The sequence below is a fragment of the Eumetopias jubatus genome, unplaced genomic scaffold (genome assembly GCF_037043125.1).
Source record: "Eumetopias jubatus isolate StellerSeaLion01/CBP00866 unplaced genomic scaffold, mEumJub1_p1.0 scaffold_5, whole genome shotgun sequence".
NCBI classification, from domain to species: domain Eukaryota; kingdom Metazoa; phylum Chordata; class Mammalia; order Carnivora; family Otariidae; genus Eumetopias; species Eumetopias jubatus.
Genome location: NW_028274811.1, coordinates 46874035 through 47002376, shown reverse-complemented (window position 1 = coordinate 47002376; position 128342 = coordinate 46874035). Strand labels below are relative to the sequence as shown.

At 38.1% G+C, this 128342-nt stretch overlaps 2 protein-coding genes and 1 long non-coding RNA gene across 6 annotated transcripts; 2 read left to right on the top strand and 1 right to left on the bottom strand.

Moving 5' to 3' along the window:
- Window positions 1-6660: 6660 nt before the first annotated feature.
- Window positions 6661-16600, top strand: DIMT1 (DIM1 rRNA methyltransferase and ribosome maturation factor). 2 transcript variants are annotated; one of them, XM_028123849.2, is made up of 12 exons: window positions 6661-6859; window positions 7186-7259; window positions 8451-8537; window positions 9680-9741; window positions 9830-9923; window positions 10009-10058; window positions 11126-11249; window positions 11384-11476; window positions 12304-12368; window positions 12941-13004; window positions 14401-14507; window positions 16041-16600. In XM_028123849.2, the coding sequence occupies exons 1-12, from the start codon at window positions 6781-6783 to the stop codon at window positions 16081-16083; spliced, it is 942 nt and encodes a 313-aa protein (XP_027979650.1). In that variant the 5' UTR covers window positions 6661-6780; the 3' UTR covers window positions 16084-16600. The 2 variants fall into 2 exon arrangements, with proteins under 2 accessions (XP_027979650.1, XP_027979652.1); XM_028123851.2 differs by having other exon boundaries at window positions 6808-6890.
- KIF2A (kinesin family member 2A) lies at window positions 14354-89076 on the bottom strand. Of its 3 annotated transcripts, XM_028123848.2 has the most exons (21): window positions 88799-89076; window positions 47475-47569; window positions 46850-46969; window positions 44957-45011; window positions 43186-43308; window positions 42514-42614; window positions 40412-40507; window positions 38860-38914; window positions 38311-38473; window positions 35731-35821; window positions 35539-35602; window positions 34316-34407; window positions 33824-33966; window positions 33241-33445; window positions 32226-32336; window positions 31112-31179; window positions 27679-27792; window positions 26633-26783; window positions 24674-24775; window positions 21930-22065; window positions 14354-19773 (listed from the first exon to the last, which is right to left on the bottom strand). In XM_028123848.2, the coding sequence occupies exons 1-21, from the start codon at window positions 88860-88862 to the stop codon at window positions 19688-19690; spliced, it is 2235 nt and encodes a 744-aa protein (XP_027979649.1). In that variant the 5' UTR covers window positions 88863-89076; the 3' UTR covers window positions 14354-19687. The 3 variants fall into 3 exon arrangements, with proteins under 3 accessions (XP_027979649.1, XP_027979647.1, XP_027979648.1); XM_028123846.2 differs by lacking the exon at window positions 27679-27792 and having other exon boundaries at window positions 88799-88924; XM_028123847.2 differs by lacking the exon at window positions 27679-27792 and having other exon boundaries at window positions 43243-43308; window positions 88799-88924.
- Window positions 89077-89258: 182 nt separating this feature from the next.
- LOC114224675 (uncharacterized) lies at window positions 89259-90151 on the top strand. Its single transcript, XR_003612432.2, has 2 exons — window positions 89259-89804; window positions 89912-90151. It is a non-coding gene; the product is annotated as an uncharacterized LOC114224675 (long non-coding RNA).
- The last annotated feature ends 38191 nt before the right edge of the window (window positions 90152-128342 follow it).

The window sequence follows — 128342 nt, the reverse complement described above, 5'->3', positions numbered from 1 at the left end:
CTCAGGACCCTAGGATGGAGCCCTATGCGGGGCTCGATGCGGGGCTTGATCCCAGGACGCTGGGATCATGACCTGAGCCGAAGGCAGACGCTTAACCATCTGAGCCACCCAGGAGCCCCAAATTGATGTTGTTTTTAAACTACTTTGTGATAATTTTTTCCAGCAGCGAGAGAACTAACATGTGTTCCAAAGTCATAGGCTTTCCAATTTGCTACATTTCACTTAATACTGCAACTTGTGTAAAACTGGGTCTTGGCCAACTCTATAATAGAGCTCTCATTAGATGCTGATCCATTAACTCATCAGATGCTTACCAGGTTAGGAAAATAAGTCTTTGAGAAACTAATTGATCTGCCCTTGGTAATATAATCTGTAGCAGATTCAGTTTTATTATTTTTTAAAAACCTGAAACAATAAAAATGTCTTTCAATAAAGATCATAAATTATGGTAAGTTTACATAATAGAATACCATCCACTTATTAAAAATGGTGATGTAGACTTATATTCATTAACATTGAAAGATGTCCTTCATATTTAGTTAGGTAAAAGAAGGAGAAGAGTCTAATATATCCAAAAAAGTCTTAGAAACTATCAGTACATTAATGGAAGTTAATTCTGAGTGGTGGGTTTCATTTTCTAAAACCTTTTTTATTATCTAAACTTTTTTGCAATGTTTAAGTATTACTTTAGTAAATAAGGAAAAATAAATAAAACAACTTCTAGTTTAGAATTGGGATATAAGGATATCCTCTACCTATGGTTTTTTTTTTTTACAGTGAAATTAGCATTTTTTTCAATTTCTACCGGTAAGAATAAAAGTTGATTCAACTGTTTTAGAAAATAATTTGATAATATATACCCAGACTTAAATGTCCATACAGTTTGACTAAATAATTCCATTCTTGGAAATCTATACTAGGGAAATAATCCAAAGATAGAAAATATTTTTCATGTATGCACTAAAATGTGTATGGCTCTGTTTTTTACAACAATGGTATGAGAATGATTTAATAAACTCTTATGCATTCACAAGACAAAATCTGCTGCAGCAGCTTTCAATATTAATAAACAAGACTGTATAACAACTTGGGAAAGTGCTTTTCATGTCATTGTATTTTATGAAAAAATAACAGTAAGTTGCAAGACTTCAATTATGTAAAAATATGTGTTGTTAAAACAATAGAAGAAAACCAAATGTCAAAATGTTCATAAAAGTTATCTCAGCATAGAGTGATTACAGGTAAATTTTCTATCTTCTTCCTAGTTTCTGTATTTTCCAAGATTTCTGCAAGTTAGATTTTTGGCTTTGCTATTTAGTTTACAGTGTATGTTGTTTATAATGAAACATATCAGATTGTTATTAAAAGATAAAATTGATTTAGGGCTCCTGGGTGGCCCAGTCAGTTAAGCATCTGCCTCCAGCTCAAGTCATGCCCCTGGGGTCCTGGGATGGAGCCCCAAGCTGGGCCCTCTCATCAGCAGGGAGTCTGCTTCTCCCTCTCCTTCTGTGCACTCTCTTTCTCTCACACTCTCTGAAATAAATAAAAATCTTTTTAAAAAAGTAAAATTGATTTAAATTCTACTTAGAATGACTCAGCTAGTATACTTTGCTTCACAGCCATCCCACCAGTAATGAGAGCAATTGACTAGAATGCCCACATTCAGCAGAACTAGAGACCAACAGAGTTCACAGATGGCAGCAGGTGTCCTATTGTGGGACTGGCAGAGGCTTCCATTCTCACCTCTGCTGCTTGCTATCTGAAGGACCCTGAGCAAGTACCTTTAATCTTAGTGAGACTCAGTTTCTTCCTATGTAAAACAGGGTAATCATGCTTGCCCTAACAAACTTCCCAGGGGCTCACTGAAAATCAAATTGCGTGAAAAGTACTTCAATGCCCATAAAACATAATATAATAAAATATGATATTTATAAATGTAGAATTAAAATATAAAATAGGCTCTATTATAATTCACAATTAGTATTCTCAGTACAATAATTTATTTTTTGTTGTATTTGTAAAGCTTCAAAAGCTTCATTTTGTAACATGACATTTTATGGTGATGATATGAAAACATTTCTCTGACAGACATTTTTGGGGAAGCAATTATTAGATATTAGCTATTCATTGACAATGCTTAGACTCAGGCTGGTATTAAACAGAGAACTTAATTGTGTTTCTTAATTAGTTTTAATACCTTAAGACAGCATTTATAATGATCTGAAAAAAAATTAGAACATGTGTATAGAAGAATCTTGCCCAAAGTATTCAAGGTATGTAGCTTCTTTCACCCAAGTGTCATTACATTTTTCCGTTAAGATTTAGACATCATAGTAGAAATTAAGACACTAGGTATTCTTTGAAATTGTCCGGTTTTGTAATGTAGAATTTCGTTTTACCATTTAGATTTGAATATTGGCACAATCATAATGCTCCAGTGTTTTAATCAAATTAAACAGTTGATTTAATTGTATTTCAATTTGATTTTGTTTTATCTTGTCCAAGTGAATGATATTCCTTTTTCAAAAGAACACAGTATTTCTGTTAGTGAATCTATGTTAAAAGTGTGAAATTCAAACATTCTTGATGTTTTTATGACATTTCAATACATTAAAAGTCTTTAAGGAACTATATTTTTTACAAGAAAATGCTTACAACATTTTATTGTTATTCTTTATTATATTTCCTGCCACATTTACAATGTTATTACTTCAGGCATGCTGTGAATTTAAGTGGGCCTCTTCTACCAAAGCAAATGTTATTACAATTCTTCTTCAAGTTATATTACATTAAAAAACAAAAAATATAAGAATGGCAATGAATCCACTGTGCACATCCAAACTGAAAAATGATTATTTGTAATTAACAAAGGAGATAAACATGAACCAGAAAAGCATAAGATTATTTATTATAATTCAAAGCCATTCGTGGCTGCAAAGTTAACTCAAATACATTCCAGCATAAATTCCCAATGCTCATGTCTTTAATGCAGCTCATAACCCAGTGTCACATAATTTTCTAGGACTTATGGATCCATGGTGCACCCAATATTATCTCACTTCTGAATGCCGCCTTGATCCTAACAGGAAAAGAAAATTGGTAAATATGGGCAGAATAATAAGGGATCCCAGTTATAAGAACAAGTTTCCCATACTGGTGACAGTAGCCCTCCTCATCTTCTTTTCTGTAGAAATTCCTCAATCTAGTTTATTTTAGTGCAGAAAGTAATGAATCGTTACCTGTGGTGTACACCAGAATTTCCTAGAGGGTTTGTTAAAAATGCATCTGCCAGGGCCCAAACCTACTCTGATCCAAAATGGTCAGGGGAGGGCTTGTAAATGTGAGTTTTCATTATGTGCTGTATTAGTTTGCTTGGGCTGCCATACCAAATACCACAGACTATGATACTGGTGGCTTAAAGAATAGAAATTTATTTTCTCACAGTTTCTAACCTCTAGTTTTCACAGTTCTAGAGGCTAGAAATTGAAGATCTAGGTGTCAGCATGGTTGGTTTCTCCTAAGGCTTCTGTCCTTGGCTTTAGACGCCACCTTCTCCCTGCGTCCCCCTAAGGTCTTCTCTCTGTGCACACACACCCTCGGTGTTTCGTGTATACAAATTTCCTCCTTTTATAAGGATACCAGTCTTTGGATTAGGGCCGAGCCTAGTGATCTCATTCTGTTTAATCATTTCTTTAAAAGTCCTAACTCCAAATAGGGACACACTGTGAGGTACAAGAGGTTAGGGCTTTAACAGATGGATTTTGGGAGGATACAATTCAGCCCTAACATGTGCTGCAGTATTTCTAATGCAGGTGGTCCAAGAGTCACATATGGACAAACACCAATTTAGATTGTAGGTAAGCTAAATGTACACACTCACCTTAGTCATTTAGTTTTCTGTGCCTTAAAACATGTGGCTTCTTCTAGGAGGGTCTTGCCATTTTACTCCTAAAAAAATAACACTGGGGTTTCCATCCTTGCTGTCTACTCTATTCACTCTTCAGCAAAAGCAAAGGGGACTTATATTTTGCAGTACCCAATAGTAAACTATGACACGGATTTACCTAGGAGTTTAATGCTAAACCTTTCCCCCCACCCTGACTAGTAGAACTATCTCCCCACTCCAAAATTTCAAGCTCTCCCTGGCCTGTCCATATGAACTCTCCTAACAAAAACTGCACCCCTTTCCTTCTGTTGTACCATGTACTTCCATTCACAATGTCTCCTACCCTCATGCTTTCCTCACTTACTGTCTTGCCGTTAGTTACAGCAGAAACACCAGGGTGTGAGTCACTTCTAGATTTGTGTCCTCGGGTCTCTGATTAGATTATCTCCGTCATGGGAGATAATCTTGCCAGACCACGCTACATAAAATAGCCTCTCCCACCCATCCTGTTGATCTCTATCACCTCTGCTTTGCTTTTCCCTGCACACTCATCACCACCTACCGTAATGTCTGTTTTTCCCCACCAGAAAGAAAGTTCCTCTTTGCTTTGCTCAGAGGGTCGAACAGTAGTAACCCAGGAAGATGCGCATGTCCTTGAGGTGATCTTGCACTTCTCTTGGGAAGTAAAAGGCAAGGTCTTCTGCTGAGAGGGAACTGGGGAGGTGGAAGGGGAAACAAGTCTGAGAAGAATTCAGCAGGTCTGAAGATCTTTTATGGAGACTGGGAGACATTAGAGAAAATTCAAGAAGAGTACTAGAGCTAAGAGAGCAAGAGCTAAAAGTGAAGCCCATGAATGTCTCCTACCTACACTATTGTGTGATCTCTGGCAATTCGCAGAGCCGGGAGAGGAGGAGAAAATGCAAAATGGTTATTCTGGTTCCTCAGTGACCACCATTGCTCCCTGGCATAACATTTTAGGCCCTTGGTAGTAAGACCCTATTTACCTTTCCCATTCATTCCTCAGCTATACCAAGTTTCTTTTTCTCCCTTAAACTTCTTTGTATCTTGTCTTTGTGACTACGTTTTCCTCTAAATTCCCAAGTTTCCCCTAGCTAATTTTTGTTTGTCCTTTAAAGACTCCACTCAACTATTGTAGTTTGAAAATGTTCCCCAACTTCCTCAAATATTAGCCACTGTGCTAATCATCATCATACCTTTTTTTTAAAAACCCACAACCTTTGGAATACAGATGTAGGTTCAAGATGCAGCTGTCATTTACTGTGTGATCTTGAGCAAAATATTAAACATTTTTGTCCTTCAACCTCATCTGTAAAATGGATATAATGATAAGACTTAGTTCAGACAACTGTTTGAAAAGATTAAATGAAATAATGTATCCAAAGTACCTGGCATGTAACAGCAAATATGTTATCATTATAATAACTTGCATGTCTCCCTCTCTTGACAGCAAGTTCCTTAAAAACAGTGGTCATTCATGTTCATCTTTTTATTCCTAATATTTGACACAGTACCTGGAACACAGGCTCTTCAGAATTGTGTAATAAATTAACGATTAATGGAATGAAATAAGTAGTTGAAGATGTTACTAAGGTTATGAGTTTTTTCCTGAGTTAGAATTACAGCAAAGAAAGATCAAGGCTTGGGGATGCACACATACTAGTTGCTCGAGGAAGAGGCAGCTTTGGTAATCCAAACAGAAGAAACTTTCTTCAAGAAAATAGAGCACACATTGGGGCACCTGGGTGGCTCAGTCGTTAAGCGTCTGCCTTCGGCTCAGGTCATGATCCCAGGGTCCTAGGATCGAGCCCCGCGTCGGGCTCCCTGCTCAGCGGGAAGCCTGCTTCTCCCTCTCCCACTCCCCCTGCTTGTGTTCCCTCTCTCGCCCTGTCTCTCTCTGTCAAATAAAGAGATAAAATCTTAAAAAAAAAAAAAAGAAAATAAAATAGAGCACACACTGAAAAATTAAAAACTGAGAGTCGTTACACTGGCAGGCCAAACAGAGGTGGACCTTGTACACACGGAGCTTACAATCGGATACAGTCCTACCACAAAACCCAATACAAAAACTTATACCCACATTTACAGCGTTTCGGACTTTCTGCCTCTCTCTCAATAAAATAGACTCTGGGAAGAGCAGTTTTTAAATTTAACTTTGAATCTACAGCACCCAGTAGTGTTTAATCGCAGCTGGAGTCCGATAAACGTTTGGGGAATGAATCAATGGCACAAAAGGAAGCAAAGCAACTAGGAGCCCTAGGGGAAGTAAAGATCTGTTACATTCTCGGAGGTCCTCTCCACAACCCAAGCAGCGAAGTCACTCGCGCAAGGGAGCAAACTCCTCATTCCAAGATCCTTGGTTCCCCACCCCAGAGTTTGCTGGAAAACGGGAGCGAGGCACAGGATAGAAAGAAACCTTCTTTGGATTTCGCGGGTCCCAGCACCTGGCTTGACGAAACATCCACACTCCTAACGGCATGATATAATTTAAACCGCCTCCACGTCTTCGAGAGCACCACCCCAAAACCTCCCGGACCAACTCCGCGCCGACCAGGGCGAGAGGCCCCACCCCGACTCTAAACTAGCCAATCCAAACAGCCAGGATCAGCGGCGCGGTGTCTTCTGGGATTTGTAGTCTCTCGAGTTTAGGGCTTCCTCCTCCTCATGACTACAATTCCCGGCGGCCACGGGGCTCCAAGGTCGGTCCCCTCTCTGGGGGCGGAGCCCACGGCGAACGGGGGCTGGGCCCTAGCCTCTCCCCCGCGTGGCGGGGAGTGGTGCTGGCAGTTCCGGGGTGGAAGTTCCCACGTGTGGTGCTGGCTAGCCGACTTTCGTCCCCTCTACTCTCCAAAGCCCGTGCGTCTGAGCCCGCGGTGATGCCGAAGATCAAGTCGGGGACGAGCGCTCGCCGTCGCGAGCGGCTCAAAGAGAGCCGGGAGCTGAAGAGCGCGGGAGGTGGGGACAGCCAGGAGGGGGCTGTGTTCAGGTCTGATCATCCGGCAGGACTTGTTCGGGGACACGGACCCAGATCTGGGCCGGGACAGTAAGGCCGGTGGCGGCGGCGCTCGCGGGTCGCCGGCGGCAGGCCTTGCGCCGCCTCTGCCTTCCTTTCCTGCAGGAGGGGTGGACTTAAGGCAGTGTGTCACCTCGGCTCCAAGCGTGACGTTCGATGGTGGCTCTCGTTGGTGCAGAGATCTAACCCCAGCCACCCTGCTTTCTCTGGAACGGTCTCAGGTCTACTTTTCCTTGGGAAATTAAGGCTCTTTCGTGTTTTCTTCCAGGACTCATGTTCAACACGGGGATTGGGCAGCACATTTTGAAAAATCCTCTCATTGTTAACAGCATTATCGATAAGGTGGGTGTGGAAGAGAAAAGGAGAGAGTTGTTGGGTTATTGATTTTGTTCTTAGGAATACTTCAGCGCACAGAGGATGTCTGTCGCAAAATAGATGCTCTCTATATATCTGTAGAATGAATTGAAGAATTGTCTGGGATTCATAGGCTGACCTTGGCGTGATTTGCTTTATTCTGTGGGTCTGAGTTTCCCCAGGCTCCAAATCTTTCTGTAGATTATTTACTTCGTAGCTGGACCTTGGTACTTGTTCAATTCCAGATTATTTTTCTATTCCTAATCACTTTTTTTCCTAGACACCATCTATCACTGTTAGTTTTTATTTACTCCAGAGCCTAAAAAGATGTCATAATGACAGCTTAGGAAGTTTTTTCCACAGAGAAACTTACATGGTACAATCCAGTGCCTCATATAAACCCTTCCGAGTATTCTTCTGGCATGGGTAATGGATGTTCTCTTACTGTTCTGGATGATTGAGTACCTTAACATGAAATCTATGTGGTACAGATTACATTCTCGGTTACAAAGGAGGCATCCTGGAGCCGTAGAGAGAACATTACATATTTAGAGACTATGTCATCTTGACGTCATGTTGTTTGCCAAACGAGGGCCTAATTTTTTAACCTTTTTGGCTCATGGATTTCCTTTGAGCATCTGATGAAAGCTGTGCACGCAGAACGCGGCAGCTTTGTACCATGCAAACACCCGGGTTTGTGTACAATTTCTAGGTATTCCTATCCCTGAAACCATACATGGGTTGAAAATTGAGAAATCCCAGCACAACATGCTGTGATTCTCAGGCAAGATCATCATATGCAGTCCTTTCTTGTTTGAGCTTACTGATAATAAGAGTTGGTAAAAAGATGCTGTTGGAATCATCTCTGAGGTAGAAGACAGAAAGCCATTCCCAGAAAGAACTGCTATTCCTGCTTTTCTGACTCCTAAAGTTTTTTGACTCCCAACTATTGCCCCAGCTTAGAAGAGATGCCAGATTTCCACTTGCGCCTAATGTTAATGAGAAAGTTTTGTCAAGCACGTAGATCATGAAGGAATCTCACAGAAGTGGAGTCAGAATAAGAATTGCTTTAACCACGTGCTTTTGAGCAAAGGTAAAATAAATGTGTAAATAAGTGTGTAAAATAAATGATGTGCTCAGATGTGCCAGTAAAGCTAAAGTGGTTGTGCTTGCTTGCAGGCTGCCTTAAGACCAACTGATGTGGTGCTGGAAGTTGGACCCGGAACTGGCAATATGACTGTAAAGTTGCTAGAAAAGGCTAAAAAGGTAAAAAGGCAATTTTGTGTTTTGGTATCAGAAATGACTATGTGAGCAAGCTCACCTGGTTTACAAATAGAAATCTATTTTAATTAATTGTTCTTTAACAGCAACCCTTGATACTTTGCTAACAGCTTTATCTTAACAAGTATGGGCAAAATGGATAAAAGTGGTCAAAAATACAAACTTCCAGTTATAAAATGAGTAAGTCCTGGGAATGGAATTTACAGCATGGTCGCTATAGTTAGCAACAGTATCATATGTATATTTTAAAGCTGCTAAGAGAGTAGATCTTAAAAGTTCTCATCACAAGACAAAATTTTAATATTTTATGTATAAATATGTGTGGCAATGGATGCTAACTAGACTTTTTCACAATATATACGTATTTTGTAGTATATACATGTTATGTTGTACACCTGAAACTAATATAACTTATAATGTCAACTGTATCTCCATTTCAAAAAATGCATTACGAGAAAGAGAATATGGGATGTATTAATCAGGAAAACAGAAACCACATTCGATTTTTCAGTACAGGGCATTTAATATAGGGAGTTGTTTACGTTGTTGTTAGATGACTAAAAGAATAAAATGGGAACACTGAAGTAGCCCAAAAATAATAATTACAAAGAGGAGCTACCATCTCTAGGCTCAGGGGGACAAAGCAAGGAGGCTGGAGTATTGGAACCTAGAGGAAGAGATCTAAAGAGCTGCACCATGAGATTGGGATGCCACCTGGCCGCTGCTGGTAGCTTCTGTATGTGTGGCTGACCCAGTTTCCAGTTGAATGGATCCAGAATGTAGGAATGGGATTAGGAGAGCCAGTAGGCATTACTGGAATACCCATGGGCTAGCAACAGCAGGAAACAGTTACCATCCAAAGGCCTCAAGGGGCACAACGAGGGAACTGCCTTACCAGAGCCCAGTAAGAGTGGGAGCCATTTGAACAGGGGCCACTCAGAGCAGAGTCTGTTTTTCCGATGGTGTTCTTTGTTGTTTGAAATGGTAGAGTAGAATTGAAGGAAAATTGGAGGTAGAATTGGTGAAAAAAGTTTGATTCATGTTAACCATGTAAGAGTTAGGATTGAGATAACAAGATTTATGCTCCATAATTAACCCCCAAATACTTTTTTTTTTTTTTAATATAGGTAATTGCCTGTGAACTTGACCCAAGGCTAGTAGCAGAACTTCACAAAAGAGTTCAGGGCACGTGAGTATGAGTATGCGTGAAGAATTAAAGTGCATTTCAGTCTCATGAAACAGTGCTCTTTTTTAATTGCTATTTTTCTTATTATTAGGCCTCTGGCCAGCAAACTTCAAGTACTGGTGGGTGACGTGTTGAAAACAGATCTACCATTCTTTGATGCTTGTGTGGCAAATTTGCCATATCAGGTATGTTTTCGAATTGTTGGGAACATTATACAAAATGTTTCTGTGATGTGTCTTTCCCAGAAATAACTAGTTAATTCTCTTACAGATCTCTTCCCCTTTTGTGTTCAAGCTGTTGCTGCACCGACCTTTTTTCAGGTTTGTGACAAAAGACCAAAATTACCACCAAATTTTAGGCCGTGAACAGACAGCCAAAGATGATAGTTAATTCAATTAAAAAACTATTGGAGAATGTGTTTTGTAGAAAATACCTATTTGTGTGGAGGTCTTTCTCTCTCTTTTTTATTCATTTGACAGAGTTTCGGGGGGAGGTACAGTGTAAGTCCTGCTTCTGAGACCAAATGGCCTTTCCCTGTTTTCTAATACTCTTGCCATTAGTCCAGGTCAGACTCTTTATTACCTTACGTCTCAACAGCCTCAGAACTAGTCACTAGGCACATTATGTAACAGGGGTTTTCAAACTCAATTCAGAAACCCCTTACTGGTTATAAATTTACTGAGTCGTGACCATTTTTTTTAATGACATGGAATAGAGTATATCAGAGGGCATTCATTGTATGTAGCCCAGGTGATTACAGTTTTGTGAAACTTTTGCTTGTTACATAAACACATACATGTACAGATATTTGTGGCGTAGGTTGCAATGTCAAATGTATTTCTTAGTAGGACTCGTTGTCAAAAAAGTTTCAAAGTCAAAGCTCAGCTTTGAAGATGCTCTTTTCCTATTCAAGAGTCTCCAAAAAGCCTCTGCATTGCTTTCCAACGTCCACGTTCCTTAACTTGGGAAATCAGGACACCAGTGTCACAACCTGTCTCTCTTGCCCCAGCTCTTCCATTAGGGTGTTTTCTTCCCCATAAATACCATTGGGCTGCCGAGCTAATTTTGTTTGAGTTTTGTTTTTTTTTCCCCTAGAAGGGATAATGGACTAGTGCTTATCTGAACTGCTTTCTCATCTGAACACAGAGGGCTTACATGTGCAAAGAGTTAGTGGTGTAGCCCTTATAAAATGAAAAGCCAGCTGGCTCATTTTGTGGTAATAAAGCTAAAGCTGAAAGTGTTCTGCCTTCTAATCAGCTGAACGAATTCTCCTTAACCACAGATACTGCTTTGTTCTATTTACCACCCAAGAAAATTAATTGAAGTTGAAATACATTTATAGTTAAAAGTAACCATTTTCCTTATTCCTTTTCTACTCTGTCTTCAGATGTGCTGTACTTATGTTTCAAAGAGAATTTGCTCTCCGACTAGTTGCAAAGCCTGGAGATAAATTATACTGCAGACTCTCAATCAATACACAGCTCTTAGCACGTGTGGACCATCTGATGAAAGTAAGTGACTGTTAGTGAAATAATGTGGCTTACCTCATCCGTGAGCATCTAGTTGTGCCTTCTGTGAGGAAAGCATATTTGATTACTAAATTTAAAACTCTTTTTGAGAGGACTCCTTATTTTCTGATTAACAGGTTGGAAAGAATAACTTCAGGCCACCACCCAAGGTAGAATCCAGTGTCGTAAGAATAGAACCTAAGAATCCACCACCACCTATCAATTTTCAGGTGAGGTTGAAGTACTAAAGTCGTTAAGTAAAGGAGGAAAAAAGACCAAGCTGGAAGATGTATGTCTCTAGCAGCAGAAAAATACTGAGTTAACCTAAATGTCCAGACACGAAAATGCTAATGATGACATCCCTATGCTGGGAGTAGATGGAATATTTGGATGTAAGATCATTGTGAAGAGCACAAAAAAGCATGGAAAATGTTTGCAAAAAGTACAGCTTGGAATGCCTTTGCATTTTGCTATCAAGTATGGCTACAGAAGCATGTATCTATCTGAGTACGACTTAGGAAACAAGATAAAATGTAGTTGTTAGAGCAATATTATGAATAACACTTTTTAATCATAATTCATATTTCTGCAATTTAAAAAGAGAAGTTGCATCACTTGATGTAAATCCATACTGCAGTCTATTTGGATAAAAACATGGTTACTTGTGTGGTCAGTACTCCTGGTAATGGAGTGGTTTGTTAGTTACTCCTATAGGGTGGTTTAGGTATGTTGCATAGGCTATTAATTCATGTCTGTTTTGAATTATGTTTTTTGAAAATGGTACTTTGATTTCAATAAATGTCAGTGTTCTTTGTTCAGGTGTGGAACAATTTTTCTAATTTTTAAAATTGAGGATAAAATTTTCAGTAAGGTGGACTAAAGTGCCAAAAATCAAGTACATATCTTATTTTTTGCATGGGTCAGCCAGATCAAGATACAGAACATTTTCATCACTCCAGAAGGTTCTTTCAGTTTTATATATTAAAAGACAAAATAATACCTAGGAGACATAGGCAAGGTTTGATATTTTTAAGAAATGATCCATCTTCTGTTTCAGGAATGGGATGGCCTAGTAAGGATCACCTTCGTTAGGAAAAACAAGACACTCTCTGCTGCATTTAAGTGAGTATTTTACTCATTTATGATATATGAAGGACCAGTGCTGTAGGAACTTATCCTGAACAAATACCCTAAAGCATAAAGACTACCCATGTCCAGACACACTTTTCCTTTTTCACTAACTTTGTACTTTGGGGGGGCAGAAAAATTTAACAAAGAAAGTTCCTGGAATTTGGAATTACATCAGGTTTTTTGGCAAAACGGGAAAAAACAAAAACCACACATTGTCTCATTTTTCCTTTCAACACTTGTGAAAAATTCATGCAATTTTATTAACTTGGAAATATTTTTAAATAGCAGTTTGAAGCCTAAGGGCAAAAGAGAGGTTCTGAAAGCCGTTATTTCATTTTTTTTTTAAGGTGGTGTTTTGAATTTAGGTGATGTTAAGAATTTGAGATTTTTATTAGAACTTTACTTTTTAAATATAACTAGTTTGTGATTGTTTCTTAATATTCAACGCCTTTTAGTCCCTTAATTTTACTACATGGAGCATACATTTTACTTTATAATAAACTGAAAGGAAATTATAATCTTTGATCTTGGAATAATAGCAATGTCGCTTCTTTATGCTATAGGTCAAGCGCAGTACAACAGCTATTGGAAAAAAACTACAGAATTCACTGTTCGATCCATAATATTGTAAGCAAAAAATATTTCTGTTGTCTCTGTGGTTCTGATTTGTTGTTTTAAAATGTTTCTCCACTTCTTATTCTTTTTCATCTATCATCACTTGATCTTTAAAAGTGATGTGTAACTAGCACAACCTTAACTTGAACTCTAATAGGTCAATACTACTGTGTATTCTTGGAATAGATCCAAGTGGCCTTGATTACTCCACTTGAGCTTCTTTAACTAGACAGTTGTTTTTAGACATAAAGAGATTCAATTGAGTCATAATTTTCCCAAAGCTTTAGGCATGTGTAGCTTGCTCAGCTCAAATTATGTACCATTTGCTATGCTCTGAATTGCCTTGTTTGTTGCTCATGTGGCAATTCAATTTAAAGTTACCATTTTCTCAGTAACTTTTTTTAATACTCAGAAATTGAAATAATTATTGGCTGAATAGCAGATTTTTTGTTGTAAGCCTCATGCCTCTTTATTATCTGTGCATTTTCTTTAACCAATTTTGTATGTGTGTCAGCACACATACACATAGCCATATACATAACTGTGATGTCTGATAACTTTTTAGTTCTTTCAAATTAATTAAACAGAGCAGAAAGATAAGAGCAAATTTCCATTGCATTTTTTTTTTTTAAAGATTTTATTTATTTATTTGAGAGAGAGAATGAGATAGAGAGACAGCATGAGAGGGGAGAGGGTCAGAGGGAGAAGCAGACTCCCTGCCGAGCAGGGAGCCCGATGCGGGACCCGATCCCGGGGCTCCAGGATCATGACCTGAGCCGAAGGCAGTCGCTTAACCAACTGAGCCACCCAGGCGCCCTTCCATTGCATTTTTTGACTCATCTTATATGGTTTAATATATCATTTTGCTACCTTCATTTTCTTTTTTATGGGCAAAGTCATCAAACAACTGCCTAGGTAGGAAAATATTAAACGGGATTAAGAAAAATCTTTGGAGGAAGGATGTGAGGTATGAAATATTTAATATTCCCCAGGATTGGAGGTCATCTCTTTGAGAAAAAGTGGCTGATAAAATTAAATTTGTGCCAAGAAAATTTGAGATATTTTTAAAGGAGTAACAGTTGCTATAAAATTCAGTTTATAGCTTTAATTATTTTTTGACATGAAGTACCTTACTCCTGAAACTGTTAACTATTTCAGAATTTTTAAGAAAAAGGGCAGTATACAAGTTTAACTCATTCAAAGTTTTCTGAGTATTTGGTATGTGCTGAAGATTAACCACTTAACTAATTAGAGGTCCAAGTCTGATCTGCAAAAATAGGCTTTTCAAACTGCTGTGAGCAGATAAAGGTGACTATTTTATCAGTTACTGGACTAAAAAAGCAAAAAAGAGCCAACGTGACTTCATTAAAGATATGTTGTTCATTTATTATGAATCTTATATTGATAGATAATACCAGAATATTTCAGCATAGCAGATAAAATACAGCAAATCCTAACCAGCACAGGTTTTAGTGACAAGCGGGCCCGTTCCATGGACATAGATGACTTCATCAGGTAATTACATTGTTCTTTTTTCCTAAGTGTTTACATTTCTTTACTGTGACACCTTCCGATTAGAGATTTAAAGGCTTTTAAGCGGTATAAGGTGCTACCTGGGGTTATTGCATAGCACTTCCATAGTATGGAATAGTATTTGGTGTAGAAGATGGAGGCTAGTTAGCTGCAGCAGAATGAACATTTTAAGAACAGTAATAAAGAACAGTCCGAGCCTGGAGATAGCCTCTGTGTCAGTGTGTGTTGTAGTATGTGTGCTCCTCCCCTTCAGCCTCCTCCCCCAAATCCCATTCATAGGTAGTCTTAATAGTGTGTGTCTTCAAAGTAGCCTGTAAGGTAGAAGCAGCATAATACATGTCGTTGAATCTCATTCTTTTTCTGTATTGGGAAGAGTTACTGTTAAATAGATCCTACACATGAAATAATGTCAATTACAATCATACCTGGTTTTCAGTTCTAACTGGTTTAATAATATAGTTATTTTGTCGACTGAGGCAAGTTTTACACACCTATAATAAAAGAAGGGTGTCATAATTAATGGGGCAGTGCAGACCAAAATGTGTTTTCCTTGAATTAAGCAAGTTAGTCTTATGAAAGCAGAATAAGCCTTCAATTACCCATACTGTTTTTAAGCACTAACACTTTGATTTCCTAATAAACCATCACTTACTGAACAGTTTTTGCCTATTTAGTCGCTTCATGTTTACAACGTCTCTGTTCTAGGAGTTGAATAAAAAATGAGGGTAGATTGTTATAAAAGTAATTGGTTTGACTTTTCTAAGCTGGCAGCACAGTTCCATATAAGACAGATGGGGTTTATATTTTATATTTTATATTGGCAGGCTAGCAGTACTACTGAGTCTTCATCAGAGGTTAATCCTAGGAGTTGAACATCATTCATAAGTACCTATCTTCCTTTTTCAAACATTCTAATCCATCTTCAGCTGTTCCTGTGGGCCATCCTGAAAATCATCTCATGTCTAAATAGAAATATTTCATCTTACTTTCTTTAATTCTCACCAAATTTCTTCAAGGTTATTAAGCATATGCAGTTTGCTAATTAGCATCCAAAAGGTACAAAGGTATGGAGAGAAAAGCAATGTGTTAAGTACTTAATTGGAACGTGAGTAATAGTGAGCCCAGAGAGGGAAAAATGAACATTAAGATTACCCGCTCATTTTCCTTCTGTCTCTAGTTCCAAACAGCTTCTTGTTCACTTACCATGTTGAAACAGAACAAGCGCCAATGAGCTCTTACGTCTGGATAATAGAGGTCTAAGATAATTTGGTCAAATTCACCATAACTTAAGACACATAGGCTGTGACAAAAGAGGCAAGAAAATGTGATTTTAACCAATATATATCTTGCAAATTTAATTGAAGAATAAAGTTTCTATAATGACTAGTGTTAGGAGTGGTGGGCTTCAGAGGTTTGCTGATGTGTTTGTTTTGGAATTCGTGGTATAGGAACTATGCATTGTTATATGCAATAAATTACCTTTCAATACCATCTCATTTTGGTTTCTTTTTTCAGATTGCTACATGGATTCAATGCAGAAGGTATACATTTTTCTTAGGTATCTGGAAAACAGAATTTTCCAAACTCAAGAACAAGAAACTGGAATTACATATTTTTAATAATTTGAGAAGATGAACTATGCCTTTGCTTCACTGGAACACTATGTGCTTGACTATTTTTGACTTAATACTACTACTGTCACCATTTATTACTCTGAATTTTTATGGTATTAAGTCAGTCAATTCTAAGTACCCAAGTGTTTTTTGGTTGTGGTGTGTTTTTAATATCTAACATAGGGCAGGGTCCAATCTATGCATGATAATCTTGAAGAGCCGCAGGCACGCACAACTTTACACTTAAACTTATCATTTCTAACAGGTTATTGTATATATCATTTCTAACAGGTTATTGTATAAAGATGTTACTGTTCTATTTTCTGTTATATATTATATGAGGACCTCTGTGGGCCTTTGTCCCTCAAATAGTAAAAAAGTTAAAATATGCTTAACTCACTCACATATTTCCCATACGATTTCTTTTTATTCATGTGCACAATAAAACAACTGCTTATTTTGCTTCTCTCGTTTCTTCTCTGTTTATCTTACACAGCTTCTTTCACTCACTGCCTATGCCTTTAAGCTGTCCTGTAGCATCATAGGCTCCATTGGGTTCTGGATAAACGTGAGTCCGCTACCGCCACCATGCGGTGGTGCCAGGCACATGACTTCTGGGCATGGTTCCTTAACTGAAATGAGGATGCTCAACTAGAATGAAATGAACTATAAGATGATAGTATGTTTTTTCTTGGGGAAAGCCACAGGTTTAACAAAATTTCAAAGGGTTTTGTAAATCAAAACTGGCTTTACAGTTCAAATTCTGCCCTTCAACTTATTTAAAACAAATAAACATCTCAACCAGCCATTTTCTCATAACTAGAGGCTCTCAGTATTCATGTGACTTCTGGAAAACTAAAAGTTCCAGTGTCTTTTCATATACTGATGCTTAGTTTTAAGCTATTTTTAAAATGGCCGGTTGACAATGTCAATAGATGCCCTAAACAAGTCTTAACTAGCTACTATGTTTAAATCATTATCAATATAATACTAAGCGTTGTTAATGTCCTTTAATAAAGAATTATAGTACCTGATTATTTTATTTATATAAGGAAATTAATAAAAATATCTTAATTGATAACCGACTTTTAAAAAACCTAACTTAATAGGAAGACTGCTTCCAAATTATTTTAACAAAGGTACACTGAGAAAACCTAGAAAGGAAGTTGTTTACCTAAACAGATTTTTTTTGAAATCTGGCTTCAAAGTGATATAGTAAAACACTCCTATATAAATAAAATAATTACTTATTAATAGGAATATCAGCTTTCAAGAAATCTGAGAATGTTTAACCCAGATCCAAAAAATTCATTATTCTTTAAATAATAGCTGCATCAAGCCACTTTTGTTACATAAATATTAAATATACCTCAAGAGGTTTTTTTAATATCACAAAACTACTTACTTTGCAAAATTCATTTGTACCATCTCTAGACTTATAGGAAAATTTTAAGAATTAATTCAGCTTTCCCTCTATTTCCTCTTCCCCTATGAACTACTGAGTTTTAGTCCCTTTTCTGGCCTTCGGTTTTCCCTATCTGTAAAACTGAAGGTTTGGACTATACCACCAAGATCTTTTCTGGTACTAATTTTCTAAAGACCTTGACTACTGATCAGAATGAAGCCATTATAGTATAAGGCGGCATATTTGAATATAAGACCTTCAGAGATAGTATCCATCTTATTTAATTAATAAATCAAGAGTAATCTGTTGTGCTTTAAAATGAGCAAGTTCTCATCTCTTTATTGCCCTCTGAAGGTTGGTTAGCCTCAAAAACTACATTTTTAAGCAACCTCTGCAAGGTCAATAGTATCTGCTCCATTCTTCTCTTTGAAATACCACAAAAGAACATATCTTACAACTGCAAGAAAACCTGAGTCCCTTCCAAAACAAAGGTGATTGTACTGAAGTAAATTATCTCTAAAACTCATTCCATAGATATCATTTATTAATAAGCACATTGTGAAAATCTACATTTGTTCTAGATTTCAAGTTTACAGAGGATCATTTCACCATGGTGTTAGGATTTCCCACAACTACCCTCTGGGTTCTATGAACAATGAAGTAGGGAATCTGGCTCATGTGACTCTCTATTCATAGCTTCCCTTTGGCCCAAATGAATGAGTAGTAGTTCCTTTGAGTAAATCAAAACAAGACATCCTTGGGAGACTTTTTGTTGTTAATCTACTCCTGGACTCTATCCTAGGAACTAAGGGAAAACTCCTAGAGAGATATATAAATCTTTTAACAAAATATTTACATGAAAAGTGGCCAGTTTTCTTCCTTGGAGTAGCAATCTGTAAAAATAAGTGCCACCATTTAAAAAGCAGCATACCCTAATCCAATTTATTGGTGAGAATTTGGTGATTCTCACCAAATAATGATGAAACATCACACATTAGGTAATGGATGGGGCTTGGGTTCGATCTGCCTTTTAAGGCAAAGTCAACCCTCTTTTAGCTTAATTCTTTCTCAAGGGAGTTATGTACTGTCTACACTTGGCTTAATCTAACAGTTCTATTATGGACTACTTTCAGTGTACATGTAAATATTCATGCATCAGAAGCCAATTTCCTTTATCAGTACATTTAGGAGGTACATTTTGGGGTGCTAATGGACACTTTAACTTAAGTAATGGTATTGGTAAGGATCAAATTGCACTATTAGTCCTGTTAATACCACACTGGAACACACACTGCATATATATGTATTATCCTAAGATAAAACTCTTCTCAGAATTTTGTTACTTTTTATTATACACCAACTAGTTTATATTTTAGTTCTTTACAAAGAAAATGCTAAGAAAATTATAACCACATTATCTGGTTTTAAAATCATAATTCCAGATTTCTTTACATATAAGATGGAATGGTCCAGCAGCTATGTCCACTGTCACAGACTTTAGTTCCATTCAATGATATGGCACATCCTGCAAAATTAGCTAGTCACACACAAAAAATGTCTCAAATACAGTAAAAATGTACACACAATAAAGGTAATTTACAATGACAATTAAGGAATGTAATTTATCTTGGCTGTGCTTCAGAAATTTAGGGTCAAAAGCCTTAGTCAAGGCACAAAGCAGGAAGAGGTGAGCACAGCTGTCTCTAGGAGGGGGCAAGGTATGTACAATCACTGATGAGGTATGCATGCACGCAAAGGATTTAAAACTGCTCAGTCTTGCTACGAAAATTGAACCAAGTTAAAAGGAAATGCTGTGGCTTCCCCCTACTCTTCACCGCTGGATCAAGTCCACAACCTTACTTCATACAGAAAATAAAATTGGCAAGGATCTCCAAAAGTAAATCACTATCTGGGTAAATGAAACAAAATGCTTCACTATTCCCAAATCTTGGTTGTGCCTCCTCGACTAGAAGCATTTTGTAGACAAAGGAGTGTTTCACAAAATTGAAATGTCATTCAGGTGAAGGGACAAGACATTTTCCACAGACACTTAAAATTTCAAACTTTCAAATGGCCCTTACAGCTGAACCATTGTATGTTACAGCAGTGTGGGTTCTGGGGATCCTTTAGCAGCAAATGCTGATTTAAAGGGCACGGGGTCTCTTCGGGTTGATTTGCTTGCTGGCCTGTTCTTCTTCTTGTAGAGCTGCACGAAAAGATTTCACTTTATCTTGGAAAAAAGAAAAGAACAAGAGAATAAGTACTGCATTGCATGCAATACAGTATACAACTTCATGGGTCCTATCTAGTCAGCTGCCTTACTTTATAGCATTCACTCAGGACTTTTCCTTTTGTTCTCTGTTGTCCAGAAACTCAGAACTAAACACAATACTCAATTATAGCAAGTTTCATTATTTAAGGATTCATGAAAATAACTTTCTTCTATATCTTCAACAGGTTTCTGTTCTGTTTGGCACATTTTACAGTGTTGAATTTTAGTTTATTTGAATTCCTTTTAGAGTACAGACAGGCTATCTACGTGTGTTAAATGTGTACAGTCATGTCCAAAAAACACTGTGAGTCTTTTTTTTTAAGGAATCTCTAAGCCCCTCCGAATCTTATTAAACTGTAAAGTAGACATTTCTTCCCTCAATATTAAGAAATTTCTACTCCTGATGCCTATTTTACCTTTTTAAGCTATGAAATTTCAAAGATGTTTGACTTTTTAAAAAGAAATGTCATTTTGTCCTTATCAGGGATTGTAAAAGGGAATGGCGAAGGGGGATTATAGGATAATATATTTCTTGGTCTTACAATTCCTACTATTATGTATTAATTCAGAGTCCCATAAGAATAAGAACTAGGTAAATAAATTGAAAGAGGCAAATAAGTCAGCTGTGAAGATGAGAAATAGCTCATCTCCTTTTATAACAGTGGTTCTTAACCACAGGTTATGTTCCCCCACCACCCCCCCTGACATCTGATAGTATCTAGATATTTTTTGACTGTCACAACTGGGTTAGCGGCCACTGTCATCTAGTCAACAGAGACCAAGGATGCTGATAAGCAATGCACAATGCACAGGACAGCACCCTCAACAATTACACAACTTAAAATGTATTAATGGTGCAAAGGAGAAAAGAAAAGATTATCAGTTTGAATCTCAATTTCTTTCCCCTCTTCCAAAGAACAATGATATTTAAAAAATTAACTTCTGAAAATCAGAAATTTAAGGATCTCTGGATCTCATACCTGTTAATATAAGATAAAAACTCTCAAACTTCTTATGTTAATACCAAAATTATCTCTGGATAGTAAAAAATTTTTTTCCTAAAAAAATACAATAGCTAGACAGTAAGTAATTTCTTCAAAGTTATGGATACACTTGATAACAACTAAGTTGAATGCCACATATTACAAAGAAAAAAATTACAGTTCATTATGATCTGAGTAAAATACATACAGAAAAGCTGCCTGTGAGTTCTGACAGATAAGAACAATGGTCAAAACACTTTAAATCAAGGCTTGAATATGAAGAATATGAAAAACGAAAGTAAGTTCTAGAAACTACACTTGTACCAACAATTCTGAATTGGGCAAACAGTCATTGCTGGCTCTCTATACGATAAGATTTCAAATAACCATTCACAAAGGACTTAGTTTAAAAATTAGCCAGTCTGGTGCTAAGAACTAGCAATTTCAATCTGGTTTCACATTGCATTTCATGTACACATACACAGATGTCCATTCACATATAAATGGAGACAACTAGTTTGCCAATGCCTCAGAAACAAGTACATACAATAAATGTGAATGTGAAGCGACACAGATAAGCTACTTAAAAAGCCAAAAAGACATGGCATGTGGGTAAGTCACATGCTTCCCTCCATTCGCAAAGTAGGAAGAATAATTGTTGAAAGGTCTTGAGTTGTTCAAGGTCTTGAAACCTTCCCCTTGATTTTTTAAAAACAAGTCTTCAAAGGAAAGACATGACACAGGTGCAGATAGGAGGCTACAGAAGGCATGGTCCTGAATAGACCTAATCTAAGCAAAATAATTCTGACAAGCACTGACCTATCAAACTAAAAATCTGAATGAGTGTATAAAACTTACAAATTTGTTAAAATCCATTTTCCCTCTTTAATCATAAGATGTTTTTATCTTTTCAAATGCCTAAAAGAAAAAGACAACTAAAGAGCACTTGAAAGGATACTCCATGTTTCTTTTTTACAAAAAACAAAATGACTAGTCTATCTTTATACTTCTGGAAATGTATTAAATGGTGCCCATAATTTTTATTTCGGATATCCTCTTGCAGTATGAAATCCTGCCACCAATTACATACGAAGATGAAGATTTCAAGCACTAAAATGAAAAAGGAATTACCCCGCAGCTCAGTTAAAATGTCTATTTTTTGCTCAAGAATAGCTTCAAGTTGAGTAGCATATGAATCTACATCATAGTCTACTTCTTCAGTCATCTCTAGGAGAGCCTTTTCATCTTCTAACCATCGAATAGATTCCTAAAAGGACAAAAGTTCAACAATCCAATAAGCCTCTTTGTAAGAAACCAATTTACAAATTTCATGTATGTTAAATATATTCAAGCATACTTAAGATGGTATTCTCTAAAATATTAATAAGTATAAAACATCTTTATTTAGAAAGTAAAATTAAGAAATATTTCCTTAAATTCTAACACAAACACAAATATGATAAGCCAAGCAAGGTAACTTCATTTTTCTACTTTTCCTTTACCCTGGGTAAGGGCTTGGGGAAGGAAATGAATCAAACACGTATTAATCAGTGAGCACAGTAATTCTCAAAACTTAAGTAGCTACCCCTAAAGTTGGGGAAGAATGGTATAATAAAGCTACTGAGCAATCTATTGAGGTTTGTGGTAGCCCAGAACTTGCAAATCATGTAGAATTTACAAATCCATTTGGGGCCTCACAGTAGTTGGGTCAAAGGTTAACCCTAAATTCTAAACACTAGGTCTTCAAAATTATCTTAACTGCAAGAGACCAATGGATAGTCAATTTTAGACGAGTCAAACATATCACTAAATAGTAGCTACTTACTATTCATAAATGTTTTAAAGGAAACCATTCTTAAGTGATTTTAGATAATGTGGAATTTATAAGTTTCATTTCCTAGCAATGTCATGAATCACACAGATCATGAATAAGTTCTGATCATTCTGAATTAAAGAGGTTTTGGTTAGGTTTTTCTAGCTTTCATTACAATTTAATAGCTAATTTTTTTTTTAAGATTTTATTTATTTGAGGTAGAGAGAGAACATGAGTGGGGGGCGGAGGGAAAGGGAGAAGCTGACTCCCTGCTGAGCAGAGAGCCCAACGTGGAGCTCGATCCCAGGACCCGGGGACCATGACCTGAACCGAAGGCAGGCGCTTAACCAACTGAGCCACCAAGGCGCCCAGACTAATTATAACTATACTATGTATTATCAGGCTGAATTAGCAATAGATATTAGCTATAGATGTCTATTATAAAATTACATATATATATATCAATTAAAATACATATACATACCCCAGTATTTTTTTTCTTTAGCTATCCACTTAATCTTTTAAAACAAAACCCTATTTTGAGAAATGGCAGATCACAGTACAGAGGAACAATAAATCAAATTATAAAAAGAATACTGGATTGAAACTGAAAAATAACCAGTTCTGACAAAAAAACAAAGACCTTTTAGATTTCATCATAAAATGACAGAGCGGGAAATGATAGTCTTTATACGACAAACACCTTGCTCCAAAAGGACAGAGACAATTTAAGACAACTTAAATTACAAGTGTCCTGTCTTGATTTAATCTAAACACCCAGGCCTCTAAATATATTCTCATAATAAGGGTTTGACTAAAACTGTAACAGTTTTCCTTTTTTTTTAAAGATTTTATTTATTTATTTATTTGTCAGAGAGATAGAGAGAGAACAAGCACGGGGAGCAGCAGGCAGAGGGAGAAGCAGGCTCCACTGAGCAAGGAGCCCGACGTGGGACTTGATCCCAGAACCCTGAGATCATGACCTGAGCTGAAGGCAGACGCTTAACCAACTGAGCCACCCAGGCATCCCAAAACTGTAACAGTTTTAATGAGGGTATATCCTATTCTCAACTTATAAAATAAATAGTTCTCTTACATTTTTGAGCCTTTTATCCAGGTGTTTAAATGGCCTACAGCTGAGTCATTTTAATATTTGTTTACAAATAAATATTTCTCAAACATCAGAGAAGGCACACAGGTCAACAGAAAGACTGAGCTATTGTTCACCTTTTTCTCAGAACATATTTATAGTCTCCATAATGATGTCTAAATGTTACCTTCACTTCCTCGTAAGTATCACTCTCCAGGATATTTTCTTTTTTTTTTTTTAAAGATTTTATTTATTTATTTGAGAAAGAGAGAATGAGAGACAGAGCATGAGAGGGAAGAGGGTCAGAGGGAGAAGCAGAGCCCGATGTGAGACTTGATTTTGGGACTCCAGGATCATGACCTGAGCCGAAGGCAGTTGCTTAACCAACTGAGCCACCCAGGTGCCCCTCTCCAGGATATTTTCTTGTTAGAAAGGGGGTAGGTGAGGGAAATCATACAGTAAATCATACAGTGCTTTTAATAGGCTGAACGTACAATGGGATGAGTATGTCACGAGTTACTGCAACAGGCAGGGATTTAACACCCCTCACTCATCTGTCACTGTAATAACCTTCCCTTTCCTAAAGTAATCTTCCACCTCTGCAAAGAAAGATCCTTCCTCAACTGTTCTGATAATCCTTTGAAGTTTTTCTTACTGATGTCAAATAAACTGGCCTAACATGGAGAAAGAGGTGGTGGAGGGCAGAAGTCCAAATGGACAACTAACAAAAGCAAATAAAGCAGAACAGTAGTAAATGAACTAGATCTTTTCATCATAGCACAAAAGAAACATTGTTTGTAACCACCCTTCATTTTCTGTTCAAAATATCCCATACACATACCCTACCCTACAAACACACATATACAATACACACAGCGGTAATTTTTTACATTAGAATAATATTCAAAGTATTATGAAAGTTCTTAATTTTCTAACAGAAATATTTTGATGAAAGGTCCTGTCTTACTTTACCTGGAACACTGCCCTGTGATCTTCTACAACTTGTTCTTCCATTTCTACCATTTGTGAGACAGCTTCATGAAAAGTAAACAATTGGGGAGAAACTTCTTCTTCCTTAAGATGAACATAGTTTAAAAAATTAGGACATAAAGTTTACATTTTAAATGTTACACAAAAGTTTTTCCACATCATTTATAAAAATGTCATTTAGAAAATGAGGAAGTTTGCAAGATAAAGACTACTAAAATATAATATAAAAGGCGAAGCCACAACTTCTTTTTATGGGTCAAAAGTATTTGATGTAACACTCATGAAGACAGCCCAAATTTAAGCATATCAGTAAGGAGTAGTTTTTACTTAGTCCAGGCTTTACTGCAGAATTACCCTAAAAAGGCAATCTCTTTTGGAATAATGCAACTTTTCAAAAATACATTTAATACAGGCTGTAAATACGCTAAAATATTTCCTCAGTATTGTTTACTTTTCACTAATAATTTAAGCCATATCATATATACGTCTTAAATATCTTTTATCAGAAAAGAGATTTCAAGATATCTTTTATGACTGTGACTATCAAATTAGTGTTCTGAAGGTGTCAACTCTTACTAAGCCTTAATTTCTGAATTACACCATATAGTATGTTTGCCAGTTTTTACAGAAATCTTAATTGACAATTGACAACTTTACCTCATCAACAAAAAACCCACAGACATAAATATAACATATTCTTAGTCTTACATCAAGTGAAAATTTCTCTAGCCTTGCTTTCTTTTTTGAGCTTCTTTCCCAACCCCAAAGTCTAATGATTTATTTCCTCAAAATGTGGCTTTAGTTAAGATGAGGTTTACTTAAAATTGATTTATAAAATGTAAGTAAAAAAGCAATGTTTTTCAAACAAGATACACAATTCTATATGTATGTACAGATTTTGGTTAAATAGTATAAGTAGACATTTGATTTCAATCAGTATGCTACCATCCCTAAAAGTTTATATATATAATCAAGTTGGCCAAAGAACTTTCTAACTTTTCTTTGGGAAACAAGCATCTGTTTTTCTCAAGACATGGAGGCATACAATATATCATACAATAAACACACTCAACCAACTTTATTCATTTTATCTGCCCACCTCCCTGTCAAGCTCAGAACGTCCTCTTTCCTTTGTTTTAAGATATTATGAAAGTTCCTATCACTTCCGTGTGGTCTACTTAGAATACTTTTTTTGTCTATACAACTACTTCTGGAATGCTAATGTTCTTTATTACCTTCTACTTTGTGTACTTGTGTTGGTTTTATCTGTAGGACATGTCTTAGACACTAACCCATTCTAATTTACCTTGTTAAAACTTTAATATAACAGTAAGAAAAGGTACACATGCACCAGTAAACTTAACTAAAAGCTAAGGATGAACCACCTCAGGATAGTTCCTGGGAGTAGAAAAATTCAGGGAAACCCACATACTCTCAAATATGGAGGAGGCTGCAAGAACTCACGATGTTACACTTTAAGTCTCTGCATCGGTCCTAGCCAACCTCTCCAAATTAAAGTTCTACAAAGACCCAACGCGGCAGATAGAAGAATAAAACGGATAAGATCTGCTATAGAGGAGGCCTATCCTGTTTTCGTTTTCCAAATCCTTAAGAGGCACCATACCTAGGTACAGTGCATGGTTTGTTTCAAGAATTCAAAAAGCAACTATATCATCCTTCAAAACTTTTGGATAGGAGATAGACTAAGACCGGGATCTCATTTTCACTTTTTTATTTTCCATGGTTCAAAGTTTAGAACTCTTCTTTTAAACCAGGAACCTCAAGTTCCCTCACCTTTTAGAAAATCAGTATAAAAACAGATGGTTGGCTCATAGGCTGTAGTCGGCTGACCCCTGGTGTAGATGGTAGTTTTCAATCATTAAGTTCTGCTACTGATGAACTGAACTAAAATCAGGTCATTATAACTATATTGTCACTCACGTTTTGTTCACAAAGAAGTTTCAGATCATCTCTCTGAGGGGAACTCCCCACACCCCACTGTGCCTCTAAGTCATCAATTTGATTTGGTGGGTGGTGCATGATCGGACGGACATCACCAGCAGCAGTTGGATCCACAGTCAATTCTTTCACCCTATAAATACATAAGAGGTACCTAAAATTAACAAACACATGCAGAGGAACAAGAAACTACCATCCTATTCAATAAAAAGGCAATTCAATTAACATATTAAGACTGATGATGTCAGCTTTCCAGATCAAGTTTATCTGAAATCTGCATAAAGACTAAAGGGATATTTGGCTGTTGAACTTTCAGAATTTACTGAGGTAACTGTACAATTATTTCAAAGATAATTATTGTGCATAATAACAATTAGCAAAAGTATGTAGATTCAGTATTTCAAAGTAAAAACAAACTATTTTTGCAATTATATAAACAGAAAAATGCTAACAACAGCAGTTAGATCAATAAATGATTATTGCCAAAATCAGAGAACTGCATATACTTTGTAGATTTTTAGTTGTTATAATGCTCTATATTAAAATAGCTACATGTGAAATAATCATATTTCTAATATATGAAGATTATAAGTTACAAAGTTCTATCATTTAAAAAATGTTTAACTATTATACTTCAGATTACACAGTGGGAGGGTACATGTTCTAAATCAAGAGGATCTTTGTTATTTCCTTGCAAACAAGGAAATTTGTAAGAACATAAGAATAACAGTAAACTTCTCATTTTAAACAAGACCGTTTACCTTTCAACCATAAATATGCAAAGATGACATCATCCTTAAAAATATGAGGGGAAACAGGAAGCTTGAATTCTAAATCAACATTTTAAAGCAAATAAATTAATAAAGTACACAAAAATGAAGATCATGCAGTACAATCATCACCTGCCAAATGAAATGAAAATGAAAAATAAAATGGCTCAGAACAAAAGTATAAAGGAAGTATTTATATGTAACACAATTCAAAAGAAACTATGAAAATAAACATCTTATGCATAGAAGGAAGTAGACCTGGTAATCGAAGGAGAAAAGTCGTCATACTCATAAGAAGGAGAGAGATCAGGGCGACTGCCACTACCCTGTGAGAAGGGAATGTCTGATGGACTAATTCCAAACTCCTTTACTCTGCAGCACCAAAACAGCAACAAATTAAGAGAAAATGCTCTTGTAAAGACAGCAATGCACATTTCAAGTTTTTATTTCATATTCAGTTTAAAATTTTTTTTAAAAAAGGTATCAACATTGTTGTGACTTACTGTATTTAGAGTACTTTAAAAATAATCAATTTTAAGAAGTTTTCGAATTTTTCCGTCCTATCGATTCCTTAGTCCATAGTCCTTCCTTTCTGGTATACTTTCCCCTTTTCTCATGATCCTTCCTAAAAGTTTAACCAGACCATCCCCTAACTTTCAAATGCCCCTTTACAGCTACATGATAAGTAATCAAATTTCCTTGTGCAGTCAATACTGCAAATATTTTATTAGCATCAATGAGCCCTCAATACTCTTGCAGTCTTTTAAAACAGAACACAAGAGTATTAAATCCTTATGGCATCCACTGTTTGTAATGAATTAATTTCTTTCCTATGCGTCTAGAATGGTTCCATCCATGGTACAAAATGAGAAAGCAGTTCCTCAAACAGTTTTCTGTGTTTGGTTCAGATGAAGAACCCTGGTTAAGAAAAGCCCTTTAGCAATGGAATTTAAATTGCTTTTGGTAATGTCTCTGATATTTATATTTAACCAAACTATGGCTTTTCTGACACCATCTTTGTGATTCCCTACGTTCCTCTTGGGGTCATCCCATTTCATAACAGTAAGCTGTATTTATTATGTACTTCTACATGTTAGGTATTATGATTGTAAATTTTAGGCATTATCTTATATACAACAATCCTGTGATATTATTTTTTGCCACTTTACAGATGAGAAATTGGTTCAGAGCAATAAAGTATCTTACCCAATGTCATTCAGTGAGAATGTGGTGTGAGGTTCAAAACTAGCTTTGAGTACAAACATTATGTTTACTTAAGCATCCAATATACTGACCATCTTTTTCTCATTACTTCTTTTAGATTTGATCTAAATGAAATTACTGTTTTGTTGGGTCATAGACAGTCATACAGATCAAACTGATAATTTCATGTAGATCAAACTAATTTATTTCTTCTACTTACACTCTTTCTTTGACCTATTGGTAATGCCTGCTGTCCCAGGTTCAATCCTAGATTCAGCCGCCCTTCATCCTTTACAGTCAACTTTGGAAAGCTTATTTACCACACAGACTGACAGAATCTAAATTTCTAACACTGACGTGATTCTTTTTATTCCAACTCCATTTAGGATTCTATCAGAACCTCCTAATTTAGATAACCTATCCGCCCCTAATAGGCTAATATTTTCCTCTATTCCAAGGGCTTTTGTCCAATTAAAACAGTAAATACTATATGCACGAATTATATTCCTCAAATGAGCTATCAAGGGAGGTTGAAAATCTTTATTCCTAGAGATTTGGAAAGAAAAGACAGAATTATTTGTCCCAGATGGTTAGTCATGTTGCAGATGAATTACATTACATGATAATAAATTAAAACATTTACTTGGACCTAAATAAACTAGAGGAACAGCCAGATACAGCATTTTCACATTAGGGAGATTCCTTTGCAGTTACAAGTCTGAAGACATGGAGGGGTCTTGTCTGTTTTAATTCTATAACATGGCAATATTCTGTTATGCTAGGCTGTTGCTCATCTCTCCCATGAACAATCTGAAGAAGCACTTTAATGATAAAAACCCCAAATACCAAAAATGTTCATTATAAAAATGAATTAAAAGTACCATAAACATTTGCAGCTCAGAGCCCATAATTCAAAGTTTAAAAAGGATTAAATTTAGAAATAAAGTTCCATTATATTTTTAAAGAAGTTATTTTAATATCTTTTTGCAAAATGTCAATAGGCTTATACTTTCCAACAGTTTTTACTATCATTTTAAAAAATCTCTTCAGTTGAAACAAATCAAATCACAAAAGAAAAAAAGAGTATGACCCCATTTATGTAAAGTTCAAATACAGCCACCTATGTTGTTCAGGGATACATTCATAGGTGGTAAAACTATTTTTAAAAAGAAGGAGAAAACCAAGAAAATTATGCCACAGAAGTCAAGGCAATGTCTACCCTGGGGGAGAGAGTAATGGACTTGGACACGTTATTCAGGATTTGTAATCAGGAGGGAACATATGGGGAGCTTTCGAGAGAGGCAGAAACGTTCTATTTCCCAATCTGATGATAGGAATTTACACTATATAAACATTTATTAGATTATTCACCTATGTTTTCAGTACTTCTCTGTATACATATGTATTCCTGTTTTATAAAAAAAGATTAAAAATAAAATTTCCATAGCAATTAAAATAAATAGGACAAATACTTGTATTCGGCAAAATTAAGGGAATGTCCACAGTAGAAATGTTATACAAAGAGGAATTTGAGGGGCGCCTGGGTGGCTCAGTCGTTAAGCGTCTGCCTTCGGCTCAGGTCATGATCCCAGGGTCTTGGGATTGAGCCCCGCATCGGGCTCTCTGCTCAGCGGGAAGCCTGCTTCTCCCTCTCCCACTCCCCCTGCTTGTGTTCCCTTTCTCGCTGTCTCTCTCTCCGTCAAATAAATAAAAATCAAATGTTTTTAAAAAAAAAGAGGAATTTGATCTCTAACAATTAAAATCACAAATGTAATATGTGATAAGAGAAACTGAAAACTACAAAATCATTTTTTCAAAACAAGAGCAACAGGAACAATTTATGGAACAAATATAAATCTGTCTATCACAATCCAAAGTTCCAAGGGGATTTCATGACTATAAGGAATAAATTATTTTAAGTTTATAATGCTTTTTGTCCTTTCATTTGTAATAACATCATTGTCCATTAAATTCTATAACACTAGTGACAATGAATAATAAAATGTAACTCATATAGAACACCAGAAAAAAATGTGCTATCATTACTTATTCAAACCCCAGATTTCTCACACATGGCATTTAGTATTATCAGAAATAATTTTTAGAAAATACATAAAACAATTTAAAAAATACAGACTGGTCCCTTTATACTCACTTAGACTCTTAATATAATAGGAAAAATTTACATGATTTAAATGTAGTAAAAAAATATGAAATATAACTTGGTGAAACAGAAAAATGTAATCGTGTTCTAGGATAGAAAGACCAATTCTACTAAAGATCTAAATCTCTTTCCAAATTACCCAAAACATTTCCATATATTTTCAAAACTTGACCAAATGACTCTATATATCATCTTAATGAATAACATGCAAAAAATTTTTTAAAATTGAAAAAAAATAATAAAAGTTATCCTATCAGATATTAAGTCAAATTAAATACTGCTCTACTCCCCTCAAATTTCAAACCGAGTAACTATTTGGCATACCTATTTGCATATCTTAATGTATTAAGAGTATTTTCACAGGATGCCATTCCTGGAGAGATTGTGGCAATCTAAGGGAGAAAAATGCAAAGGTAAAGAAAATGTTATAAATGATGAAGACAGTCTTATCAACATATTGCTCATTAAGATCTAATCTTAAAATAGTTATTTAAAATTAACATTAATTTGTGATATCTAAACTCCAAGATAATTTGCTGTATCACACCCACAATCAGATAATAACTATAAGCCACATAAAATACAAACAACTCTCTGAAAGCACCAGAAAATGATTTAAATCAGACAGAAAATGGAGGTCAACACCTAGGAGGAAATAGCACTGAGTGTTCCCACTACCCCGTCCCTACCCCACACAACAGTTTTTTTGCTTAAGGGCAAGCCCCGCTGCTGTCACACAGGCCAAATAAAACTTCATTAGAAAACTGGAATTTCACTGGTTAAACTAAAGGACAGAATTTGAAGGTAGAAACTAAAGCAGCTAGAAAGTAAGGTTTGTCCCAGAAAAGATAATCATGGAGGAAGGTAATCTTGGCAACCAAAAATTGTACATATAAACTGCCCAAATCTCTGGCTGACTCCTGAACCGGGCATACATAAGGCTTACTCCAAGTAACATAGCTAAGTCTAAAAGAACAGTTTTCAATTTCAGCTGCTGCCCAAAGCAAGGGAGACAAGAGTCTGAAATAAGTTAAGTTCACTTCTTGCTAAAACAACAATAAAAAATCAATAATCTTTAGAACATAAGACAATCCAGAGTGTCTATATAAGTATTTATTCATAATAAAAATTATATAAACCAATTTTACTAGACATACTAAGAAAAAGAAAAGTGTGAACCATATGCAAGGAAAATAAAAATCAATGAAGACCAACCTCAAGAAGACTCAGAGATGTTGGAATTAGTAGAATGCATTATAACTGCAATATAATCCTCTCTATCAGACTGGCAGGGACCACATCTTAAGTATCACTGTATCTCTCACAATAGAAGGATTTAAATGATTGTTATTAATGTGCATTATAATCTTTCCATAGATATTGTGAGTTATTCATTATTCAGGGTTAAAACAAAACAAATAAACAAACATAAACTTACCATGCAGGTACGAGAATTTTCACCTATGAATGAATCTCTTAACACCTGAGTGAGCTTACTTGCTCTGAAAGGAGTATGAGGTTTATTTCTACCTAAGGCTCTGATGCACTCCTGAAAATTAAGAAAGCAAGTTTCACAGATTAGGGTCCTTATATAGAGTAATCTTAATATATTTAAAAGATCTTTCATTATAACTCTTAACATTTAAGATCTGATTGGCTCTGGAAATCCTACTAACAGGTTTAGAGCATACTAAAGATGGTCTCATAAAGCCTAAGAAAATGAAATTAAAAACAGTAACAACAACGACAAAGTACTTATTATTCCAAAAGATTCTTCTGGAGGCTCTGACTAGTATTTAGAAGTAATAGATAGAAGGATATAAGGCTAAACTTTGAAAGTGGCATGACAAAAGAAAAAAACACAGAATGTTTTCTTGTAGTCTTGCCAATCCTTCCTTTCCTTTTTTTTTTTTTTTAAAAACATTTTATTTACTTATTTGAGAGAGAGGGAGAGAGCACAAGCAAGGTGGGGAGAGAGGGAGAAGCAGACTCCCCCCCTGAGCAGGGAGCCTGATGTGGGACTCCATCCCAGGACCCGATCCCAGGACCACCAAAGATCATGACCTGTGCTGAAGGCAGACGCTTAACTAACTGAGCCACCCAGGCGCCCCCAATCCTTTTTCTATTCAAGGAAGGGATAGAATATTCGTCATTCTACATTTTTCGGAGACAGTATTTCCTAGCTGAGTTTTGTGGTTCCTTGTCTTCCTCTAAGATAATATGACTAATTAAAGCCCTGTGGAATCTTAGATCCTTTATTCACTCTAAAAAAAAATGAGTATGTGTGAAGAAAGTTCCTGGGTATAATATAAATCAATAACTGTAAACATAAATAAATTTTAATAACCTCTCTTCCTTACTAAATGTTACATGTACTATGATTTTGTAGCTACTCTAAACAAAATTAAAGTCAAAAGCAAAAGATTTTTCACAATTAAATACATGTTATTTACCTTGAGTGCTAAAAGGCTTTTATTAATTTCAGCACCTTCAAGCCTGGTTTGCCTGTCTGCACTGGAAGTATCAGCTCCTCGTTCATTTCCAGCCAAATCAATGAGAGAAAATTTGCCATGTAGTTTTCCTTTCCTTCTAAGAATAATCTGAAACACCGCATGGCTCCGAGATGAATGTGCATTTGCAGATGTTTGACCGGATGTTCTACAATGTGATTAAGGTTATTTTAGATACCAAAAAAACTTCAGTTTTTTTATGTTGTAAACCACAGTATTTCATCAAAGAACCCACAAAAAACTATCGAGCTTTCATCATTTAAATACAAAAGGAACAATCTAACTTAAAACACTTCAACATAGCCAGATTCATACACTTTAATCTGGCATACTTCTAGTATATTTGTAGTATGATTATCAATATAGTAGATATCACTCAAAGTTATATGTAACAGTAAATGTTTTTATGAACAAATTTTTACTATCAAGATGCATTAAATAACACCTTTGCTTTGTTTAGATACCCAAATTATCTAAAACTGATTAAGAAATTAATTTTCTCTTTCTTAGTTAAAATGAAATTTACCTGCAACTGTTACCTATGTCAATGAGTTTCAGTACATCTTCAACACATTTGACCTCCCGTTCCTGTAATCCCACCACTTGAACCTGCTGTTTTCCATCTTCTAGCACTCTTAATTTTGTTTTCCTGTTTAGCAAGTCAAACACCTGTTTAAAAAAAAAAAAATTAGAAAACTAGCTTTAAAGGAAAAGACTCAGTTCTACAAAAATGAATCGGAGTCCAAAAATTATTTCAGAAAATTAGAATAATGCTCAATACTGAAGCTGAGACTTTCAAAGGGAATTTTTAAAAATCTCAACAAAATACTAACATAATATTCTAATACATATAAAAATATGTGGTGCAATGGCTGCACAACATGAATGTAGTTAATGCCAGTGAACTTGTACACAAAAAAATGGGTAAAATGTTAAATTTTATGTTATACATATATTAAACCACAATTTAACACCCTCTCCCAAAAACTCAGGGTTTTTTTTTTAAGTTTCCACTTACCTTTCCACTATAAATTTCAAAAAAGGTTGCATATACTTGAAGTTCTAACTTCTTATAGTTTGGCTTCTTTAACATTAAAAAGACATCTCGAGCTGTCAAGAATTTCATATGGAGAAAATGTGTTAAGACTTTTAAATACTACCTTTTTTAAAAAAAAAGATTTTATTTAATTTGAGAGAGAGAGGGAGAGAGAGAGAGAGAGCATGAACAGGGGAGAGGGGCAGAAGGAGAGGGAGAAGCAGACTTCCTGCTGAGCAGGGAGTCTGATGCGGGGCTTGATCCCAGCACCCTGAGATCATGACCTGAGCAGATGCTTAAATGACTGAGCCACCCAGGCACCCTGCAAATACTATCTTTAAAAAGCAATTCAGGGTGTCTGGGTGGCTCAGGCAGTTAAGCATCTGCCTTCAACTCAGGTCATGATCAGTATCCCAGGAGCCTGCTTCTCCCTCTGCCTCTCTCGCTCTGTCTCTCATGAATAAATAAATAAAATCTTAAAAAAAAAAAAGCAATTCAAATGTTCTCTATTTAGAGGAATCAGTTTATCTTTACCTAGAATGACAGTGTCAATAAAAAAAATGAAGACTAAAGTAAACATTAATTTTACAAAAAAAAAGTAATAGTTTTTTTTACACAAGTATAGATGCCACTCTCTTTCATATTCAATAAAAGAATGCTACTACTTTTTTTTTTAAGATTTTATTTATTCATTTGACAGAGAGAGACACAGTAAGAGAGGGAACACAAGCAGGGAGATGGGAGAGGGAGAAGCAGGCTTCCCACTGAGCAGGGAGCCCGATGCGGGGCTCGATCCCAAGACCCCCGGGATCATGACCTGAGCCGAAGGCAGACGCTTAACGACTGAGCCACCCAGGCACCCCAACTTATTCTTATAAATAACATAAAATTACAGGCGGTCATAGCAAGGTTATTCCCATAACCACACCAAACAGAAGCTTTTCACACAACAGCTATTCAACGACAAATACTAAGCTCCAATAATATGCCATATTAAAATGACACAAATATAACCAAGATTCCTGTCCCAAAAGCTTAATCTCACAATTCTTTTCAAGTGGTCTAACAACCTAAAATTGACATAACATACAAATTTAACTTTACGGTTACCCTGAAAGTCCTGAACAATATTTCCAAGTTTTATTTCAAAGCCACCTGAGTAATATTCAAGAATAGTACAAATGATATACAAAAAGACAAGTTACCTGCTAATGCATAAATTCCTTTAGAACAATCTTGGTTCTTTCCAGAAAAGTCACCTCCCATAGTCTACAGGTTAAAAAGGAAATAATAATAGATATTATTCAGGAATAAATCTTAAGAATTTAGGTCTTAGAATTAAGCCATAAGGAAAATAAAAAAGCTGTATAGGAGGATATAAGTAATGAATTACTCACATGAGTTTTTCCACTCCCAGTCTGCCCATAAGCAAAGCATGTAGCCATTCCCCTTTCAAATATAGTTTCCACTAGTGGTCTAGCTGTAAACCTTAAAATTAGAATGCACTAGTCAGAATGTGCCATCAATATTTAAATTAAGTAAATAAAATACCAAGTCTTATTAATAAACAAAACTCATACCAATATTTTTAACAAATCAATGGGCTCAACTGTCAGACTACAACTGAGCCCACTGATTTGTTAAAATTTTTAAATCTTATCCTAAAATTGCTTAAAGCTATTTAAAGCATAATTTCAAGTAATTCCATAATAAATGATGGTCACAATGGACCAAAAAAAAGAAAGAAGAAAAAGGAAGTAACTGAGCTAAGACATGTGTACGTAGAAGACAATATGAAAGTTTTAAAAAATAACAACAAAAAATTATATTAGGCAAAAGTAAGGTTTATAAAATGAAAAGCAAAAAACCAAACAACCAACCAAAAAACCCACACCACCAGGATTAAAAGTTTTAACAGAAATCAAATCAAAAGAGTGATAATCTCAAGAGAAAAAAAAAAACTATAAAAATATTATCTTAAGGCCATCTACCCAAGTAGAAAAGTGAATGTAGCTAAGTAAATATAAATTATACTTTTAAGACACTGAGCTTGGAGTTGATAGTCTTAGTTCAGGAGAAGGATGCAAAAATATTATGGCTTGAATTATTATTATTTTTAAATCTATTATTGTAATCACTTCTAGAGTTAAAATTAAAAGGAGGGATAAGAAATACTTCACTGGGCAGAGCTCTAAAAACTGTAATGGGAAACAAATTTTTTTTAATTTTTTAATTTTATTATGTTATGTTAATCACCATACATTACATCATTAGTTTTTGATGTAGTGTTCCATGATTCATTGTTTGTGTGTAACACCCAGTGCTCCATGCAGTATGTGCCCTCTTTAATACCCATCACTGGGCTAACCCATGCCCCCACCCCCTCCCCTCTAGAACCCTCAGTTTGTTTCTCAGAGACCATAGTCTCTCATGGGTCCTCTCCCCCACTGATTTACCCCCCTTCATTTCTCCCTTCCTACTATCTTCTTTTTTTTAACATATATTGCATTATTTGTTTCAGAAGTACAGATCTGTGATTCAACAGTCTTGCACAATTCACAGTGCTCACCATAGCACATCCCCTCCCCAGTGTCTATCACCCAGCCACCCCATCCCTCCCACTCCCCACCACTCCAGCAACCCTCAGTTTGTGGAAACAAATCTTTTTTTTTTTTTATATAGGCTTCAAATAATGTATGCGGAACATTTTATACAGTTTTGCTGAATTTTTTTAAAGGAACAACTGAAAAAGGTACAGAACAAAAGGAGCAGGAAAAAGTAGTCAAACGGAAGTAGAGAATGAGTCTGCAGAGTGATTAGACAAAAAAAGGCCTACCTCGAATTTCCTCAAAGCTAAATAAAGGGGATAGCATCAATATTGGTAAAGTTAAGAAGCATATATATAAGGTAAAACAGAATGTTTACTAAGTCTAGCATATTCAGAGAAACATACCTTATAATTATAAAGTCAGACTATTTTATGAAGCAGGAGTGGAAGTAGAGAAGGGAGTAGGGGTAAGAAGAGGACTTTATTCTCGGGTAAAAAAAATACACAATTGATATTAATAGTTCCCTTTTAAAACAAATTCTTCATAATACCATTTAGCATTCACACTTCCTTTAATTTTCTCTTTCTTTACAACTGAACTCCCAGTTTACTGGCTTAAGCCCAATGGAGCTGATCTCAATATTTCATTAATAAGTCTTCAATTCTTAGGACTCTTATTAACTCTTTTTGTTTTCCAGCCATATTTATAAAATGAAAAGGCAATGAAAAAGCATCCAAGTAACTGCCAAGACAGTCCTATATAGACTAAAATAGCACGCTGTTAAAACTGACCTGTTATAATTAGAAGGCAATGTTTACAAACTATGTATGAAAATCTAAATTTGGCATTCAACTTTGGGATATCAATGTGTAATACTTGTAAAGTTTGAATTATTTATAAGTTGAGTAAGTGAACATATAGAATTTCATGTATTACAACTATCCCAATGCTCAAAGATGATAAAAACTCGGCAAATGCAAGTAGGTTTACAGACCTTTTTTCCTTTTTGCCTTAAATGGTGGTGACATGTGAAATAAAGGTTTAGAAACTTAAGGATATAACAAATATTCCAAATTTCTTTACTAAAACAGAGATTAAAAAGCAAAAAGTAAAAGTCCCCTTCTAAGTACATCAAATTCCTAGAACTACAGAAAATGCCTACATTCTCCAGAAATTTCCTATCCATATATATATAAAATGTATGAGATATGTGTATATTAGTAATAAAAACTATGATTTTGGGGTAACACTAAAGAGAACAAATAGTAATACTCATTATTGTGTTTATACCATAACCTTTGTTTAAACTCAAAATAAAAAAGCATATTGCCACTTTTGGAGAGATATGCCAAGATCAATGCAAGGTTCAGGGTGGTGATAAATATACAGCATAAGAACAAAATTGTTATTTAAAACAAATTTACCTACCTGTAAACCATTTCATTAGGAGCTGAGTCATCAAAGGCATAATCAAAACGAAATGTTTGGTTTTCTAGGTACCTTGTTAAATCTACTTTTTGTTTTGGTTCATGTACCATCACAACATCTTTACTAGGGATTGTGATTACATCAAGATCTTTCATTTGAGTTTCTAAAAGAATAAATGAAAATTAATGCCCAGTAATTTTCACAGCATTTCAATGTAATAAGTACTTTCTAAAAAGGTAGTAAGAATTTTAATAGAAATATTAATTCTATAAATATAAATCTCATAAATATGCCATTCAAGAAGACATATTTCAACAACCAAGTAAAAAAAAAAATACTATCAAAATTTATGTGAAGAACCAGAAATGGAATGATTCATAGAGTAATAACAAATCAGCAGATCTAACCAAAGAAATCTGCATAATGATTATGTACAAATAAAATGATTTATATTTAACTCTTCCAAACGAATTTAATTTCTGCTATCATGAAAATAAATACCAACTGGACAAAATCAACCTTTCATTAAGAGTTCAAAAAGCGTCATACCTTTTTTATTGAGTGGTCGTTTTCTTACACAAACACATATCCTATGTTCATCAATCTAGAAATAAAATATTTTATTTCAATATTTATCAGTGTTATATAAAACACTGAAAAGTCAGTTATGCAATATTTCCTACAGAGATTTTAGAAATTTATGCATTGCATAAATAGGATAAACTTAAAAAACAAATTAGGATGTACAAATTTTAATAGTTAAAAGACCATGATTTCTAAAATTCTGAGCATAATGGAAAATTACTCATTTTGTTATTTGGTAAACAATTAGGAAATAACTCGTAGAGGCCTCTACTGTTCCTATTAGTAGCATAAGGTTCACATTAAGAAGCTGCCTTACTTCAATATATGCTGCATATAACAAAAGCAAAATTTCCTACCAAGTAGTGTACTGTCAGGTTGATTAAAGGGAAAGGTGTTGACAAAGATAACTAAGAATAGCAAGAAATGCAATTCTCAGATTATTGGTGAGCAAAATAACTCCAACAATTTTATAATAGCCAATTCTTATACATTAATATTTTTTTCATAAAATTTATGCTCCCAATACTTCCCTTTTAATAATAAATCTATAACATGGGGATTGGCAAAATATGGTCTGCGGGCCTAATCCAGCCCACTACCTGCTTTTGTACAGTTTTAATGACACAGTTGCACTCATTTGTTCAGATATCACCTATCACTGCTTTCATACTACAAAGGCAAAATTGATTACTTGTGATGAAGACCATATGGTTCACAAAGCCAGAATTATTTACTATCCGGGCCTTTTAAGAAAAAGTTTGCCAATCAGATGTAGTAGATTAAATACATGTAGGGTAGCAAGGACTAAACTATACACACAAGTATTATGAACAACAACTCTCTGAAATCCTAAACAATACATCAGCCTGACACAAATGTATTTTATCTACCCAAGGTATTCTGTATATGCTAGGTCAGATGGATTATTTTTCTTAAGTATCAATTACTCACAAAATAATCCCTGTCCAAAAAATTCTCATTCTTCAAGAGGAAAGTAGTTGAGTAATAGGGAAGCAGAATATGTTTTGAGCACGAGATTTCTGGTCTAGTATGGTCCTCAACAGCCATCACTTACTGTTAAAAAGCCAGACTAACATTTATTTAAAAATAACAAATTAACTAATAGTAAATTAGTTTGATAGTGGGAATTTATAGCCCAAATCAAAGAGGAAATAAGCTTGGAACTGGGATAAAAGTTTCAGTGATGGTCAGAAAGGAGAATGGGTCTTCTGACATCATTCCTTTAACTGCTGTTCTGCTCTATCAAAGACAGAGAGGCTTTGCTTTGAAAAGAACATCTCTGTGGGAAGCATGTCTGATAAATCAAATTATGGGAGATAAGCATAAATGTGAATGATTTCTTGATTTTCACCTTAAAACATGGGGAATGTACACCTATAAAGAAAAAAAAACACTACACAGCTAAATCCAGTACTAAGTGGGCACTGAACATGTTTTGTTTTGTTTTTTTACAGCACAAAAAAATTCCAGAACAATAGTTTACAAAGAATCTTACAGGATCTGCTGTTGTTAATGGTCTATAATCCAAACTTCCTCTAAAGTCTCTGATCATACACATAATTTCATAATTTGGGTTTGTAGCATCAACATCCTACACGGAGACAGAGAAAATTCATCATTTATTAACATTATAATAATGGATATTGTTGCATTTATGTTTTTGTTTTTTAAGTAGGTTCCACACCCAGCATGAAGCCCAATGTGAGGCTTGAACTCACGATCCTGACTGAGATCAAGAGTCGGACGCTTAAGTGTCTGAACCACCCAGCTGCCCCTGTTGCAAATTAAATATGGTTTGCAAATTAAAATTAAATTCATAGGTTGTGGAGTGTCTGTTTTACTTTTAAGTTTTTAAAAAATCAATCAATCAATCAATCAATCAGGAGATTGTGTCATTGCCAAGCCCAAACTCAAACTAGAGGCATCATAAAATTTAGTTTCAGAGTTCAGGATTAAAAATATGCCCAGTAATCATATTTCATATTAAATACATAATTCTGTTAGTCTATATACATTCTGTTAACTGTAAACCAAACAGTCCTCATTAAAACCACCCTTGAATTATTTCAAAAATTCATCTGTTACACATATGACTTAATCATCCTAGAAAATGAAGCAAGAAATAGTGCTCATCTTAAACATCAATAAAGAACTCTAGAAAAACTGAAATTCTACAAAAATTCATTTAATCAGATTTTTCTTCACCATGCTTAATCCAGTTATCCAGCAAAGTCAAAATAGAGATTCATTTATGTTCATTTTCTGTTTTGGTTGACTCGCTAAAAAAATTTAAAAACCTAAGGCATGGTAAAACCACCTCAAATGAACAGGACTTAAAGGAATCAAAAGACAAGATAATTTTTGAAACCTTTAAAATTCAAATTACTGAATGTTGACTGCAATTTACTTTTTTGCTTCAAAACTGAGAAAATTCAGATTAAGACACACGTATCAATAGTTAACAGCCTCTCTTAGCCATGAGTAATAAATTATTAAACATTCTAGGAAGTTAGATTTTTTTCATGCACCATGTGAAGATTTGCTTTGAATATAAATTTCAAAACTGTTAAACTTACTTTCAATTAACTTTCTTTTAGGAAACAACACCAACTATGTCAATGGAAAAAGTGAATGTAAAGTTAAAATTAAGGGATCACAAAGAGATATGAAAATATTATGAAGTTCCCACAGGAAACACCAGGTGGCATCCGTGCTAAGTATCAGTAGATCTATCTGTATTGTGTTTTACTTATTTCAAAACCCAACTGGCCATTCTCAGATCACTTTAAGATATAACCTGATTTATTCAAGTTGAATTTTATACTGGTTCCTAATTCCGTAACACAACATCTTTACAATTAAGGGCATTTGAATATACTTCTAAATAAAGAAACAATCCCGACGTTTTAATAGAGGAACAAGTTCTAAGAATATAATAGATATAATACAAGCACATGAGAAATTATATGCACAGAAACAGAATTTCTAATAGGTGAAGAGCTATATAGAGATAAAAGACCAGTCTTCTATAAAATTTTTCCATTGTTAGTAAAAAGTTTTGTTACCATCTAAAGGAAACATGAGAGGCACAACAGAGATATACTTTTAATATCTAGTATAAATTAAAACAGAAAGAATTTCCCCTTTCATTGTGATATGCTGGATTTACTAACCATGGAAAAACAATAATAAAATTTGTAGTATAATCGTCTACTTTATAATCATCTACTTTAACTAGATATTCTTCTGAATATATTTTTAGATCTTTTCAGAAAGTCAAAGTCTTATTATTCTTGAAAGGTATAATGGCTGCGTTAGAATTGTAACACAATGGATTATTATTCAAAATGGAACAAATGTTAGGGCTACACATATCCACTAAAACGTGAAAAGTACATGTAGTAAAAATCTGTTACGGTAACATATTTTCACAAGAGTTTATATTATTTCTTATTATCAGTTTAGATTTCAACTAAAGGAACTATATTGAAATCTTTAATTGAATGCCTCAACTACTTTTTCAAAAGCAAATCACTTTCACTGACACCATCTACATCTTCAGTTCATGCATAAACAAAGTTTGTTTCTGTTACAAACCTGGGCTCTTTTTTCTCTAAGTTCTTGTTGCTGTAGTCTTCTTTTTTCTCGTTTTTCTTGTAATTTCTCTACTTCTTTCACACAATTAGATTTTCTACGTGCTGAAAGAAGAAGATGAGCTGTAGAAGTTCAGCTGTCTTTTTTACAGTACTGTACTTACACTCAAAAATTTTATGTATAATTTCACCACATACACCCAAAAAACGGTACACAGTGACAAAGCATGCCTTTAACAACTATGTGAACTTATGAGCTGCTTTAACAAAACCAGGAACAGGACAATATACAGATAGCAGTCAAGAAAAATGACTTTAACATATTGATACATGTCATCTCTTGGTTTACAATCACAGATGTATGAATTGGAAAGGATTGAGAAGTATAAGAAATACTTCCATAGCATCTGTCAAATTATCATCTGACCAGAATTTTAAATTCAAAGCAAGTGAAATATTGTTATAATTTTGTATTTGTAAATTTTCTCCAAAATATACATTTCAAAACCCAATTAACAGACTAAACTAACAAAAAAAAAAATCTTCCAGTGGTAAAATGAAATCTGCAATCAAGCTTATAATTAGACTCTTTACCATTTGGGGACTTCTAAGGATGACCAAGAGAGAATACATGTATGCCTAAAATGACTGAATCCTCGATACATGATTTACATACAAGGGGGTCCAAATTCCTTTTTTGCAGCTTGAACTGGAGATATATCTGAAACACTACCATTCTGTTGTGCAGAGGAAGACTGCTCAGGAAGCTGACTAGGCCGTGCACGTGCAGAACCAACCACTGCAAGTGAAATAAAAATTTTAAATTCAGAACAGAAAATCAGTAAAGGTGAACCCTAGTAAAAGGAACAGAGATATCTCAAAAGAACTGATACTTATGAGCTGTCAGTCTTCTACTTATGTGGGTATAAGAGAATATGTAATAATCAATTTTGTTCAATAAACTAACAAGCCAAGAGGTTTTCAAGGTAATATGTGCAGAGACTTGGGTTCCACCAATGTAATTTTAGCTACAAAACTCAATTTGAATAATTTATGTAAAAACCAAAGCCAAGCTTGACTTTTAATAATCATTTAAAAAATATAAGTGTGCAGGGGTGTCTGGGTGGCTCAGCCAGTTGAGTGGCTGGCTCTTGATTTCGGCTCAGCTTATGATCTTAGGGTCCTGGAATCAAGCCCTGTGTCCAGCTCTGCGTTTAGCAGGGAGTCTGCTTGAGGATTCTTTCTCTCTCTCCCCCTCTCTCTTTGCCTCTGCCCCGCTTGAGCTTTCCCTCTCTCTAAAATGAATAAATAAATCTTAAAAGGGCCCCCCCAAATATATATATTTAAGTGTGCAAAATATAAATTTTAAATTTAAATGCATTGTCATTTTGAAAAATTTACACAATTCTGAAGTACATAAAGTAAAAAACACTCCTTTGACCCTCCCTGTAATTCCAAATCCACTCTTTGCTCCTCAAAAGATGCAAATTTTCAGCAGAGAATTTCCCAATGTATATGTTATAAAAGTGGAAAAATAAATATGAAGTAAAATATAAGCACCACATTTTACAAAGCAATATAAATTTTCAAAAGATTGAAGGGAAGGATAGTTTTAAAGTGCAGGACTTTCCCTCTACCTCCAAGCTCTCTTTTAATACCTACTGCCTGTCCTGCCCCACGTACAGAGGAACATCACCACCAGAAATTACAATTCTGAATTGCTGAAGGGTAGAAAAGAAATTAACTGTGCTTTACATTTCCTTGCTGAAAATACACGGAAGACCTGCAATTAACTGCAAATTGTACCTGTTCAACTTTTCTTTAGCTGACTCCCAAGTTACCCATGAATCTTTTGGGAAGACTGTTAGCCAGAAAGTCACATAAAATGGGATTAGATTTATTCCTGTGAACTCAATGAACTGACTACTGCCCCATTCCTCTCTTTCTCATGATACTCTTCCCAGATCTGCAAAGTCATTGGGTAAAGGAGATTAATCAAAAATTGCATATAACAGAGTTTCATATTCATCACTTACCTTAATAAATCATTTTTTATATTATTGACTTTTTTCAAGATTTTATTTATTTATTTGAGAGAGAAAGAGAGAGAGCGTGAGTCGGGGAAGGGGCAGAGGGAGAGGGAGAAGCACATAGAGAAGCAGGTGGAGAAGCAGGCTCCCTGCTCAGCAGGGAGCCCCATGTGGGACTCGATCCCAGGACCCCAGGGATCATGACCTAGGCCGAAGACAGACACTTAACTGACTGAGCCACCCAGGCGCCCCTATTATTGACATTACTGTATTAGGAAACCAAGAAGATACCAATCTTCAAATTAGCCACATAAAGTTTAAATGAATAATAGTGTCAAGGGTAATATTCACCTTTGATTTACCTTGTTGGGGCCATACTAGAAAGTTAATAGACAAAATTAATAGATAAATGTTTACCTCTGTTATCTCTTGGAGGAGGGTCATTCTTAATAGAAGCCACAGTCCGTCGATTCTGCAAGAGAAAAATAAAAATGCTCACTGTACTTTCTCTCTTTACTCCTAATATATTTATCATAATTTGGGCTTCCTTTAATTAAACAAAAGTAGGTGAACATAATATAAAACTAAACAGAAAAACTATAAATAATCTTCTAATAATTACTACTAATGCCATCAGTATTCAAGTTTTTTATGTGAGTATTGCCCACCACCTCTCCAGAAAATGCAATATTCCAGAATTAGCACGAGGCAGGCACTGCTCATATTAAGTCACTCAATCTTCACAACAACCCTATGGGGTCATTACTATTATTATTCTGGTTCCATAGATGAGAAAACTGAAGCAAAGAGAAGTTATTTCAGTAAAGGGTATAGTTTTAGCCACCATGCTAAAACCATGTAATACATTTCAAAGGTATGTATTACATTTCATCTTTGGATGTCAGAGTAATCAATAAAATACTGGTTTCAGACAACCTACGATCTAACTATTAAACTTAAACATCAAAATACCAGGATAATGCTCACTGTCATTTATACTAAAAGACTTTTAGACTTTCAAAGACTTGGAACTGCATAGACTAGGGCAGCAAATTTTTGATCCTATCCTTTATTTACCAAGACTTCATTTTATTCACCTGAAAAAAAGGTATCAAATAATGTCATGGCTCTCAACGCTAGAGAGAACATTTGCACATTTAAATCAGATAGTAATTTTAATAGTAATTAAAAGAATATTGATGCGAGGGCCTCAATTTAGAGAAAATAAAACTGAACTGCTGGGAGTGGACAAGGCATCAGTATTTTGAAAAATTCTATAAGTGATTTTAATGCATAGCAAAGGTTGTTAATGACATACGAAGAAGGATCATCATTCACAGCTGTGAAGCCAAATATGAAAAACAATCCATCTACAAGTCATAACTAATGATGTCTAAGCAGTGACACTCAATATGCTGAATTATATGAACTGAAAATCTGCTTTATGTTCACATGCATAATTTAAAAGGTAGAATGCTTTGCTGATATTGTTAAGCTTCTATCACATGATATTTTGATACTGATGTATGTCTTCCCTGTAAGACACCAAGTTCCTCTAGTGTTAAAGTCATGTAATTCATCTTTGTGATAAAATCAACAATGTAGAAAAATTAACAAATGCTTGTTGAACTAAACACACAGAACTGCAGATTCAACAACTGTGAGTGACTACCTGGTTTCAAAAGAGCTGCACTTTAATACACAATTTTAACAGTGAGAAATTTCAATAGGAAGGAAGAGGAATTATCTTTTAAAGTAATAAAAATGGCATGGCTTTTATTTTTATAAAGATAAAATTGTTAGAGAGGATATATAGCATGGTCTTAAGTTTATCTTCACAGATAATACAGAAGTAGTTAAACTGTACTCTATCATTTCCCATCTTTCTCTAATAAACATAAATAGCAGAATTACTATTTTCAAAGACTACTGGAGTGGGAATTTATTATGAATAATAAACATTCTTTCTTTATCTAAGTCATATGTATTCCCTCAACAAACACTGACAAGGAAATGGTTCTGACATCCCTATCTCCTGGGGAGCTATTAGTCTTAGGAAAAATCCTAATCAGGAAAGAATTTCTAAGATTTTACCTAATAATTATTGTAACTGTGAACTGGACAACCTCAATCCTTGAAAGAATGTATGCATAAACATGGCATGTAGGTGGCAGAAAGAATTACAGGTTTTTTTTTAAAAAAGCAAACTAATACTTAAAATATACTCTTCACAGCCTGTTCATTTCAAACCAGAAAATACACACGTACACACACCCCACACACCCCTAACTCTAAATTTTCATTACTAACCTTTACAATTTTGTTTACTTTGGCTGAAGATGTTGGAGGTGGAGGTGTTTCTGGACTGGGTTCAATTTCTTCATCAGGTACAAGGTCAGGGTTAAGTGAAAAGATGCTCTCAAGGTCAATCTGTTTTAAAAAAATGCATATATCTTTAGAGTACATTTTGACAATTAACCTTTTATTTTACAAATTTACACACAATGATTGTCAAATGATTTCAGCCTCATGAATAGTACTGCCTTAAAAACAAAATTATCTACAGTTGCAACCCACATATTAGGACAGCTATTAAGACAGCATTTTGTGGTTCTTTTACTTACAAGGTGCAGGAAGAATCTACCTTTCTTTGAATGAAATGTTTTAATCATTTGAAAGGTTTTCTAGAAATGATAAAGAATACATGTACTATATAAAAAAGTATATACTTTTCAGTTTTGTTTTATATTTGGAACCTTGATTGCAGGACTAGAAATAAAATTTAGCTCAGTGATTGGGGCGCCTAGCTCAGTCAGTGGAGCATGCGTCTCTTGATCTTGGGGCTATGGGTTTGAGCCCCATGCTGTGTGTAGAGATTACTTAAAAATGAAATCTAAAAAAAAAAAATAAAAAAATTTTAACCCAGTGATCATACCTCTTTGCCTTTTGTATCTCCATTTTCTATCCATTCAACAGTTACACTTTCATTATCTTCATTTAAAGACGTTACCATTGCTTGATGTATTCGGCCTAAGTGGCAATAAAATATACATTTTAATCCATAAATTATGGTATTCCTAAACAATGTCAAATACAGTTTTATAACTTACAAACTTTTGGAAGACCATGATACTAGTTTTCTTACGAGGGATTTCCACACTCTCACACAATCAAGGAATGAACTTTGTCCATGCAATCATTAATCAATGTGCTGTCAAGACCAGAACTCAAGAAACTGGATTAGACTGAAAGTGTATTTTCAACAAACATGGAAAATGGTTACACAATGGCAGAGAATGTCTGAAATTTTACACCACTATATAGTTCTAATCATTACAAAGTTTCCTTACTATGAGCTGACACTGACTGTAGAACAAAACAAAAATTCAAAAACCAATTTTTTATACTAATATAAAACTTTCTATGTAAAAACCACTATCATGTATTATACAAATTGACATTATTTTTATAAGATTGAGAAAAGGGTTCTAAGTCCAAAAAGGTTGGAAAATGTAATCTAACATATTGTCTTTCTGCATGCTGCCTATCCAGACCTATTCTATACCTTACCTTCTCTGGCAGCTACCTAGTACTTACCATCTGTAGACAGAGGACCTTATATCTAATGTATTAACTTGTTTTCCCTCTCTTAACAGACTGTGGATGTTACTTGTTAATAACCGTAGAACTAAGTAATTATTTTTAATTATTACAGAATATTCCATTATGTTTATTACAACTTACTTCGTATCTATTGATGGTCACTTAGGTTATGTGCAATTTTTTGCTATTATAAACACTACAATGAATACTATTGCACATGTGTCATTATACACTTGTCAGATTATTTCTTTGCAACAAATTCCTAGAAGCAGATCAATAAGTGTTATAAGTGTTTGTGTATTTTTTACTTATTTATTTTCATCTTACCCACCCACTTATTAATCAAAGAAGGATAGAAACTATTTGTTATAGATCCGCATCTACATATTATTTAATAAAATGCTGAACATATGGAATTTTCATATGTACTTCCTGAATGAAATCCTAGGGACATCAATAATTTACCTTTAGTTTATACCTCTTTAAATATCTAAAAAAAACCCAAACAACCCCCCAGCTACATAGTATGTAAAACAAACAATGTTATTGTAATAATAAGGCACTTACTGAGATAAGTGGACATTAGCGAATTGGGTGTTGGGGGTAGAAAGAAATAAGCTGGAAAATACTGGGAGGATTCAAGGGAGAGGCTTTTAAAAAGGGAAAATTAGGTAATATTTACTGCAATTTGATATGGGCAAAAATTAGGTAAACAACCAGAAGTGATATGTGTCAGTCAGGTCCACCAGGAAGCAGATATTGAGACAGGAGGACAAGAGTTTTACTGTGAAAGATAAAAGGGGGAGTAAAACAGGACTAGGCATGGAAAACTTTCACACTGTGATATAGATCTGAAACCTGTGAAGGAAAGGGGACATAAAATAGGACGGAGCAGACAGAGACTCAGACCCTGACACAGATCTGACAAAGTGCTGGCCAACCCAGCAGGGAGCTCCAAAGCAAAGACTGCCTATTAGAACTGTCCCACACGGGGCCAAAATGGAAATACCCCTAGTATCCACACCATGCTCAGTCACTAGCTGGAGGTTTCCCAGGAAACACAAGGCCTCAGCCCAAAATCTAAGGAGCCTAAAGGTATTAATACCCAGAGGCTATGAACTAAATGTACTCCCTGGAGCTGAAAGAGTGGCTGAGTTCCTTAAAGCGAGATCCAAGCAGTGTATCTACATAGATACATGCAACAGGATATGAAAAAAAGAGAGACTGAGTTTAATTGGTAGCAGAAGAGTGGACCCCAGAGAGCCATGACCTGCCCTGATGCAGCATTACAATGTAAGGAGGAGCTACCAGCAGTGGTAAACAACAACAAACCCCACATTTATCACCATCTCTACAACATGAGTAGTGAGGCTAAGACCAGCAGCTACTGTCTCCCAAACCTACCACCCCTGACAGCCTTAAATAGCAACACCCACTACCAGGATCGAGATAACTGCAGCAAAGGTTTTGGGAAAAATAAAGCATTTTAATATAAGACATTGATATGATTTCATCAATAGGAAATGACTCCAAAGAAGATGTACTTAAACACTAGACTACCATAAAGAATAACTTTCAGCAGGAAATGGAAAGGCTGTAGTTGAGGTTGAAGAGGAGAAATAAGGGGTCTCCATGCAATTACCAACAGAACTACCATGATAATGAGAATGAGGAAAAGCATATCATGTTGCAAAAGCAAGACCAATACCACATTCCTACTGTTAAGCATCTACTGCAACATTCCAACTTCCCTTGGGAAGGAGTAGACTACAAGACCTATCTCACGGGGACCTTAACCTCCAAAGACAGCCTAGAGACATGAGCAACAAAGAGGATAAAGAAAATCAAGATTTTCTTTTCAAAACCCATTATCAGCAAACCTTAACAGCGGTACCTCCAGAAGTTCAATTACCAATGCAGACACCAGAAAACCTTAAGCCACAAGTTAGCAAAGTCAAAAGCAACTGATCCATTAGTTAAAAATAAGCTCTAGAGGTTTAGAAAGGCAGACCTGAGAAAATGTTGGCTTATCTCTACCATGGTCCAGTTTACTTAGCCAACAGGAAGAAAGAAATATGAAATTCCAATAACAAGAAATGAATAAAGACCAGTGCTGAATGAATGAATCAAGTCGTGTTTGCTTTTTTGCCGATGGGTGAGATAACCAGAAATACCTGCAGTATGGGGTTTTGATTATTTTTATCAAAAGCTGTCTCTAAAAAAATGTTTTAAGTCTAACTTTACCCAGTATGACTTTAAAGGTTTATCTATCTTTTTTTTTTTAAGGATTTTATTTATTTGTCAGAGAGAGAGCACAAGCAGGGGGAGTGGCAGGCAGAGGGAGAAGCAGGCTCCCCGCTGAGCAGGGAGCCCAATGTGGGACTCGACCCCAGGACCCTGGGATAATGACCTGAGCCGAAGGCAGATGCTTAACTGACTCAGCCACCCAGGAGTCCCTAAAGGTTTTTAAAAAAGCATTGTTTTATATATAGTTCAAGTGAGATACTAAAATTTCTCATTTTTAATTGTAATAAAAAATATTTTTTTTCCAAAGCATCCCATTTCTCTGGTTTGAGAAAATTCTGTATTCCAACCTCACTAATTCATACCCCTTTACTTTATTGTAAATTATATCATATACACTTCTACATTAAAAAAAAAAAAAGAGAGAGAGAGCAGCATACACCTGTGTATCCACCACCAGTCAGGTTAAGAAACAATACCTCTGAGGGGCACCTGGCTGGTTCAGTTGGTGGAGCATGCAACTCCTGATCTCGGGGTTGTGGGTTCAAGCCCCACGTTGGGTGTAGAGATAACTTAAAAATAAATCTTTACAAAGAAAGAAACAAACAAGCAATACCTTTGAAACTCCATATGCCGCCCTCCCTAAGTGAATTTCCCTCTTTTTTCTTTTTAATTCTTAAAAATTTTTTACCATATTCCCTTCTCTCTTTTTCCCCACCATCACTAGTAACCAGTATCCTATATATTTGAGATAATCATACTGTGGCTTTTCTTTATAGTTTTACCACCTACAAATGTAACACTCAAAAAAATACCTGAACAGCCTACCTATTTTTAAGCTGTATAAATGGACTGACACTACTTTAATACTCGTTTCTGTCGTGCAACACTATTTCCCCCAAGATTCATTTATGTTGTTGTAAATAAGCGCAGTTCACTTATTTTCACTACATATGAATATGCCAAAACCTACCTACTCTGTTGATGGACATGTGTTTTCATGTTTTTGCTATTAGGAACATAGGTGCTGTAGGCATTCTTATACATGAATACTCATAAAAATATGCAAGAATTTCTCTAGGATGTGTAAGAAATATAGAGTACACAGGTCTGTAACTTTTCTAGTTAGTGCCACAATGTTTTCCAGAGTGGCAGGACCTATAATGATTTGTATCCAACAATTACTTCACATCCACATGATGCTTAGTATTTGTCAGATTTAATAATATCACACTGTGATTCTAATTTCTCTGACTTAATGAGGCTGTGCCTATTTCTGTGTCTGCTGGCCATTTGGACCTTTTGACTGTTTTCTTCTTCCACTTCTCTGAAGAAATTCCCCATATACTCTTGGTACTAATCTTCTGTTACACATGTCGCAAATATGTTCTCCGAATTTGGGGCTTATCTTTCCATTTTATGATATCTTTTGATGAATTTCAATTTATTAACTTTAATGTAGTCAAATATATATGTCTCAATTACAGCTTTTTATGCCCTAAAATTCTTCCTGACACTCAGGTCATTGCAATAGGTTCTGACATTTTCTTCCAAAGTTTTACAAAGTCTTGGGGTGCCTGGGTGGCTCAGTAGGTTTAGCTTCTGACTCTTGATTTCCACTCAGGTCATGATCTCTGGGTGGTGAGATGGAGCCCCAAGAGCTCTATGCTCAGCAGGGAGTGTACATGAGATTCTCTAGCTCTCCCTCTCCTTCTTCCCCTCCCCCCTGCTCTCTCTCAAATAAGTAAATATTTTTTAAAAACAGACTTTACAAAGTCTTTTATATTCAAGACTGCAATCCACTGTCATTTTGGTTTTTGGGCAGGGTAACACAATTCCCATTTCCCCCGCCTCCCACCATGAAAAACAAATTAATCCAGTGCCATTTCCTGAAAGGTCATTCCTTCTCTCCTACCTATCTGCACTATGACCTGTCAAATTTCAAGCACACATGCATCAGCATATTTTTTTTATCCTTGAGCCAAAATTACACTGTCTTATTATTATAGCTTTGCAGTAAGTCTTGCTAGCTGGTAAAATAAGCTTTTCCACCTATTTGTTCTTAAGAGGTTCTTTGATCTTCTTAGCCTTTTGCATGTCTGTATAAATTATAGAACCATCTTGTCAAGTTCCAAAAATCAAATAAACTAATAATTTTTTCAAAAACCCTGTTAGGATTCTAGTTGGAACAGCATTAAATATTTTGTTCTAGATTTTTAAATCATTGACCAAGAGTAATATGTGCCATCAGTTTTCCTTTCTCTTATCAACCTTATTCTGGAATAGTGTAAAATTAGAATTATTTAAACCTTGAGTGTCTGGTATGCATTGGTTAAAACCATCTTGGCTTAGAGTTTTATTTGTGAAAAGATTCAATTTTCTTAACAATTATAAGATTATTATAGTTTTCTATTCATGACTGTTTTGATAATTCTGTTTTTCTAGGAGATTTATTTAAGTTTTCACATTTTGGGCATAAAGTTGTTCATAATTATGCTGAAAGCCTGTATGTAGCATTTGTAACCATAATCACTTTCTCATTTGTAATTTTTCAACCTTTTTTCTTGGCAAACCTTGTATCAGATTTGTCAATTTTGTCTTTTCCAAGAACAACACTTGCTTTTGTTGAGCCCTTTGTTATTAAATACTTAATTACTGCTCTTATCATTCTTTTCTTTACTTTGGGCATACTTTGCTGGGTCATTTTTTTCTCAAATTCCTCAGACGGATGCTTAGCTTATTCATCTTTATTCCTTTTTTTTCCTGATAAGCAGTTAAAGCTACACTTTTCTCTCCAAGAACTGCTTTAGCAGCATCTCACACATTTTTATATTTAGTATTTTTGTTCTTGTTGAGTTGAAACTATTTCCTAATTTTATGAATCTCTGACTCATGAGTCATCTAAAAATGTTTTTCAAATTCCAAACACATGGACGTTTTCTAGGTATCCTGCTATGACTTCCAAAGGTGAAGAACCTGACCAGTGAGAATAAAGTTACAAGTAACTGGTATGACTTCCCCACTGTACAGTGGCTGAATATCAGCCCTGTATATCTACCTCAATCATATTGGACTGCCTCCCTTGGAGGAAAATTTTCTATAAACCTAGCTCCAAGAAGCTCCTCTTTAAAGAGGAGCCACAACAGTATTTATCTTCAAACAGTGAACTTGACTAATTGTGTATGTGTTTTTATTTTATTTATTTAATTTTTAAAGATTTCATTTATTTATTTGACAGAGAGAGAGGCAGTGAGAGAGGGAACACAAGCAGGGGGAGTAGGAGAGGGAGAAGCAGGCTTCCCGCAGAGCAGAGAGCCCAATGCGGGGCTCGATCCCAGAACCCTGGGATCGTGACCTGAGCCAAAGGCAGACGCTTAACCATCTGAGCCACCCAGGTGCCCCTGTGTGTGTGTTTTTAAAGTGTCCCCATCTTCCTACAGGAATTAAACTTTTGCCACCCTTGCCTGAATAGCCCCACCATCCCTTAGTATTTCTGATCTGTTTCTGCTCCACCATAATACCTTGTTCTTGAGCTCAGCTATGCCTTTTGGTTTTCTCTTATGTATCTGGGGCAGAAAGACGTCAACACATAAACTTCACTGTCCTATTTTGACCAGACATCCCAATCCATCTTTAATTCTATACATCACATTCATAAATAATGGGAGTCAGATTTGAAAACTGTAAGTTCACACAATCATATAAAATTGTTAATTAAATTATGACTGTTACAATCTCAAAACTCAAGAGATTTAGAAGTTTTCAGCTTTATTTCAACTACTTGTAAAGAAAAATTACAGTGTAGACAATGTCATCTTTTAAAGGGAAGTAAAAAAATTACTTGGAAAGTTTTGGGAAGTACAGGCAAATTCTGCAGAATCTCTCTCTCTCCATTTTCCCTGTAGAACACCTCTTCATTTTTAATACCCAAACTTCACAAAACATACTTATCTTTCCGTGCAAGATACCGTGGCCAATGTTTATACGGGAAAATATATAAATTTGTATATGCCAAAACTCAATTCACATTTTAAACAAAAGAGTATGCAAGAAAAGTTCTGAGTTACGTTCCAAATATAAATGACAGATGGTCAGAATTCCATATAAAAAAGTATGCCGATGGGCATCTGGGTGGCTCAGTTAAGCATCTGCCTTCAGCTCAGGTCATGATCTCAGGATCCTGGGATTAAGACCGGAGTCGTGCTCCCCACTCAGCGGGGAGACTGCTTCTCCCTCTTCCTCTGCACTGCCCCCCCACTCATGCTCTCTCTCTCTAATAAATAAATAAAATCTTTTAAAAAAAAGAAGTATGCCGAGTATCAAAATGATACAAGACGTAGGCACAGGGTAATGCTTGCATCATTCTCATTGTGAGCCATTTTCTGACACCTGTGTGCTCATCCTGAATGCATTTCCACAGTCTCTCATATTTACCTAGTCCTTGTTTTGCCCAGTGTTGAATGACTCCCAAAATATTTAAGAAAATGTTGAAAGAAAACACTGAAGATGGGCAAAATGCAATTACAATGAAAGCAAAGATTTTACTGCATATAAAACTGATTTATCACCCTTATTTTTTGTTAAACATGATAGTTTACTTACATGTAGGTGATTTTATAGTGTCAGTTACATTTATGAAATAGTTTTAGGGAATTTGGTCAAAGATGAACACTGTGGTTTTTCCCATTTAAAATAAAGGCAAATGGACTCCCACTCAGTATTTTCACATACAACATCTGATTTAAGAACAGATTACCGACCCTAAATGGGAGATGACTGTGTTTCAAAACAGGATCCTCATAGGTTTCTGCTGAGAACTAAGACTTTTTAATATGATGAAATCATGATAACTATAAATATAGTTAAGTCATATGATCACTAAGAAAAAAATCACAAGGTCTATATTTGACCATTTTTTAAAATTTTATTTATTTGACAGAGAGCACATGGGGGGGAGGGGCAGAGGGAGAGGGAGAGGGAGAGGGAGAAGCACACACCCTGATGCAGGCTCGATCCCAGGACCCTGAGATATACCCTGAGCCAAAGGCAGGCACTTAACTGACTGGGCCACCCAGGCACCTCCATATTTGACCATTTTTAACAAAAAAAAGTCAATTTCATATGGTTCAACACAAGAGAAATGTACATTTCACTCCAAATTTAGATGTCAGGATAATTTACAAAACTATTAACTGCTAAATCAAAGAATATAAATATATGAAATATTTTGAAAACATAACCTTTACTTCAAAGCCATTTTATGTTTTGTTCATTTTAAGAAATATCTTTGCATCATTTAAGTCTCAACTTTTTGTGCAGTGAAATTGAAAAAACAGTTTGGATCTCAACTTTTTAATATATTAGTAAATATTAAGACAAATTATTTTTTTAAATGACTGAATAGAGAACAAACACCTGAATCTAAGCAACCTTTTGCCCCAGTAACAAAAATAACATACAGATTCTACACATTTCAGGACTTTCTTATCTTTAAAATTAAGGTGGTTACTTAAGATTGCTATAAAATCTCGTATTTATTGAGCTGTCAAAAACACGTCTTACATGTTGACAATTGGCTTTTGGTCTCTGAAAACAGGATCCTATTATATGTTTCTTAGTTCACAGCTGAATTCACAGCAGCTGTGAGGCTTAGAAACGCCAGCAACCAATTAGGCTGGCATAAACCTTGTCTAGCATATAAAGTATAATTTGGTTGCAAATGCAGAAGACAACAGCCAAAATAAAACAGCCAAGAATACTAATAAAATATCATTACAACCATTTAAAAGACTGAATTTTAAAATGCTAACAAATATATGTATTTTATTAAAAGGATACAGTGGTAGAATGTTAGGAAAAACGTGAAAATGCAACAATTAATTCTTTTCAGATCCACTCCATTTTTAAAAAGGCTGCAGCTGCTTCTACCATACCTAGGATTACAAACTCCATGTTTTTTCTAATTACCCTAATCAGAGTTGAGGTATACATAAGCATACATTTGACAAGTCTTCCCCCAAAAGCAAATATTATTTTTATCAGTTCCTCTTGAGCTATTTCTATGAAATCTTCTTTCCAAACTTCTAAATAGTAAGACCTTAATTACTCTTATAAAACTGAAACATGTAAGAATAACACAACTAAAATTATCAGTGAAAATAAAACTTCAATTATAAGATTATTATGGCAACTTCCAAACCCGTTGAAGTTGTTAAAATATGTTTTTGTTTAAAGTTTCATAAATTTAGGGGCACCTCGGTGGCTAAGTCGGTTAATAACTATCTGCCTTCAACTCAGGTCATGATCCCAAAGTCCTGCAATCAAGCCCTGCATTAGGCTCCCCACTTAGCGGGAAGTCTGCTTCTCCCTCTCCCATTGTGCTCTCTTCCTCTCCCTCTGTGCTTTCTCTCTCTCTCAAATAAATAAATAAATAAATAAAGGTTCATAAATTTTAAAGTGACAAAAATTAATGCTTTTATAAATATCATTAGCTAAAAATATTATTTAAAAGTATTTTACACAAACTTTGAAAAACCTAGTCACTCATCATTCATGTGCACATAGCCATGTAATGAAAACTAATACAAAAATCTAGCTTATATGCTAATAAATTTAAATACATAGTACTCTAGGTATCTCTTCTTAATAAAACCTCTAGTAACCTTCTCAATTTTCAATCAGAATACCACTGCATAATTTGACAGCCTCTTTTATCTTGACTTTTTAAAAAAAGTGGTAACGAGGGGGGCACCAGGCTGGCTCTGTCAGTAGAACATGTGACTCTTGATCTTGGGGTCATGAGTTAAAGCCCCAAGTTGGGGCTTACTTAAAAAAAAAAAAATGGTAATGAAATCTAGTTCTCTCCTTTTGGAGCTTTGCAAGCAGAAACAAAGAGGACAAGCAACCATAAATATCCATTCTCGAAATAAAGAAGTAAATATTACTCTGAATTATGAAATAACACATTCAGAACAAGTACTTAGAAGAATGTTTCTAAAGGATGAGTACAATACATATGCATACTCCAAATAGGTGGTGGTTAACAGATATCTGAAAGCTGCACTTCCAACTCAGTTCCTACCAGAAAAGAATCCTGATAAATTATCTTAAAACACACTGACCTCAAAACTTTGGTGATTTAAATCATGTGACTGATCGCAACAACATATCTCTCATTTTTCTGAAATAAATCTGGTATATCGATTCCAGTAAAATAAATCAATTGTACATTTAGTTATAGAAACCAAGTGCCAGTGTAGAATGCAAATTCAAAAATTTGAGTGCATCTTTCAAAGTGGAGTCAAAGCAAAACATGTTATATTCACTTTCATTGTCTTAGAGAGGTTTGTTTTCCAGCTGTCTTTTAAAACAGGTACAATTCCTTTTTGTCAACTTACTAAAATTTAGACCATAAAAGGTCCATGCTAAGAACATGAAAAAACCCCACCTCTTTACTAAGTTTACAATACAGTTTTTTCTGATATTATAACAGTGAAATTCGAAAAAGTTGGGAAAATAGAGACTGCCAAAATGCTGCTTTAAAATAGACTAGGGGGGCCTAGCTCAGTCGCTTAAGCCTCAACTCTATTTTGGCTCAGGTCATGATTTCAAGGTCTTTAGATGGAGCCTGCGATGGGGGTGGGGGGGGTCCATGCTCAGTGGCTAATCTGCTTCAGATTCTCTCTCCCTCTGTCCCTCCATGTCCCACCCCCGCGCATGTTCTCAATCTCTCAAATAAATGAATCTTTATTAAAATAAAATAAAATAGAAAGTTCTAAATATGACAACCAAAGGACACACTAAAAGCATTATTTAGAAATTAAAAACATCATTAACTATACAGTAATATTTATACATCCTTTCTTATCTTGCCAAACACCTCAAAGCAGTTTATAATTTATTATTTATATTCTCTCCAACAGTAAATGTCAATCTGTTCCTAGATGCCCCAACCAATAAATGAGGACAGAAAAGAATGTGGTCATTTGTCAGAGATGATTACAAGCAGATCCAGCAGAAGTCAAACTCCCAAACTCTGATATCCAGGTTTTGTTAACTAATCTAAGCAGTGATGAAAAGAATCCTTAATGAGGACTATGGAAGCGTCACACCTTCTTCAATAGCTTTGCTGGAACAAGGAGCCATTAGAGAAGGACACAAATAATGCCTCAGCTGACACTGGTAACAGTGCTGTTGCTGTTTAGTAAATCCCTAGGGAATGTGACTTTGCCAAACATAGAGACCTTTTTGTTTTGGTTTATCACATTTTAAGATGTTACTATTATAACTAAATTAAAGAGCTCTAGCATTTCTCTTCTTAGACTTTAAAAGCACAAAGCTGGAATTTTAATACCAGAAGAAAAAACTGGAAATGATACAGCTAAGAATTTTCATGAAGAAAATACAACTTAAAATACGGGACAAATCATATTGTACACAAACCACAAATTTTCAGATTCTTACCTCATCTAGCCATTGTTTTGAAGAGGGATGTGAAAATCTAATACTGTTCAGTTTCTCTGGGGTGACAGGAAAATGTCCGATCTTGTTGGGGTGTTTTTTTGTGATGAATGAACCACACTGTACACTAACAATCTGGGCAGATTTGTCATTTAGAAGAACCCATTGTGCAGCCTTTTAGGGAAGTTCCATTCTGAGTTCCATAGGCAATAAGAAAAATGTCATAAAGGGGCCATGATGCCATTAAGAAGTATTGAATCACTGTAGTTTCCTGATCTCACTTTGCATATTTGGGGTTAGGAGAAAAGAAGATTAAAAACTGTCCAAAAACACTAGTAAAGGGAACATAAAAACAGAATTTCTAAAAAAAAAATCCCCAAACCATAAAACAGCATTTAAAAAACTTCATAGGGCGCCTGGGTGGCTCAGCTGGTTAAGCGACTGCCTTCGGCTCGGGTCATGATCCTGGAGTCCCGGGATCGGGTCCCACATCGGGCTCCCTGCTCAGCGGGGAGTCTGCTTCTCCCTCTGACGCTCCCCCCTCTCGTGCTCTCTCTCTATCTCATTCTCTCTCTCAAATAAATAAATAAAATCTTAAAAAAAAATAAAAAACTTCATAAAGTTTATTAACTAAATAAATCTCAACACATTTTCACTAAAAAGGCATTCTTCATATCTATATTCCCTTGGGTGACAGAATAACCAAAACATATCTTTCCTCATTTGTTTAGAATGAAAGATCTGCTATCTAGAATACCACAGTTTTACAAGCGGTGGAGTTAAAATAACACATTGCTGGTAGTCCAAAGATTTGAAAAACTGCCTTTCACAGATGTTCAGCTGCATACATTAAGCAATGGTATCTAATTGCTCCCTAGCTTAAATTCTTATTTACTCAAAAGGGAATTCTATACCAATACAGCTGTGCTATTCTGTGAACTTTTCATAGCGACATGCAGATACCATCTTCTCTTACGCTTAAACACATCCTAACAAGAGATAGGGATCTTTTGGAATGTTTTCAACAATAGTAACCCAGGTAATGTGAACGTGTACATATGTTTTTTGACAAAATTTAAACATAACACACAAAACTGTCAAAAACATAAGATGTTCAGCTATTTCAACTGGTTTTCGGCTACCCTCCTTACTTTCATTAGGAAATTTAAGGCCTGAACTCCGGTGACCAAACGCAATGCTATTTCATTGCATATATGCTAAGGGGGACACCAATCTGACTGATAACATCAAGATCTTTCAAAAAAAACCTCTCGCTGATAAAGTAATCTGAATATTCTACTGAAATGAATCTTACCATGTAACACTTAGACGAGAAACTTGCTACTGTCTACAGAAATAGCAACATAGGCCAACACTAATAAGAAAAAATCCCTAGTATTCAAAATCCAGCCTGTCAACTCTTCCTGTCTTCCAGGATAATGGGACAGAAAAGCTTCCCTGAAAGCCTTAACGAGTATTATAAACACATCGTGATTTTCAAAAACCCATATTCTAAAAAAGCACTTTTTCACCAGAAAACGAAGAAAATGGAAATTGTCTACCAAGCCAAATAATGATACATTTAAACACTTAAACATTCAAACTAAAACTGCTACGTAGATGAAATCTTCATTGAAAATGCTGTCTTTAGTCACACTAGTACAGTATCAAACCAGCCATCACTGAAAATCAGTTAGTTTAACTTTAAAGAAGTCACATTCTTAACTACATAAAAAATGCATTCCTTCATGCATTATTTTATTGTTTGAATAGCACTCCAAATTCAGAACATTTACCCCTAACTCCTTTGTGATGGACCAAATTGTGTCCTCCCACAAACTCAGACGTTTAAGTCCTAGCCATCCAATAGGATGGCGTTTGGAGATGAGACCCCTGAGAGGTAATGAGAGTTACATGAGGTCCTGACGGTGGCACCCTCAGGATGGGATCAGAGGCTTTCCAAGGGGAAGAGGGAGCTGCTCTCTCTGCCAAGTGAGGACAAAATGAGAAGGCCCTCTGCAAGACGGAAAGTAGGCTCTTATCAAGAACCCAATCAGCCAGCACCTTTATCCTGACTGGACCTTCCACCCTCCAGAACTGTGAGAAATGTCGGGTGTTTAAGCCATTCACTCTATGTATTTTGTTATAGCAGCCAGAACAGACTAAAACATTTTCTTTCAAATGATGACCATGACCAAGAAAAAGGGGATGTACATTAAAAAGGGGTCGATCCAACAAGAAGATCTAACAACTGTAAATATTTATGACCCTAACTTGGGAGCAGTCAAATATAGAAATCAATTAATAAAAACAATTAAAGAAATTCACTGATAATGATACAGTAATAGTAGGGGACTTTCACATCCCACTCACAGCAATGGACAGAACATCTAAGCAGAAGATCAACAAGGAAACAAGGGCTTTGAATGGCACACTGGACTTAGATATATTCAGAACATTTCATCCTACAGCAGCAGAATACACACTCTTTTCAAGTGTACACTGAACATTTTCCAGAATAGATCACATACTGGGTCACAAATCAGGTCTCAACTGGTACAAAAAGACTGAGATCATACCATGCATAATTTCAGACCACAGTGTTATGAAACCTGAAGTCAACCACAAGAAGAAATTTGGAAGGACCACAAATTCATGGAGGTTAAAGAACATCCTACCGAAGAATGAATGGGTCCAACCAGAAAATTAAAGAATTATTTTTTTTTAAGATTTTATTCATTTATTTGAGAGAGAAAGAGAGAATGAGAGATAGAAAGCACGAGTGGGAAGAGGGTCAGAGGGAGAAGCAGACTCCCTGCCGAGCAGGGAGCCTGATGTGGGACTCGATCCCAGGACTCCAGGATCATGACCTGAGCCGAAGGCAGTTGCTTAACCAACTGAGCCACCCAAAGAATTAAAAAAATACATGGAAGCAAATGAAAATGAAAACATGATAGTTCAGGGTCGCCTGGGTGGCTCAGTCAGTTAAGCGTCTGCCTTCAGCTCAGGTCACGATCCCAGGGTCCTGGGAGAGAGCCCTGCATTGGGCTCCTTGTTCAGCGGGAAGCCTGCTTCTTCCTCTCCCACTCCCTCTGCTTGTGTTCCCTCTCTTGCTGCCTCTCTGTCAAATAAATAAATAAAATTAAAAAAAAAAAAGAAATAAAGAAAGAGAACACGAGAGTTCAAAACCTCTAGGATGCAGCAATGGAGGTCCTAAGAGGGATGTATATAGCAATTCAGGCCTTCCTCAAGAAGCAAGAGAAGTCTCAAATACACAACCTAAACTTATACTTCAAGGAGCTGCAAAAAGAAAGCAAATAAAGCCTGAGTCCAGCAGGAGAAGAGAAATAATAAAGATTAGAGCTGAAATCAATGAAATAGAAACAAACAAAAAAGAACAGTAGAACAAATCAATGAAACTAGGAGCTGGTTCTTTGAAAGAATTAACAGGATTGATAAACCCCTAGCCAGACTTATCAAGAAGAAAAGAGAAGGGCGCCTGGGTGGCTCAGTCGGTTAAGTGTCTTCCTCTGGCTCAGCTCACGATCTCAGGGTCCTGGGATCGAGCCCCGCATTGGGCTACCTGCTCCACAGGGAGCCTGCTTCTCCCTCTCCCTCTGCCCGCTGCTCCCCCTTTTTGTGTTCTCTCCCTGTCAAATAAATAAAATCTTAAAAAAAAAAGAAGAAAAGAGAAAGGACCCAAATAGATAAAATAATGAATGAAAGGGGAGAGATCACAACCAACACTGAAGAAATACAAGCAATTACAAGAGAATATCATGAGCAATTGTATGCCAACAAATTAGGCAATCTGGAAGAAATGGATGCATTCCTAGAAACATAAACTAGGGCGCCTGGGTGGCTCAGTCGGTTAGGTGTCTGCCTTCAGCTCAGGTCATGATCTCAGGGTTCTAGGATTGAGTCCTGCATCAGGCTTCCTGCTCAGCGGGGAGTCTGCTTCTCCCTCTACCCCTCCCCCCTGCTCGTGATCTCTCACTCTCTCTCTCTCAAATAAATAAATAAAGTCTTACAAAAGAAAAACATATAAACTACCAAAACTGAAACAGGAAGAAAGAGAAAACCTGAACAGACGCATAACCAGCAAAGAATTTGAATCAGTAATTAAAAATCTCCCAAGAACCAAGAGTCCAGGGCCAGATGGCTTCCCAGGGGAATTCTACCAAACACTTAAAGAAAAATTAATACCTATTCTTCTGAAACTGTTCCAAAAAATAGAAATGGAAGGAAAACTTCCATTTTATGAGGCAAGTATTACCTTGATCCCCAAAATAAAGACACCACTAAAAAGGAGAGTTACAGACCAATATGACTGACTAACATGGATGCAAAAATTCTCACCAAGATACTAGCTAATAGGATCCAACAGTACATTAAAAGGATTATTCACCACGACCAAGAGGGATTTATTCCTGGGCTGCAGGGGTGGTTCAACATGCACAAATCAATCAACATGATACACCACATTAATAAAAGAAAGAATAAGAACCATATGATCCTCTCAGTAGATGCAGAAAAAGCATTTGACAAAATACAACATCCTTTTTTTTTTTTTTAAAGATTTTATTTATTTATTTGACAGAGAGAGAGAGAGAGAGCGCGCACAAGTAGGCAGAACAGCAGGCAGAGAGCCCTCTACCATGCAGGGATAGAGAGAACATACCTCAACATCATATGCCATATACCAAAGACCCACAGCAAATATCATGCTCAATGGGGAAAAACTGAGAGCTTTTCCCCTAAGATCAGGGACACAACAGCGATGTCCATTCTCACCACTGCTGTTGGACACAGTACTGGAAGTTCTAGCTTCAGCAATCAGACAACAAAAAGAAATAAAAGGCGTCCAGGGGCGCCTGGGTGGCTCAGTCGTTAAGCGTCTGCCTTCGGCTCAGGTCATGATCCCAGGGTCCTGGGATCGAGCCCCGCATCGGGCTCCCTGCTCCGCAGGAAGCCTGCTTCTCCCTCTCCCACTCCCCCTGCTTGTATTCCCTCTCTCGCTGTGTCTCTCTCTGTCAAATAAATAAATAAAAAATCTTTAAAAAAAAAAAAAAAAAAGGTGTCCAAATCAGCAAAGAAGTCAAACTTTCACTCTTCACAGATGACATGATGCTTTATGTAAAAAACCTAAAAGGCACCACCCAAAAATTGCTAAACTCATACAGGAATTCAGCAAAGTCACAGAACATAAAATCAATGCACAGAAGTCTACTGCATTTCTATACACTGACAATGAAGCAGCGGGAAGAGAAATCAAGGAATCGATTCCGTTTACAACTGCACCAAAAACCGTAAGATACCTAGCAATAAACCTAACCAAAGAGGTAAAAAATCTCTATCTGTACTCTGAAAAATATAGAACACTGATGAAAGAAACTGAGGAAGACACAAAGAAGTGGAAAAACATTACATGCTCATGGACTGGAAGAACAAATACTGTTAAAATGTATGCTACCCAAAGCAATCTACATATTCAATGTAATCCCTATCAAAATAACACTAGCATTTTTCACAGAGCTGGACAAAAAAATCCTAAAATTTGTATGGAATCATACAAAATACCCAGAATAGCCAAAGGAATGCTGAAAAAGAAAACCAAAGCTGGAGGCATCACAATTCCAGACTTCAAGTTGCATGACAAAGCTATAATCATCAAGACAGTATGGTACTGGCACAGTAACAGACACAGAGATCCATGGCAGAATAGAGAACCCAGAAATGGACCCTCAACTCTATGGTCAACTAATCTTCAACAAAGCAGGAAAAAATATCCAATGGAAAAAAGACAGTCTCTTCAACCAATGGTGCTGGGGAAATTGGACAGTCACAGGCAAAAGAATGAAACTGGACCACTTTCTTACACCACACACAAAAATAAATTCAAAATGGATGAATAACCTAAATGTGAGATAGGAGTCCATCAAAATCCTAGAGGAAAACACAGGCAGCAACCTCTTTGACCTCGGCCCCATCAACTTCTTGCTAGTGACGACTCTAAAAGCAAGGAAAACAAAAGCAAAAATGAACTATTGGGATTTCACCAGGATAAAAAGCTTTTGCACAGCAAACAATCAACAAAACTAAAAGGCAACCTACGGAATGGGAGAAGATATTCGCAAATGACGTATCAGATAAAGGGCTAGTATCCAAAATCTATAAAGAACTTATCAAACTTAACACCCAAAAAACCAAAAAATCCAGCCAAGAAATGGACAGAAGACATGAACAGACATTTCTGCAAAGAAGACATACAAGTGGCTAATAGACACATGAAAAAATGCTCAACATCACTTGGCATCAGGGGATACAAATCAAAACCACAATGAGATACCACCTGACACCATTCAGAATGGCTAAAATTAACAACTCAGGAAATGACAGAAGTTGGCAAGGATGCAGAAAAAGGGGAACCGTCTTACATTGTTGGTGGGAATGCAAACTGGTGCAGCCACTCTGGAAAACAGTATGGAGGTTCCTCATAAGTTAAAAACAGAACTACCATATGACCTAGAAATTGCACTACTAGGTATTTATCCAAAGAATACAAATAGTGAAGGGGCACATGCACCCCAATTTTATGACAGCAATGTCGACAATAGCCAAACTATGGAAAGAGCCCAGATGTCCATCCACAGATGAATGGATAAAATGTACACACACACACACACACACACACACACACACACACACACACACAGAGAGGAATATTATTCAGCCATCAAAAAGAATGAAATCTTGCTATTTGCAATGACGTGTACGGAACTAGAGGGTATTAAGCAAAGGGAAATAAGTCAATCAGAGAAAGACAAATACCAAATGATTTCACTCATATGTGGAATTTAAGAAACAGATGAACTTAGGGGAAGAGAAGGAAAAATAAAGATAAAAACAGAGAGGGGGGCAAACAGGAAACAAACTGAGGGTTGCTAGAGGGGAGGTGGGCTGGGGGCATTGGGTAACTGGGTGATGGGCATTAAGGAGGGCACTTGATGTAATGAGCACTGGGAGTTATATGCAACTGATGAATCACCAAATTCTTGCCCTGAAACCAGTAATGCACTACATGTTAACTAAATTGCATTTAAATAAAAAATTATAAAAAAAGAAAGGAAAGGGGATATAAAGATAGCGCACATTTCCTGCAGTGTGCCAAATTCTCAATCCCTGATTGCAATGTCACTCCTTCTCCCAGGAATTTGTTAATACAATCTCTGCTCCACTCTTCCTATAGAAGCCTATGATGATAGATGCTCTGAGCCAAGAATATTTCTATTTTCAATGCCTGGCCAATATGGATTAAGAAAAATAGTTGATCAGTACTTTAAACCCTTTTACCACTAGGGTAAAATATGGAACAGCAAATTCAATGTGGCTAGAACAAAAGGTATGCAAAGAAATGTAAAGCCACAGAAGTTCATTATGGAGCTAGGTTAAAGTCAGAGTATGAGTTGGTTTTGTACAAATTAAGTTTGAGATATCTACTGGACATCTACTATAGATACAGGGTGTCCACGTATATAGTACATACTATATGGTATGTAGTATGTACATGTAGGATGGTCCAGACTAAAGACAAAAGCTTGAGAATTGTCAGCATATAGATCGTGCATTCTCTACAGGGGTGATACTGCTCCCAAGAAGGCAAAAACTGGTTCTTTGGAAGCAGACATCTTAGATATTACAATGGCCTGTGGCTCTCCAAAGGGCCATAGCATATAAACAGTATATATGTTATTAAAATTTCATGGGAAGGTGTGATTAGGGAAAAAAGTCTCAAACAGCTCTTTGGAGGAGGGCAATAATTAAAGAAGGTTTGGAAACCAATGACAAAGTATTAAAGGCAATGAAGGTGGACGTGATCACCAAGACAATGTGGGTGGAAGACCTGCTCTTCAGTGTACAAAAGTCAGAGAGAGATAATGAGATAACAGCAAAAAAGATGAAGTAGCTGCATGAGGAAATTTAGAAAAATCAGGAACATGGGAATTCTAGGAGGCAAGTAAAGAAGGTATTTCAGGGAAAAGAGAGTGAATCAACAGTGTCAAATACTGTTAACCTTATCAAGTAAAACAAGAGCAAATGCCTAAAAGTGAAAATGAGAACACAGAGGTTGTTTTTTTTTAAGATGACTGAAATAACAGCATTCCAATATTGATGAAAATGATTCATAAGAGAAGAAAATATTGATGATGCAAAGCGAAGAATGGACTGATGAAGAGGTAACTTTGGGCAGCTGAAAAGGGGATAGGATCTAGTGCACAAGTGGAGATAAATGGCCTAACATAGGAACCAAAAGAGTTTATTCATGGCAAAATAAGGCAGAGTTACAGGTGCAGATACTGGTACTTAGGTAGATGTGAAGACTAGCAGCTCTTTTCTGAGTGCTTACATTTCTCAGCGGTAAATGGCAAGCAAGGCCATCTGCTGAGAGTATGGGTGAATAAATAAACACTACGGATTTTATGACAAAAGTCAGCTAAGAAAGAGTGAATGGGTAGAGATAATGATTGCTCATGCAAAAAAAAAAGCAACCACAAATTTAAATTGTGGTCAGTCAGCATAAACACAATTTTTCCCCTTTAGTCAATTTCAGACAATTAAGCAAGGACAAGGAGGTTTAAAATATATGTGAGGGTGTGATCTGCCAATCAAGGGGGGGGCCAAGGGAATATACATATGAGACAGTGCTTATAAATAATTAAGGACATGAGGAGTTCCTTACTAGGAACAATAAAAGGTAGTAGGATTACAAATCCTAGTGGGGTCAAAAGATTAGTGAAATCAGGGTACTAGAAGGAATATGCTGGAAACATACAGTGGTGACTGAAAAAAATGGGACATGCCTGGAGCTGAGATTATGGAGAGACTGCAGGGAAATGTAAGGATATATAGTGAGTGAGCTAAGGCCAAGGGCCAGGATCACTGAAAGGAAGGAAAGAAGTTCAAAGAACTGAGAGGGCAGGGTAATGGAAGGATCACCTATATATCAATATTGCATTTACCAAAAAATATGATAGGAATAGGATAGGAGATAGTAACAGTGAGTCAGGAGCAAAAATCTTCAAGAAATTAGGAAAGTTGACAATGTCTGAGATTTCCAAGGAAACCAGGTACATGGTGTTTTCATTAGCCTAGATAAGGAATACAGTCAATACAGAAATATGGAGATAAAAGACAATGGATTCCATTTTTGATGAGTTTCATTTGAAATACTGGCAGGAAATCCATGTGGAAATATCTCGATGGGAGACCTGAAACTCAAGAGAAAGATATGGTCTCAAGAGACATTTTTGAAAAGTTTTAATTTTATTTGTATTTTTTTGTTATGAAAAATTACAAACATATACAATATATTATAAACACCAAATACCTTTCATTCAGTTTCATAAATGTCTAACACATGGCCAATCCTAATGCCCTTCATCCCACCATTACAAATGGATTATTTAGAAGCAAATCTCAGATATCAATCACCCATATTTACTGCAATATGTATAGAGATAACAATTTTATGCGTTTTTCATGCTCTCTCTCTTTTTTAAATCCCTTCTAGGGCGCCTGGGTGATTAATTTGGTTGAGCGTCTGGCTCTTGGTTTCAGCTCAGGTCATGATCTCCTGGTTGTGAGACCCAGCACATTGGGCTCTGCACTAGTCTGCTTGAGAGATTCTCTCCCTCTCCCTCCCTTCTTCCTCCTTCTCCGCCCCTCCCCCACTTGGGCTCGCATGAGAACACGCTCAAGCTGTCTCTCTCTCAAATAGATAAAATCTTCAAAAACAACCCCTTCTAATGCATTTATTTTTCTTCTTTTCCCAGATGTTTTAGTACAACTTAAAGGGTTTTTAATCAAATGAAACCCATGCCATTGATCTGTTTTAAAGTAGTTAAGGACAGAGGATCACAAAAGTAACCAAACAAATCATCTTTACCATAGTTCAAGTTTAAACCCCACTTCCCGTGTATCTCTTCATGCCTGCTTTCATGCTGTGCTTACTAGGATTTCTTTAAATCCGAGACACATTATATGAGATATGCACACCTACACACAAAAGAGGCAACCTCTAGCAATCCTTCAATTCTGGCAAAACAAAGGCAACTTCAAGACTAAGATTTCATTATATTCTAAGACCTTATTGATCTTCTATCAAACTGCAGTGTATTTTTCACAAATGCCAAATTAATTTGCTCTCTATGTTGAAAGGTCAAGAATGACTGTGAAGATCAAAGAACATATGCAAATATTTTAGGTGATATAGGTCATGGAAAGGACTATAAAAGTAAGAGGACATAAAAGCAGATCACACCTTAGATTAGGCAATGGTTTCTTAGAATAACAGAAGCACAAGCAACAAAAGATGAATAAATTGGACTTCATCAAAATTAAAACCTTTTGGGAGCACCTGGGTGGCTCAGTCGGTTAAGCATCTGACTTAGGCTCAGGTCAGGATCTCAGGGTCCTGGGAATGAGTCCTGTATTAGGCCCCCTGCCCATCAGCAAATTTGCTTGTCAGTCTGCCCCTCCCTCTGCTCGTATTCTCTCTCAAATAAATAAAACCTTTTAAAAAAAATTAAAAACTTTTGTGCTTCAAAGAATACTAACCAAAAAGGGAAAACACAATCCAGAGGATGGGAGAAAATGCAAAGCATACATCTGATAAGGAAATAATATCCAGACATATAAAGAACTTTTACAACTCAACAACAAAAAACCTGATCTTTAAAATGGGAAAGAATCTAAAGAGACATTTTTCACCAAAAAAAAAGATATACAAATGGCTAATAAGCACATTCACAACCAGGAGGATGGCTATAATAAAAAAGACAAACAACAAGTTTTTTGGCAAGGATGTAGAAAAGTTGGAACCCTCAAATATTATTGGTGAGAATGCAAAATGGTGTAGCCATGGAAAACAGTAGAAAATTCCTCAGAAAGTTCAGCACAGAGTTATCGTATGACCCAGCAATTTCACTCTTAAGTATACACCCCAAAAACTGCAAAACACATGTCCACACAAAAACATGTAGATGAGTGATACTCATAGTAGCATAGCAAAAAAAGAAACACAAACACAAAAATAAAACACCCCCCCCTCAAACAAAAACCCAACCCAACCCAAATGCCCATCAACTGACAAATGGGTAAGTAAAATGGAATATTATTCAGGTATAGGTACTGAAACATACAAAATGGATAAACTTTGAGCATAGTTTATGGTTAGTGAAAGAAGTCAGACATTTAGGGCGCCTGGGTGGCTCAGTTGGTTAAGTGACTGCCTTCGGCTCAGGTCATGATCCTGGAGTCCCGGGATTGAGTCCCACATCGGGCTCCCTGCTCAGCAGTGAGTCTGCTTCTCCCTCAGAACCCTCCCCCCCTCATGCTCTCTCTCTCTTTCTCATTCTCTCTCTCAAATAAATAAAATCTTGAAAAAAAAAAAAAAGTCAGACATTTAAGGTTACATATGGTATACCTCCAACTTATAGTGTCCAGAATAGGCAAGTCCACAAAGACAGAAAATTAAGTAGTGGATGCTAGCGGGTTGGAGCAAGGAGGGAATGCACAGTGACTGCCAATGGGTATGGATTTGTTTGGGGTGATGAAATGTTTTGAAATTAGACTGTGATAACAGTTGAACAACTGTGAATATACTTAAAATCACTGAATTGTGTATTTTAAAAGGGTGAAAAAGGTTTTCCTCATCTGGCTATAATATAACATTATATTAGTTTCAGCCATGCAACATAAGGATTCAATATTTGTAGATACTGTAAATGATCACCACAATAAGTCTAGTTAACATCCATCATCACACATAGCTACACATTTTTTTAATAAAGATTTTTATTTATTTAACAGAGCTAGAGAGAGAGCACAAGTAGGCAGAGCAGCAGACAGAGGGAGAGGGAGAAGCAAGCTTCCCGTTGAGCAGGGAGCCCCATGCGGGGCTCGATCCCAGGACCCTGGGATCATGACCTGAGCCGAAGGCAGCTGCTTAACTGACTGAGCCACCCAGGCGCCCCGCGACACATTTTTTTGCGATTAGAACTTTTAAGATGTACTCTTAGCAATTTTCAAATATGCAATATTATTAACGATAGTCCCCATGATGAATATTCCATCCCCAAGATTATTTTACAACTGGAAGTTTATCCCTTTTGACTGACTTTACCCATTTTGCTCACTCCTCAACGCCACTGCTGGCAATCACCAACCTGTTCTCTGTATCAATGAGTTTTGTTTTTTTAGATTCCACATTTTAGGAGATCATATGGTATTTCTCTTTATCTGACTTATTTTACTTAGCATAATGCCCTCAAGGTCCATCCATGTTGTCACAAATGGCAAGATTCCCTTCATCTTTTTATGGCTAAAAAATATTCCATTCCATTTTCTTTATTCATCCATTATCAATGGACACTTAGGTTGTTTCCATGTCTTAGAGCATGGGGGTGCAAATATCTTTTCTAGATAGGGTGTCATTTCCCTTGGATAAATAACCACACATGGAATTGCTCAATCACATGATAGTTCTTTTTTTTAAGATTTTATTTATTTATTTGACAGAGAGATATAGCGGGAGAGGGAACACAAGCAGGGGGAGTGGGAGAGGGAGAAGCAGGCTCCCTGCTGAGCAGGGAGCCCGATTCGGGGCTCCATCCCAGGACCCGGGGATCATGACCTGAGCCGAAGGCAGATACTTAACAACTGAGCCACCCAGGCGCCCCTCACATGATAGTTCTATTTTTAATTTTCTAAGGCATTTCCATACTGTGTTCCACAGTGGTTGTACCAATTTATATTCTCACCAACAGTGCATGAGGGTTCCCTTTTCTCCACATCCTCACCAACACTTGTCATTTCTTGTCTTTTTGATTAACAGCCATGTGTATGTGTGTTTTGGAAAAATGTCTATGCAGGGCCTCCGCCCATTTTTAAATCAGATTGTCTGGTTTTTAGATACTGAATTCTTAACATATTTTAGATATTAACCCCTTATCAGATATATGACTTGCAAATATTTTCTTCCATTTGATAGGCTGCCTTTTCATTTTGTTGATGGTTTCCTTTGCCGTGCAGAAGCTTTTTAGATTAGTCTCATTTTTTAGTTTATTGCCTAAAAAGGGTTAATTTTATGATATGTGAATTCTATCTCAATTAAAAAAAAAGTAAATCCCAGTAACTAGGGAAAACACAGGGAAATAGAAGGGACCAATGATAGAACACTGGGAAACACCAACACTTAAGTGGACAAAGAACAAGAACTTAGAAAAGAGATTAAGAAGAATAGATCAAGAAGTAGAAAGAAAACTCAGATAACATAGTACAATCAAGTCCAGTCAACCAGTTTTAAAGATTTATTTATTTGAGAGAGAGCGTGTGCATGCGAGTGGGGAAAGGGGCACAGGGAGAGGGAGACAGAGCATCCCAAGCAGACTCTCCCATTGAGCACAGAGCCCGACATAGGGCTCGATCCCACAACCCTGAGAACACAACCCGACCCAAAATCAAGAATCAGGATGCCCAACCAACTGAGCCACCCAGGTGCCCCCAGGGAAAGTTTTAAAAAGTAGGAGGAGATTGACAAAAAGTACTACGATTGACAAAAAATACAAAAAATGTTCACCTTTATTAATAATAATACAAGTTTAAATAAAACTCCCCACTGTTACCTATGAAGTTTTTTCAAAACTTTATTGAGATATAATTCACATAATATACAATTCACCTATTAAAAGTATAAAATTTAATGGTTTTTAGTATATTCAGATATTTGCAATCATCAATTTTGTAATATTTTAATCACCCCCAAAAACACTTCATATCCTTTAGCCATAACTTCCTCATTCCTCCAACACCCCCCTTCCCAACATAAGCAATCATTAATCTACTTTCTGTCTCTAGAGATTTGTCTATTCTTGACATTTCATATAAATTAAATCATATAATGTGGTCTTTTGCGAGTGGCTATTTTCACTAAACATGTTTTCAATGTCTATGTTGTCATATCCCATCACATGAATAAACCACAGTTTTGTTTACTCATCAGCTGATGGACATTGGGGGTTTTCACCTGTTGGTTATTATGAATAATGTTATAAACATCAATGTACATATTGTCATATGGACAGGTGCTTCTACTTCTCTTGGGTATATTCCTAGAATACAGCATGTTTTGTTTTTTAAAGACAATGTTTTTAGAGCAGTCTTAGGTACACAGCAAAATTAAACAGAAGACAGAGATTTTTCCATATACTCCCTGCCCCCACATATGCATAGCCTCACCCATTATCAACATCCCCCACCAGGCTAGTACATTCATTATAACTGATAAACCTGTATTGACATATCATAATTACCCAAAGCCCATTATGATTCACTTTTGGTGCTATACGTTCTGTAAGTGTGGACAAGTGTATAATGAGACGTACCCACCATTATAGTACCATACACAGTATTTTCACCGCCCTAAAAATCCTCAATTCTGCCTATTCAGCCCTCCCCCGACACCTAACCCATAAAACCTTGAAAAGGTTTTAAATTATTGAGGATGTGGGGTGCCTGGGTGGCTCAGTCATTAAGCATCTGCCTTCAGCTCAGGTCATGATCCCGGGGTCCTGAATCCAGCCCCACATCGGGCTCCCTGCTCAGCAGGAAGCTGCTTCTCCCTCTCCCACTCCCCATGCTTGTGTTCCCTCTCACTCTGTCTCTCTCTGTCAAATAAATAAATCAAATCTTTAAAAAAAAAAATTATTGAGGATGTGAGGACTTGGTTAATCTATTCATTGCTGGTGTTAAGTTCATAACTCATTCAGTCAGTGTTCAATGGATGCCTGCTATGTGTCAGATACCATACTAGATACTAAGGTTTTTTTTTTTTTAAGATTTATTTATTTATTTATTTATTTGAAGGGAGGGAAATGGGCAGAGGGAGAGAGAATCCTGAAACAAACTCCCCGCTGAGTGCAGAGCCTGATGCGGGGCTCGATCCCAGGACCCTGAGATCATGACCTGAGCCGAAATCAAGAGCCGGCCATTTAATTGACGGAGCCACCCCCGGTGCTCCAAGATGCTAAGTTTATAGTAGAGAACCACAGAGACCTGGTATATGGCTTCAAAAAAAGGGGCACAAAAATAAATGTATACTTACAATGTGTGACAAAGTTTAAGAAAATGTAACGTGTCAAATTTTGATTCGTGAGTCAGAAAAGACCCCTTTGACAAGTACAGAAATAATAATTAAGCTGAGAACTAAAAGCAACAATTGAGTCAGGCAGAGTGGGCAGTAAGAAAATCTGAGGTGAAGGGAAGAGTTTGTATAAAAACTCTGAGGTAGTACAAATCACTAAAAGAAAGCCAGTGAGGCTCAACAATGGGAGCAAGGAGGTAAGTGTGTAAGGTGACACAGAAGAAAAGTTAAGAGCCTGATCACATAAAGCCTTCAAAGGTCATGTTAAGGATCACTTGATCCATGTTCTCCAAAATCTTGATGTAGTGATTAATCTTTCCTTGCTCTTTCTTTTCAGTCTCTTCTCATCCCTCTGGCTTCTTCCCTTCAACAAACATGCTGATGTGATTTCTCTCCATTAAATAAAGAACAAGTTATTAAGTGGCATAGCTGTGCATCTTCCACTTCCTCTGTACGGATGAAGGCTCCATGTGGAGACATATTTTTGTGGATTTTTCCCATTGCTTTATACTCAATAACTAGTGCACTGCCTAAAATACTCAATACATATTGGTTGATGAACAAATAAACAACACACACACTTTCACCCAACTACCCTTCCAGTCAAAAGCTGGCATTTTGAACAGTAAAAGAACAGGGACGAACTGGCTTTAAGAGATTTAGTTCCTTGATCTGGCCTCGAATAACAAGGCAATCTACTTAAGTGAGTTAACCAAGTACAAACTGAAAAAAATACAGGGAAATAATTTCATTAGCACAAATTTATTTAACTGTGTTCAGAGTAGGAAAAATACCAATCTATTATTTAGTAAGGCTGTTCAAGTTTATTAGGTTAAAAACAGTAATGTGTATTTTTCAAAAACTTTTAATAACACATGGCATCTTGTTTTTCTATACTAGCTATCATAACACTAGAACTTAAATGCTTTTCATTATATGTCTGGACCTCATAAACACTTTATAAATTAAGTATGTTATCTTTTCTGGGCCATTTAACTTCAGAAGAAAACATTCTACTAAACTCTATAAATTCTAAACTCTATAATCCAAGCTAGCAAATCTCAAAAATTTATGTTGTACATTGTTGTGGACAAGGAGCACTTGTGCAGATAAGAAGGTAAATTCACATATTCTCTTAGAAGCAAATTGTCAAGATCTACTGAAATTAAAAAAATACAATTCTATGACCCAGCAATTCTACTTCTAGGACCTTATCCTACAGATATAGTCATCAATACGCAAAAAATGACCAAAGTTCAAGATTACACAGTATTGGCTGTGTAAGAGCTACAGATTGGGAACAATCTAAAGAGTGGTATATTTAATCAATAATAAAAGGCAGCCATAGAGACTATTATTTATGTATTCACAGGTTCTTCCAAGATATCATTATTAAATAAAAATAATAAGAAGCACCAGTGTGTACCATATAGCATCTGTAGAGAAAATATATATATTTACAAATATAAATATACATACATAAAAATACATATTTACAAATATCTATACTACATATAAGTACAAATATACAAATATTTCCTTGAAAATGCAAAACAAATCCCTGCACACATATACAAGAACCTGGTAATACTGGTTATCTCTTGGGAGAAGACTCAGGTGGCTAGGGGGCAGGGATATGATGAAGACTTTCTAATATATATCCTTTGGAACTTAATTATTAACCATGGGACTACATTATTATTCAAAACAGGTAATTAAATTTAAAAAGCAAGTTAAAAGTGTACATTAAAAGCAAAGACACATACTTCTTGAGGCTCTGAAGATGAACACAAATCAATTTTTTTCAGAATGCGTGACTCTGAATAGAGCAGTGGAGAACAGCACAGCTAGAGCTTCATTTAATCATTGGTTCAAGAAATAGGTAATTTACTAAGCATGAACAGGACCTGCACTAGGCACCAAGGATACGATGGAACTTGAGTTTTACCAAAGACAATTAAACAGGTAATACAATCCCACGAGAGTTTTGATGAATAAACAGAGGGGACTCGGAGACCACAAAGCAGGGGACCTATCCTAATCCAGGAGTCAAGGAAGAATAGAATATTTAACAGAGACAAAAGGAAACAACAACATTACACGGATTAGGTAGGTAGAAGTGGAGTGTTGAGTTCAATGTGTCTGGAGGGCCTCAAATAAGCTGCAAGAAATCAAACTGGAGAGGGAGGTCACACTGTTCAGGGTCTAGAGTAAGCTATGTAAGAGTGGGGCTTTAGCCAAAGGGCAACAGAGAGAGCATGTGACAAAAAGTTTTAAGCAGATGCTCAGGGGGTCAAATTTATATGTTTGAAATGTTATTCTGAAAGAACAATCAACCAAACGTGGAGAGACCTATTAGGAATTTGTTGCAATAGTTCAGGGAAGACATAATGCTAGCCTCACCAAGATTATAGTAGAAGGATAGAAAAAGCATATGGACTGAAGAGGTACTTCAGCAGTTATATTATTAAGAGAACCTGAGGATAGGATATGATGTTCGGAGACACCAAGGAGTCAAGGAAGACATCTAGGTTTCTGAGTCAGGCAGTGGGTGATGGGTCCAATTTTGGACATGCTGAATTTGAGGTATGCATGAGACAGCCACATGGAGATACTCAGTAATCCATTAGATACACAAAGAGTACTATCTGCAGCCAGCCAAGGCTGAAGAGAAGCATTTAGTTCACTCAGAGAGAGATTACAGTGTGAGAAGTACTACAAGGTTAAGATCAAGCCCTGAGGAACACCAACATTAATAAAATAGAGAGAGAAGGAACACCCGCAAAGATTAAGAAGGAAAAGTCTGAGGGTTGGAAGAAAACAAAATATTTTGTTTACTTTTAGTTTAGTTAAGGAATGGCTCTTAATGAAACCCAAAAGAACATGTAAGGTTAAAAGCAATGTATTACTCTTAATAAAAGTATACCCTAAAGAACATACAAAGAAAATACACAGATATTTAGGGTCATCCTTTAGTCAACTCTCAATTATCAGCTATTGGGGGGAGTAGATGGTAAAAATGCAACCCACACATTATTCCCAAAACAATTTCAAGCAACAATTTTATAAAAATAAAGATGACTGAATCTATAGAGGCTCCCAAATTCATCAATTATGCCAATGGACTCCTAGCAAGTTGCTATAATCTCTTGTATTTTCCTGACAGTATAGCTGCTCATCTAATAAGATATCATTTCAAATGAAACATATGCCCTTGTCTAAAATCTTGAAGGTCATGGGAGCAAGGACGGCCTAAACTCACACAATGGCAGGGAGACTGGCAAAGACCAAAATTTCTTTTTCAAAAGAAATCATAAAGCCCCAGGGCACTTGGATTGAGTGCCACAGCTATTTACTAGTCTGCTATAACTGACAAAGTAGTCTTTACTAGGAAGAAATCCTATTTCTATGCCCTCAAAGGCATGAGAAAGAAGGGACATATAATGGTCATGCAGCATATGCTAGTTGAATTAATAAAAAACACCTGAAGGCAATCTATACCATAGAAAGAAAAATGAAAGCACTACTTAATGATCTGACTTCCAATGCTTGGAACATCCACAGTACACAAAGAACTCCAAGGCATTAGTGTAGAGGAATTTAGAGGCAGACAATCTATGCTCTAATCTATTTGCTACTTACTTCACGTATGGCCGTAGACAAGTCAACTTCCTCACTGTAAAAATAAAAGCAAGTTTGACCTACAGCAGTATTTCATTAGAGTTGTCTGTGTTTAAATTCTTAAGACTTGCCTCATTAATTAGGGCCTCTAATTTGCTCTCCATTCCTAAAAGTCATATATTGGTAAATCACTATACCCATTTCTTTTTAGTCCACAATAAACTAAAGGCTTAAAAATACTACCTCTTCCCCCAAAAAAGTTTAATGCTGTTTGCACTCCCAACTCACTTTCCGTAAGATGAAACATTATTAGATTTCATGTATTTATCTTACAAGAGAAATTCCCTATTTTATAACTAGAACAGGTAAAACACTTGTTTAAATTCAACCCTGGCTCACCTCAAGAATAAAGTTTCTAGACACACTGCTTGGATATCTGTCACAGCATTTTACCTATAAACTCAAAATGTCCATGAGCCAAGCATATTTCAATCCTCTCGTTGCACTACAGCTCATTTTAAAAATTGTGTCCACAAACCCTCAATCTCTCATACTGGCCAACAAACTAAGCATAACAAAAATGAAGAGCAAAAGTTAACCTTAACTATAACCCCATATGGAATAAGAACTTCATTCTTAAAATACTATAAATTCTTGCCATTAATTGATCCATTATTCCAAAAGCAGCTTTAACTTTTAACACCTAACGTGTGCATACCCCCCTTTTAAAATAAATTTATTTTTTAGAGCAGTTTCAGGTTGATAGCAAAAACTGAGCAAACCCCCTGTCCCCACAGACCCAGAGCCTCCCTTATCATCAGTAGCCCACACTGGGTACCCTTGTACAATCAATGAACCTACAGTGATGCAGTACTAATACTCAAAGCTCATAGTTTTTATTAAGGTTCATTCTTGGTGTCGTATCTTCTACGGGTTTTTTTTTTTTTTTTTTAAAGATTTTATTTATTTATTTGAGAGACAGAGAGAATGAGAGAGAAAGCACATGAGATGGGAGGAGGGTCAGAGGGAGGAGCAGACTCCCTGCTGAGCAGGGAGCCCGATGCGGGACTCGATCCAGGGACTCCAGGATCATGACCTGAGCCGAAGGCAGTCGCTTAACCAACTGAGCCACCCAGGCGCCCTCTTCTACGGGTTTTAACTAATGTATGACATGTATCTACCATTATAGTAGTATCATAGAGAATAATTCCACTGCCCTAAAAATCCAATGTGCTCTATTCATCCCTCACTTATTTCTTTTTAAGTCCTAAATTGCAACAGCAATTAAGACATTCTAAATGCTGAAATGACATTCAGAATCTTAAGGATGAAAACGTAAGCTGAAAGCCAGGGCAGAAAAAATAGGACAAAAATAAGAGCAAAGGAAAAGTAAAAGAGAGTAGCTGTATTTTAAGAATCAAAATGCTTCATCCCTTAAAAAGCAGAAGCTGTATCCTTTAAGTGTTGTTTTTCCTTCCCATTCCCTTCCATGAATTCTGAGAGGGTTCTGGCTAATACACTATAACTGAGTCCTCTTAAGTAAGCAAAGCAGTTAGTTATAGCTTAAGTAAATTCCTGCTCTACATATAAACATTTATTGGAAATGACTCATACCTTAGGCTCACTTACTTTAAAGATATTAGGGGCGAAAACTATAAACAGCCTGAGTTGGATGCTCCCTTTGATATCACACTGTACCTAGGCTCTACAGTCCTCTATAAAATATTCATGAATAGGATCGGCTTGATTAAACATAAGAGATTTTATAATCTACACTCAGATTTTCCAAATGTTAAGTCCATTCCTTTCAACATATCTGTTCTTTATTCAGCACAAATGATATATCACCATATAACATCAATTCTTTTTGCAGGCTGCTGGATCTCATCTGTTCCTTAATCATTGCTCACCCTCCTGGACTGATGCAATCTTATCCTTGCTAGCTCTCATTTTCAGTATTATTCTCTCTCTAATCTATCACTAATCACTAGCTAACTCCTATTACTGCTCTTAGGAGATTAAGTCCTACTGTAGTTTCCAAGTGTCCTAGAAATTAATTCCAAGAAGCCTTACCTTACCTTTGTTTTCAAGTCTTCAATAAGGTGTCCCAGATTACTTCTCCTTCCTTATTTTCCTCTTCTATCACCCTCCCTTCTACCTGTTTTTAACGCCTTTTACCTGACAGCCCTCCATTTCCAGCTCAGGGACTTCTCACATGTTGTACTACATGCCTGGAATGCCTCCTTCCCCCCATGGCAATCTGCTGGTCAACTTCTCCCCATCATTAAAACTTCACTCTCCATGAAATTTTGTCAGATCACTATTAGGAAATGCTACTTTTTCTAAAATAACAGATCACAACCCTGGGTGCACAGTGAAGTCACCTGTATGTGTGAAGTTAAGTTTCATCAATGTAGGCGGTGCTTTAAATTTTTCAAATAAAATACTAATGCTCAGGCTCCATATCAGGCCAATTGAAACAGACTCTCTATGCAAAGGACCCAGATATTGGTGGGTAGGGGGTTGTTTTTATGTTTGGTTGTTTTTCATTTCAAAGTCCCACAGGTGATTCCAAAGAGTAGCCAGGGTTGTGAAACCACTATACAGACTCTACCCAGTTTAGAAACAGAACTCCCACAACTACATTTATCTAATGTTCTCTAAACATATCTCTATCTCACACCACTAAAATACACTTACCACATTGTCCTGACCAATGCATATAATGTAAATATGTGAAACTGCCCTTCATAAGGCTTAACCACTTCACAGTGATTTATATACTCTGAGCATAGGGTTTCTCTTCAACAAAATGGGTCAAATACTGTTTACCTTGCAGGGTTGTCATGAAATCCAAGCAAGATACTGGACGTTAACATATTTAGGGAAGCAACTGACCTTATAAAGGGCGCAAGTATTAAATCCCTTCAGGTATCAAGAATAACACCCGGATTCAATTTTTAAGAAACAAACAGAATTCATGTGGGAGTACGGAAGACACAAGCTATCTGGATGAAGCTGAGTAGATAAATGCTGACCAAGAGTTATAATCAAAAAGTCCTTCTTTGTGTAGTGCAGACACCTTGCAAATTTTACTGTGTGCCCCACCCCGATCCCATCTGTCCTTTAAATTTTTTTTATATAGCCTGGGGAGGTGTCTGATTCTTACGGTCCCTTGGCCACACTGTGTGAGGAGAGTTGTTTCCAAATTACATACAAGTACCAGCAGGTGGTCGACCAGTTTCCATGCTCCCCTCCCTCGGTCCCTGTGTCTACAAGCACCCCGGTATCTCGACAGAAACGCGATGCCACGGCTCTTCTACCAGAAATGTAAATGTGAAAAAAACGGATTCTTTTCGGTACCAAAACAAGGGTAAAAAGTCATAAAGTTAAAACTCAGACGGGTATTACAGAAAAGAAAACAGGCCAGTAATAACAAATAAGGACAATTTCAGCAAAGTGACGGGGCTATAAGGACTGGTGGTACTGTACTAAGAGGAATTTTGAGGATGCATATGGGCTTATCAGGAAAGCACACTGTAAGGGATAATGGATATTGGTCTTGGGCAGAGGAGGTGAAAGGGACAGCATTTCCAGAAGACTCCTAACTGCAAGAGTCTAAATAAAGAGCCTAAACCTAAAAAGGGAAGTGGCAATCAGGTACACACAGAACAGCATACTTCTGTCGGTACTTACCATACTATACGTCAATCATTTACTTACTGTTTTTGAAGGCAGGAACTGTGTGTGCCTTATTCTTTTTTGTATCTCCAACACCTATCAGAATGCCTGACATATAATAAGCTATTAATAAAAATGTATTTAATTAAATCTGCAATAAGAAAAAACTATGAGATCACACTTTTGTGATCTGGCAAAATCACTTATGGTCTATATACCAAAACGTACTCACTCTCTAGTAAATACCCACTTGGACTGCAAGGTTGGTTGTAGTGGATAACAACAAAAATAAGCAGTACCAAAACGAGAGAGCCCTAGGCAAAGACTAGATTTACAAGCACAACTTTAAAAAGGGACACCTCCCTACCCATTTTACTCCCAGGAGACAGTAACAAAAAGTTAATTTAAGATTAACCAACAATGAGGGGCGCCTGGGTGGCTCAGTCGGTTAAGCGTCTGCCTTCAGCTCAGGTCATGATCCCAGGGTCCTGGGATCGAGCCCCGCATCGGGCTCCCTGCTTCTCCCTCTCTCTCTGCTGCTCCCCCTGCTTGTGCTCTATCCCTCTCTCTCAAATAAATAATAAAATCTTAAAAAAAATTTAAAAAAAGATTAACCAACAATGAAATGGTATTTCATTTCATTTGAGCAAGTTTTCACAAGACAAATCCCAATAAGCATGAACCTGAATTTATTTAGCTCTCTATATAAGTACATGGCACAGTATCCACTATGTGTAATCAAGCCCTTAAATGTTTAAGATGGTTAGGTTCTAATACCTATTTTCACTTAGGCACTATAATACCATTTTTATTACTTTAATCAAAAGAGATACTATGTGATGGGAGGGCAACGTAACCTATATTAACGCCACACTGGACCAGAAGAGTGAAAATGAGTTGTGCCCAAGGCTTAGAAATTGTATCTATTCTATTAGAAGTATGATCTCAAAATAAATAAACACCTTAAAAGATTATTTTAGGTTACAGGACAGAGGTGTTAAAAGCAAAGTAGATGGCTTAATCCGAGAATTAAGCTTTGCAAAAGATGAATATAATATTAACGACAGGTATACTTGAGACAGTTAGAATGAGTCCAGATGATCTCTCAAGGAACCCTGTTCTGGATATTCCACACTCAAGCCTCCTCCCCTATTTAAACAAGACACAGGCTTAACTAGCTCTTTGTTATTTTCTAGATCTTAAAAAATTATGACACACAAAAAAGCTGACACATAACCTTTCCTCAGAGTTCCAAAATTTTTGCCTTAAGAATCAAATGACTAGGCAATGAACATAGATTCCTGGGTTTCTGTGATAATTCTAGAAGCAACAAGTGATTAGTGAAAAGGGCTTTAAAGCCTTAAACTGCTGAATTTTTATCCTTATGGTTAATAAAATGTCAGAATTTAATTTGATCTCACCAATTCTGAAAATTTAATTCAATGTTATCAGTTGTAGGTTTTCTGAGCCTCTTGTAGCAGTAGAAAAAAATTTTACTACAGGGGCTTTTACATCTTAAAAAAAAAAACCACTGAAGTACAAAAAGTATACAACTTCAGGGGCACCTGGGTGGCTCAGTTGTTAAGCGTCTGCCTTTGGCTCAGGTCATGATCCCAGGGTCCTGGGATCGAGCTCCACATTGGGCTCCCTGCTCCGCAGGAAGTCGGCTTCTCCCTCTCCCACTCCCCCTGCTTGTGTTCCCCCTCTCTGTCAAATAATAAAAAAAATCTTAATAAAAAGGTATACAACTTCATACCATCATCCACAAGCATGTGTCAGCACTTAAAAAGAAAACTAGGAGTGAAAGAACCTAGGGTTTGGTTGAGGTTATGCCCCTAATTAACATGTGATCTTGACAAAAAATCCAACCTTAGATTCTTCGCCTATAAAATGATAAATCTACCACCTTACTATCCTGCATTACCTCACAGGGTTTTTTGTGAGGATCCAATTAGACAACTGTTTGAAAACAATGAAGGCCTACATGAAAAAATGCTCAACATCATTCGGCATCAGGGAAATACAAATTAAAACCACAGTGAGATACCAGTCAAAATGGCTAAAATTAACAAGTCGGGAAACAAAAGATGTTGGCAAGGATGCAGAGAAAGAGGAACCCTCTTACACTGTTGGTGGGAGTGCAAACTGGGGCAGCCACTCTGGAAAACAGTACGGAGGTTCCTCAAAAAGTTAAAAAAAAACAGAGCTACCCAATGACCCAGCAATTGCACTACTAGGTATTTATCCAAAGGATACAAACATAGTGATTTGAAGGCGCACATGCACCCCAATGTTTATTGCAGCAATGTCCACAATAGCCAAACTACGGAAAGAGCACAGATGTCCATCCACAGGTGAATGGATAAAGATGTGGTGTATATGTACACAATGGAATATTACTCAGCCATCAAAAAAATGAAATCTTGCCATTTGCAACGATGTGGATGGAACTAGAGGATATTATGCTAAGCAAAATAAGTCAACCAGTGAAAGACAATTATCATATGATGTCATTCATACGTGGAATTCAAGAAAGATAACAGGTAAACATGGGGGAAGGGAGGGAAAAATAAAATAAGATGAGGGGCGCCTGGGTGGCTCAGTCGTTAAGCGTCTGCCTTCGGCTCAGGTCATGATCCCGGGGGCTCTGGGATCAAGCCCCGCATCGGGCTCCCTGCTCCGCAGGAAGCCTGCTTCTCCTTCTCCCACTCCCCCTGCTTGTGTTCCCTCTCTTGCTGTGTCTCTCTCTGTCAAATAAATAAATAAAATCTTTAAAAAAATTAATTAATTAAATAAAATAAGATGAAATCAGCGGGAGGCAAATCATAAGAAACTCTTGATCAAAGGAAACAAACTGCGAGCTGCTGGGCAGAGGGAGGTGGGGGCATGGGGTAACTGGGTGATGGACATTAAGGAGGGTACATGATATAATGAGCACTGGGTGCTATAAGCAACTGATGAACCACTAAACTCTAGCTCTGAAGCTAATAATACACTATATGTTAATTAATTGATTTTAAAGAAAAGAAAAGTATGAAGGCCTAACTATACATATATGGAACCATTATCTTGTTATTTACCATGTAAAAGGAAATTATTAATCCACAAATTTCCCCATTCCACCCACTCCACAGAGCCACACAATCTTACCTAAACAACTATATTGCTACGTTGTTCATTTTTATTACCTACATTCACACAGTCCATTCTCCAAAGTCTACATATGACATGTAAAGATGAACTAGCAAAAGAATAAATATGGCAAAACAGGTAGGAGAATTAGGCCATTTAAAATCTTTCCTAAAGATTGCCTGCTCTAAACTCCAAGAGTCCCGATAAATCCTTTGAAATCTTTACCTTCATGATTTCAGATGCTTAATTAAAGCATTCTTTTCACCAACACTGTGATCTTCTAGTTACTATACCATTACCACTTTTTACCAGATCATTCCAACTGGGCTCTATAACACTGCTCCCTAGCGCCCTTCCTATGACCAAGAAGCAATTTCCTACACATCCTTATTGGGCTGTAGAAAGCTGTGTATGGTTCCTAAATAACAGAAATCTCCCTTTACTGCCACAGTTCTTGATAGTCTGGTTTCTGTGCTATGCAAGACAGGTTCCTGGCTACCACTACAAGCTGTAAGAATCCAGACAAGTCCCTTAAGGTGACTTGGGGCTCTGTTTCCATATTTATAAAAATGAGAACTAGATTAACTTCAAGGATCTTTCTGGTCGATCTTTCTCTTCAGATCACATATATCAATGCTGTGACTAAGAGACCCCAGAAAACAATCCCATCAGAGTTGCAGCTTCCAAATATTCAAAACATTTCTCATCCCTCCCCCAGTCTCTAAAGGATAATTACAGACACTGTCAAACAGGTAAGAGATGTTTTAACAGTGCTTTTCAGAATTCCCAATAAAGACTACCTAGCTATGGTGACTGGGTGGCTCAGTTGGTGAAGCCTCTGCCTTCACGTCAGGTCATGATCCCAGAATCCTGGGATGGAGCCCCATGTCAGCCTCCCTGCTCAGTGGGGAGCCTGCTTCTCCCTCTCCCTCTGCCTGCCACTCCCCATTTATGCACACTGTGAAATACATAAAATCTTAAAAAAAAAAAAAAACAACTATCTAGCTACATAACAGTAAGAGTGCAGGTTTTAGAGTCACTGGATTCCAAAAATGAGTTGAATCAAAAGGGTAACAGGAAACCACATGCAAAAAAATAAATTATACATGACTATCCATTTCCAGAAACTAGTCTAATTTCATAACAGGTTATTGCCTGTGGTGGGGAACAATCTCAGTACATCTGATCTCTGTCATTCTTAACTTCAGAATACCAGAAATGTGAGATTAGCTTTAGCAGATCACTCAATTCCAGTCAACTCTGGGGATGTTGTACTAAGAGGCCTGAATGGAGTGGGGTAGAGGGGGGCAGAGCAGAATAAGGAGGTGGTGGGCACCTGGGTGGCTCAGATGGTTGAGCGTCTGCCTTCAGCTCGGGTCATGATCCCAGAGTCCTGGGATCGAGTCCCGCATCAGGCTCCCTGCTCGGTGGGGAGCCTGCTTCTCCCTCTGCCTCGCTCTCTCTCTGTCTCTCATGAATAAATAAACAAAAAATCTTAAAAAAAAAAAAAAAGAATAAGGAGGTGGTAGCCTAGATAGAAGGGTTTCACTTCCAGGTAAGATGTTATCAGAATGGTAAACTTAAATGTTTGAAAACCAAAGACCCAATAATGAATGATTCACTCAAAAACTATATGGGAGAACCTCTGCTAGGCACATGGGAGGAGATACACAGATGAATTCAGGAAACTGAAGAGGCTATAATAAGTATTTTAATCCCATAACACCCTGACTGTGGTTGAAGTGGATGTGGGTAGCCTGCCATCCCTCAGTTGGATTCTACAACACCTCATCTCCAGTGCAGTTTGAAAATATAATATTAAAAGAAATACACCCAAATATATTAGTACTTCCGGAAATATGCTGCCTCGTGAATGATACAGAATGACTTAGGAATTCAGAGGCTGGCTATCCATCTGGTTTTAGTAATTAGTGAAGACTTACTGGGATTAGTTTTGAGCAGGGCCTTTAAAGATAAGAATAAATTCATTTTAGTTTACCCGTTGGCCCTCAGAATATGTTTTATTTCTATATGAGCATCAGATTGGAGAAGCATGCTCTGAAACGAGGACAAGTATCACCATTAGGAAGCATGCAGAACATCAAGTCACCAGTTAATAGCAGTCTACAGCAGCCCTTCTTCACTCATGTGATTTCCATTGTCTCAGGCATTACATTAGTGCTCATCCAACTACAAAGTTTATTTTTGTTACAATAACCACTAGTGTTTATCCAATACAGATGTGCTATAGAAGTAGGAGGAAACAAAACAGCTTCTTTAATGTGAAAAAAGAAAGCTTGTGGGGAGTTTCCCAGGCATCTTTTTTTCTACTGTGACACACCACTATCCAATGCAAATGACCATTCCCTTCAAGTTGTCTACTTTTACCTTCCACCAATTCCATCATGCATCTGAAGGGCATAAATATGTATATGACTAAAGGTTGGGATAATACACATTGTAACAATTTCCATTATGACCTAATGGGCAAACTGGTTTGAAATGTGACTTTAGGTTATTAGCACCTATAGAAGAACACAAAGCTCTGATATATATGTTTGGATTTCTGGTAAAGGCAAAAGCTGAAAGACTATTAAAAAGTCTCTGTCCTAGAACCCTAAAATGAACCAAAATTATTTCACATCATGCGTTTAAACAAAAAAAGTGTTTAGAAAAAATAAAAAAATACAAAGCTTTCAAAGGCCGTATGATACTGGTTTTTAAAAATGTTTTGTAGTAACACCTACAATCATAAAGGCTTAGAATGTAAAGAACTTAACACATTTTATTGCACCCCGAAATTTTAAATAATATGCAAATCCTACTTTCATTGGAATGCAGTGAACCCTTGTTCACCTAAAAAAGAAATGACAGTAAAACAGTACTGTTTAAGGACAGTAATTCGAAGAGAAAATAAAAAGAAACCCCAACCCAAGAAAAGGAGACATCGCTTTCCCGGTGGTGTTACTAGTAACTACTAAAGCTCTAAGCGGTATACGTGATCTTTTCACATTCAGGGTAATGATGTTTCCGGCTGTTAATGCAAATTATCTCAAATATAATGGGAAAAAATCATTAGCTATATGAGGTCTAACAATATATCACACAGGTAACAGGGAAGTCAATCTAGCTTCACATAACTTAGTCAAACTTGCTCAGAAACCAGGAGGGTGTGGATGTGATAGCAACGTTACTACTGACTAGGCAAGAGGATAAAAAGCCATAAATAAAGGTGAGTGTCAGGGAGATGGAGTCATGAACACTGCACACACCTATTACATATCTCTAGTTCTTCCAATATTCGAACTGAAAGAAAATTGTACTTCTCTCTCTCCATGCGTTTTCTCCTTTACAATATAAATTATTTCCAAGCCTGGCTGGCATCTCACTCCACACCCCAAGCTAGTGACATAAAACATTTTCCCCAAGAGGAGCCTATAAAAGATACGTAAGCCTTTTCTTTTCTTTTGAATTAAGCATGTATATTCGCCTCATCTTACACTTCTCTCTCAGTTACCTCTCCAGAGGGTGTGAAAAATATCAACATCCGGTCGCCCACCCCACCCTCTCGGTAATGCATCGCGTTGACTAGGCTCAGCCCTCTCCTTCCCTTTCAGTCTCATCACCTCTGAGAAGCTTATCGAACATTTCTTCCCACTGCTCCCCCCCACCCCCACATATTCATGGCCGAGCACGACGTTCTCCGCATCCTTCTTCCAAGGAAGGGACTAGCAAAAAAAAAAAAAAAAGAAAAAAAGAAAAGGCATGCCCGAGAAGCGACAGGCGAAGAAGCCTGACCAGCTTCAGGGTTGGCCTTTTTCCCCCTGCCTCGGGCCGGGAGTCGGTTCTCTAAACACTGAAACCACTGGTCTCCACGCTCTCCCCACCCCCCACCCCCCCAAGAGATACTGCCGGAAAATGAAAAGGCCGGGTGAAACGCGAGGTTGGGTCCTCCCTAAAGAAGCCCTCTGCCCCCGGCCCCACGGGCTGGAGTCCCCGGGTAGGATGGAGATCGCGGGAAGAGCGGGGACCCCTGTCCCGGGACCGTCCGCCTCACCCGCCCGAACCCCCAGAGATGCGGCCGCGACACCCAGGCCATGGCCAGCGGCCCCTCCCCGCCCCCCGCACTGCAGCGGCACCCGGGGCGGACCCCACGCCGGCCTCACTCGCACACACGCCACACACAAAAGCGCCGCGGCCGCCGCCTTCCCGCCCCCACAGCCCGGCGGAGCAATCAATGAGGCGGCCGGCCCCGCGTCCCCTCCATGAACACCCGAATGCGGGGCCCGGCCAGTAGGGGCGGCGGCGCGGCTCACCATCGCTCCGCTTGATCTCCACGTAAATCCCGATCTGGATCTTGCCGAAGTTGGCCGTTGCCATCACCTCATCTGGAGCAGCGGCGGCGGGCCGAGGGAGGGGGACGGGAGGGCGGAAAAGGCGGGGAGGGGGCGGGGTAGGTGTGGGAGGGGGAGCGGTTGCCCGCGGCCGCGCCGGCCCGGGCGACAGCGTGAACGCGAGCCGGGGCCGCGAGGAGCAGCGGCGGGGATGCAGGCGGAGGCCCCGGGCCTGAAGGCCGGCAGGAGAACGCGCACGCCGGGGCGTCGGGGTGAAGCGAGGGCCGGGGCCGTCAGGCGGCGCGGGGGAGAGTGGGAGGGCCCGCGCCGCCCGCCCAGGAGCCGACGCTGGGGAGGCGGGGCGCCGCGCGCGTGCGCAGAGCGCACCTCCCGCGTCTCTTCCTTCTTGGCCAGCCTTTTCCCCGCTGCCTTGAGGCGTACCCCTGCGCAGCTCCGCGGCGGGGCGAGCGGGCGTCGGCCGTGGCTTGGCCGGCGGAGGGAGCGGAGCGCGCGTGGCACCGCCCCGAAAGATCCAGGGTCGGGTTTGATTTCGGCGCGCGGCCTAGAAGAGGCGGGAACCCGCGTGCTGGTGCCTTCCTGTCTCTCTGGCTTCCATGATTTGTCCCTGTGGCCGGAATGGATTAAGGGCCCTATTGGTTGTGGGCTTTCCGAGTGGGAATGTGGGGCTGAGCGACGTGAATTTAGGGACCGGCCATTGACAGAACGGGCATAGTGTTTCATCTTAGAGTGTCAGCTGTATTGCCACTTAGAGGTGGCCGGCCCAAGTAAGGTTTCCCATCCAGTTATGGAAAAGGGGAAGAAAAACCTTTGCGGTGTCACCCACCCTTAAATCCGAATGAAGATCCTCTTCTTCATGGCCTTGCCTGATAGCTAGCCCGTCGCGACGCAAACATAAACCGTGTGCTGGAGCCGCCTTGACTCTTCCGTTTATGGTGCATCCGAAGCTGGTGTATTGTCTCTGCTGTAGGTAGGGTTCAAGACTTTTATTTGCTCTGGCCCATAAAGCCAATAATATGATTCAGGGACAGAGGGCAGACAACATAAGGTTGACTAAGGAATGTGCCTTTTCTGCAGAGTCACTTGACTAGTCTGACCACATCAACGTGAAGAGAAAGACTCTCCACCCTGGGAGAGCAGGAGGACCGTGTGGACAAGGAACATGGAAACCGTTTACAGCACCATGTAGAAACCAACAAAAGTGTGACTTTCGCTTCTAGCGTTCAGACGTGTTATGGAGGAAACACTTTTCGTGCCTTATTTTCTGTAGTCATTGTTAATCTCTCTGTAATAATAACCAAAATTTAAAAATTGGAAGCTAGACACGTGTGTGTTAAGTACATATGTGCATATATGCACACGCCTAGAATTTTCACCCCAATAATCAAGACAAGTAGACCCTAAAAAATGTTAAAAGACTCAGACTCCATCTGTAACTTGAACATATTGAAGGCATACTTGTCAAAAGAATGAAGTTTCTTAAATCCATTCAAAAGTAAGAATAATTTATACAGGAGAAAAAAAACGCTGGGTAGACAACCTAGAAAATAACGTTTTTTGTTTTTTTTTTTTTTAAGAGAGGGAGAGTGTGGGGGACTTAGGGAGCCAGAGAATCTTAAGCAGGCTTGATGGCCAGCGTGGAGCCCCATCTGGGTCTCCATCTCACAACCCCAGGATCCTGACCTGAGCTGAAATGAAGAGTCAGGTGCTCAACTGACTGAGTGACCCAGGTGCCCCATACTGTCTGTTTTTCTATTCCAGAAATGACATTACTGTAAATCTCACTTAAGGACCTCTGTTTCAAAATAAGATTTGACCAAATCAAGATTTGGTTGTTTTTTGTTTTAAATAATCTTAAGAGTTTTATCTGAACTCTTCGGGTTCTGCCTACTAGAACTCATTCTCTGATGTCTCTATGACTGAGGTGTAAAGCATCTATTTATTTGCTTGAAAATGCTTTATAGAATGCAAGGACATCAAGCTGTACAGCTTTTAAATTTAAAATTGCTTCGTAAAGTATGTTTTATCATGGTTGCTGACACATACCTTGTACCCTGTGGGTTATGTAATTAAGGAGGCTAAACCTTTAATCCGTATACAAAGGTATTTTAAAAAGATGTATATGATCCTGCTCCATTAAAAAAATGTATGAGACATACCACATGTCAAATATAAAAGCCTTTTTTTTGCAGGTCATACCCAAAAGGCTTATGTTTTTTGGTACATCTCAACATATAAATTTACCAAGACTTGCACCTTGGGCTTTGTGTGCAAGTAGCCTCCTAAAGAACAGTTATGAATAAATGCAATGAGGCTATGTTTCCATCAACAACGAAGATCAAGAATTCTGACTGTGGCTCAGGCATTAGCAAAATATATAACCCTAACTATAAGAGTGACTGGCACACACTAGACACTGATATTTGTCCAATGAGGTAACTTGTTAAACTGCTCTGAATCTCTGTTACCTCTTAGAATAGGCTGGAAAAGTAACTGTTCTCTCAACTGCAGAAAGTTTTTGTGAGTGTCAAATGAAATAAAACACTGCAGTGCTTTGATACTTACAAAGTATAATACAAGTTTAAAAACAAAGTAAACCCATCCTATAAAAAATAAGCCAGTACTCTACTATAATCTTCAAATCATTAATTAGAATTTTATGTCCAGTGACATAAAATGAAACACAGTTGGCATCGGCTCTGACCCTCATCACCTCACATTTGGCGGGAGAGCAAGAGCTTTACACATCTGTCTGTATTCTTTTACCCACTCCGGGCCATTCTGGCAGAATAATCTTGCCCAGTGATCATTTCTGTCAAGTCATAACCTAGTAAGAGTGATTGCTGTTGACCTATTCTATCCTGAGTTGATAAACTGTTTTTAAAAAATCACTTATTTTCATCCAACCAAGCCAGTCTCCTTTTGATGCCTGGAATTCTTTTTAAAAATTTCTGTGCTTTGGAGTCTTTAGTACACAAACCTTAAGAGATTATTCCAAGGAAGAGGCTGTTAAACTAGTGAGTTTTGAGGCAGCAGCCCGCACTCCCCTTAAGCAGTCATCTGCTCCTCTAGTGGAGAGTAGAGGTACAACTTGGCTCCAGTTTAGCTCAGATTATCTGTACCTGTCTACATCTTCTAGTTTGAACTTTTCCATTTAGTATTTGCATCTATTCTCAATTACTCCCACAGTTTGTGGATCTAGGATCAAATGGAGAAAGTAGGTAGGGTTAGCAGAGACTGCCTTTGGTTTTAGTATTGTACACTTTTGCCCAGAACTTTCTTGCAGACTTTTTTTTTTAAGACCTTTTGGTGGTGATTCCCCTTTCCCCTTAATTTACTCCAATTTAAATTCTAATTAAACTGGTGTAACTTCACTGTAATTAATTTTAGTCCTTACACAAATATATTACAAACGCCTGGAGATACCAATCCCCATTTTACCTGCTCTAAAATGCCTACTCTTTTCTTCTCCTCTGGATGTCTTTCCGTTGCCTGCAAACATGTCCAGGCAGTCTTCCTCTTGAGGAGACAAAAAAATGCCGTCTTGATCCCACACTTCCCATTCAAATTCCGTTCTATTTTTCACTCTCCCTCCCCTGCCACATTTTCAAATGAGTGCTCTAAATACTCACTGCCTTCATTACCCATCACTCATTCATTTCCTAAGCCCTAAATCTGGATTCATTCCTCTACTGAATTGTATTTTTTTTAAGTGGACAGCTACCTTCCAATGACCTCATTCAGTGGACATTACCATCTTTATTTGCCTTAAACTCTGAAAAGATGGTTTACCTACTTTCTTCCCTACCACACCTTGCCTATTCTGGCCTCAGTTTCTGCTTATCTAGTAAATGACTCGCCCTTCTCTTTTCGTCTCCACTTAAAGCCTTTCCATGTGGCATGGTGCACTGGAAGTCTCCCTTCTTTATGGAGGTTTCTCCTCTCAATTTAATCTGTAATGACTGTCCTATGTGGGTGATTCTCCCCCAATCATGATCATCAGAAGGACCTAAGAAAGATTTTGAACAAATACAGAAGCACAAACTCTATTCCAGGGCCTAATGGTTTAAAATCTTTGGGGGGGGGCACTTAATGTGGCCCACTTTTTATGAATTCACCAGGAGATTCTGAGGTGTAAGTACAACTGATTTAAATCTGTATGTAAAACTGGTTGAGATCTATTGATTATCCCTAAATTCCCATAATTCAGTATTTCTGTACATTGGCCACTTAGAGACTCTGTACTAAATAGACTTTATTTTCCTAGTCCACCTTCTTCATTATAATTCTTTCACTTATACTTTCTGATACTATATTGAAATGGATTAGGGCGCCTGGGTGGCTCAGTCGGTTGAGCGACTGCCTTCGGCTCGGGTCGTGGTCCTGGAGTCCCTGGGATCGAGTCCTGCAGTGGGCTCCCTGCTCGGCGGGGTGTCTGCTTCTCCCTCTGACCTGCCCCCCTCTCGTGCTATCTCATTCTCTCTCTCAAATGAATAGGTGAAATCTTTGAAAAAAAAATATGTTCATTAAAAAAAAAAAAGAAATGGATTAATGGTGGGGTGCCTGGGTGGCTCAGTCGTTGGGCGTCTGCCTTCGGCTCAGGTCATGATCCCAGGGTCCTGGGATCAAGCCCCGCATCGGGCTCCTTGCTCGGTGGGAAGCCTGCTTCTCCCTCTTCCATTCCCCCTGCTTGTGTTCCCTCTGTCGCTGTGTCCTATCAAATAAATAAATAAAATCTTTGAAAAAAAAAAAGAAATGGATTAATGGTAAGCTGTTGGTAGAAACCTAATGTACAAAAGCTTTTAAGGTCTATATCGGACTTAGATCTATATAGAAATATCAAATCATATGCTATCACATTCAATTATTGTCTACATTGAGACATTCCTAATATTTATACTTATTATTGTAATGTTTGCTTTAATTTCCATTTACATGACTAATCCCTCTCAAACATAGGAAGTATTAGTGTTTCCCCTTATGCCAGATTTTCAGTAATTTGATGAGCATGAATTCAGAAATAACAGGAAGTGGTCTTTTCACCATTTGCAGTAATATATCCAAATTTAAAAATCATTTATATATCCTGGGGCCCCTGGGTGGCTCAGCTGGGTAAGTGGCCAGCTCTTGATTTTGGCTCCGGTCATCATCTCAGGGTCTGAGATCCAACCCCCTGTCGGGCTCTGTGCTGGATGTGGAGCTTGCTTAAGATTCTCTTCCTCTCTCTCCCTCTGCTCCTCCCTGCCCCCCCCCAAAGTCATTTATATATCCTTACAGTAGTTGTTGTTAATTCCGGAGCTTAATAAACTCATATATCACAGAGCATTGGTGATATAAACCCAAATGACTAATAATATGCTACACGTCCTCATTACATATTTTAAAAAAACTATGAGCAGTGTTTAGTTTTCTCAGTGTATTCAGGCCAAATCAAGAACAACTAGAAAGAATGGGTCTCACTAAAATATTTCTTTTTTTTTATTTTAAAGAGTTTATTTATTTGACAGAGAGAGAAAGAGAGAGCAAGAGAGCACAAGCAAAGGGAATGGCAGGCAGAGGGAGAAGCAGGCTGCCCGCTGAGCAGTGAGCCTGATGTGGGGCTCCATCCCAGGACCCCAGGATCATGACCCGCGCCAAAGGCAGATGCTCAACCTACTGAGCCACCCAGGTGCCTCAAAATATTTCTTATTGTTAAAAAAATAGTACCTGGTTTTTTTGGGGAATGATTTAAGCAACTTTACAGAAGGCAAAGTTTCCAATAAATAATAAGCCCCCGAACATGGCTTATTTTCCTAACCTTTGTAAATATACATACTTAATTTTGATGGCTCTTTGGATTCCTTGTTTAAATTGAAAACGTATGTTATATACCATTAATGGAGCATCGTAGGACAGAGTAAATACATTTTCCAGCTGTGGAAATATATTAAAGACATTTTTTTACATCATAGATTTAGTTTTCAGTTAAGAAATTTTTTTGGCTTGATTCATTTCTTATGACTATTTCATTGTGTTTTAAACTAAAACTTATAATTTTCAATAGCTACATAATATTCCATATATTTCTAAATCATTTTCTGCTTACATATTCATTGTATTGTTGGGTTGTCTTCAATATTTTACCAATATAAAATTCTCATTGTGAACATCTTTGTAAAACTTTTTTGTTGTGGGCAAATTCCTCTAAATGTCTGCCCCCCCTCCCCATTCTAAAGTAACCTTCTTGAGGGTAGGAAGCTTATCTAATGTTCTTCACTATATCCTTGGCACGTAGAACAGCACCTAAAACACAATGTTCAGCAAATGTTTGTTGAACAAATGAAGGCAAAGCTTGATAATTGCATTATATATTGTCAACTTATAGCTTTTGATTTGATAGTCTTTTCTCCTCCTAAATAAACTAAATTGGTAATGTATGTCCTCATTGATACAACCCAGAAAATCAATATTGAATGTCAGTCTTCTAAAGCTCAAAAATCTCTAGTAGATATAGATTATTACATATGTAACAAATGCTCATAAAACTTTTTAATACCAAAGGATAAAAAGTAAAATGAAAATGAGACACCCCCCCCCAAGCCCTCCTTGGCTTGGGAGGAGCCCCTGTTAATACCATAATAATCTAGTAATCCTCAAATTGTATCAGGCACAAAATTCATGTGGTTGATTGTTACATACAGTCTAGGGTCCTGTCACCAGGGACTGGGATTCTGTACATCTAGTATGACAGATGACTAGCAGATCTAGTATGATCTTGTAGATCAGTAGATTAAGAAACACCAAGAATAGAAACTGATTACATATGAAGCATGCAGGATAAAGGACAGTGATATGGCAGTTTTCTGATTCTTAAGAATGGAGGAGACTGTCATTACCAGATGTCAGAATTTTTCTGGTGTACAGTTATGCAAAGTAGGAAGTGGCCTATGTTGGTGTCACTATAAAATGTAGTTTGAGAAAGAACCAGGCAAAATCAAAGTCAAAGAAGGGAAAGATAACTGATAATTTAGAGAAATACATTAAAGAATACAACTACAGATGACAAGATTCCGTTGGAATTATTATTCTTGTTTACTCACGAATGACATTTAAATAACCTTTACTAACTCACAAGACAAATGGTGAAAAAGCAGGAACTTGACCAGGAGAAAAAAGCCCCCTGAGAATACAGAAATAAATCCTCAGGCTGACTCCATGGGTGCTCAGTTGATCTAGTTCATGTTTTCACTGGAGTGCTGACTTCAAAGGCAACTTCCTGAAACCTCACAAATACTAACTTCTTTGAGAAGCTGGTAATATGAAGCAAAACAAAGTTTCCAACAACTCAGTTGTGATGAATTGTACTTGAGAACAGACAGTTCTTGTTAGAAGTAACCATACCCTATCATGTGACCCAGCAAGTTGTCCTGGATCACCACACTTGAGAATTTCAGGTTTCTTTTTTCTAAGTTTTCTATTCTAAGGAAAGTCACTCTTTTCAATAGAGATCTCTTTGGAACAGAAATCATAGGCCTTACCTGTGAAATAGGCATCATAATATTTAGAGATGTGTTTGAGGTGGGGGGAGATTCTAATGAATATAAAGTATAAAAGGAGTGACTTAGAGTGCTCTATAAAAATGCATGGCCAATTTTTTCTTATTGGATGATATAGAATATGTAATAATTAGTGAACCTGCTGCTAGAGAATTCTTTCCAATCTGTTTTTGGAATTGAGGGTCCTGAAGACTGAATATCTGCAAAATTCTCCTTGAGAATTATTCAACCATTCAATAAGTATTTACTGAATGCCTGCTATGTGCCGGGCATTATTGTAGGTGCATGGGATGTATCAGCACACAAAACCAAGATCCCTGTCCCCATGCTATTGGGACCTTACATCCTACCAAGGGAGAGAGAGAAAAAAACCGATAAATAAAGACATAAACAGATAAGTAAGTGATATAGTGTATTAGAGAATGATAAGCATACAGAAAAAAAGAGCAGGTTGACAAGGATCAGGAGTGTTGGCAGGGCAGAGAGTCTAGTAGGGTATGGAGGGCAAGGCTTGTGGACGTAGTGAGTTTTGAACAAAAACCAGAAGGACAGGAAGGAGTTCAGCTCTGAGACTATGTGGGCGAAGAGCCCTGCAGCTTCAGGGAGCAGTGGCACAAAGGCCTGTCTGGTTGGTGGGAGGAGGAACTGGAGGGAGCAGAGGGGATCAAGCTGTGAGCCAGGCCCAATGAGAGCTGTGGCGGATCCCTCAGAGTTGTCTTGAGTTAGACCAAAACGGCCAGGCCTTTATACTCCCACAGGGATCTGTCACTGGATGTGGGCCACCCTGGGAGGGCTGTGAACTTGAACAAGGTGGCTCTCTTCAGCCGAGTGGTTTGAGAGCAGTGGGCTGTCTCCTGACATCCCTCCCAGCAACCTTTATGAAAGGAGTCACTGGGAAGTACATCTCAGGATCCATTCCTGGGGCCCCCTCCTTCCCAAGCTTGCCTGCGGTCCATGAGGGCTGCTTCAGCGTGATTTCGGCATTCCAACCAGCTGGAAGACGGGAAAGAAGAAAAAGGCGATATCCTGGTAGATACATGCACTACTTCTGTCACGGTGTATTGCTAGAATCTAATCACATTGCCATACCTAGTGCCAAGGAAAACCAGGTTATTGTTTTTGATATTTTATTTTATGCTTGGTGTTCTGGGATAGCAAATAAACAAAAGGATACAGAAGTACAATTAGCAGTCTCTACTACTATCATATTCCCCATTTTTGTAGGGAAGACAACATGGCTTCACCCCACACAACAATAAACGAAATGCAGTCCTTTTAGCTCATTCAGGATTTTGTACTTTGAAGTATTGGGGAATTTAGAGATAGTAAAGAAAGAATATTCTCTTGAAGAGCTTATAGAAAAGAAGCCTTCAGAGGAGAAGAGTGACAAGCAATTATACAAATGAGAGGTAGAGCCTGTGAAGTTTGGAAATTAATGTGATCAGATTTGTGTCTATAGGTTGGTAGGGCTTAGGATCACTCAGGTTTATGCAGCATAAATTACTATGGAACTGATCATTCAGGTTTATGCAGCATAAATTACTACGGAACTGATTCCTTCTCAAAGCCATCCCTTGTCTTGCCTCTTCTGATTATTCAGTCTTCTTTACTGGCTCTTAATCCCATTCTTGATCCTTTAATATTCTGTCTGGGTTCTGCCCGTAGTCGTCTTCTCTTCTCATACTGAATTACAATACATTCTTTCTTTTACTGGGTCATATAACTCATTGGGAATATGATGACCTTCAACCCCAGGAAAAAGGTCCACCTGAACATCACCAATTTATGGAATAGGATAAACTTGATGGAGTCCAAACATTAAATTTTGTTTTTCTCCCTCTCTGTCCTCAAATATGCTATCTCAGCTTTCCCTTACTAGGTAGGTTCTTCACGATGTGTCAAGAAGATCCCACAACTTGCTGGACCCTTTGGTTATTAAAAAGCTGGTTGAGTCCACTTAAAACTCTAATCACATCCTTACTCTTCCACCACCTAAGGCTTGACCCAGGGTCCAAGGACCTTCAGAGTCAGCTCTTTCACTCTTCCTCCTCTTTCTCTTTTAATTCACTGGGTTGGAGATCACTAGGAGGGAAGGTAGAATTGCCTGTGTGACTGGTCTTCCTTTAGCTCTGGAAGAGTTCTGGTGCCCTATGTGGCCAGACTCTGCCAAGGTGATGCCCTCTGCCTCGTAGATGGTGAGTGACGTTTTCTCTTGGTACTTCTCGGAATCACCTTGGCCCCCTCTGAAGCTAAGGACCTCTTTCAGCCTCTTCTTCACTTAATGTTTATGTCCCTCCCCCCGACGTCACCCAGAACAGCAGGAGCTAGTTAATCAATCCCTGTGAGGCTGTTGTCTCTGGGTCTGCTGATGCTGGGAGGGAAAATGGATATAAAGTGGGAAAGATGATTAAGGGCAGCCTGGAATCCATAAGCTTGAGATGCAACTCCACAAGAACAGACAGAAACCTGGGTTCACTCTTGTTGCCTCTGACCTTGGTGATGAGGGTATCCTGCAGAATCTGGGGCTCATCAACACAGACCTAAGCACACTCACTTGGACCAGAACTTGGAGGAGCTAAAGGAGGACCAGGGGACAAAAGAGCAGTTGCAGGCCCAGGTGCACCCCAAGGTGCTGCTTCCCTACCACCCTCCAAATCTCTCAAGAATCTTCCTTGTGGTCCACTCTACCTGCAAACATACAAGAAAGTAAATCCTAGGAAATGTTCTACCTAGGTAGTTGATCAATTAAAAAGTCATCACACATTGGATAATCTATTTTAGGCAATGTGGTCTCATTGGTAAGATGACATGTAAACAGCAACTGAAGTGAGGGATTAGGTCAAGAGAATAAATGAGAGATGACCAAGATATGCAGGGGCCATAAGGCAATAATATCAGGAGGAGCATTCTGGAGAATACTGGAGCCAAAGAAAGGGCAAGACCCAGGTAAGTGTCAGGAATAGTTGGAACTAAGAACATGATCATGGCTTTCTCCCTGCCATTCTGTTTCTCTCTGTCAACTTCATGCTTTTTTAAGACTGGTTTTCTTCATCTAGTTGAAACAGTCACTGAGAGCATTTAGGTTTTATGTCTTATAAATGCAGCCACCAGAGAGAAACCCTCCGCACGTTTTCCGTGATTGCTATCAAAAAATTGGGGGAAAATTAGTCACTGGCCTAACTTGGGTTAGTTGTCCATCCTTGGACCAGTTATGTCATACCAAATGATGGGCTATGGTATTCATTATCTGTTCCTGCATAACAAATTACTCCAAAATTTAGCAGCTTTAAACAACAATGAACATCTATTATCTCATACAGTTTCTGTGCAACAAGAATTTAGGAGCGGCTTAGCTGGGTGGTTCTATCTTTAGCTGGGGCTGGGGAATCGCTGATGAAGTTGCAGTCATCTGAAGACTTGACCAGGCCAAAGGGTCCACTTCCAAGGGGACTCACTTACATGCCTGCTAAGCCACTGCTAGTTGTTGGCAGGGGATCTCCATTGCACATGTGGACATCTTCATAGAGTTGCTCTAGTGTTCTCACCACAAGGCATCTGGCTTACCCCAGAGTGAGTACTCCAAAGGAGCAAGACAGAAGCTGTAATGTTTTCTTTCTTTAAAATAATTATTTCAGGGGCACCTGGGTAGCTCAGTTGGTTAAGCGTCTGCTTTCAACTCAGGTCATGATCCCAGGGTCCTGGGCTAGAGCCTTGCATCAGGCTCCCTGCTCAGCAGAGGGTCTGCTTCTCCCTCTCCCTCTGCCCCTCCCCCACTTGTGCTCTCTCTCTCTCTCTCTCTCTCTCTAATAAATAAATAAAATCTTTTAAAAAATTATTTTATTTTTTTCATTTAAAAATTTTTTTATTGTTATGTTAATCACCATACATTACATTTTTTTTCATTTTTGAGGTACAGTTGCCTTCCAACAAAAAGCTCTAATATTTTCTCTGACCTGGGTATGGAAGTCATATTCTGTTTTTCTTTGATATCCTAATAATTACTTAGGTAAGCCCCATTCAGTGTAGGAGGAGACTGCACAAGTGTGTGAAAGCAGGAGGTGAGGCTCATTGGAGGTAAGCCGCAGGGCTGGACACAGGACACTTTAATTTGCAAAGCCTGCATTAAGTTTCCAGTCTTTGTGGCCAGAGTGGAAATGGAACATAAATTCATGTTGAGATATTCAACTCCCTTGAGTGAACAAGTTACTATTTGCATGGAGAAGGTGAAAGAGAAGTTTCTAGAAAAATTAGGGGAAGAGTTCTGGGGGAAAAATTACTAGTCAGAGTGTTAATAACTCCCTTGTTCATACCTTGAATGCACTTCTTTGCTAACTCTTGGTACACTACATCTCAACTGTTCATTTACAAATATTTCTCTTTTACTAGGTTCTGAGATCTCTTCCTTTGTATTTCCATCTAGGTCACCAAGTACATTATCTGACACAAAGCAGATAACCAAAAATGTATGAATTTAACTGAACTAAACAGAGGATATAAGCAAAGTTTTTAAATAATTAAGGGTATGGCTAAGGTGAACATAAAATCAACATCAAATCTCAGACTAGAAGACACTTCCTGACACTTGAAAGACATGCCCTTTAGAAGAAATGAATTAAAGGCTGATGAAATTTGTGCCTTCAAAAGGTAGAACAAGCTGAAGGATAAATAATTTACATGTTAAATATTAAATAAGCAAAAGTTGATTAAATAAAAGAATATTAGTTAGGAGGTGCCCAAAGAAACTAGCTTGACAAAAAAAATGAGTCCATTTGTTGGAAAATAATTGGAGTAATTAATGGAATCCAAGAGGTGCCAGATCCTCAAGAACAGAACCACCAACTGGAGCCCAAAAGGAAACTCAGAGATTCTTCTCCTTTTGACCTTTATCTCTACCCCTCTCTCCACATCTGCCTCACTTCCTCAGTGCAGACCTGCTTTCTTGTTTGCAGTCCACATGTCAGTAGGAACAGTTCCCAAGTTAGTAGTGTTTACAGTGTAGCCACTTAGAGAGAGATGATTTGTTCCTTTCAGTTCCAGTTTCAAAATTCCTGGGGATCAATAGACCTGTGTGAGGCCAGATGTCCTCGAGACCAACTGATCACGCATGGGAGCAGTGTCACAACATAGGAATTTTGTAAAACCTTCTGTAACCCTAAAAATTGGACAAAGGGATGAGGGCAATGCCTGGAAAATAGTTGCTGGGTAGATGAAACAACAGGTATATATTCAATGAAGATTTAGATAAGTTAAGGGATGGCATATTCATCATAAAACATGAAGGTTGTTCAAGGTCCAACAACAGTCCTGGAGTTTGATAAGAAATCACAAGCTAGTCTTTTTTTTTTTTTTAAAGATTTTATTTATTTATTTGACAGAGAGAGAGATAGTGAGAGCAGGAACACAAGCAGGGGGAGCGGGAGAGGGAGAAGCAGGCTTCCTGCGGAGCAGGGAGCCCAACGTGGGGCTCGATCCCAGGAGCCTGGGATCATGACCTGAGCCTTAGGCAGACGCTTAACGACTGAGCCACCCAGGTGCCCTCTTTTTTTTTTTTTTAAGATTTTATTTATTTATTTGACAGAGAGAGAGACAGCGAGAGAGGGAACACAAGCGGCGGTGGGGGGGGGGGAGAGGGAGAAGCAGGCTCCCCACTAAGCAGGGAACCCGATGCGCGGCTCGATCCCAGGACCCTGGGACCATGACCTGAGCCGAAGGCAGATGCTTAACCGACTGAGCCACCCAGGCGCCCCACAAGCTAGTCTTAATGGCACCGTAAGATTGGTTGGAATCTTGGTTTGACACGAACTAGCATTTCTCATGCTCTAGTCATTTTATCACATCATCAGCCTGCCTACAGCAAAAGCACTGCTTTCACAGCTACATCTAATGAAAAGGGTTTAATTAAGATTTTAATTTCCTTTGCTGACGTGTTGAGGAAGGTTTCAGAAAAGATAAACTACAGATTATAGCTTTAACTACATTATTTAGCCATAAGGGAGGATTCAGATGGCTTTTATAATACCTACCTCGTTCTACGATTTTGGTGACAACAGAAGATTTGCTAATAACTGACTTCAGCATCTGGGAGTTTAATGCTTATGTTTAAATTCAAATGTCTTTTGATGCTACCTACTCTTTTTGTTTTGTGTACTTTGGCAAAAAAGAAAGTGTTCTTTAAAAGGTGTAAAAACTGCCATTACAAATGTTGCTATTATCATAAAATAGAAAACTTAAAAACTACTGAGTGTGAAGGTATAGAAGATTACATTCCTGATCGTTTTTAGAAGGCAGAGAAATTATGATCAGACTGAAGTTATCCCTGCAAAATGTTAGTATCTTAGTCTGGGCTGCTATAATGAAATGCCAGAGACTGGCTAGCTAATAAACAACAGACATTTATGTTTCACAGTTCTGAAGGCTGGGAAGGCCAAGATCAAGCGCTGGTAGATTCAGTCGCTATCTGGTGAGAGCTGACTTCTTAGCTGGCTGTCTCTTTGCCGTAACCTCTCAGGGCAGAAGGAGTGAGGGAGCTTTCTTGGGTCTCCTTCATAAGGGCAGAAATTCCATTTATGAGGGCTCTGCCTCTGTAAACTTATCACCTCCCAAAGACCCCCATATCCTAGTACCATCACCTTGGAGATTAGGATTTCAACATCGGACTTTTGGCAGAACAGCCATTCAACCCACAGCAGTTACTATGAAATGGACGGCTTCTAATCAGCAGGGATATTGTTTGAGGGGGGTAGGGGGACTGAGAAGAATGAAGAATGACTATTCTTAACACCTTCTTCAACACCCCCAAATCCAAATATTCCATTTCATTATTTATCATATTCCCCATTCACCACTTTTTAGACAGCACCACGGAAGTCAGCATTACAATCAGGGAGACACAATCTCAACAACGTCAGTGTTGTCTGCTCGTTTCTGCCTTTGTGTGGGCTGACGGAGAAGGAAGCATAAACCAACCTCCTCCGCTCCCCGTTGGATTGGCTTGCTCGCTTTTGGCCCCTGGCTTCAGGCTTTTTCACACTGCTGGGACTATGATTTATGCTCTCAGTTCTTCCCATCAACGTCTAGGCTTCATCTGCAGCCTTGTCATTCATTCACATGGTTTCCACTTTGAGATCAAGTGTAGATGTAATGATCTCAAACTCATCAATGCCAATGTTTACTGCCTGTTATCATTATGATTCTATTTCCTTTAAATAATCAGTGGCGAACTCCTAAAAGTGAGTTCTATAAATTGTAGCAGATTTACATTTTTTCTAACTTCTCTTTCTTTTTCGCTATTTCATTATCAAAATGTCACACATTTTGTAAAATCTGTGTGTTCCCTCCACTTGTAAATATAATTTTTTAAAAATGAATGATAGACAAAGTAAATGTACTTTAAGCTTCTGGGTAATTACTCCACCCAGTGTCTATAGTCTAGATGAGAAAAATTATAAAGCTTTTGTCAGTCATACAGAAGGACAGACAACCCAAAGGGGGATAGGACCATTAAATTCTGTAAGACTCTACACAAAGATGGGGAGACAGAGTCCCAAACAAAACTAGAATTCACTTGTTTGGACCTGCCCAGAATTAGTCATTTGTCAGCCTGATTATATAGTAATCAAAAGCTTAGCAGTAACAAATTACATAGTGTTAAGAAGTCCTTCAGATGGATTTGTCCCTAAATTCATGGCTTTCGTGTCATTATTTTTGTAGCATTTATGTTGTGGTTTAAATCAATATTTCACTATGTTCTATGTTTCCTTTTTAAGCCCATTCCCCCAAATCTCTCCAAAACACTTTTTGAGTTAAGAGTTTGTCCATGGACGAACCATGAGAGACGATGGACTCTGAGAAACAAACTGAGGGTTCTAGAGGGGAGGGGGGTGGGGGGATGGGTTAGCCTGGTGATGGGTATTAAAGAGGGCATGTTCTGCGTGGAGCACTGGGTGTTATGCACAAACAATGAATCATGGAACACTACATCAAAAACTAATGATGTAATGTATGGTGATTAACATAACAATAAAAATTTAAAGATTGAAAAAATAAAAAGAGTTTGTCCATGGAACAAAGTGAGTTTGAAACAACATTTGTTAAATGAATCAATATAAATAGGACAAAATTATAGATCCTTTAAGGGTTCTTAACTTTTTTTGTGTCCAGACCCTTCTGGCAGTCTAATGAAGCCTATGGATCCTTCTCAGGATAGTGCTTTTAATGCATAATATAAAATACATAAGATTACAAAGGAAATCAAATATATTGAAGAAACACAGTATTTTTGAAAACTGAAATAAAAACACACGAGTGTATTGATTCATTAATTAAATGATCAAGCCCAATAAGTACCATAATTTCACAGTAGTGACGACTATAATGATACTTTGAGATATCTGTAACAACCATAATGAGATATGTAAATATCTGAAATTTCTATCGGTGACAGCGTCTGTGCTAAGGTTTTCCACCTCCGGATGTTGCCAGCAACTGTTCCATGACCCTGGGTTTTTGTCCTTTCTTACCTGGACCCCAAGGTCACCCTACTTGTGCCCAGAGTCTCTCAAAATCTCTCCTGAAAGTTGACCCTTGACACTTCTGCTCTTTGCTTTTCATTGCCTGTAAGCAATTTTCAAAAGCTCCCCTATTCACAAATGATATTTCAGACAAGTGAAGGAATATTTATTTACCACGCTTTCCCCACACCTCCCAATCAACAAAATCTTAAAGACAAAGCTCTGGATTTGGCTTTCACTGTGTGATTTAGGTTTCTTGGGTAACACCATCGCCTTATTTATTTGGGATTCATTTCCAGTCATTCTGGTTTCAGAATCTGAGAATTTCTATTGATGCGGCCCGCCTGTGCTTGTTGATGCCATAGCTCCAAAGTTGTGCTGCAAGATATACATCAGTCTATCATCTAGCTGGTTGGAATGAGGGTTCCAGCTGCTCCCTGGCTTACTGGGCGGCCACCAACATCTTAATGCCAAACGTCGAGGGGTCAGTAGGTGGCAATTACGCTTTCAGGCAAAGCTCAAAACAAACCCTTTTATCTAAGACCTGATCCCACTTTAAATATCATAGATATTCCCAGGGTTCAATTCTGAGCAGTCTTCCCTTCTCTCTATAACCTCTAATAATGCCCAGGCTTGGTTCTTCTGGGTTCTTCATTCCATTCCCTGTTTGCTTCTCTGGAGAGCTAGCTCTTCCATTTTGTGTGGTCTTTCTGTTGGTTGGCATACTATCATGAATAGACAGTGTGATGGTTCATTTTCTGTGTCAACTTGGCTAGGCTGGTATTCAGATGTTTGGTCAAACATCAGGCTAGATGTTGCTGTGCTGGGATTTTTAAGATGTGATTAACATTTAAATCAGTACACTTCGAATAAAGCAGATTACTGTCCATAATGTGGGTGGGCCTCATCCAACTGGTTGAAGGCTTTAACAGCAAAGACTGTCTCCCAAGGAGGAAGGAATTCTGCCTCCAGACTGCCTTATGGACTCTTCCCTGGGTCTCTAGCCTGCTGGCCTGCCCTGAAGATTTCACTCTTGCCAGCCTCCACAATTGTGTGAGCCGTTTCCTTAAACTGTCTCTCTCTCTTTCCATCCTAATGGTTCTGTTTCCCTGGAGAACCTGACTAATTCAGATTCACTATTCTTTGTTTGGGCTTCTCCCACTGTCATGGGATTTGGACCTGTCACATTTGTCTGTCCCCAAATGATTTTCTTTCATTTCTTAGAATTTTGCACATTTCATTTTCCGGTAGCACTTGCGGGCCCCAACTCTACAGCAGCATCAGTGTTCTCCTTACCTGCTCACATTGTTTCTGATTTGCCTCAGTCTTCACACCGTCTTGAGCTGGGGAGGTCCCAGAAAGTCTCATGCCAGAGTCTGGCTGTGAGAGGAATCTTGTTCCTTCTAAATATACCTCTAAATGCTCTAACAATGTCATCAATCCTAATTACTAGAACAGAGATAGTTTCCCTGGTTAATGAATCGATTCACAATCTGGTTTTCAATCTGCTTCTTGTGAATTTGGTTAGTGGGAAGTAGTCATCCAGGACTAGGGCATTTATGATTGAAGTAATGAAACTGAATTTTCAGGACCAGCAAGGTGGAGGACCATGGTGAATTCGGCTAAGATACTTATGTTAGTTTCCTAGAGCAGCTATAACAAATCACCTCAAATTTGGTGGCTTAAAACAACAGAAGTGTATTCTCTCACAATTCTTGAGGCCAGAAGTCCAAAATCCAGCACTCTTTCCCAGAGGCTTTAAGGAAGAGCCCTTCTTTGCCTCTTCCAGCTTCTGGTGACTGTTGGCATTCCTTAGTTTCCTCAGCTTGTGGTCCCATCACTGCAAACTTTGCCTCTGCCTTCACACCCCTTCTTCTCTGTTTATCTGTCTTGAATTTCCCTCTGGGTTTCTCTTGTGTTGGTATTTAGGGCCCACCCAGATAATTCAAAGAATCTCATCTCAAGGCCACACTCACAAGTTCTGGAGATTAGGATGTGGACAGACCTTTGGGGAACCATTTTCAACCTACCACACACAACACCCTTTTGCAACAACTACCTCCCTCTTTGACTTTTCTTAACTGCAAGAGCACTTTCTAATAAAAGTTCTATCTGAAAAATGCAGGTGGAGTTTTTCAAAATGGGCCAATATAACATAGAAAATATACACTCCACAGAATGGGGTCAGAGAAATATCCCATCAGGTCAGAAGTTTTACATCCACATTCTAAGCAGATTTCTTTGCAGATTTAATGATATGAAGCCGAGATTCTGTTAAGAAATTGACCTTGATAAAGCTTGCCATGCAAAATGCATCAAAACAAGGTCTAAAAGACAAGAGTGTCCATCATTTGACTTCTGGTGATCCTAATTATTCACAACATAATGAAATCCAAATGTATAATTTCAGATTCAAGATGAGATTGATGCTCTAGTAAAACAGAAGTTTGTAACACTAGTAACGTGTTGGCTAGAAGTACAAGAAAGAATTCAGAACTAGTTGTGATTTATTAATAACTGGCAAAAGAATTGACATTTACCAAGTGAAAAACACCAATTGTTATCAGTACCCGTGATTATATTCAATGAAGGTTACGGCCCTGCCTTGAAATATTACTGTAAAATGTTTTGAATGTGAAAATCTGATTTCCATATCCCACTCTTGTTGACTGATGCCTATACTAGTGAATTCTCATATCCTTGGGTTATGTGCATTAGCTTCCACTTCAGTTTGGGGGAGAAAGTTGTTTTTCTGTATACACGGTTTCCCCAGAAGATTGCTTTGGTGATTAAAGGGTGCTGTTGGTCAAGACACTGAGGAAGCATATACATTTTTTTCTCATAGTAAAAGCAATAGCACTTTAGGAAGAATTACTAGTGAGAAAGTGCTCTGACTAAGCCTTCACAGATGTTTGCCTTTTTTGGCTATTATTTTGGGTTCACATTATCAGCAGGAACCAGAAGTGTGATTCTCTTTTGACCCTCAATTTTAGCAGGAAATGTACACTGAAGAAGCATATGGATGGGGAAATAGGATAGAAAATACCATAGACGCAATGTAATCAACATGTTCAATGAAAGATCTTTCCTTATTTTAAAATATCCCTGAGTCTTTATTTTAATCCCACAGCAAAACTGTACTCTCAGACTTCTTGGTTTAGAGAAGACACAAAGCGTGGTCTGTTGGGCAGGCTTTCTTGGCACACAACAGAAAACACTACACAGGAGAAAATATACTCTACATTAGGCCAAGTGACTGGCCTACTGGTTTAAGGATGAGATGAACTGTATTTCTCCTTTGATTGAAGCAAATTAGGCTTTGTTATTTAACATGATGGTTATCTTTTAAACATCCAGCCCATGGTTTTCAATATTTTATTTTTAATGCCACCTGTATTTGTATTGAAGATAAGAATATTTTCTTACAGTGTAACTCATTTTTATAGCGCTCAGAACATCAAACATCTTTGAAATGACAAAAGCTAAGAAATACTTCTTTGTTCTCTTATTTTTAATTTTTTAATGCATCAAATGTCCTTTGGGCTTGTTTTTTTTTTCCTTGACTCTACCTGAAGGTAATATGCACATGCAAGTACTAAAAGAAGTTGTAAATATGTGCACACCTGTAGTTTCAATTAAAAGAAAGAAACCTCTGAAAAGGATTACAGTGTTCCAAATTTTCTTACCAAGAAGAAACATTGTATGTGTTCCAAAGTCATGTTAGTTACCTATTACAAAAGCCTTATCAAGCTAAATATCTTGTGAATCTATATCTATATTTCCATCTGTATATATGTATCTATATAACATTTGGTGTATTGGCAGACTCTTATCTGCTACATCAGCAATTCAAATTTGTGCTTATATTTAAGCAACCCAGCGTGCCAACTAAAGGGTTAGTGCTGTCATTTCAGTTTAATGTACAAGGTGGTGTTAGTGGTTTGGAATGGGGAGAGCAGAATTTCTGGATGTCAACATGCTCAGATGATTAGCTCCTCAAAAAAAGATTCTGGGTAGCTATCACACTAGGTTGAAATGATAAGTTTATAAGATTATAATCCACAATTATTGTCATGAATCTTTCTAATTCTCTTTCCAGTATAAAAACATACCCAGGAATCAGGAGATTAAATAGTGTAATAGAAAGAGCATGGTCTCCTCGGGCAAGGGAAACAAAAGCAAAGTTAAATTACTGGGACTACACCAAAATGAAAAGCTTTTGTGCAGTGAGTGAAACCATCAACAAAATAAAAAGGCAACCTATTGAATGCGAGAACATATTTGAAAGTGATATATCCAATAAGGGGCTAATATCCAAAATACATAAAGAACTCAATACTCCCTCCCCAATAATCCAATTAAAAATGGGCAGAGGACCCGAACAGTTTTCCAAAAAGACATACAGATGGCCAACAGACACATGAAAACATGCTCAACGTCACTAGTCTTCAGGGAAATGCAAATGAAACCACAATGAGATATCACTTCACACCTGTCAGAAAGGCTAAAATCAAAAACATAAGAAATAACAAATTTTGGCAAGGATGTAGAAGAAAAAAACCCTTGTACACTGTTGGTGGAACACAAACTGGTGCAGCCATTGTAGCAAACAGTATGGAGATTCCTCAAACAATTAAAAATAGAAATACCATTTTCTACTACTGGGTATTTAAACAAAAAACCCACAAAAACACTAATTAGAAAAGATATGCACCCATATGTTTATAGCAGCATTATTTCCAATAGACAAGATATGGAAGCTGCCCAAGTGCCTATCCATAGATGAATGGATAAAGAAGATGTGGTATAGATATACAATGGACTATTACTCAGCCTTAAAAAAAAAAATGAAATCTTGCCATTTGGGACAACAGAGATGAACCTGGAAGGCATAATGCTAAGTGAAATAAGTCAGACAAAGGCAAATACCATATGATTTCACTCATATATGGGATTTAGGAAACAAAATGAATGAACAAACAAAGAAAAGAAACAAACAAGAAACCAGACTTTTCTAAAAATTTAATTTAGGGGCACCTGGGTGGCTCAGATGGTTAAGCGTCTGCCTTTGGCTCGGGTCATGATCCCAGGGTCCTGGGATCAGGCCCCACATTGGGCTCCTGGCTCATTGGGGAGCCTGCTTCTCCCTCTCCCTCTGCCTCTCTCCCTGCTCATGCTCTCTCTCTGTGTGTCTCAAATGAATAAAATCTTTAAAAAAAAGTATTAAAAAATTTAATTTAATTTTATTATGTTATCTTAGTCACCATATAGTACATCATCAGTGTTCGATGTAGTGTTCCATGATTGTTTGCATATAACACGCAGTGCTCCATTCAATACGTGCCCTCTTTAATACCCATCACCAGGCTAACCCATCCCCCCACCCCTCTCCCCTCTAGAACCCTCAGTGTGTTTCTCGGAGTCCATAGTCTCTCATGGTTCATCTCCCCCTCTGATTTCCACCCCCCACTTCATTTTTCCCTTCTTTCTCCTAATGTCCTCCATGCTATTCCTTATGTTACACAAATAAGTGAAACCATATGATAACTGACTTTCTCTGCTTGACTTATTTCACTTAGCATCATCTCCTCCAGTCCCATCCTTGTTGATGTAAAAGTTGGGTATTCATCCTTTCTGATGGCTGAGTAATATTCCATTGTATGTATGGACCACATCTTTGTTATCCATTCATCTGTTGAAGGGTATCTCAGCCCTTTCCACAGTTTGGCTATTGCGGACATTGCTGCCATGAACACTGGGGTACATATGGCCCTTCTTTTCACTACATCTGTGTCTTTGGGGTAAATAGACAGTAGTGCAATTGCTGGGTCATAGGGTAGCTCTATTTTTAATTTTTTGAGGAACTTGTTTTCCAAAGTGGCCGTACCAGCTTGCATTCCCACCAACAGTGTAAGAGGGTTCCCCTTTCTCCACATCCTCGCCAACATTTGTTGAAGAAACCAGACTTTTAAGTATAGAGAACTGGTGGTTGCCGGACAGGAGGTGGGTAGGGGAATGGGTGAAATTCACAAAGGGGATTAAGAGGACACTTATCATGATGAGCACTGAGTAATGTTGAATCATTATATTGTACACCTGAAACTAATACAGCAGTGTATGTTAACTATACTTGGATAAACAAATAAAAGTAATGCATTATAAAAAGAAAAAAAAGTGGCACCTGGGTGGCTCAGTCAGTTAAGCATCTGCCTTTGGCTCAGGTCAGGATCCCAGGGTCCTGGGATCGAGCCCCGTGTCAGGCTCCCTGCTCATGGGGAGCCTGCTTCTCCCTCTCCTCCCCACTCGTGCTCCTTCTCGCTATCTCTCTCTCTCAAATAAATAAATAAAATCTTAAAAAAAAGAAACAAAAGGGAGAAGTAGAAAGATATTGTGCAATAAAAAGGAGAATTTAAAATGCATCATGAGAGACACAAGAAAGATAAACATGGAATATAATAAAGGGAGTTAGGACGTTCTACAAAGAAGATAGACTATGACAACCCTTCGATATACATACTCCTTGGAACAACCGGACTAGATATGGCTCCAAGACTCCTTTGTTTAATAAACTATATCGCATTTTATGCAAAAAAATCCATGTCTTATCATTATTCCAGGTTTTTTCGATGTTCAAGCTAGTCAGATATTTATTTTCTATTATCTTAAAGAAAACAAAGAATGGAAAAAAAAAGAAAGGACGGAAGAAAGGAAGGAGGGAAGGAGGGAAGGAAGGAAGGAAGGAAGAAGGAAAGAGTGTAGACTTTGGAGTCAGATAGACTTGGATTTGAAGCAGAGATCTGTCCATTTTTTCTTGTCTCTCAGTAAGTTAATGTTTGTGAGCCTCTATTTTGCCCATCTTTAAATAAGAGATAGTATCCTCTTTTTTAAATTAACTAAGAAAATTCTGTTAAAAGCTTATCAGTGTACCTGATACATCAAGTCCACTATGAATATTAATATTTTCCTATCTTTTAAATACCTTAATTAAATTAAAAATCTTTAGATATAGTCTAGCGAAGCAAATGTCCTTTCTGTACATTACTACAGTCATTAAAATAAACATAGATTCTGAAAAAAATATGGTTGGGTCTACTAGCAATCTGAGTAACTTAAATGTTCTCCTTAAAGTACATTATAATATAAATACAAACAATAGTGGTATAACAACAAAAATAGACATTTATTGACCACTATGGGCCATACATTTTGTTATATGCACTATCATGCAATCCTTACAACGATCTCATGAGGCAAATACTACGATTTTCGCCTTTCTAGCAAGGTTCAGTAGCTTACTCGGGGTCACACAACCATTAGTCAGCAGGGCTGGGAGTTGAAGCCAGTTCTGTATGACTTCAAGTGGTGGCCGTGGAAAGAGAAGGGGATGAACTGAATAGGTACTGAGAGTTAAAACGCATCGGACTTCCCGGCTGTTTGATGGAGGTCTAAGGGACAGAGCAGGGGTCAAAGCAAGTGAATGGATCACTAGTCATGCACTTCTAGGTAGAACAGTTGAAGTAACATAGGAGTTAACTTAATTCCCCCAAAAGAATTTACTGCAAGGCTCCAGAGGTGACCCATAGAACCCAAAGCCAGGAATGCAGCTGCTATAGGAACATAGGAAGTATTTCCTTTGCTTCTCTGAACATCTGTTTCATTTGTCTCTGTGCAGATGGGCTTCCCTGGCTTCCAACTCAAATGGAGCAATTCATGGCTGGCCCACAGCTCCCAAATTTGCATACTACAGGTTCAGCTACATAAAGAAACATTCTCTGTCTTCTGATTCTAAGGGAATCAAGCTGACCCAGGTGGAGTCAGGTGCCCTCCGGCCAGGAAACTGTTGCCAGCGCTGGAGAGTTCTATAACACAAACCTGGCTTCTGGGAAATAATCCAGGGCTAGGGATCAATCCCCGGAGAAGGGGGTCTAGGCAGACAACTCCATGTCTGGCCACCACAGTGCCGTTCACTAAGAGGAAATGCCCAGGGTTCTAGGCAGTGGTGCTATCAAGGAAGCAGTGACCTAGGGCCTTTGCTCTGGAAATGTTTTTCTTCCTTATGGAAAAAAGTTTCTGAGTATTAATGGTGAGGTGCAAATGGTTTCATATTTCCAGACTTTCTGCCTTGAAGATGTCCTTTGGTATACAACCCAGTGTGTGTTCTTGGGTATCCACAGTAACCACGTCATCAAGGATAGAGAATAGCCATCTTGCATTTTCCCTTCTTATATCTACCTTGACCCCAGAAGGCTTAAGTTTAAATAACAGAGTGCTGTGGTATAATGGGGCTCTCATGACAGGCGTTTTGGGAGAAAACTTAATGGGTGTGGCAGCTGTAAAAACTTGCCATTTTACAGTTGTAAGCATTTTTACTTACTAAGGGTTGAGACTTAAACTCACCTCTGGAACAGAGAGTATCTTTATTTTGGGAAAAACTACACTACAGAGCAAATTAAGTTCTTTCTCATTGTTCTTGGGGAAAAAACTTAAAGCAGAGGATTCATTCTGAAACAGATACATCCACACAGCAGCTCTGTTTAGTAAATACATTAGGAAACTTTTGTCTCCATCACTGATATTTCCCTTAGAAATGGGATTTAGGCCTCCATGCTGACCTCTTCAGGCCTACCACTCTCCACCAGGGCGGGTAGAAATCCCCAGGGCCAAGGGGATGTGCCTAGTTGGGGCCTGTTTTCCCGCTTCCTGACCACAATGTGGGGATCAGGGACCCCTTAATTCCCTACTCAAACATCCACACCCTTTTGCAAGCTTCTTCACTGAGGGTGATTTCTTGAGAATGATCTGAGGCCACATGTGTACAGACAGAGCTTAAAGGAGTAACCACTTGGGAGGCCCCCGTGGTAAGGGATGGAGCTGAGTGGAAGGTGGTCCCGGGGTATCCATTTTGCTCTTGCTCTGGGCACCACAAATATTAGGGGTGGGGCTGCCCTCAGAGCAGGAGTTCTCAACCCTTATACAAAAGAATCATGGGAAGGGCTTGTTTAAAATACACATTCCCCAGGCCTTGTCACCAGACATCCTCTTATAATTGGGTCTGGCATCGGGTCCAAATTTCAGTATTTTAACAAGTCCCCCAGGGACTCACATGATAGAAAACACTTCTTTTGAAAATTTTATTTTCTTCAATTTCAATTTAGAAGCTCTGTGCTCATTTCTTTTTTTTTTTGTTGTTGTTCTTATAGAGATAGTATGAACCTGGGTATATGTTTCCTTATCAAAGAATTTCCCTTCAGGACGTCAGCAGTAGAACCTACCAAAATTACAGGGAATATACTGAGGGCTGATGTGTCCACTTCTCATTGGGGGAGAGATCTAGGGCAGCCTCGGTTGGCACAGCTTGGTGAAGGCAACACTGATGCTGTGGTGTTAAGACACAAGTATATGGGTCATGGGAAATGTGACAACAGGGGATGATGATGGTTCTGATGTCTTTTGGAGGCTATGGCATAAGAACAGTGCCCTCTTGAAGAGAATGGATCATCCAGGGAAGATAGTCCCAAGTTAGAAAATGAGGGCTTGGGAGGTGAGCCTTGGGTTGGGGCAGAAGAAAATCTCTGTCTGTCTTTCGAACTTGATATGTTGCCCAGGAATCCAAGTTGTGGAAATACTTGGATCATTCTTGGATGTAGAAGTTAGCTGGCCCCCACACAGGAACTAGGTGACATCCTCTTAGGGTTGCACCCCCACGGTCTCTAATTGCCACTTCAAATGACAGGTAGAAGAATTTACTAGGTTGTTTTTCCCTCATTCTACCTAAACTTAGGGTATTAAGTAAGAAGGAAATTGGTGTCCTCTTCTGAGACTAGAGCGATGGTAGAGAAGACTCAACAGTGCCCAGGGGAGTGACCAGTCTCAAAAGGCCACTATCACTGAGGTGGCAGCATGGCAAGAGACAAAGAGGTCAAATACAAGGACGGAATCCTGAGCACATTTAAGACGGTATTTGAGAAATTCAGAGGTAGCTGGGGGACACTTTGAAAAGAGCTAATTTCTAGTAATTAAGCTCAAGTGTCTTGTACTTTTGTAAATTGGTCTGACCTTATTTGGTAATCACAGACTGGGGCCAGGGACTTTTGGGTCACATTCAGAGTCTTTTTGAATGTTTCTTGGCATTTTTATGCCCTGACCATATTATGATGGGGAAAATATGCTGGTTCCATGTGGAACTCTGAAAAGGAACTTCCTTGAGGGACAGCTGAACGCTACAGTAAGACTTCTTTCATGAAAAAGAAGTGTTCCAATGACACACTTTGCTGTTGGAAATGGTATGGTTAGAAACTCATTCCCAGAGGTAGAGATGCTTCAGAAAGCACAGGAAGGTTTTTAGGTTTGTTTATAACCATAAAATGGTGGTTGATGAGAAAGATAAAAAGGCAAAGTGGGGTGGAAATTGAAGTCTGGGTAATATGTTCAAAGTTTCACTAATGGAACAGTCTACAGTTATTTAAAAGGGAATTAAAATCTGAAGGTCTGAAAAGCTCCTAATATTTTAAGGGATGGGGGAATTTTGTTTTTTTTTTTGTTTGTTTGTTTGTTTTGTTCTGTTTTAAAAATTTTATTTATTTATTTGACAGAGAGAAATATAGCAAGAAAGGGAACACAAGCAGGGGGAGTGGGAGAGGGAGAAACAGGCTTCCTGCTGAGCAGGAGCCCGATGCGAGGCTCCATCCCAGGACCCTGGGATCATGACCTGAGCTGAAGACAGACACTTAACGACTAAGCCACCCAGGCGCCCCGGGATGGGGGAATTTTGGAAAGTCATAAGATCACAAGAAATTGAAACTTATCTGATTATCTTAGGTGGATGGACAGGTTTAGGAAGCCCAGGGGCAGAGAAGGTAAAATCTGGCCATACACTGAGGCTCACCCCTACATTCACTGGCTTAGTCTTGGAAGAGGCTCTATGACCCTATGACAAGTAGTCTCAAAGAAGTAATTCTGTCCTCTCTGCTTGGGTAAAAATTTATTAATTTTTAAACCCAGGAAGATAAAGAAATAATGAAATGATACCAAAAACCTGTACTTTAATGTTGAAATTTAAGGACAAGTTTAGTAACTAGGCTTGCAATCAAGTCACTTTTGTATATTGTTTGTATTTTAGGCTTAAGAGGATATGAGCTTCTAAATTTAAAGATCTGGTTTATTAGATGTATATAATTGCTTATAGAAAGATTTTTTTATATTGACTTGTCAGGTGGTTTAAGTGTTTGTCAGTGTAATTTAGGATGTCTGAGAAAATCTGATTAATTAAATGTATAAATAGCTAAATATTTACAAGAGTTTGAGTTCTCAAATGTAAGAGATATTTGAGCATTAAGCAAAGAAGTAAAAGGGATTGTTCCTAGATTATATAAAAAAGTATAAAGAAAAATAGATTTAAAAGTTATATTTTAACGAATTGAATATTAATCAAAATATAATTGAAAATATGCTTTTCTGTACACGAAAGCCCCCTGAGATAATAAAAGCTTACTTGGACCTTGGGTAGTGCAAACCTGGCTCCATTACTCCTTTGCACGTGACTTTGAGCCAGTTAGCCAATGTCTCTGTTCCTCTTTCCTCACTGTAATATGAAGCTGCGACTCATTCTCTCATGGGGTTGAATGAGATTTCATGAGAAGCTACAAGTAAAGCCCTTAGTGTTTGGCATACACTAGGGGCTCAGTAATTGAATATTATTCTGTTATGATTAATTTTAAGACTTAAAAAATCTCAGCATACGATACATAAATATAGGCACACATTGCTGTTGGGGCCCTGGAGGGAGTTCCGATTAAAGGCCCTGGGAGGGGCACAGAGGACTCTGGTTTCCAGCACTTGAGGCTTCACCTGATTCTTCTCCTGAGCAGTTACCTGGCTTTTGGAAATCAACTATTATAATTTTTTTTACTTGAATAGTTTAAAATCATCTGTACTGGGGCGCCTGCATGGCTCATTCAGTTAAGCAACTGCCTTCAGCTCAGGTCGTGATCCCAGAGTCCTGGGATCGAGCCCGGCATTGTGCTCCCTGCTCGGCGGGAAGCCTGCTTCTCCCTCTGCCCCTCACCCTGCTTGTGTTCCCTCTCTCGCTGTCTCTCTCTCTCTATTAAATAAATGAATAAAATCTTTAAAAAAAATAAAAATAAAATCATCTGTACTAAAATAACAAACTTCCTAAAAGAAAGTCACAGAAATATGGCTCTCCATGGGCATTGATACATGATGGTGATGGGGTTACCATAAGCAAACCAGTAAAACATAAGAAGAAAAAAATAGCGGGGCGCCTGGGTGGCTCAGTCGTTAAGTGTCTGCCTTCGGCTCAGGTCATGATCCCAGGGTCCTGGGATCAAGCCCCACATCGGGCTCCTTGCTCAGCAGGAAGCCTGCTTCTCCCTCTCCCACTCTCCCTGCTTGTGTTCCTTCTCTCACTGTGTCTCTCTCTGTCAAATAAGTAAATAAAATCTTTAAAAAAAAAACAAACCAGTGCGCCTGGGTGGCTCAGTTGTTAAGCGTCTGCCTTCCGCTCAGGTCATGATCCCAGGGTCCTGGGATTGAGCCCCACATCGGGCTCCTTGCTCCGCGGGAAGCCTGCCTCTCCCTCTCCCACTCCCCCTGCTTGTGTCCCCTCTCTCGCTGTGTCTCTGTCAAATAAATAAATAAAATCTTAAAAAAAAAGAATAAAAAAATGCCTGACTTCACAAGCAAAGATAAGGATTGTTGCTATGTTCAGCTGTGTTCCCATGATGGCAACAATTTGGTTAAAACACGTGATTGCTATAGTAAATTAGACAGGTATGGAAAGTATGTTTGTGTCAAAGATGACTGTTTTGATTTAATAAGAGGTGTGGGCAAGCTGTGTTCATCCTCACCCCCTCCTATACAAGAGGGATGGAGATTGAGCAGAAGGGAACTTGAGTAATAAAAAGCCACATCCTACATTCTACCCCCATCAAAAATCCTGGCACAACACAGGAGAGGAAGACTGGTCACAATCAGTTATGAAATTGCAAGGTCAGCTTCCACTATTTGTAATGGTGAATACTGCACCGCAACTTGGGAAGAAACTGTATTAAGCTCAAAGAAGGTGAGAATAGAATTAGCATAAATCTGTGCTTAAAGCATCCATGGAATGTGGAATCACTAACTCTTGTCATTTGCTGCTTTTATTTTAAATTAGCAGTCTGTTTGTTACTACACAATCATAGAATCAGATGACACCTCACCTGCTTCAAGTCTCTTACCTCCTTCTCCTACTGCTTCTCAATGAGACCTGTTTGATTTTGTTTTTCATAAAGACTCCCAGGAAGAGATTTTTATGACTTCCCTTGTTAGTGCTTCTATAGCTGTCAGCCCACATAACCAGGAAACCGTTCTCAGTGTCTCTTAGGAAATCCCCTTAAAATTAATGAGTAACCAAATCTTGCTTCTGAGTGGGAGGGAGAATTGAATACAAGTCTGCTGAACCAAAGGGGAATGGGGCCTCTGTTCATTAGTTGATGTCTGAGCTTCCAGAACTGATAAGGCAACTTCTGCAGGTGAGTCACTGACTAGGGGAGAGGTGATTGGTTCCTTGCCCACCCCTTTGTTTTAGGGAGAGTATAGGAGAACTGTTCCAGAGAGCGCCACTATAAAAAACAACAGAACCTGGGTTTGCTTCAGAAACACCTGGGAATTTGGAGAGAGCCATGCATGTCGTATCTACCACCTAAAAAATTCCATTGTACAGTAAAAGATGTTAAGGGATACACACACACACACATTTATGTATTCAATTTTCAGTGAATACTTTAAAATTATAACATGTGGTTCAAGATAAAATGGCTTATTAAAAAGTCAGGTTGTTGAGTCAGTGTTGGGGGACAGAAGGGACCGTTGTAGAAATGGCTGAGGTGACCTAGTTACATCATATGTCATGGCCATTAAGGCAAGAAAAATAAGAAAACATTCCAATGTATTTCTAAATGAAAGCTACTCAAGGGAAAAAAAGGTTAGATAGGAATAGAGATTAAAGTCAAGTTAAATTCAGATTAGATGGCTCTTGGTAACAGGGTCAGTGGCAAAGAAGCTATTTACACACTGAAGAGAAGGTCCAAGAGAGTGATTAGAGTTTCTAAGCTGGGGCTCAGGGAATGATGCAATGGGCAAGATCAGAAAAACTTGTGGGGGGCAGACAACTGTTCTAGTAAAGAACAAGGCCAAGGGGTTGGGGATTTGAGCAGCATTGGTTGAAGCAGGGTTTCGGGATGGGGTGAGGCAAGAGGATAGGCAAGATCCAAGTATCACCAGCGTAGCCCTACTTCAAGCTCCAAATTCAGGTTTTAGGACTAGTAGAAGCAGTGAAGGCAACAGCCAAAAGCTCCGCGTGGCAGCAAATCAGCACAGATCCAGACAAGCAGGAGAGGGCTGCCCCTGGTCTTAAGGCACTCTGGTGTATGTCGGTAAAAGCCACCCCATCTTCCAGGGACTGGGGCTCAGTGTCAGGTTTCAAGTGTTGGTGAGCGGATCCTGGGCTGGATCATCAACTGGGGCTCACGTGTGGGACAAGTACACAAATGTATAATGTGGCTCTGCAAGAATGGTTACACCAATGTATTACGTGTTCTCATCCCGGGACTCCACTCTACAGCCATAGACTCAGAGTTCCTGGGGGAAGGTCCTGGAATCTGTATTTGTTCCATAACATTAAAAAAATTATATATAAATTATATTTTATATGTATGTAAAATATTTTAATATATTTCAGATTGATGTATATAATAAATATACATAATATAATTTACATATATAAATATACATTTTTTGGAGGCAGAAGTAGTACCTGCCTATAGAAATAAAAACCAGGGGCTCCTGGGTGGCTCAGTCAGTTAAGTGTCTAATTCTTGATATTGGCTCAGGTCATGATCTCAGTGTCATGACATCAAGACTGTGTCCAGCTCTGACTAGCTCCATGCTGGACACGGAGCCTGCCTGAGATTCTCTCTCTCCCTGCTGCTGTGTTCTATCTTTCTCTCTTAAAAAAAAAAATCATACAAGAGGGGTGATGGAGTGGCTCAGTCAGTTAAGTGTCCCACTCTTGGTTTCAGCTTAGGTCATGATCTCAGGGTTGTGAGTTCAAGCCCTGAGCCCAGCTCTGTGCTCAGTGGTGAGTCTGCTTGACGATTCTTTCCCTCTGTACCTCCCCGCATTTGCACTCTCTCTCCCCTCCTTCTCTCTCTCTCAGATAAATCTTTAAAAAAATAAAGAAAAATACTCTCCTATTAAAAAACCATACAAGAGTGTGCATGAAGAAAAAAGTGAAAGCCTACCTTCCTCTTTTCCCCTTTTGACCCCACCCCTGACTCCCCAGGATTAAGCACTCCTTATAGATTTTCTTGGTGCACATAAAAATGTATCCATATTATCTCTATTAATGTCTCATATGGGACAAAAAATTATGGGACAATATTCACAAAATTCCCTATACATTCCCCACTGCCCCCCTTCATGAAAATAAGTCTTTGCCCACTTGGAACTCAAGCACTTGGTCAAGGAGATGAAGAAAATGAGTTAGAAGAGATGGAACTTGAAGGAGCCTGAGATGTTTGTATCAGTCAGGATCCTGGCAGGAGAGAGATGGCACACTCAAGCTGGGTCGCTGAGAAGAGCTTAATTAAGGGACTGTTGACAAAGGGGTGAACAGGGTTTCAAGAAGCGAACAAGAGATGCAGAAGGAAGTACCCCAGGGTTAATGACAACTGGGAGCTGTTACCTCCCCTAGGCTTCATGGGGCAAGGAGTAAGCGCTGCTGGAACCCACGCAGACAGCTCAGCAAGGAGGGATGCAAGGGGAAGAATAACCTGACCCCACTCTCCTCCCTTCCTTCTGCTTCCTGCCAAGGCTCCCCGCTGGCCTGACCCAATGCGAAGCCAGAAGGCAAGGGCGCTTGGTATTATCATCCATTTAGGTCAGCCTTCCAGGACACAGAGCAGGATGGCATCGGGGGTTGGAGGGGCAACTGGAGGATAGCCAGCACATGTTTCTAAAAATACACATCTTCAGAGGCAGGAGGAGGAGCGGGGAAAAAATGCCAGGGCCCTGTATACAAAGAACAAAAGCAGCGGGGGTGTTCCGAGAAAGCAGAACAGCCTTGAGCTCTGTCGCTGCGCCGCTGGTTTGTACTTCATGTGCAGGCGCGTGTGTTAGAGCTACGACTTTAAACCTAAGGGACTCTTTTCACACTTCGGAGAATGGGCTCTCCCCACACTTTTGTGTTGTCAGTAAATGAATATTTGAAAGCCACTACAGTTACTGTTTCTTTTGAGAGGGCACTACATGAAGGCATGAAGACAGCAACACTCAGCGCGCGGAGACTAAACCTGGGGCCCACAGAGTCCCCTCCCTACATTATCCGCGCTGTTCTTCCAGACAACTCTATAGGCAGGTACTATCACCATTCTCATTTTACCAAAAGAAGACATTATGGCTGAGAGAATTTAAATAACTTGCCCCAAGTCACAGGGAAGTGGGAGACACTGAGGTGTGGACTCCAGGTCTGTGTGAGTCCACCACCACCCGCCACCCCCCGACACCTTACGTGGGACACAGGACCTGCCCACCCCTTTCCAGTCTTTCCTCGATCATTTTCCTTCACGGTTCCGGCAGCACGGTCTGGAGTTTCCCTAGTTAGTTATGCAAACAGCAAAGCTGGTTACACAATAAAGGAAAGAAGGGCAGTTCTGGCACTAATTTTAGGGCAAACCACAGATGTCTTTGATGTTTTCATTGTACATGAGAACAGAGCCAGTGATCCGACAGCTGTTGGCAGCCCCCATCAAATATGCAGAATATTAAGGCGGCTTTATCTCAGCCCCTAATTACAGCTGGTACAGAGGAAATTTATTTTGCAAAGGAGGAGATGTCAAATGGTATCAATGCAATATATAACCAAATATGATTACTTCATTCTACTTTCTCAGGCTGTCCAATTACAAAGCATTTTCTACAAAGCATTTATTAAATGACGTTCCTCTCAACCTCTGTAATCCAAACTTTGTTTTGAATATTACTGGAACAGCTCGACTGCCTCTTTGTCTTATACTCCAATTTACTATTTCTTCTTTTCCTTTGGACATAACCTATAGCCAGCACTTAATTCCAAAAGCAAATATAATTATAACATTCTTGTCTAGTCCAGGTTTTTATACCCACATAACCTATGTCATAGGAGTATAATTTAATGTCTTTTATCATCAAAAATTATTTCATATTTGTAATGACAGAAAAATGGCTTTATAATGCTGATACGGAGCAAAGAACAAATAGTTGGCTACTTCAATCCCCATCATCATAGTTGGATGAAGCTCTGGCTTCACATATTTGGCCAAAGACGCTACAAGCCACGCGAGGTTCAAACAAATGGGCACTGCCCAGATTCCCTTGTGGCCCACCATGGGTGGGGACTCCAGCTGTTTGAGCCTTCAGGGTCTGCCTCAGCACTAGAGACTGCCTCCTGATGCCATGCCTTTACAGGGGTAGTGCACATCCAGTGACTGAGTGAGGCGGGGTACAAAGGCACAGGTATTTTAGCCTACTCTGGGACTTCCTCTTGAAGGCTCCCTCTGCCCCTTCCTCTCCTTCCTTTCAGTGTTGATCTCTCATAAATATCTCACACTCAACTCTATCTCAACATTCATCAGAATCTGCTTCTGGAGAACCTAAACCGTGATACCATGGAAAGTCAATCCCATGAAAGCTGTTCTACTTTCTGAGGGGAATGATCTTTGATCCAATATTTGAGAGTAGAATACCCATAGAGTTAAAGTCCAGTGATGACTTCCAGTATTAAATTGCCACATTAAAGTTTATCAATTCAATTTATACCAGAAACTTAATTTTTTCTCTGCACACTGAAATGCATTGCTAAAGCAATAAGCACTTTCCCCCTCTTTAAAAATCTTTCTTGACTTCAATGTGCCTGACACTCTCAAAGGCCCTTTCTCCTTGAGCCCTTTTCCCTATTCCATTTCAAAGAAAAAAGTATACTCTGTTTTTCTTTCTATCTTTTTGCCTACTCCTTTATAACCCGTGCTGGTTTCCCTTGGCGGTGGACCCCAAGATTCTATCCTTTGCCTTTGTTCTTCCACCTTTCCTCCCTTTTCCCGAGTGACCTCATCACATGCATCCACGCTGCTCGTGCACTGGCCAGGTCCCGTTTTTGAGCTTACCGTTCAGACCTTGCTCTGAGCTCCGGAGCCACAGAGTTTCTCAAACAAGTACGCCCCAGAGGGAATGTTTTATCTCCACATCCTTGCCCCCAAAACACCCCCAAAATGAAAATAACCAACAACAGCAGTCTGTTTATCCTCTAGTAGTCCTGTATTCACAAGGAATACCACTACTCACCCCATAAACTTATCCTGAAATTGGAGAGACAACCTAGACGTCTTCCTCTCACTATTCTCCACATCCAAGCAGCTCTAAGACATGAGATTCTCACTCCTAAACAGCTTGATTAATCTCACCTCTTTCTTTCTACTGTCTCTTATTCCTTCTTCCAGGGGTGGCTTAAAGTCTCCAGTATCATTCTATAACCCTTCTCCTTAAACTCATCTCTTTTTTTTCCTCTACCGTCTGATCATGCTATATCACTGTTTAAAGTCTTCCGTGGCTCCCAGGTTAGCATGCAAGGCCCTTAATGATATGGACCTTGTCTATCTAGTCTTGCTGTCAATCATTCTTCAGGGTCTATCCTGAGTCTTGGGCATAAAGGCATGCGACAGAGCCATGTGGCTTAGCAAGATGTGGTTCCCTCTACTCTCTGCATGAATACACTTTCTGCTCCCCCTCATCCTCTCTTTGATGAGCTCTTCATCATCCTTCAAAACTCAGCTCCTGCTGACACCATCTTTGCAAAATTCTTCCCAGAATCCCCTCCTCTGGCACCTGAACACACACTTATCAAGGCATTTATTGTGCTGTGAAGGAACTGGTTCTCTCAAACAGGTCTACAAAACTCCTGAGAAGAGGGGTTCTAACTTACATGAGTTTATGTCAGGATATACGGCATGGTGCCTATTGCAAAGTAGGCTTCATGATGTGTTTGTGAGATGAATGGAAATGAACTTGTACAAAAATGTAAATATTTATCCATTATAAATAATTGTAATGGTAGATTTCTAAAATGCACATACCCATATTGACATTGTTCCATGTGGATCCTTGTCACATTTGGGAAAAGGTTTTTAATCAGTGTTATATACTGACCACACACACACGCAGATTAGCAACACTTACATTGGTCTTTCCTTTAAAAATTATAAAAAACTATTTACATATTTTACAATATATAGTATTTATTATATATACATATTGTATATAAAATTATTTCTATATAATACAGTGTGTATAATATAAATTATTTTATATAATGTTTATTTGTATTTTAATATGCATTTCTGTAGCTATAGAGCATGTTATCAAAATATAAATTACAGGTAATTTTATAGGTAATACATGAAATTACGTTAATATAATTTTAAAAGGAAAAGCCAGTGTAAATGTTGCTAATGAAGACTTTTGAGTAGGTGTAGTGTTTTTCATGGAGTAGCTGATACACAGTTTCTGCCTCTTCAAACTGACTGTCAACGTATGGGTAAATAACAATCTGCTGACTTTGAAAAATTAGTTATAATCCATTTCACATAATGCATGCAAAGCACAGCAGGCAATGGCCCATAATTGAAGGATTAGTTTTGGGCCTTAGGGTGGTTTTTAAAATTCACAGGCTGACAGAATGTTACACCCCATATGGACCCAGAATATTCTCATCAGGGAGTTTCCAGTGCTCTTTTTCCTCCTACAGAATACTACGTGCACTGTGTTCCAGGAGACAGAGAAGAACCATCACATCAGCAAGAGATCTTCCCTGGTGATACAGCAAGCAGGAGGCTGAAAGTGCCTTGGAAGAATTTGAATCGGGCCTGGAAAGGATTAGATCTGGGAAGCCACTTAGGTCAGTTCTAATTTTTCCGCAATCAAAGGCACACTGCAGCTTTGGCCTGTCTCATGCCTGCACCTTGCATCCTGCTGAAATTGCTCTGTGCGTCCTGCTCATTCAGATCCTAATGGCTTGCCAGCATGGAATAAGAAGCCGCCCATGTGACTGGCATCTCTGACATCTCTTCCCCAACTTGGCTTCTCTCTTTTCTCCCACCTGTCTGCATTGATCTATGCCATTTCCCTTAAACTTCTGTGCCTGCTTTTTATCTCCACTTACTGCTTTCCTCCCTGTGGGTCTTGGTGCCAGAGGATACTTTCTGAATCTGCCCCAGCTCTCACTGGTCTAATCCTCACCTGCACAGGCTGGCTGGCAAGTAGGAGAAGAACAACTCTTGGTACCAATCTATCTGGTACTTCCTGCTCCAGGGTAGGGGTACCGGTGTTTTTATGAACTATCGCATTTGCATGATATACCCGACCAAAGGGGTAATTTGGCAAGCCTGAAGTCACACACTGGGGCTCATCGCAACTTGCTTCTACTGGCAACATGAGGAGTAGAAACACTGCCTTGCCAAGTGGTTTTGAATCAGCTACAAGTTGGGGAGCAATGAGGCTGGATTCCCACTGCTGAGGGTGACAAGCCTTTTGATATTTGTTAGGTGTCAAATCCTTTGTTTGGGGAGGCAAAGGATACATACGTACACCGACAGAAAGGATTTCTTGATTACGTGATTAGGTTTCATGCTATTATTAGTAAGAATGTTTGAGTTTCCAAGTAAAGCTTATTAGTCACCTCTCAGATATCTTTGCAAAATGAAGCTAATCCATGGTTTAAAAATTAAAAATAGCACATATCTACAGTGATTTACAGCTGAATCAGGAATGCATTTGGTGTTTTTTAAAAGGAGGAATTGACTAAAATTTAAATTAATCTGTTTTCCCTACAAACCCAGAATAGTAGAAAGACACAGGGAGAATTATGCTGGGTGTGTGTGAGGGTGGAGGTGGGTCTAAACTGGGAATGAGATTTCTTGCAGAAAATCTACAAAATGGGCCAAGCACACATGGATTGCGTGACTTCATTTAGTTGGAGAAGGAGCACCGAGCATCATGCTGATCTCAGCTGTCTTCCCCTAGGAGAAATGATCTCTCTTTTCTTGGCACGGCTCTAGCACTGAAAGTCTCTTCCTCCCTTTGGCACTTATCTTACGCTATCCCGAAATATTATCTCTTTTAGAAATGTTTTATCTTTTCATTATAACAATTATCTGTTTATGTGTCTGACTTTCCTAGGATGTTCATCCATGCCAGGTAGCCTGAGGCAGTTCAGCTTTATGCCCATGGTCATGGTATAATTATTAGCATTGCCCCCTTTTCCTCTCAAAAGTGTCCTGGTTGGGATAACTTATAAAGTTACCCTAGTCTCACCCCCAACTAAACCGAAAACTCCTGTGTCAGTCAAGTTCCTGGCAAAGAAACGACACATTGTCCTGGGATTTTGGAGAGATCTTAATGAAGGGACTATTTGCCATAGTGTGGGCAGGGCAGGAGACTCAACAAAGGATGCTGAGGCCCCAGGCCTGGAAAGGCGGAGGGAGAATATGATGTGATGGGAGCCCAGTTGAGAGGTAGAGCCTTAGAAGAGGGGTGACCCTAAAGAAGTCACAGTCTCGGAAGGACTCCAACAATGCAGACTGGTCAAGCACAGGAAGCAATTCCCTACTTCTCTGTCCTGCCACCATTGGTCTCCTGTGTGTGGAACCCAAATGCAAGCCAGAAGTGAGAAAGTTGGTAGGTGCTGGCTTCCAAAAGGATGGAGGGTGTCGGGGAGCCGGGGGTTGGTGGGGGTGGTAAACAGAGAATATAGCTCCTTAAATGGCTTCTCTTTGTCCTCAAGACAGTTAAAAAACATCTGTGGGTACACACATGCAAAACATTGCAGGCAAGGCCACAATGAGCAAGACTTGGCAGCGACTTCATGGAATGTACTCTGAGCTGGGGGACCAAGAACATGAGCTGAACTACAAGACTGCAGGTCAATAACAACTGAATACAACAATATCAAAATTGTGCTTAGCAGCGGAAGGCGATTGTCAGATTAATGGCATAGTCCCTAGATGTTTAAGAAGTTCAAAGGATCGCAATGAGCTGGAAAACAATGAAAAAGGATTTATGGAAGAGGAAAGGTTTTCAGTAGCACTGAAATCAAAGCCAACTTGACAATGGCAAAAACGAGAGTAGGCCTTCTTTGGGTGAATGGCATGAATAAGAGCACAGGTGTCAACGTGAAACACATCATCCTCTGGCAGGGAGAGCTGGAGACCGTTCTGAGGTTTTCAAAAATTCCAAAATTGTCCCAGGCAATTACCTATGGAAGTATCTAAAGTTTCATTTGTAAGAGGCATAAGGTGCAAGTGGTCATTTATTCACTCCTTCAACAAACATTAACTGAGGACTTGGTAAGTGTTAAGCATTCCTGTGGATCTACTGGTGGTAAGACATGGTCCCTTCTCTTGAGGAAAGGAAATGAAAAAAGGAAGCAAGTAATTGTTTTGACCTGTGATTGTACAGGCGAGCAGATGATAGGTGAGTACACAGAAGATCATCTAAATGAGACTCAGGCAGAGGGAGGGGCTGGTGGAGGAAAACTTCCTATAGGCAGTAACAGAATCTGAGCTCAGTAGGGTGAGCAGAAGTACAACAATTGTATATCCATTTACTTATGTCCATCCTGCTGCAAAAAAGAAATATGATGGTTAGCTTAAGAAACACACAGAGCAGAGCCCAGAAATAAACCCATGCTTACATGGTCAATTAATCTATAAAAAGGAAGCAAGAATTTACAATGGGGAAAAAATAGTCTCCTCGATAAATGGTGCTGGGGAAAACAGGACAGCTACATGCCAAAGAACGAAACTGGACCACTTTCTTACACCATACACAAAAATAAACTCAAAATGAATTAAAGATCTAAATGTGTGACTTGAAACCATAAAACTTCTAGAAGAAAACATACGCAGTAACCTGTTTGACATAGGCTGTAGCAACATTTTTCTAATTATGTCCCCTCAAGCAAGGGAAACAAAAGCAAAAATAAACTACTGGGATTACACCAAAATAAAAAGCTTTTGCACAGTAAGGGAACCCATCAACAAAACAAAAAGGCAACCTACTGAATGGGAGAAGATATTTGCAAATGATATATCTGATGAGAGGTGAATATCCAAAATACTGAAAGAATTTACACAACTCAACACCAAAAAAAAACCCCCCAAATAATCTGATCAAAGATGGGCAGAGGATGTGAATAGACATTTCTCCAAAGATGACATAGAGATGGCCAACAGATACATGGAAAGATGCTCGACATCACTAATCATCAGGGCAATGCAAATTTAAACTGCAGTGAGATATCACCTCACACAGATCAGACTGGCTAGAATCAAAATGGTCAGAAGTAACAAGCATTGGTGAGGATGTGGAGAAAAA

What these genes read in the sequence shown, in the direction of transcription:
- KIF2A (XM_028123848.2), bottom strand. Translation starts at nt 88,862, where the DNA reads ATGGCAACGGCCAACTTCGGCAAGATCCAGATCGGGATTTACGTGGAG. An exon ending in CATTAACAACAGCAGATCCT is followed by an intron (nt 38,915 to 40,411) that starts GTAAGATTCTTT and finishes TTTTATTTCTAG; the next exon opens with ATTGATGAACATAGGATATG. An exon ending in CATTTTAACTGAGCTGCGGG is followed by an intron (nt 19,774 to 21,929) that starts GTAATTCCTTTT and finishes CTTTTTTCCAAG; the next exon opens with ATAAAGTGAAATCTTTTCGT.
- DIMT1 (XM_028123849.2), top strand. Translation starts at nt 6,781, where the DNA reads ATGCCGAAGATCAAGTCGGGGACGAGCGCTCGCCGTCGCGAGCGGCTC. An exon ending in CTGCACCGACCTTTTTTCAG is followed by an intron (nt 10,059 to 11,125) that starts GTTTGTGACAAA and finishes CTCTGTCTTCAG; the next exon opens with ATGTGCTGTACTTATGTTTC. An exon ending in ACACTCTCTGCTGCATTTAA is followed by an intron (nt 12,369 to 12,940) that starts GTGAGTATTTTA and finishes TTTATGCTATAG; the next exon opens with GTCAAGCGCAGTACAACAGC.